This window comes from Panicum virgatum, chromosome 1K, assembly GCF_016808335.1.
Source record: "Panicum virgatum strain AP13 chromosome 1K, P.virgatum_v5, whole genome shotgun sequence".
Taxonomy (NCBI): domain Eukaryota; kingdom Viridiplantae; phylum Streptophyta; class Magnoliopsida; order Poales; family Poaceae; genus Panicum; species Panicum virgatum.
Genome location: NC_053136.1, coordinates 15,216,882 through 15,358,103, shown reverse-complemented (window position 1 = coordinate 15,358,103; position 141,222 = coordinate 15,216,882). Strand labels below are relative to the sequence as shown.

At 46.0% G+C, this 141,222-nt stretch overlaps 9 protein-coding genes, 3 long non-coding RNA genes and 1 pseudogene across 19 annotated transcripts; 8 read left to right on the top strand and 5 right to left on the bottom strand.

Annotated features, from left to right (window-relative positions):
* The first annotated feature begins 17,239 nt into the window (after window positions 1-17,239).
* LOC120696919 lies at window positions 17,240-22,293 on the top strand. Of its 2 annotated transcripts, none has more exons than XM_039979974.1 (5): window positions 17,240-18,046; window positions 19,135-21,199; window positions 21,322-21,382; window positions 21,469-21,692; window positions 21,969-22,293. In XM_039979974.1, the coding sequence occupies exons 1-5, from the start codon at window positions 17,881-17,883 to the stop codon at window positions 22,021-22,023; spliced, it is 2,571 nt and encodes an 856-aa protein (XP_039835908.1). In that variant the 5' UTR covers window positions 17,240-17,880; the 3' UTR covers window positions 22,024-22,293. The 2 variants fall into 2 exon arrangements, with proteins under 2 accessions (XP_039835908.1, XP_039835916.1); XM_039979982.1 differs by having other exon boundaries at window positions 17,259-18,046; window positions 19,106-21,199.
* A 3,067-nt stretch (window positions 22,294-25,360) lies between these two features.
* On the top strand, window positions 25,361-27,769 carry LOC120696912 (high mobility group B protein 6-like). Its single transcript, XM_039979962.1, has 7 exons — window positions 25,361-25,837; window positions 25,927-26,076; window positions 26,176-26,574; window positions 26,668-26,799; window positions 26,888-26,992; window positions 27,113-27,201; window positions 27,280-27,769. Exons 1-7 carry the CDS (start codon window positions 25,460-25,462, stop codon window positions 27,473-27,475), a joined length of 1,449 nt encoding a protein of 482 aa, XP_039835896.1. The 5' UTR covers window positions 25,361-25,459; the 3' UTR covers window positions 27,476-27,769.
* Window positions 27,770-28,227: 458 nt separating this feature from the next.
* On the bottom strand, window positions 28,228-29,503 carry LOC120696909. Its single transcript, XM_039979945.1, has one exon. The coding sequence runs from the start codon at window positions 29,404-29,406 to the stop codon at window positions 28,966-28,968; it is 441 nt and encodes a 146-aa protein (XP_039835879.1). The 5' UTR covers window positions 29,407-29,503; the 3' UTR covers window positions 28,228-28,965.
* Window positions 29,504-61,818: 32,315 nt separating this feature from the next.
* Window positions 61,819-66,049, top strand: LOC120696896 (transcription factor SPEECHLESS-like). 2 transcript variants are annotated; one of them, XM_039979926.1, is made up of 3 exons: window positions 61,819-62,510; window positions 63,691-64,434; window positions 65,622-66,049. In XM_039979926.1, the coding sequence occupies exons 1-3, from the start codon at window positions 62,064-62,066 to the stop codon at window positions 65,682-65,684; spliced, it is 1,254 nt and encodes a 417-aa protein (XP_039835860.1). In that variant the 5' UTR covers window positions 61,819-62,063; the 3' UTR covers window positions 65,685-66,049. The 2 variants fall into 2 exon arrangements, with proteins under 2 accessions (XP_039835860.1, XP_039835868.1); XM_039979934.1 differs by having other exon boundaries at window positions 61,825-62,510; window positions 63,772-64,434.
* Window positions 66,050-88,663: 22,614 nt separating this feature from the next.
* LOC120696881 (protein THYLAKOID RHODANESE-LIKE, chloroplastic-like) lies at window positions 88,664-92,634 on the bottom strand. 2 transcript variants are annotated; one of them, XM_039979913.1, is made up of 8 exons: window positions 91,875-92,634; window positions 90,931-91,033; window positions 90,775-90,840; window positions 90,569-90,643; window positions 90,386-90,460; window positions 90,184-90,264; window positions 89,123-89,350; window positions 88,664-89,034 (listed from the first exon to the last, which is right to left on the bottom strand). In XM_039979913.1, exons 1-8 carry the CDS (start codon window positions 92,492-92,494, stop codon window positions 88,987-88,989), a joined length of 1,296 nt encoding a protein of 431 aa, XP_039835847.1. In that variant the 5' UTR covers window positions 92,495-92,634; the 3' UTR covers window positions 88,664-88,986. The 2 variants fall into 2 exon arrangements, with proteins under 2 accessions (XP_039835847.1, XP_039835839.1); XM_039979905.1 differs by having other exon boundaries at window positions 90,775-90,852; window positions 91,875-92,604.
* A 4,669-nt stretch (window positions 92,635-97,303) lies between these two features.
* LOC120696874 lies at window positions 97,304-100,562 on the bottom strand. Its single transcript, XR_005684313.1, has 3 exons — window positions 100,282-100,562; window positions 97,605-100,188; window positions 97,304-97,530 (listed from the first exon to the last, which is right to left on the bottom strand). It is a non-coding gene; the product is annotated as an uncharacterized LOC120696874 (long non-coding RNA).
* A 1,313-nt stretch (window positions 100,563-101,875) lies between these two features.
* On the bottom strand, window positions 101,876-104,410 carry LOC120651550 (peroxidase N-like). The gene is made up of 4 exons (XM_039929071.1): window positions 103,987-104,410; window positions 103,713-103,895; window positions 102,716-102,881; window positions 101,876-102,507 (listed from the first exon to the last, which is right to left on the bottom strand). The coding sequence occupies exons 1-4, from the start codon at window positions 104,203-104,205 to the stop codon at window positions 102,098-102,100; spliced, it is 978 nt and encodes a 325-aa protein (XP_039785005.1). The 5' UTR covers window positions 104,206-104,410; the 3' UTR covers window positions 101,876-102,097.
* A 1,622-nt stretch (window positions 104,411-106,032) lies between these two features.
* On the top strand, window positions 106,033-109,189 carry LOC120652989 (annotated as a pseudogene).
* Window positions 109,190-113,146: 3,957 nt separating this feature from the next.
* On the top strand, window positions 113,147-116,221 carry LOC120696859. Of its 5 annotated transcripts, none has more exons than XR_005684309.1 (5): window positions 113,147-113,591; window positions 113,698-113,779; window positions 113,954-114,071; window positions 114,154-114,807; window positions 115,774-116,221. It is a non-coding gene; the product is annotated as an uncharacterized LOC120696859 (long non-coding RNA). The 5 variants fall into 5 exon arrangements; XR_005684307.1 differs by having other exon boundaries at window positions 113,148-113,591; window positions 113,698-113,764; XR_005684310.1 differs by having other exon boundaries at window positions 113,158-113,591; window positions 113,677-113,779.
* A 1,370-nt stretch (window positions 116,222-117,591) lies between these two features.
* LOC120651543 lies at window positions 117,592-118,947 on the bottom strand. Its single transcript, XR_005666223.1, has 2 exons — window positions 118,530-118,947; window positions 117,592-118,354 (listed from the first exon to the last, which is right to left on the bottom strand). It is a non-coding gene; the product is annotated as an uncharacterized LOC120651543 (long non-coding RNA).
* A 1,328-nt stretch (window positions 118,948-120,275) lies between these two features.
* LOC120651537 lies at window positions 120,276-121,694 on the top strand. Its single transcript, XM_039929052.1, has 3 exons — window positions 120,276-120,712; window positions 120,805-121,050; window positions 121,150-121,694. The coding sequence occupies exons 1-3, from the start codon at window positions 120,323-120,325 to the stop codon at window positions 121,441-121,443; spliced, it is 930 nt and encodes a 309-aa protein (XP_039784986.1). The 5' UTR covers window positions 120,276-120,322; the 3' UTR covers window positions 121,444-121,694.
* A 2,118-nt stretch (window positions 121,695-123,812) lies between these two features.
* Window positions 123,813-124,569, top strand: LOC120651533 (basic blue protein-like). The gene is made up of 2 exons (XM_039929037.1): window positions 123,813-124,097; window positions 124,220-124,569. The coding sequence occupies exons 1-2, from the start codon at window positions 123,914-123,916 to the stop codon at window positions 124,420-124,422; spliced, it is 387 nt and encodes a 128-aa protein (XP_039784971.1). The 5' UTR covers window positions 123,813-123,913; the 3' UTR covers window positions 124,423-124,569.
* A 15,215-nt stretch (window positions 124,570-139,784) lies between these two features.
* LOC120696848 (sarcoplasmic reticulum histidine-rich calcium-binding protein-like) lies at window positions 139,785-141,046 on the top strand. Its single transcript, XM_039979866.1, has one exon. It carries the CDS (start codon window positions 139,830-139,832, stop codon window positions 140,736-140,738), a length of 909 nt encoding a protein of 302 aa, XP_039835800.1. The 5' UTR covers window positions 139,785-139,829; the 3' UTR covers window positions 140,739-141,046.
* The last annotated feature ends 176 nt before the right edge of the window (window positions 141,047-141,222 follow it).

Sequence of the window (141,222 nt, the reverse complement as noted above, 5' to 3'; positions counted from 1 at the left end):
TAACCGGTTCCGACCGGTATACCGATCGGTTTGACCGGTTTACGGGTCCGTTCTGACCGGTTACCGGTGTTTTAACCAAAAAAATCCGATGGTTTAAAAGTGGTTTCCCGGTTTGACCGGTTTACCGGTCGCCATATGCGGTGGGCTTAATGGGCCGGCCTATTTTTTTTCTTTTTTGATTTAACTTCATATGCCCGCAAACTATACTAAATGGATGAATTTTTGAGAAAATTTGACACCATTAGATTCGTCGTACCTTGAAGTATTTTTAGGATTTTTTTAGGAATTTTTATTTTTTTTAATTTAAATTTGAATTTTGAATTTGGGCTGGTTTGGTACCGGCCCAAACCGAAACTGGGTCGGACCGGTAACCGGTCAAACCGGACCGGTTCCCACCGGTTTGGTTAACTCTGCCTGCCCCCCGCGGCCCCTGCCCGCGGCGTCAGCCGGACACCTGCTCCCCGCGGCCCCTGCTCGTGGCCGCCGCCGGCCACCTCCTCCCCGGCCCAGCAGGTCGCCCCCCTAGACCGCCGCCGGCCGGCCACCTCCTCCCCGGCCCCGCAGGTCGCGCCCCTCAATCGCCGCCGGCTGGCCACTCCTCCCCACAGGCCGCGCGCTCCGGCGACCACCACCGGATGACCACCTCCTCCCCGCGGACCACGCCCCTACAGGCCCCACTCGGGGGGCAGGGCCGGCAATGGGCACAGAGGAGCCGGACGGAGCCACATTTTGCTGGCTCCACCTTGAGCCACATTTTGCTGGCACAATTCCAGGGGCTCCAAAGTGCTCCAAGGTTGGAGCCGTTGCCAAAACCACCAATTGGGAGGACTCCGGCAGAAGCCGGTGTTGGAGCCGGAGCTGAAGCCCTCCCAAACAGGGCCATACTCCAGCTTCAGCAATCCCAGGTGATCCAAAGAAAGCTAGCAGTCTTGCATGGCGAAGGCCGGCGGAATGGATGGTTCCTAGGAGTAGTAGTATAGTACTTGGAGCTGGCCGCGTAGACAGAGCCGGGTGATCCCGTGAGCACGGCGAGACCAAGGACTTATTCAGATGTATAAAATTTTAAGTGTAAAATATTATAGCATTTTTATTTGTATTTGATAATTATTATTTTGTTATGGGTTAACAAGACTTAAAAGATTCATCTCGCAAATTATAGACAAATTATATAATTAGTTATTTTATTTAACTATATTTGTATTTCATGCATACGTTAAAAGATTTAATGTGTCGAAGAATCTTGTAAAATTTTGAAACTTCGAAGAGAGCTGGACAAAGACAAGGAAGGGACGGGCCGAAAGCCGCTGCCGCAGCGCGCGCTAGCTTGTTCACACGTGCAACATCCAGAAGGGCGCGGGCGCGGGCGCACGGGACACGGCAAGGCAGTGATGTCCTGTCCTGGGCGCGGCACTGCTCAGATGCGTCGTCCTGCCCACACGAAACAAAAACCTGAGCTACACCGCACGCGCACGCACAATTCTCTCAACACCGCACGCGCAAGTTTCTGATGAACAATCCTCGCAAAAAGAAAATTGAAAAATGTTTCTGATGAACAAAGAACAGCAGCCTGAACCTGACGTGAGGGCTCAGCGCAACTTGCGAGCGGCGCGACACGGGACGGGACGGGACGGGGCGTTTTTGCCCCGGCAAGCATGGCGCTCCGAGGAACGGGAATCTTTTATTCCTTGTTACGCTCAAATAAAGAGGCTAGCTAGGTAGTGCTGTTTCTGCTGACGGGATGCTCAAACCACTACTACAGAAAGGCACATTTGTCCCGGGTGCAAACTACTTTTAGTCCCGGTTTTTCAACCGGGATTGCTCATCCGGGACAAATGTGACTATGGCTTTTGTCCCGGTCTCTTTTCAACCGGGATAAATGTAATTTTTCAAAATAAAAAAAAATTCAGCTCGCCAGCTCCCGAGGAGCCGGCTTCTACAAATCCAAAAATTAGACCAAAACTGCAATATTGAAATCCAGATCTAATCCACAATACATTACACATCACATATCAAGATCTAATTCACACAAGTAAGAAAGCACAAGATCTAATCCACAATACATGAGATTAATTCACAACATATGAGATTGTTTTGATTCACATCACATATAGATTCAACATCAAAATCACAAACGAAAAAAAATAAAAAAGAAGCACGCGGCGGCGGCAGTTCGTTGTCCCCCGCCGGCGCCTGGGACGCGCTTGCCCGCCTCCTGCCCACCGAGTGCCCCCGCCGGGACCTTGAAGCAGTTGCCCCGAGTGCCCCTCGCCGGAGCCGGCCGCTGGGCTCGTCGGAGCCGGAGCCGGAGCCTGGCTCGCCGGGCACCCGTCTGCGCCGGTGCCTGGTGGCCCGCGCCCGCGCGGCGACGCAGTGGCCTGCGCCCGCGTGGCGACGCAGTGGCCCGCGCCTGAGCGGCGGCTCGCCGGGCACCCGTCTGCGCCGGTGCCTGGTGGCCCGCGCTCGTGCGGGGACGCACTGGCCCGCGCCCGCGCGGCGACGCAGTGGCCCGCGCCTGAGCGGCGGTTCGCCGGCCGGCAGTGCCCGCGAAAGCTAAGGGAGCTGAGGGAGGGAGGGAGAGGGAGGGAGGAAGGGGATGGATCTCTCGGAGAGGAAGCAGGCGGAGGGAGAAGACTAGAAAGAGACTAATGAGAGAGAGGAGTGAGCGGTGGAGATAATAAGTGCTAGACGCACCTTTTGTCCCGGGTGGAGACTTCACCCGGGATAAAAAGTCCTCTTTAGTCTCGGGTGGAGTCATCAACCGGGAAAAAAGGCCCGCGCAGCCTTTTGTCCCGATTGGAGCCACCAACCGGGATAAAAAAGCCCTCTTTTTGTCCCGGTTGGTGTCTCCAACCGGGATAAAAGGCCCTCGTCCCCCCGCTGGCCCGGCTAGCCGTTGGACCCGGGACAAAAGCCACCTATTGTCCCAGGCCCAAAAACAGCCGGGACAAATGGTCTGGAACAAAGACCTATTCTGTAGTAGTGAACTAGCTACCGACTTCTTCAGACGATTTATTTTATTTGTTGAAATACGAGTAGTTATGATCAGTTTGACAATAATATAATGTTTAGCCCGTGTCAATGGTTATTTCGAAATGCTGATAAGTGTTGAAGTCATTCTCGGAAAGTGTCTCCGGCCCTGAGGTTGGCGTGAGCCAGAGCCAGGCATGCCAATCAGGGAAACAAGCTGCTAGCCAGAGCCAAGTTTTCGTTTTTCCTTTTGATAATGAGAGGCAAAGTTGAAGGTTGGCATGCATGGCCCTGACAAGCTTTTCTCCCCCCTGACTGACTGCGAGCAGGGAGCGCACAGTGCCCTGCGGCTGCTGCTACAGCAGCGTCGTCGTCATCGTCCTGCATGGGCACTTGGCAGACGGCGCCAGTATCCTACTCGTAGGGAGGAGCAGTAGCAGCTCACATGCTAGTCCCAGCCTGATACATGTGGTGCCTTTGCCTGCGGCAGTGCGGCGTGCGTGGTGGGGTGGTGGACGTCCACACCATGACACCACGAGGGCAATGGAAATCAAGGGCGAGGAGGTCGCCAGTCGTGTCGACGTGAGCTGCTGCCTGGTGGTGGCAGCAGCAGCAGCAGCATGGCAATGGAGTGGAGATCCGCCGCATAGGATTCGTGCTGTGACGTCTGTGCCCAAGAATCTGCTAAGATGACGGAGCTTAGAGTGAGATCCGCTGGATCAGGGGAGGGCCGGCTCCCTCCCTACCTACGGGTGCTAGACCGGTGGTGACGGTGTCTGCTTCTTTCTCCTCCTCGGCCATCTATCCCCTTCTTCTTTTTGGCTTTGCCTTTGGCCTCGTTGTCTAGTTGTACTAGCTAGCAATCTAGCAGCATACCACTCGGCTGACACTTTTGCTCCTTGCTCACCTTGGTACGTACTCTACTCGCACTCACCAATGCAAAGTGCAAAGCTCAAAGCGCGTCAAAGGCGAGAACGAGCCTTGCTCCTCCCCTTTCCTTTCCCATTCTCGTCCTTTTTTTTTCCTCTTTTGGTTCCCCTCCTTTGCTTTCTTTGAGTTTGACCCTCATCCCCTCTTTCGTTTCGTTTCTCTTTCCAGCAATTTCTGCTTTTCTTTTCCCGAAAATTCAGTAATTTCTGCCTGCGAGACGGCTGTGTGTTGCTGCGGAATCGCGCCAGTGCAACGTTCGGCCGGTGATGAATTGAAGCTCGCGTCGAGCTCCAGTGCAGTGCAGGTAGTGCCAGCAAGCGCTGGAACAATGCAGGCAGAGGCACGTCAGGTCCGGATCCAATCATCATCCAGGCAGCAGAGGCTGCAGCAGAGAGTGAGACGCGCCGACACGCCCGGGAACAGGAACACCGTGATGCTTGCATGCGTGTCCGGCCCGGGCGGATCTATCGGCCGGAGATCCAGATCATGACGGTGCGTGCATGGCCATGTTTGGTTGGAGGGTGGAAAAATTTTGATGAGAGAGAAACGATGCTTTGACTACTAATTAGGGGTATTAAATAAAGTCTAATTACAAAATTACCTCCACAACTGTGATACTGTAACAGTTGCTCTAGCTAATGAGGTCTTTGACCGCATGATTAGAGGATGATTGAGCGCGGCTACTGTAGCATCACTGTAGCCAATCATGATGAAACTTGGCTCATTAGATTCGTCTCGAAAAGTTACACTCATTCCTAAAAAGGTTTTGCAAATAAACTTCGTTTAGTACTTCATGCATGCATTCGTCTTTTTGTGCAAAAGTTTTGGTGCTTTCATCCAAACACGGCCCATCATGTCCTCTCCTCCTCTCCCGGCCGGCATCATTCAACGACATTGCAGATTGCAGCGCGCCGTAGCACGTACTACCACCTCTCGCATCGCCGCAGCCTATGCTGCCGTTCGGCCTGGTTTAGTTCGCGAAATTTTTTGAATTTTGATACTGTTTCACTTTTTTTATTTAACAATTAATATTCAATTATAAATTAATTAAGTTTGAAAATTCGTCTTGATGTTTACAGTTAAATTGTGTAATTAGTTATTTTTTAACTGAACTTAATGCTTCATGCATATGTCTAAAGATTCAGTGTGATGGGTACTGCATTTAGGCTTCATTTGGCACATTTTCAGCTTCTCTTGAAATATTGAAATAGTTAGTAAAGTAGTTTTCTTTGGTGAATCTGAAATTGTGTTAGAAAACGTTTGGCAAAAAAACTTCTTCCTGGTAAAGCTGGATGAAGCCACGTCTTTTGTGGCTTCATCCCGCTAGTGGAAGCATATATTACCTTCATGGATGACTTCAGGCTTGAAGTTAACCCAAACCCGATCCAACATGATAAATGATCAGGTCTAGTGCAGGGTAGTATTTGGATTGCGGGGAGTCAAGGATATCTTACTATCCTTCTATGTTTTCATTTTCTTAAAAGGAACGGCCTCCATCTATGGTACTTTTTCCTAGAGCAGAGAAAAAAAATAATGATGAATATAAATCAAGTTAGCCGCATTGAGATACCATGATGGCTCTCAAATTGGTCGTTGGATTAGAACGGAGTGTTAAGTTGATGGATTATATTCTCCAGCAACATGCGCGGCCGTGATGCCAAGATCTCTGGCGCCATTCTTGTGCACGTTCCCGGCCCGGGGCTTCCATTTCTCCGTAACGGCAGCCAAGCTATCCAAGTTGGGGCAGGATCACGCCCATAATTACGATCGGTGGTTGCGCCGACAGCAGGCCGTTGCGGTTGCCCGTACGTACAATCTGCTGGGAGCAAAAACCATCGGTGAAACTTTTTTTGTCCGTTCCTATTGAAAAAAAAAGTCACCAGATAAGATCAGGGGCGAAGCCAGCCGAGAATATGGCCGGGATCTGCTTCATTGCACGCCGAAGTCGATTTCATTATGAAATAGTGCGAGTAATTTAGCACTGATTTTATAAAAAATTGGACCCCAACTCTTACATGCAGCTTCGCTCCTACTATATACTTTCTTTAAAGCAAATGTTCTGCAAGATACATAGCTTCCAGTGACTACGCATGGATGTGTTTCCGTTTCCTAATTTAACTGTTTGAGTGATCAAGGTTTAGGATACATCCTTGGAAATTTGACACTAATTCACAAGCGCTATTTTTATAATACGCAATTCCTTTTCTTTAGCTTTTCAAAATTCCTTTTCTTTAATTAAAATTATTGATTTGTTCCAACGTATATATTTTACAGTGACATTATTGCGTAGCATAGTCACACTCTGCCACATTATGTTTGTTGTTGGACGAATTTTACATAATGTGGCCACCATAAAACCAATTGGTTGTCCTTTGGTTTGTGTGCCCGCCAAAACATACTCCGTACTATTGGTAGTAGAGCGCTAACCGCTGCTCGTCAATGAATGCACGCCTTAATTCTGCCGAACCACCGGCGCAACCAACCTCAGCACAAGGCAACCAGGGCCAGACAAAATCTTGCTCCGCGTTCCCTTTATGGAGAGGATGTAGGGGCTTGTGTCAAATCCGTCCTTCATCTGATTTGGTGCCAAAATTTGATGGAGTCCCTTTGTAAAGTGGCCATCTTTTGTCATTAAAACCAACCTTTGGTGTAAAACATTTCGCTCCCAAAAATTTAGACAACCCTGTTGCTCGGGTACATATAACCGAATTTTCGCACGCTACTAAGTACATTTTTTTTAACAGGCAGCTTTCATCATGTACAATTACTACATTTTTAGTTGATCCATGTACTCTCTCCGTTCCAAAATAAATGCAACTACAAAATTTAAAATTTGTTTCACAAAGAATGCTAATTTTGACAACTACCACAAAAGACAAAGCAATAATATAGGAGATATATTTACTTATTTTAAATAATATAGGTGATATCAGCGGCCGCGTCTAGCAGTTCTGTCCCCAGTCACGCGGAACCAAGCAGGGCATCCACGGCCGCCGCGGCGACCGCCGTCCAAACCACTGCTGTTTGATCGGCCGTGATTTCTCGAAGCTATTTCAACTACGCATGCTCTCAGGTACTTGATTTTGGCGTCTTGAAGTCATAGATTGATTTCTCTTCGGCATGGGCATCTTGAAATCATTGGTTGATTATAATTCTGGCGTCTTGGAGTCATAGATTTCTCTTCGGCGCGGGTGTCTTGCAATCATTGGTTGATTAATGTAACGACCCGAAAAATTCACCAAATAAATCACACGCTATTTTTTTTTTTCAAAACTCTTTTTCGTCGTTGAGCTCAAAAACCTGAACATGAACTCTAACTCCAGAAAATCTTTTCTATGTCCCGAATACCCGATTCCCAACTCCCGATTCTATTCGTCGATACCACCTTTTCTTTTTCGCCGACCGTACCTCGCTCTCTCTCTCTCTTTTTCCTCACCACCGTCTCATCGCGCGACCGCCGACCGCGATTAGCGCCAGCCGCACGCGCCACTGCCCCCCTGGCCCGCGCACCCGGCCACGCACGCCTCCCCTGGCCCGCGCACCCGGCCGCGCACGCCTCCCCTGGCCCGCGCACCCGGCCATTGCCGCCGGCGCGCACTCACTCCCCCTCTCCCTCTTCCCTTTTTCTTTTCACATTTTACTTTCCTTTTTCCCTTTCCTATTTTCTTTCTCTCTTTTTCTCTCTCTCTCTCTTCTTTCCTTTTTCCCTTTTCCATTTTTTCCCTTCCTTTTCTTTTTCCCTCCTCCCTTCCTTCTCTCTCCTTCCTCCTGCTCTCTGCCGCGCACCCCCCCTTCTGCTCTGCCCCGCTCCCGAGCACACCCCCGAGCGCCCGCTCGCCATGAGCGCACCGGCCCGGCTCCCCGACCTCGCTCTCCCGTGCGCGTCCACGCCACGCCGCCCGCCCCAGCCCCTGTGCACGCGCACGCCCCTCCCTGGCCGAGCACCACGCCGCGCCTAGCCACCCTGGGCTGTGCGCACACGCGCGCGCGAACGCGCTCGCCGCACCCAGTGCCCCGAGCCGCGGCACCACACCACGTCACGCCGCCGGCCCCGCGCGCACGCCCGACCGCCCGTGCGCCAACCCTGCTCCCTGCCCGCGCGCACTCCTGGCCACCTCCACACACCCAGGCACGCGCTCCACGCGAGCCGCGACGCCGCTCGCCGCGCACCGCCGCTGCCAGACCGGTCCGTCGCCGTGCCGCGACGCACCCGCACCGCCTCGGCCCTCTGCACGCGCTCGCCCGACGCCCCGAGCCGCGATGCCGCGTGCCCCGCCGTTCGCACGCGCACAGCGTGGCCACGCCACACGCTGTGCCGCCCGCCGCTGGCACCCCGCCCTCACCGCTCGCGCCGTCGTCCTGTGCCCGCACAGCGCCCGGCCCCTCCACGTGCCTGCATGCCTGCCCGAGCCGTCACCTCGGCCTGGTCCTCCGCGAATCGCGCCGCCGTCGCGTCGCGACACCAAACGCCATTAATGGCGCTTGCACCGCTCGCCGGCCGGCTGCACCACGACCACCGCCTCACGGCTTCCTCCACCGACCTGCTCCGCCTATAAAAGGACCCCCCCCCCCGCGCGCCGCTCCACTTCAGCCCGAGCTAGGTAGGGCACCCGAACCCCCTCATCCCTCTCTCCATTTCCCCTCACTTCCCGGCCGCCACCACGTTCCACAGCGCCACCGCCACAGCGCCGCCGACCGTCACCCGCTGGCCTCCGTGGTGCCGCCACCTCACCGTGCTCCAATTCAAATCAAGGTGGGGAACGGGATTCCCACGCCACCCTCCTCCTTTCCCCCTCCTTCCTGGCCGCCACAAGCTCCCAGGGCCGCCGGCCCAAGGTCGCCGGCGCCATGCGCCTCCCCTCCCCTGTTTCCCGGTCGGGAGGAAGGAGAGAAGGGCACTTTTGACCGGACCCCCCTCCCCTCTCTCCTATTTAGTTAAGAGTCCCCCCTTTTTTATGCCATTTTAGCAAAATAAACCCCCTCCTTTATCATATTTCAAAATAATTCCTCCCCTCATATAAACATATTTCTAAATGAACTCCTGATCCTTTTCAGAATGACCCAAATACTTTTTAAAATACAAACCAAGCCCTTTCCCCTCAAAAATATTTACAAAGAAGCCCCTGGACCCCGATTTAGCCCTAATCACTCCTTTAACCTATCATTTCATGCGCCAAATAATCTCAGATCGATCTAAAACTTTACCACGCCACTCATGACATAATTTTGTTCATGCCATTAGGAAACCGCCGGAAAATATTACTCCGAACTCCGTATCTTAATTATTTCCGATTCGAGCTCAACGATAAAACTTTTATTTCTTTTTCTTGATTGTGTGTTGTTTGTATGCGTCGTAGACCACGGTGTGAACGAAGGAGAGGCCGTTGACGAACAGTATTGCGAGCCAGCAATCGAGGACCAGTTCCACGACCCCGAGCCCAAAGGACAGTGCTTCGACCAGGACCTCCCCGAAGGATTCGAAGACGGCAAGTTCAATCACATCCTTTGATGCATGTTTTTGTCCTAGTTTTTATAAACACAACCTATTGGCCTGTTTTACAAAATTGCATAGGTTTTGCTTGCATGAAAACACGGTTGGATAGCCACCCCTTGATTTGTGATAACCATTCCTTGACCACCTAGATTAATTTCTGATTTTATTTGGACGTTAATCGATACTAAAACGCTTAGGATCCGCTACTTTATACAACTTGTTTTACAAAGAAAAGGTGTGTGTGTGGGAAGGGATAAAAGTGTATTTTCGAAAGATGAGTCTAGACGGGATGGATGGCATTTCAGTATGATTTGCCGTTTGGTGTGCTCGTGCCGGTGTGGTAGGGCAAGGAAGGGAGATATCCATCTTGTCACCCCTAAGGACCGAGTTGGTGTTACATCTCACCTAACTCCACTATCGTGCAAACCACTCGACCGTTGTATGGGCAACGACTTAGCATAAACCCCACTAGTTAGTCTGATAGCCATCAGGAGAGCTAAGAGCAACGGGTAACTAAGGAAAAGGGATAAGCCCCATGTGACTTATGCCCCGGTTAAACCTAGGTGAAAGGTCGATGACCCCTTGGTGCATCCCGTGATGGCTAGTCAGGTTTAGCTAAGGTGGGTAATGGCTTTGTTGGAATCTGCACCGACACTAAGGTGATCGAGTTGCGGTACCCCGCTTGTGGGTAAAGTTGCACACCTCTGCAGAGTTAAGAATCTATTCGAATAGTCCGTGCCCACGGTACTGGGCGAGTTACGGTGTGGTCTCACAACTAGTGTTTACTATGGGATGGGTTGGCGTGAGTTGTTTTGGGAAATGTGTTCCGGCAGTTGTGCCGTGTGCTACGGCGGATGAGGAGTCCGGTAGCAGCTTAAAACCTGGATCCAGTATGAATCAACCCTTTGTGTTACTTGGTACAAGAAAACTGAGTTTGGAAAAATGCTTTCTTTCAAATGAACCCCTGCATAAAATATTACTTTCCGCAAATCAAACCCTAGCCCTATCCTTGACTTACCATGTGCATGATATTCTATTTATACCTCCTCCGTGGGTGTGGTTGGACTTGCTGAGCACGTTTGTACTCACCTCATTCTTTATTTTTACAGAGGAAGATCCAGACTTTGTACCTGACGACGTTGAGTAGGGGTACCGTCCTGCACCCAGCCTTGACTGTGGATTAGGGTCACCCGCAGGAGTTACCACATGACGCAAGACTCTGATGACTTCCTTTTTATATTTAATATCGTTGCGTGTGTGTGGATTGTAATCCTCGCGATAGTGGCGCTTCTCTGCTCACTATCGCGTAGAATTGTACGGTAATGAACCATCTGATGTAATAAATGTGGCATCAGCCTCCTGGGACTAATGTTTGTAACACATTTAAGTCTTTTCTTACGAGGGGATGCTTCAATTAATCTCCACAGCGTCTTCCAATCTTCACAACGATTCATCGACTTCTTGGTATTGCAGAATAATTAATCTAGGACATGTATCTAGACAAGGAGGTGCTGGCGCAGTCCCGGAACGTGCAACAAGACACGTACCTCTATGGCACCATCGGCAACAACATCAAGCCCCCCGAGGGCAACTCCGCTGGCGTCGCCACCATATACATAAGCTAGCTTCTCTCATCTGATCTTGATTTAGGCTTTCAGCCATAGCATACTATATCTTTGCACGTCGAACTCCCTGCATGGTGTAACCTTATTTTTTTAAAAAAAACTAGCAGCTAGCAAAACTAATAAATACAAAAAATAATTATAAATGCAACATTAGAGATGGTAAGATCTAGCCGCGCAAATGCACGGGTAACACAACTTTATTTTGGTTGACAAAAAAATTGCTACTATATGACAGCCAATGACAAAAAAGTGTAATCTTATATATAAAAAAAGTAGCAGTACAAGTAACAAATAGAAAAAATAAAAAATTACAAATGTAACACTAGAGATGGTAACATCTGGCCTTCCTAATTTTTAGTAATACGCAATTCCTTTTCTTTAATTAAAATTATTTGTTTTTTTCAACGTATATATTTTAAAGTGACATGATTGCATAGCATAGTCACACTCTGCCACATTATGTTTGTTGTTGGACGAATTTTACATAATGTGGCCACCATGAAACCAATTGGTTGTCCTTTGGTTTGTGTGCCCGCCAAAACATACAACTGGTAGTAGAGCGCTAACCGCTGCCGGGCACCCCCTCGTCAATGAATGCACGCCTTAATTCAGCCGAACCACAAGCGCAACTAACCTCAGGGCGCGTTTAGTTCCCAAACCAAAAATATTGTAACAGGGCAACCAGGGCCAGACAAAATCTTGCTCCGCATTCCCTGTAGGGAGAGGATGTAGGGGCTTGTGTCAAATCCGTCCTTCCTCAGATCTGGTGCCAAATTTGATGGAGTCCCGGCCCTTTGTAATGTGGCCATCTTTTGTCACTAAGCCAACCTTTAGTGTGAAACATTTCGCTCCCAAAAATTTAGCCAACCCTGTTGCTTGGGTAGATAAGCCAAACCTGTTGCTTGGGTAGATATAACCGAATTTTCGCACCCTACTAAGTACATTTTTTTTGTAACAGGCAGCTTTGATCATGTACAATTACTACATTTTTAGTTGATCCATGTACTCTCTTCATTCCAAAATAAATGCAACTATAGAATTTAAAATTTGTTTCACAAAAAATGTTAATTTTGACCCACCTACCACAAAAGGCAAGGTAATTTCTAGAATATACTTGCGAAAGACGATTAATATCATATCCACTCATCACAAAAGATAAAGAGTATTTTGGTAATTTTAGACATAATATTGATTTGCGTGCTTAGTCTTACAATAAATTTATTTTGAGATGAAAGGAGTACGTGGAAACCTCCGAGAGTCCAAAATCGCCCTTGGCGGCGCAGGCCCGGTGACGCCGTGAGGCCATGGCCCATGGCTCTCGCCTCAGCTATATATATATATATATATATATATATATATATATATATATATATATATATATATATATATATATATATATATATATCTATATATATATATATATATATCTATATATATATATATATATCTATATATATATATATATATCGTTCGGGCTGTAAATTCTCAATCCATCGACTTAAAGATTCCAGACAAGCTGATGGCGTGGGTAGGACCTAATATTATCTCTTTTTCCATTCTAACGTTGATTCTCGCAGCACAATAAGATGTCAGCTCAGTTTATTGGCCGTGTTTGGTTGACAGCCTGAAAATATTTTCACAAAAAAGCGAACGCATGCATGGAGTACTAAATAAAATTTATTTGTGAAACTTTTTCACGGATGAGTGTAACTTTTCAAGACGAATCTAATGAGTCAAGTTCCATCATGATTGGCTACAGTGATACTACAGTAACCGCGCCTAATCATCCACTAATCATACAGTCGAAGGCCTCATTGGCTACAGTAACTATTACAGTACCATAATTGTGGAGGTGATTTCGTAATTAGACTTTATTTAATACCCCTGATTAGTGGTTGAAGCACCGAAAAGTTTTCATGAAAAAATTTTCAGGAGCCATCCAAACACGGCCATTGGTCCGCTGGCTCTTGAATCCCCATTAATTATAGTTTTGAGCCAAGCACTGCAGATGAGAAGATTGATTTGATGGAGAGGAAGGGCTCGGCACACCACGTTCTGAGGAATGTTGAGTACTCTATCCTGCTTATGATAAGTGAATTGTCAACTGTGCGGTGTGATCGTGCGCTTGGTCTTTGAATTGCAGGTACACGGGCGTCAAATGTCGACGGAGAGCTGCCGTGGAGGTGCTGTGGCCGATGGACCATGCGGTGGACGGCGGTGAAGGGCAGCCAGGACCGGAGCTCATGCCGGGCGGTAGCTGTGGCGTCCACTCCTGGATCGAGGGCGCAAGCGACGATGTAAGGCGGGTTTCTTGGTTTGCGCCACAAAATCAAGCAGGCGGACAGCGGTAGAAGACGCCAAGTCGTGGAGGCACGGGCGTCGGTCTCGGGACTGACGGAAGCGACGGGCGTCGACGACGTCTAGGGCATCGCTGCGGGCGAGGAGGTGATGGGCGTCGGGCGACGTCTAGGGCCGTCAGAAGGCCGAGGCGGGAACGGCGTCTAGGGCCACGGCGTGGAGGCGGGAATCTTCCCGCGCGTAGAGTTTTGGCGGTTTTCTCAAAACCGGCAACCTACCTGGGTTTCGCGGACCCTCCAAAACCGCGGACCGGAGCTTCATCCACATGGCGGCATCGCGGAGAAGACTTCGACTCGAAGAAAGAACCTCGACCGTTGGATGAGTCCTTGTATCTTTTTCCGGTTTTGCCCCTACGGGCTTTCTAGTGTTTAATTGAGTCTAGGGGTAGTTTAGTCTTTTGGGTTGAGAGTTGTTGGGGTTAAAAACCACCTCACCCTCTCTCTCTCTTTTGCCTTTTTCACCAGCGCAAGAATAGAGCAGCAGCTCTCCTCCCGTCGCCCCTCTCTCCCTCTTGGTTCTATCCCTCTCCTCTCTAGGACTAGGGTTTTTAGCCATGGATTCTTGAGGATTTTGTACTGAGATTGATCGGGAAAGGAGGCCTTTTCCTCCTTGTGCCCTCCGGGGTTTTGAATTCATCTCGTTCTTGCTTATCTTTTGTCTCGTTTTATTGAATTTCGATTTTCTTTTGTCGATTCATGAGCACGAGTTAATGGATTGATTCTTGATGATTTTGTGACTCTTTGTAGTGATTCAAAACCTTCTAGCCTAGTGCTATACTCTCTGGAATCACGAGTCCCCCCGAATCGAAGTAGTTGTGTTCTTGAGAAAACCCCAATCATGCTCAGAATTTCTTCGATTCCTCCCAAACCATGGAGTGATTCGTCGATTCCTTCCATGGTCAGGTTCACAAGTCCTTTGTGATCGTGCCTACGAATTTTGGTGAGATTTGGACTTGTTTTGATCCTACGATCATCGAGTTTTTGGGAGAGGCGCGGACTGGAAAATCGTTACTGGACTCGAACAGAGTTTTCACCTATCACCGGTTAAACCGACGCTTGTGGTCATGTTACGTCGGTTCAACCGATGGGGAGTGTGTTCTGGGTTAGGGTTTTGGCGTTTGAATCGTTGCATCGGCGTATAGGGTCTGTTGAACGTCGGATCAACCGGTGTACAACAGGTTTGGTTTGAGGACGCTCTGTACAATTGCACCGATGCAAATGCTTTGATCTCATCGGTTTAACCGGTGCGTTGTAAGTCATTTTGCAGTCCCACTGGACAACTGCACCGGTGATTGGACTTCATTTTGTTGGATCATCCGGTGTGAGCTAACACCGGTTCAACCGACGCTGAGTCAATCCCCACATCGGATCGACCGGTGCTCGTTTCTCTCTGCTGCCGGCTCTGCTCATCGGCTGAACCGACGCTGTTCAAATCAGTACGTCGGATCAACCGGTGAGTTATACCGTGCTGTGTCTTGCTGTTTCTCGTGCTGCTTTTCGGTATTTGCTTCCGCGTTGGATCTTGTTTGTTCCTAGGGCTTTCTTGTGTTGATGTAGCTTTTCCATAGCTATTTCACACTGTGACTAGGACTCCAGGGTTGAGCGTGTACTTCGGGACTAAGCCGATCTTTCCGATTGCAAGAAATTTTAATCGGCTCCCATTCACCCCCCTCTGGTCGCCTTTTCGGTCCCTCACGTTCTCCTGTTTCTTTTTTTTTATTTCTTTTTCTTTTGACTTGCATTAATATTCACGTTACTTGTTTATTCACGTTACCTGTTTCTTTTTCTTTCACTTTTTTTAGCTCCTTTTCCTCTATTTCCTGGTTTTGTTTCCTTCCATTTTCTTTTCCTTCCATTACTTGTCTTTTATTTTTTATTTTGCTAATATTTTATACTATTTTTGTTTTCTATTTATTTACTTCTTTAGTTATTCTTCGCAACTATGTAGGCCCTTTTTTCTCTATCTCATAGTCCATGATAAAGTAATAAATTTAGCATTTTGTTAGTAAAATCTATGAATCTTTATTATATAGGAGATTATTGCTAATATAAAATTTATTCTTTTAAAGTATATTTTATTTATACAACCATTGAAAGTATATTTGGATTATCAAAAGTACAACGGTATATTTGATTGTGCCATTTCTGCAAATGATATATTATTCAACAATATTATAAGTCTTTTCTATATTTTTAGGTATAATTTTTTATAATTTATTATTGCTTTGTATATTTCAGTTCACATGCAAATTATTTGTTCGTGATCCAAATGAGTCATAATATACTTATCTTTATTTTTCATTTTCTCTTCCTTTCGGTAATACTTACTTTTCAATTTTTTGTTCCTTTTCATTTTTTTCTTTCATATTTTGTTTAACTAACTTGTCAACTATGAATCTATGTAAGATGTGGAGTCTGGACCTGTCGTGTAGAGTTTTTTTATAATTTATTTTTTATATATTAACTTATTTAACACGTGTATATAATCTTATAAGAAGATTTCTTAACCTGGATATATTTTTTATGTCTATGTGTAACTAATTTATTCGCAGTGCTAAATTATTTGTTCGCTTTGTAGAATAAATTGTTCGGTGATGTTGATTCATTTGTTCGTGAAATTTTTTCTATTATTCATTCTATACAATCAAATGTTCGCAGTGTTTACTATTTTTTTCATTGTACACTATTATTTGTTTGTGATATTTAAGCTTTTATTCGTAAAAATAATATTTGTTAGTATTGTTAAAATATCTGTTAGTCTTATTTAAAAATTATTATTTAATGTTAATAAAATATTTTTTGAAAATATCATACAAATATAGGTAAGTGTGGGCTTGTTTTTAAGATCTTGTCATAAGACAATCCAAATTTAATTTGGACGCTCAATTTTATAGTCATAGTTTTTTAGTTTTGTATTTGCATGCATGTGGGCGATATCAATATTTTATCTATATTTTTATGCATGGGCATATTCTCTTTCCTATTTAGCTGGCAATTTGTCTGTGTTTTTAAAATATTACTTGACTAGCGCGAATGCTTTTAATTTGGATGCACGATTAATAGTTACAGGTTTTTTAGCTTTAGATTTGCATGTGTATGGATGAAGTCATCTTCCTTATATTTTTTAATATGCATGCGTAGAACCTCTCTTCTATTTATTTAGCTGACAACATTCATGCACCAAATTTTTGTTCGCGATATTCAAATTTTGTTCGCATTGTACTATTATTTATTCGTTGGGTTTATTATTTTGTTCGCAAAAAGATATGTATTTGTTTGCAAAAGTCTGTAAATTCAAGTTTTATCCAAAAAAAATAAAGAAAAATAAAATTCTCCAAATATAGTCAAGTATGGTCTTGTTTTGAAGTCCTTGACGCAAAAAATCTAATGATGCAATCGGAATTTAATTTGGATATTTGTTGTGGGATTTATGGATTTTTTTTTGTCTCAAACTTGTTTGCATGCGGGTGATGCGATTGTTTTGTCTTTTCTACGTGCATGCATATATACTTTTTGTCTTTTTAATAATAAATAGTGAGCCGTATCCCATTTGCTAATTGGATGGGGCACCTTCAGGTGATGAAACGGGATTGTATCGCGATGTATAGTTGCTCCCATGGCTCTGGCTCAGGAGGAGGATGTGTGTCGTTTCCAGTTCCACGAAGATGCCGTGGGTGGGTATCGTCAACAATCTACGCCAGCAGGTGGTACAGCGTCTGAGCAACGCGACAGGTGAGGAGGGAGGAGGTACCGTGTGGTTGATCAGAACAGAGCTTGGCCACTGCACTTTCCTTAAAACAAACATTTCACCGTACGTACACCCGCTCTTTTAATTTCCCCAACCTCCCCCTCCCTCCCTCTGCTGCTGCGGCACCTCGCCCCAGCGCCCACCCAGCATTCCAGCAAGCAACAACCCAACAGCCAAAGTTGGAGAGACCCGAGGCGCTCACTGACCGGAGGGGCTGTGGCTGTGAGCAGCCCCGAGGCGCTCACTGTCACCGTGTGGTTAAGGAAAGGAGGGAGCTTTGCCTTGCTTTGCTGTGCTGGGCTGACCGGCCGCCTGAGCCGGGCCGGGCGCGGGAGAGCGAGGGAGACGAGAAAAAGCGGCGCCTCGTCACGGTCGCCAGCATCCCCTCCTCCTCCTCCTCGACCTCTTCTTCTCCCTCCCTCGGTCCCTCCCCCATTCCCCCTGCATTCTCCCTGCGTCGCGTCGTGCCGGCTGCGCGCGCGCACCTGCCCCTCCCGTACCTCGGTTCCCTGTCAGCGACGCTCCCTGGCATCTTCTTGCTCCCCGGCCGGCCGTGACGGGCGTTCCTGCGCACTGCTCCTCTCCTCTGCTCCCGCCCAGCTCCTGCTCTGCACCTTCTCGGCTGCTCCGCGCTCGCTTCCCCGGCGTGCTCCCCCCGTTCCCTCCAATGACGTGCCGGAGGTTGCGGCCGTGAGCGACTCTCCCCCGCGGGAAGACGGAAGGACCCGAGCGGCGCAGTAGCCGGCGGCGGCATTGTGCATGGACGGCGACGAGCAGCAGAGCGCCGCCTCGGCGGCGGACCACCGGCCGCCGGCGCCGCAGCAGCAGATACGGGTGGTGCGCTGCCCCAAGTGCGACAAGCTCCTCCCGGAGCTGCCGAATTACTCCGTCTACGTCTGCGGCGGTTGCGGCGCCACGCTCCAAGGTACTGCTCGTCTGCTCCCCGCCGTCTCCCACCTTCCCCCCCCCCCCCCCCCCCCCCCCCCGGCAAAGTGCCATCGCTCGTCGGTCCCTTCTGCGTTTCTTTTCCTGCGAATCAGCGAGTCTCCCGACCAATCGCTGAATAATCATCTCGCAACAAGGGGATTCTTCCTTCTCTAGCTGATTTTCAGAAAAAAAAAACACCATTCGTGGCGATTGATTTTTTGAAGTTGGTTCGTGGGGACTGACTGCTGCTGCAGCCGCTCCCGGGTTGGACGGCCTCCTGGAACGCGGATATGACCAGCTCGTTTCGTCCTCTTCTGAGTTCCGAAAGATTCCATTTTTTTTCTTGTTTTCTTCTTTAATGAACTTTTTGGCAGTTTTGCTCTCTCCCTTTTCTTCCAGTTCCCATTTGTCAAATGCTATTCCGTCTGGCTTCCTTTGCTGTATAATTCGCAACTTCATTCCCTCAAAAAAAAAAATCGCAACTTCCTGCAGATTTGTACACAGAAAAAGCTTCCGTCTATGGTGATTCATTTTCCAGTAATTTTGCGAAGAACCTTCCTCTTCTTTTTTTGACAGCCTGCTAACAGTTTCAGTGCCCAAATCCCTGCACCTCGTGGGCAATTTCTTCTCCATCCCCACTTCTTTTTCATTGTTTCTGCTCAGATTACATGGGTTTATCTTTTGGGACATTCCCCTTGATTCAAGTTGCTGTTGGTTATTTTTTTGGTGCGTTAAGCAAGAAGGGTTGTTTGTTTTAATATTAGTGCATGTTCAATGAAAGGAATCTTTCTTGACCTTAGTATTTAAACATGTTGGTTGTATTTTTTTACCTTAATATTAGTTCACTTGCAATTCTGTTAGCTTAGTGATGCTTACTTGTTAGCTGTTACATAAATTTGACCTTAAGATGCTGTGTTGTTAGACAAAATATAGTCATGAGTTTAACTTGCGCATTTCCATGGATCCTAGCTTCTCAATTTGTTTTAAAATAACTTTGTAAATATTCTGTTATCATCTTGATCAGCTAAGTTTTTTCTTATATTTTGCGGCATGAAAGGTCACATCCCCCCCTGGACCATTTTGCAGCAAAGAAGAACTCAGCATCTGATACTTCTTCAGAGAAGTCTGATGGTGAACATGTGAAGTATCTTGAAGTGCTTGAAAGTTTACCAGAAAAGAACGGAGATGCTACATCTGAAGCTTGTTGTGCTGTCCGAGAAGCAGACACCAATAAAGTTGAAGGTAGGCCAGAGGAGAGATTTGTACCAAACAGAATGGCCACTGCACACAGCCAATCTGGATTCAGTTTCAATGGTAGCAAAGCTACTTGTGCACCCAGCAGTGCCCTGAAGCTTGAACCTGCACTTAGAGATGGAAGCAGGGAAGTTCGGGAGGCAAAATACCGGCGCATTCGTCATGAAGAGAAAGGAGAAGCGAAACAGTCAGCATGGGCAAGAGACAAATCTCCAAGGTCTGTGGTTAACAGCATTCCTCCTAATGCTTACCCTGGAGAAAGTCCATCTGAGTATGCTATGAAGCCTGGATATAGGCATGCCAATGGTGAGGTTGGTGACAGCAAGAATTCAGACGGTCCTAGCAGAGTCGGTGGCCTTGAGAAAGACCGAACTGAGCTTTTGCGGATTCTTGATGAGTTGAGGGATCAGGTACAGAGATCCTGTGAGATTGCTGACAAGCCAAGTGGGAGTGCTTCAACAAATAGAGTGGTAGATGCTGCAAGCTCTTACAATCCTAATGAGCGTCTGAGTCGATTGCGGTATGGTTCACCTCAGTTACAACGTAATGGCTCTCAGCGTTCACCATCCTTGGATGGGCACACACCTGGTGTTCCTCCTGCTTATCCTCCAATGTCCGTACAGCAAGATCTTCATGGATACGGGGAGCCTGTTGCACACATAGGGGCTCCTAGCTACCCTGTTGGTTCGTATCCATGGAGAAACTTCGATAATTATTTCCATGGACTGTATGACCCTGACCCTCTGATCTCTTACCATCATGATGGCTTCTACCATCAGCCTGCATGCCCTTGCTTACATTGTTACCACCGTGAATTCCTACCTGTTCATGGGGCTCCACTGGGTTTCAACCATCGTAGGGCACCATATCTTATGAACAATCCTAGCTTGTACCCTGTAGAAGGCCCAGTGATGTTTGGTGCACAGAACTACAATTCAAGAGGTATGAATGGTCTGATGCGACACAATCACATGAGGCCCACCCTGAGTAAGAAACCTGCACAGACTTGCGAACCGATTGTCAATGGCGCCCCTTTCACCATATGCTACAATTGCTATGAAGTGCTCCAGCTTCCCAAGAATTCTATCTCGCTGGGAAAAGATGAGTATAAGTTACGTTGTGGGTCATGCTCGCATGTAATTGTGGTCAGACTTGATGGAAGCAGGCTAGATGTTTCAGCACCTACACCAGTTTCACACCTATCGCCTGGAAGTAAAAATTGCTCCAACAATGGCCAAGGTAGTAATGGACACACTGCTGATGAGAGATTGCTTCCATCTTATAGTTTTTCTGTATGCAGTCATTGCTCTCAGGAAAAAGATCTACCCTCAAATTCAAGTGAAGCAGACAAAATGCAAAGCATATCATCTTCTGCCAGCATTTCTGAAGATGACGATAGCCCAGCAAGATCCAATTCACAGAAGAACTCTTCTGGTTCTAGGGACCTTCCTCCTGATGCTGAAGTGGTTAACCGTGTTCCAAGTTTACCTCTTCGTGATCATTTTGGATATTCTTCGTCAGAGAGAGCGGTTGATGGGTCAGGCAAAGGAAGCCGAAGTACCCGGTCTGAACATGAAAAGGGTGTGTTAACTGAAAGTTTCAAGCCAAGCACAGTGAAAGACGTACCTGTAGCAAGTGTGCTAGACTTGTCTGATGATGAGTATGATGATCCTGAGTATACTCAAGATCCAGGCGGAGGGGCACAGTATTCTGACCACCCGAGGGCCACAAAATCGGGTGATTCTTTTTTCTCCAGCCTGATAAAGAAGAGCTTTAAAATTAACGGTGGCATGGGCAATGGGAGAGCAAAGGTGTTCATCAATGGCTATCCTATCTCTGATCGTGCTGTCAGGAAGGCTGAGAAGATAGCTGGGCCAATCTATCCTGGTGAATACTGGTATGATTACACCTTTTGTATGCATTTGCCTTCTAGGTTTCTTTACTGACATTGTAGTTCTTTTTCTAAAATATATAAAGTTTGGCAACAATGGTACTTAAAATTATTCTGATATCCTACAGGTATGACTACCGCGCCGGATTCTGGGGTGTCATGGGACAGTCTTGCCTTGGCATGATACCTGTAAGCAAGTTTATACTTGACTTTGTGCGTTTTTGTACCCTAGTCACACCTTGACCAAAGCTTTTAACTGGATATCTTTGTTGCAGCCATTTATTCCAGAATTTAACTACCCTATGCCCAAGAACTGTGCCGGAGGAAATACAGGCGTGTTCATCAACGGGCGAGAAGTTCACCAGAAGGACTTGGATTTACTAGTGGGTCGTGGCCTTCCAGATTCTCCTGACAGATCATACAGGGTTGAGATTTCTGGTAAAGTATCTGACGAAGTATCCGGTGAAGAGCTGTATTGCCTTGGCAAACTTGCACCAACGTAAGTTTCACAACAGCTCACAATCTTCCAGTCCTTTTATTCAGGAGTTTTCCTTCTCATGAGCGACATCTGAATACCTTGAGTAGCTGCAGCTGCCGTTACTATACACAATTTATTGTTCTCTGAGAAAGACACCTGTTTCTTAGATCATGTAGGATCCAACGGCTACCTGTTTGATTTGAACTAAATTTCGTTGCTATGAACTCATTTTGAGGTCTGAGTAAGGTATGGTTTCATAACCTCAAAATGTTCTTTTTTTTCTTTTTTGAAAAACAGGGTCGAGAAGATGAAGCGTGGGTTCGGGATGCGAGTCCCCAGGGTCCTTCAGTGAGAGGCAGAAAAGGGGGCCTGAAATCCGGCGGCTCTGCTTTGCGCGCTGCAGCGTCTTTTGCTATAGATTGTTCATGTTATGTTCTACTACATTCTAACCCTGCCCGGAATCATTCCATCTGTAGAGGGCCTTTTGAACGAGTGTGTCGTGGAGTGCTGATGTAATTTTGCTGGCTCGAGCTGGTTGCTGTCTGTGGATTGATGAAGCTTTCCAAATGCAAGTTTCAGTCAGTATTGTGTAGCTATCAATCTATCGTGGGACGTGATTGTACATCACCTTTGAGATGATAAAATCCGAATCCAATAGCCTGAATCGGCTCATGAGCACCTAGCGGCCTTAGAAACATCTTCCTCGTCGCTCCGCCTGTGCTTCCAACTGCCGCCGCCCGGCGCTCGCCCCTGCACTGCCAAAACTGCTTGCCCAACCATTCCACGACAGGAGCCCCCGTGTCGCCCCCACTCGGGCGGCGGCCCAGTCGCCGGCGGTGCCAGCCCCCGTCCCCCTCCCCTCCTTGCCGCCGTCGGAGGGAGCTGCCGGAAGTCCGCGCGGCTCCCTAGGAGGGCGGCGGCGGGGCCTCTTCGAACTATGCGCGGATCTGGCAGGGGACCGCGGTCGGCGATGGAGTTGTCGGCGGCGTGCACGCCCCGCGAGCTGCTGCGCGCGGGGCTCGCGGCGGAGGCGCCGGCGTGGAGGTGGCTGAAGGCGGCGGCTACACGCTTGGCGTCCAGGGAAGCCGCGCGGCGGAGGTGCTCGCCGGTGCAGAAGTCGGCGGTCGGCGAGGCTGGTCTGCGGGGCTCCTCAGGAGTCTTGGCGGCCGGATCCTTCGTCGCCATGGCCGGATCTGCCACCCCCATGGGTGGATCTGCGGCCAACGGGGGCGGCCGCGCGTGGACGGCGATGGAGGGCGGCGGTCCGGCGTCTGGGCCCGTCTTCCCAGCAGGGGCGATGCCGGGTGTCTGCGCGCCAAGGATGCGGTGACGGCGGCCTTGACGCAGGGCGTGCTGCCTGGTGCGCGGCGGCCGTTCGCCGCAGTGGCGGTAACGTTGCGAGGCGCGGGGGCGCGTGCGGCGTCGGTTTCGGCACGGGCCTGCGTGCGGTGTCGGCATTGGCGTGGGGCGAGCCGGCGAGGTGCCCGCGCGCGGCAGCTGCCTCGGCGTAGGAGTGCTTCCTCGCGCGGGGACAGTCTCGATGGCAACAGCGCGACATTTGTTGCGCGACACTGCTTGCGGCGATCAAAGTCGAGGTGGAGTTCGGCGGCATGGGCGTGTGGAGGCGCGGCGGCGGTGTCGTCTCGGACGGGCTATCGTGGCTTTGGTGTCGGTTTTGCCATGTCGTGCGCGTACAGTTTGGGGTTGGGATGCTCTGGGTGAAAGCCCTCGCTGGCGTTGCTGGTGGGATGACGGCGGCGTCCTTGACGTCGCTTTCCCTGTTGGGGGCGTCATTTATGAAGCTACAACTCTGCTGCAAGGGTTCTCTGGGTGAAAACCCTATCCTCTGACGAGCGACGGCGGCGCTCTTGGCGTCGTGCCCTTCTTGAAGGCGTCGTCTCTAGAGACCTAGCTCGGTGTATGGCTTCGCTGGTCCTTGGTCAATTGCGGCTTCGTTTGGGGTTGATATTTCTGCTAGTTGGAAAGCTGGAAGGGTGTTGCTAAGGCCACGCGGAGGCGATCGATGTCTTGGTGGCGTCCAGGGGTTGTTGCTTGGTGGTTGGTTGACTGCTTGCAGCGGACCGCGGAGGCTGGCGTTGCTTGGCAACGGTCAGTGCGGTGTGGGACTGCGTCGAATGACGGTGCTCGCGGCACCGGCACCATGGGACAACTTGGCTTGCAGCGGACTGCGGCGGGTTACTGAGCCTAACTATGGCCTCCTGGTGCGGTACAACGTCGGAAGATGGCGCAAGCGACTTCCCTGACTTGTTGCTATGGCGGCGGTGGCTAGATGTGAGGGTAAAGCAACGAGGCGAACTCGAAACTGCGGCGATGGCTTGGCGGTTTGTTAGAGACCCGGGGGAGCGGGGCATCCTTGCTCACCACTCTGACGGCGACTTCTGAAACGGATCCTGGGCGTAGAGGTTTGTGGCGGGTGTGGCGAGGCCCCCGTGCGCGTACGTGAGAGGTGGAGTCCAACGGCGGAAGCGGCGAGGCCCCCGTGCGTTGTGATATCGTGGCGGCTACTACGTGGCAGTCTACGAGTGGCCCGGATCTGATATTGTTCACTCCGTTGGGTGGTGCGTTTGGTTGCAGCGGCATCGCGGCGAAGGATCCTGCATGGCGGCGACCCTCCTGGTGCGGTGTTGTCCACCTCTTCGTTTCTTTTTCAACATTGGGTCACACCGAAGTTTTTTCGACGATTATAAGAGTGTGGAGTGCGGATGGATGCTGCGGCTTGTTTCGACTTTGTTGCCGTTTTGTGTGGGGTGGTTACCTCTGGGCCTCTCGTGGCAGTTTGAGTTCTTCTCGTGTTGATGACCCAATCCAACCGAGTGAGTTGAGTTGTTATGTTCCCTGTGTTGACGTCCCAATCCAACCGGGCGAATTTTGGTTTTTTTTTCATTTTTTTTGTTTTCCTGGCTATGGCCTCCTAAGTCTGTAGACTTGTATTTTCTCTGCTATATCAATGAAACTCGCACTGCCTTGTACGGTTCACTAAAAAAACTGCTTGCCCCCGCGCCGCCGGCCGCAAGGAAACCACCACGGGGCGAGCGACTCTCTCGCCGCAACCACGGGCCACCGGTCGTCCTCCGCGGCCGCGGCCGCGGCCGCGGCCCCCGCCCACCACCTTCGCCCGCTACCCTGCCGCCGGCGACCTTGCTCTTGCTCTTGCTCTTGAGGCGTGTACTTGGGCCATGGCAAATGTAGGGCTCATTTATGCTAACGGGCCAGGGCCCGTGTGTGCAAGCCCAAGGCAACACTTATTTCCAGCCGAATGATCGATCAATCTTAGCAATGGAATGGTACAAAGGCCAGCTAGTTACTCCGAGCCGAGGCCCATCCGTGCAGTCGAGCCCAAGCTACTACTTATTTCCACGGCCCATTTAGCGATCGAATCAGCCCATTGACTGACGCAGCAAGCCCACAACGTTCGGAATTCAAACAGGAATAGCGTGGAATCTGCTGAGCATGGATGGCAATCACAGATCCACAGCAGACGCGCCTTCCTGGCAGCTTCCCATCGTCTACTAGGCCCACCCGCCAGCGACTCGTCGGGTTAGCCGTTGCACGCGCCGACGTCACCTCCCGTTCAAATTTCAAAATTTCTGCCCGTTGCCTCCTCCCCTCTCGTCTTCCTCCTCCCTCCCTATAAAGTCAAGTCAAACGGAATGGAATCAGATCACAGACACAGCCGCCTCCACCCCCTCGCCGGCGCCGGCGCCACCTCCGTCCCCGACTTCCTTCTCCTCCGGCTCGAGACAACCCCCCCCCCCCCCCCCCAATCCATGGCGACCGTCGCGGCAGGGATCAAGAGGGGCGGCGGCCGGGGCCGCAAGGCGCTCGTGGCCGTGCTCGACAACGAGGCCAACATCTCCGCCGGGGACCTCTCGGCTTCCTCCGCGCAGAAGTCGAAGCGGGCGCCGGCCAGGAGCGGCAAGGCCGGAAAGGCCGCGGCGGCGGCCGTCGTGGACGACGTGGCGGAGCTGCAGGGGATGCTGGAGCGGCTGCGGCTGGAGAAGGAGAAGGCGGAGGAGATGGTGCGGGAGCGGGACGAGGTCATCCGGAAGAAGGAGGAGGAGATCGAGACCAAGGGGAAGGAGCAGGAGCGCCTCCAGGCCGAGCTCAGGAAGGTGCAGCGCGCCAAGGAGTTCAAGCCCACCGTGGTAAGTTCTCGGAGTCAGATCTCCCGTCTTTGAACTTCCGATTCAGATCTCGTCTTGATTCGAATTCATCTGAATTGATTCTCCTGCAGAGCCTTCCTCTCGTCAAGTCGCTGCTTGAGAAGGAGCAGGACGGAGACGACAAGGGCAAGAAGAAGAAGAAGGGGAAGGGCAAGGCCGGCCCGGAGAGGAAGAAGCCCTGCCCTGCGTATGTTCTCTGGATCAAGGACCAATGGGTCGAGGTGAGATTAATCTCCGCAGATCCGTTCGATTCTCCCCACTGTGTTTCCCGCTCGCCCGCCAGGTGTTTGACGAGTTGCCTCGCCCATGGCTTTTTCCAGATCAAGAAGGAGAACCCGGAGGCCGACTTCAAGGAGGTGTCCAACACGCTGGGCGCCAAGTGGAAGGCGCTGGGCGCCGAGGAGAAGCAGCCCTACGAGGAGCGGTACCGGCAGGAGAAGGAGGCCTACCTGCAGGTGGTCGGCCAGGAGAAGCGCGAGGCCGAGGCCATGAAGCTGCTCGAGGAGCAGCAGATGCAGTGGACCGCCAAGGAGCTGCTGGAGCAGTACCTCAAGTTCAGGCAGGAGGCCGAGGAGGGCGATGGCGGCAAGAAGGGGAAGAGGAAGAACAGCAAGAAGGACAAGGACCCCTCCAAGCCCAAGCAGCCCATGTCGGCCTATTTCGTGTACTCGCAGGAGAGGCGCGCCGCTCTGGTCGCCGAGAAGAAGAACGTGCCTGAGGTGATTGGCTGTCTTTGGTTTGTCTCATGATTTGACGTTGTGCGGGATTCGAGTGTTCGGTTGTTCTGATGTGAAATTCTTGTGTTCTGACAGATTGGCAAGATCACCGGAGAGGAGTGGAAGAACATGACAGAGGCTCAGAAGGCTCCCTACCAGGAAGTCGCCAATAAGCAGAAGGAGGAATACCACAAGCAGATGGAGGTGTACAACCAGAAGAAGACTGAGGTAGGTACCCAAACCGTAAACAGCCTATAGGTAAAAAAAATCTTCTTATGCTGGACGAGAGATATCTAATGCGACGAAACTGTATCAGGAAGCTGCGAGCCTGGAGAAAGAAGAGGAGGAGCAGAAGAAAATCATGAAGCAAGAGGCTCTTGAGCTGCTTAAGAAAAAGGAGAAGACAGTTAACATCATTAAGGTACATTGAAGCTCCATTCGCGTCTGCATACATGTTACAGAACAGTATTTGGGGCAATATTTTGATATGTACAACAAACGTATCCTGATTTTGATATACTAACCGCTTGTTCTTGAGCAGAAAACCAAAGAAAAGCGCCAAATGAAGAAGCAGGAGAACGCTGATCCCAACAGGCCCAAGAGGCCTGCCTCTTCCTTCATTCTTTTCAGGTTGAACACAAATCCCCTTTGCATGGCAATATATGATTTCACAGTGTGCTGAATTTCCTGAATTTCTGTAATTTTCAGCAAGGAAGCGAGGAAGCAGCTGCTTGAGGAGCGCTCTGGCATTAATAACTCGACACTGAATGCGCTCATCTCGGTGAAGTGGAAGGAGCTGAGTGGCGAGGAGCGGCAGATGTGGAATGATAAGGCCGCGCCTGCCATGGCAGCATACAAGAAGGAGATGGAGGAGTACACCAAGGCTCACAGCTCGTCTGCTTGACAGGATAACAGATTCCTTCGCTTGCCATGGTGCAGACGTTCAACTGTTGGATTGGGTTGAACATTTTTCTAATAAGGATTCTCATCTCTGAATCCTGGTGTGGTAGATGACTTGGTGTGAGTCTTAGCAAGGTTAGTTTAGTTGGCGTAGTTGCAGTAGATGTGGCTTCCTTCATTCTCGAACAATTTGAACTGGTTAGCTTTTTGTGGCAGTTTATGGTTGCAACAGGTCGAGAAATTTCAGCAATGTTGAAAGTCATAAAGTCATTAAGGTTTGCTTAAAAGTTCTGATCTACATTATTTGCGCACAATTTACTGAACTGAAATGTTAGTGAACTGGAACACTCCGTCCTGCGTTCCTACACCATCCATATAGTAACTTGTTTCTCATACCAACAAGGTTCTGTTTGGGTTGAAAATTTTCACTAAATATGAAACACCGCGTCTGTGATAAGTGAAAACAGTTGATTAGTTTTTGATGTTGGAAGCAGAGAATTACATTAAAAATACAGAGATTTTGGCAGAACCTAGCCAATTGAACCTAAAGAAAAGTTCCTTTGTTGCAGACAGGATATGCATCATCCTGCTTTTCTGAGCTCACGAGCCATTCCACTCATGGTATGACAAGTGGACCATGTAATTTGGACGGCAGAACAATGGTACTAATAAAAGAGTAAAAAGGCTATACATCTTGTGAAACCAAATTAATGCGCAAAGTACAACGCTAACCAGCACCCAGTTGAGCAAGATCACTGTGATAACTTTGTGCTTTAACTGTGTTAGCAAAAGTGGATAAAAAGTTTTCCTTAACAACTTGTACACCTGAAGGCCTGCTTTTGCCAGGAAAAGCAAATTCAGAGCGGCTTCTGCCCTCAATCACACGCAAACAAGAAAACCCCGAAAGGGTACAATAGCATGTGAGCAGGAGCCGCCCAGCTTAAGCTACGGTGTCCACTAATGTGGGATAAACATAAACACTCACATCACTAATTATGTCAAAACAAGATAGCAACTTGTACTGCTCAAAGTTGACACCCATGAATCTATGATGGCACATTATCTCTCTATCTCTAATTTTTCCCCTTTCATGGAAGATCCGTGCTCCTTGTCGATCGATTGTCCTGCCTCACAACCCAAACTTTCTCATGGTTATGATAGATTCTGCTATCAGAGTACACAAAATTCGACAAAGCGGCGGACAAACAAGACTGACTTCGAATTCGAAATTTACAAAACTTTAGATTTGGATCCACTTTGTCACTGTAAATTAGGCACCAAGATACTATCGCGCCTTTGATTTGGAGCCGTTCGATGAATTTTGAGATGGTTGGGGATCATAAGACCTGGGAGTTCCGAGTGTGGGCGAGGACGGCATGGCTAGAGCACTTGGCCCCTCAAAACTCCATCGTTGGATCAGGATCGAACGGCCGGGGGACCCTTTGCACCGACAGCCAGCCGGCGAGCCGGCTGCCCGGTTCCGTGCGCCAGAGCCTAGACGAGGACCTCGACGTGCACGACGGCGGCGGCGTCGGGCGGGCCGACGGCGAAGCGCTCGGACTTGGCCTTGCGGAGCACGGGCGGGCCGACGGCGAAGCGCTCGGACTTGGCCTTGCGGAGCACGGCGGGGCCGGGGGCGACGTCGGGCGTGCCCTCCTCGGAGCTGTCGTCGTCCTCCTCCGGGATGGAGGAGAGCACGCCGGCCCACGACGCGCCCGCGCCGCCGTAGCTGTAGTAGTAGCAGTACTCCTCGTCGCCGGCGCCGCCCGCCACCCGGTAGCCGCAGAACCCCTCCGCCGCCGCCGACGCCGGCCGGAGGCGGAGCACCTTGACGAAGAGCTTGTGCAGCAGCTTGGGCAGCCCCGCGCGCTTCTTGATCATCCGGCCCCCATCGGCCGCCGCCAGCGCCGGTGGCACCGCCGGGAACCACGGCATCCCGCCGACGCCGCGCCGGACTTGCTGGTTCGGTCGGAGCGCTAGAGCTAGCGTTTGGGCGCTGTGGATCGATCGATGGAGCCCGTCAAGCTTTTGGCGTTTCGCTTGGCTACCCTCGCTCTGTTTGGGCCGTGGTTTTATACTCCTGTTACGTGAGGTCGAGCTGAGCGTGTGGTCGGGAGGTCGACGACGACGGCAAGCTGGCCAGGGCGGCCGGGCGGTGTCACGGCCTCACGGGCGGCGCAGCGGAGGGCGTGCGATGGCGGCGCGGTTAGCTTGATCGCGCGGCGCCCGAGGCCGGAGCAGCTTGGTCGATCTGACGGCGGCCGACAGCCCGCCGCGGATTACATATGCAGTGACATAATTGGAAACTGGGCCCTTCATTTTCGTTGCTCGTGGACGCCATGACGGCACATGAGCATGTAGCCATGGATCATACAAGTAATTAATAAGTACGGTGGTGACAATGATCGAGTTCTCTCCCTTCCTTCTCGGTTTGATCGTGCCCTTTAATTTTGCTGTCCGTGGCACGATCCGGTTCAGTCAGGCTTTGCAATTGTACGAAGACATCTCGGAATGACTGGCCTAGTCTCCTAGAAGAGTTAAAAGAAAAAATCCCACATGTATGACAATATGGAGGCAAAGCAATCGTCACTTGGCGACACCAGAGGCGGCGACCATTTTCGGAGAAGTATTTCGTGTTGTAAGCTGTCTGTACCTCTGCACATTCCATGCATAATCTGCCTGTTCTTCCGATCCCTATGGCAAACAGAAAGTAAAATACATACACAAAAATTCATATATGTAGCATCAGTATGTTGGTGATTGCCAAACTTTTCCACTTACAAATAATATAGATGTACTATATATGTTGTTAAACACATTCTCTGACATGTTCAGCGCCTACGAATTACCTGAAGCTTTCTTGAACTTCACAATTATGCAAACTCGAATAACCAAAAACAAACAAATTAATTGCAAAACACTAAAAGTAAGATATTTGTAAGGTAGTATATAAAAAAAAGAAGTGAGAAAAGAGGTGGAAAAAAAGGAAACAGACATTGATTAAAAAAAACTTCCTGATTGGGGCCGTTTCTCTTTTCTCTAGGCTAATACGCTAATGGCCCGTGTTGGATTTTGGGCTTCTCCTATAATTTTGGGCCTATGGCCTGCACAGACCTGGAGAAAGGCTTTCTGTATGAATTTGGGCATTTTTTCATTTTTATATTAAAAAAACAAAATTTCAAAAATATATACCAAATAGAGAAATTTTCAAAAAAATAGGTGCCTGTCGCCCATCCAGTTGGCGACAGGACCTAAATGTAAAAAAACTTACATTTAGGTCCTGGCGCCCAGGGCGCATTAAACAGTAAACTTGTAAAATTGATATAAAATCATAGAAAAATCAAAAAAATACAAACTCAACTGTTCTGGATTCTATGAAATAAGATCTACAATTTTTGTTACATAAAGTTTTTCATTTGATCAATTTATCTAAATCAAGAAAAATAGTTCTTATACCTAAAAAAATTTGAAATAATTCATTTGGTCTAGTTGTGCTTATCTAAAATTTACCAAACTTTTTTTATAGCTCTTAGGAAATAAAATAATGGTACTGTAAAAGTTATGGCTTCTAATACTCAGTATAGCAGCATGGATAAATAACCCATTTAAACTAGACATATTGCAAGATCTAATTTAAAAACTTATTCTAGAAATGTTTTTTGGGCCTACCAATTTTTTACAAGCCTATGCTCACCATATGAAACACTCTGGCCAAAGATGATATGCATCCAAACGATGGATCTTGAGATTTAAATAAAAGTGCATTAAATTGGTATTTAAAATAGAGCAAGATACATTGATCAAATGAAAAACTTTATGTAACAAAAGTTGTAGATATTGTTTCATAGAATCCATAACAGTTGATTTTGTATTTTTATGATTTTTCTACGATTTTATATCGATTTTACAATTTCATTGTTTAATGCACCCTGGGCACTAGGACCTAAATGTAAATTTTTTTACATTTATGTCCTGTCGCCAACTGGATGGGGGACAGGCACCCTGTCGCCCATTAGGGGGGCGACATGCACCATTTTTGAAAATTTCCATATTCGACATATATTTTTGAAATTTTGAATTTTTTAAATATAAAAATGAAAAAAGCGCTGAATTTGGGCCTACGGTCTCTATAAACATTCAGCCAATTAACAAGAAACAACCCCCTCAAAAGAAAAAAACTAACCATAAACAATGCACATCACTTCAACTCGTGAAGGAAAGCTTCAGAGCCCTTCGTCAACTGCTACGATCGTTAATCAAATTATCAATGATTTTCATGTGGCCAATGAAATTTACTATAAGAAAATAAAGAAACAACAGCACCTAGGGAAAAAGTATGCAGATGGATTCTGCCAAAACGAGGTTTGCATAAGCTTAATATTGATGCATCTCTTAGTCGAACAAGGGCTAAAGGAGCGGTTGGTGTGGTGTGCCAAACTGTTCAGAAGAGCTTCGTAGCATCAGTATGTTGGTGATTGCCAAACTTGTCCACTTACAAATTTTTATAGATGTACTATGTTGTTAAACATTAAGGAATAAAAGTTATATAATTTAATCACATCATCATAATAACTTCTCCATTTCTTTCTCTCTATTTTTTTTTGGCAAAATACATGCTCTGACATGTTCAGCACCTACGAATTATCTGAGGTTTTCTTGAAGTTCATAATTATGCAAACTCGAATAACCAAAAACAAAGTAATTGCAAAATACTGAAAGTAAAGACAGTGGTAAGTTATTAAAAAATAAAAATAAGTGAGAAAAGAAGGGGAAAGAAAACAGACATTGATAAAAAAAACTTGCTGATTGGGCCTGTTTCTCTTATATCTGGGCTCACGTGCTGTATTTTGGGCTTCTCGTATAGTTTTGGGCCTATTATACCCTGCACAGACCTGGAGAGAGGCTTTCTGTATGAATTTGGGCCTACGGCCTCTATAAAGATTCAGCCCACTAACCAGAAACAACGCACATTACTGCAACTCATACGTGCTCCGCTCAAGATCATTATTTATAATAATTCTCTAAAGAAGGAAAATATTTCTATGATGCACAACTTTTTGATCGCTGACAGCGATTAGACGGATTTCTTAAGACTTCAATCTTATGCTTATTTAGAAAAGTTACTGCTAAATATTTTTTTGAGCAAAAGTTACTGCTTAGTAAATTGGGCTATGGACAAGAGGCAGCCGGTCTTTTTCTATCTAAGGATACCATTAAATTACGATAACTGTCACGGTTGAGCGAAGTAAAAAAAAACTACCACGGTTGAGTTCCAATTTTTCAGGCGAGTGCATTGGAAAAGGAGAAGAGAACCGCCACAAGAGACTTTTATGCACTGTTCTAGTATTATTAACTAATAAGAGGCTTTTTAAAACATTCAATTTAATCCTCACTAGTTGAGCTAGAAGAAAATATAAATCAAATAAAATCTTACAAAAATAAGAAACACCCGTCTATCAATTCAATAGTCTAATCATCAATGATAACAATAGCCATTGTATGAAGATAATCTTAAAAATAGTTAACCCACCTTAGCTATTATAAGAATTAGTCTAAAGTAATCGTGTAAATCTATATCCTTAGGGACTAAAGTGCAGGGACTAATGCAATAGTTCCATGAACCAAACAGGGCCTTACATTATACTCCTATCCCTTAGTCTCTACACATAATAAGGAGTTCTATGTTTGAGCTCTATCCTTAAATAGAAGGATGTTCTGGTCACCTGCTGACTAGCTGGCCAATCAGGGGCTGGCCTAGCCACTAATTGCGCCAACCAGGATGGGTAGCCCGGCTGCTTTATTTATTTAGGGGCATGAAAGATTTTTTCCCCTCTCTACTTAATTTGCTCTAAAATTCCTAGAAATACTTATATTTTAGGAACAACCGTTGCACCATGGGCCGAGAATGTTGAATTCATGGATGCATTTTGCACGAAGAGCAAAGTGATAGTATTGATTATGGCGACTACCGATTTACTTAATTTATGAATAAGCTAGGGTAAAAAATGAACAGATCGAGAGAGATAAACTAATCAACCGACACACTTTATTTGAAGCTCCACAAACATAACCTCCTCTTTTTTTTTTGAAATAAACAAACCCATAACCCCTAGTGGTCTGAAATTTGAAGGCCTCGAATGGGCCGGGTTTGCTTCGTAGCATCAGTATGTTGGTGATTGCCAAACTTGTCCACTTACAAATTTTTATAGATGTACTATGTTGTTAAACATTAAGGAATAAAAGTTATATAATTTAATCACATCATCATAATAACTTCTCCATTTCTTTCTCTCTATTTTTTTTGGCAAAATACATGCTCTGACATGTTCAGCACCTACGAATTATCTGAGGTTTTCTTGAAGTTCATAATTATGCAAACTCGAATAACCAAAAACAAAGTAATTGCAAAATACTGAAAGTAAAGACAGTGGTAAGTTATTAAAAAATAAAAATAAGTGAGAAAAGAAGGGGAAAGAAAACAGACATTGATAAAAAAAAACTTGCTGATTGGGCCTGTTTCTCTTATATCTGGGCTCACGTGCTGTATTTTGGGCTTCTCGTATAGTTTTGGGCCTATTATACCCTGCACAGACCTGGAGAGAGGCTTTCTGTATGAATTTGGGCCTACGGCCTCTATAAAGATTCAGCCCACTAACCAGAAACAACGCACATTACTGCAACTCATACGTGCTCCGCTCAAGATCATTATTTATAATAATTCTCTAAAGAAGGAAAATATTTCTATGATGCACAACTTTTTGATCGCTGACAGCGATTAGACGGATTTCTTAAGACTTCAATCTTATGCTTATTTAGAAAAGTTACTGCTAAATATTTTTTTGAGCAAAAGTTACTGCTTAGTAAATTGGGCTATGGACAAGAGGCAGCCGGTCTTTTTCTATCTAAGGATACCATTAAATTACGATAACTGTCACGGTTGAGCGAAGTAAAAAAAAACTACCACGGTTGAGTTCCAATTTTTCAGGCGAGTGCATTGGAAAAGGAGAAGAGAACCGCCACAAGAGACTTTTATGCACTGTTCTAGTATTATTAACTAATAAGAGGCTTTTTAAAACATTCAATTTAATCCTCACTAGTTGAGCTAGAAGAAAATATAAATCAAATAAAATCTTACAAAAATAAGAAACACCCGTCTATCAATTCAATAGTCTAATCATCAATGATAACAATAGCCATTGTATGAAGATAATCTTAAAAATAGTTAACCCACCTTAGCTATTATAAGAATTAGTCTAAAGTAATCGTGTAAATCTATATCCTTAGGGACTAAAGTGCAGGGACTAATGCAATAGTTCCATGAACCAAACAGGGCCTTACATTATACTCCTATCCCTTAGTCTCTACACATAATAAGGAGTTCTATGTTTGAGCTCTATCCTTAAATAGAAGGATGTTCTGGTCACCTGCTGACTAGCTGGCCAATCAGGGGCTGGCCTAGCCACTAATTGCGCCAACCAGGATGGGTAGCCCGGCTGCTTTATTTATTTAGGGGCATGAAAGATTTTTTCCCCTCTCTACTTAATTTGCTCTAAAATTCCTAGAAATACTTATATTTTAGGAACAACCGTTGCACCATGGGCCGAGAATGTTGAATTCATGGATGCATTTTGCACGAAGAGCAAAGTGATAGTATTGATTATGGCGACTACCGATTTACTTAATTTATGAATAAGCTAGGGTAAAAAATGAACAGATCGAGAGAGATAAACTAATCAACCGACACACTTTATTTGAAGCTCCACAAACATAACCTCCTCTTTTTTTTTTTGAAATAAACAAACCCATAACCCCTAGTGGTCTGAAATTTGAAGGCCTCGAATGGGCCGGGTTTGCTAGCCACAGTAACGGATCGATCAGTGACAGGACCCTGCAGACACGAAGCCATTCATGCGTATATGCAGAGCTCGATCTCGCAGAACCCTATTTACTTCGCTGCGCGCATGCTCGGCAGGCCGGCCGGCGAATTGAACTGGAGTGGTGGTGTCACTGCCGCCAGTGCGAGTAGTAGTCTGTAGTCCCACGCGACGCCCGGCCTGAAGGCACGCAGACGATCCTAAGGGCGCGTTTAGTTCTAAAAAATTTTCACCCAAAAATTTTCACCTCTCCTTTAAACATATGTATGAAGTACTAAATGTAATTAAATAACAAAACTAATTACACAGTTTGGATGTACATGACGAGACGAATCTTTTAAGCCTAATTAGTACATGATTAGCCATAAGTGCTACAGTAACCTCACATGTGCTAATGACGCGGTCAAAAGCCTCAAAAGATTCGTCTCGTGGTTTCCAAGTGAGTTCTGAAATTAGTTTTTTAATTAGTGTCCGAAAAACCCTCCCGACATCTGATCAAACAGTCGATTTGACATCCAAAAATTTTCACCCAGTGAACTAAACGCGCCCTAAATTCCTTTGATCTGAAGTGCTCTCGTACGAACTAACTGAAGCGCTACCAGCCTGCCTACCACCACCGCCACTCGATTACGATTAGCTAGCTAGAATGCACAAGTTCCCAACACGGCTATAGCTCTACAGGCCGGCCAGGAGTAGCACGGACCCAAGTGCACTGGGCCATCATTTCACCTCATTTACTTATCTACATGCAGCACGTTGATCTTTCAATTCTTACATCTTTAATTTGTCTATACCTACACAATTTCATCGTATAGTCACTCCACCCATTGGCAAGACAGTAACTGTTGAAACTGACTATATGGGCCCGTTTGTTTTCGCTTAACTTATAATCTAAGCATGGTTGAGAGAAGCGAAGATTTTCTCGCTTCTCGCTTTTCGTAGTTCAAATCTCTGAAGAGGATTACCAGATAATCGAAAATAGGCGAGATGTTTGGTGGGATTATCGCTTATTTCCACCGATAGGCCGATTATAACTGGAAACAAACAGGGCCATAATTCCATTGATAACCTTGCATGGAGAGTAATATAGCTATCAACAATCAATACTGTTCCCAAAGTTTTGATTTGCAAGTGGTCAGCTGTTTATTATTTTTTTATGAAGCATCTAAACATGGAAAATGAGCTTGTTGGCATTCAACTAAATGTTATTGCTATTTTGTCTATTGTACTAGCAGGAAAGATAGAAAAATAGGAGTTATGCTGAACACTTAAAGAAAAATACTAAAAATATAAAAACCCTGGCCCACCGTAGTAAATAAACTTACAGTATAGTACATGATGGCGAGGAGAGGTTTCAGAATATTAATTAATATACACTTTACATGCCAATAAGTACCATCATTATATGCGGCACATTCCTTCTTAATTATTGCTCTTAAGTTTAAAAGAAAATGCATCTAATAAAATCAGAGGCAGTTTTGTTCACAAGAGAAATCCAAATAAGCAAAAAATAAATGAAAAACATAGTAAGTTGTAACACACTATATGAAACTACTTTTCAAAACATAATCTACGTATATAGTATTTTTGAAAAGTCGAATTGGCAAAAAAAAGGAGAAAAGTACGGATTCATGCATGCCCAAAACAACAACACTCTTTTGTAACTGCAGAAAGTTAGAGTAAATATTTCAGTGCTGCCGGGGAGACGACTGGCATCAGGCGTACGTGGCTCTCTCCAATGCAGTGGAGAGAGATCTCCTGAACCTGGCCTGTGCATGCCGGACCCTCCAAAGTAAAGAGGCTATATCTCGCTCTCCATGCATGCATGCTTGCATGTCATACCACTTTCGTGGTGCCATTCAATGCGTTCATGGCCTCCGCCGTGATCGCCTGCGCCTGCGTTGTTGCTCTTCTGATCGATCTCCCATCCCTTAACTGGCTTCAGTGAAGCTTCGGCAACTTGCTAGCCATCTAGCTAGAGGCATGCGACTGCATGTACGTACGTGGTTGTCTGTGGGGGAGGGAGACGCCGCAGCATTTATGTCCCATGCATTTAACTGCACCAACGTACATACTCATCATTTTGTCTTTCTAGACGGAAATCAAAGCTGCATCCATGCATGCGTGAGACCTCGATCTAGCTACTCCCAAAATAAGATCATTGTATTATAGGTTGGTGATGCAATATTACCACATTTTACGAGCGTTGGGATCGACTACTATAACATAACAGGGCTTTCCAAATGCCCCATCACCACCAGTTTTAAAGTTGGTGGCTGCAGTGGGTGTTGGAACCAGTGGCGGACCTAGGATTGGAACTTAGGGTATGCCATGTCAAAATTTTAACATACAATTCAGTATTCGGTGCAATCTAAAAAAATCGATACACAACAAAAAAATTCCATGAGCAATTCGGTATACAAGCAATTAGGTTCAATACTTGCATAGATTACAATATAAATAGTAGAAGCACATTATTAACGGTGTGTTTGGTTGAGTTGTGGGACATGGAAAAACAGCTGTGGGAAAAGTAGAAGACCGTTTGGTTGGACAGCTGTGATTTTTGTGAAAACTATTAAGGGAACCCACATATCATCCACAACCATCCCCACTCAACTCTCTCCTTCTCTCTCACTGAAGAGCAGACCCTGTTGGTTAGCCCCTTCTTCCTCTCGCTAGCCAAGGCATGGAGGGAATCCGTGGACCAGGGCAGGGCGGCCCGCGCCAAGGCTTCCTGCCCCTCCTCGCCCAAGCACAGCAGCAGCAGCCCTCGACGCCGCCGGTGCCATCAGCGCACCAGGCGTCGGGGCAACCACCGCGCTCTGGGTGCCTAGGTATCCACTGCAAGCCTTTCCTCTTTTGAACCTCGCCATTAACGTTAAGGCTATGCCATCCTAAGGTGCTACTAAATGGAAGGATCTTATCAACGTCCATGAATGCGAAATCATAGATCGAACTGACGAATTGGCAAAATTGGTGCTATCACAGTATCCGCTAAGTTCAAGGGCTGGAGATAAGCGGACTCGAACCGCTGACATCCGCCACAGGGTAAACCATCACCTCTCAGGCCTCCCCGACGGGTTCTACCATAGAGGACAATGATAGGCAATAACTCCCCCCCCCGAACACAGCTTACAACTTTCATCGTACTGTGCTCTCCAAAGAGCAACTCTTCTCAAAATCTCAAAACAAAAGGTGCTGAGTTGGAATCCCATTCTAAGGATTCTTGTGGTTCCGGGGAATCCAGCTACAGGAGAACCAGGAACGGGGAGCTCTCCCCTTTTTCTGCCTGACTCTTTGATCTTAACTTAAGAATGCTGGTTCTAAGAACGAGTGATTGCCCTTCTCCGACCCTTACTGCCCAACCGGAGAGCGGACGACTAATGTATTCCACTTATTGAACAGGGTCTATGGTCGGTCTGTGACCCCTGGACGCCGAAGGCGTCCTTGGGGTGATCTCGTAGTTCCTACGGGGTGGAGACAATGGGGTCGGTCCATAGATTTTCCTTCCTTTTGCCATATTTCGCTCAAAGGGTTGAAGGGAGATAGTGCATCAAGCTATTCGCAATGGCCAACTTGATCCTCTTCCCCAGGGATCCCAGATGAGGGAAGCCTAGGAGAGCTGCTGACTCCAACTATTGTCCATGTACGATCCATACTAGATCTGACCAACTGCCCATCCTACCTCCTCTACCTTTTTGACAGCCCATCTTTTTGTCTCAGTAGAGTCTTTCAGTCCTCTTCACCATTACTTAGAAAAAGTGAGCCACTGGTTCAAGTACAAGATACTATCATTACCGCCTGGACAATTAGACAGCCAACCCGTAATCGCAACGACCCAATTGCAAGAGCGGAGCTCTACCAACTAAGCTATATCCCCCCCCCCCCGAGCCAAGTGGAGGAGCAGGAACTGGAGCAGCCTGTGGAGGTGGAGGACATGTGGCGCAAGCTTCAACTACAGTGGTAGTAGAGCAGTGAGAGGCATCATCCTATCGGAGGGCGTCGCAATCTGTGGTGGTGGCTCATGAGGCGGAGGGCGGCTCCTCCGATGCGGCCCTCTCGAGAGACGGGAGCAGCGTGGGGAGGGCGCGGAGCCTCACCGACAACGAGGGCACGGCTGCGCAGCCATCAGACAAGGCTCGTGGCACATTGGCAGGAGGGGAGGAGGAGGGGTGCTGGCGAGGATGCGGTCACGAGATGGAGGAGAGAGCAACGGAAAAAAGAACACGAACCAGTATCTACATAATCAGTGGCAAGACAGTAATTTGTGTGCCCAAACGTCAATAAAAGCAGTGGGGAAATGTGCTTTTGAATTTGTACTAGGGAAAAGCTTGCTTTGGGCAAAAGCATTGCCACCGGTAGAAGTAAGACCAATTTTAGAAGATTATAAACCACATCATAAATCTTATGCCTCCCAGTTTGAACTAGAATTAAGAGGTTAACAAGATTGGTAAGACCTATGAAGTTGTCCTTATGTCTGATATTATCAATATAATTAATGTCAAGTTGCAATTCAAATTTGATCAAATCCAAGTCAAATAAGTCATTAGGATAGAGAAGTGCTGGCTTAGGGTATGCCACGGCATACTCTGGCCACCTGTAGGTCCGCCAGTGGTTGGAACCGACGGTGATGATGACGATGGTTATCACCTTTCTTCTCCACCCCGACAGCCACATTACTCTCCCCTATTGTTCCGGCTGGATTGCCAAAATCCTCATGGGAATTACCCATTCTTGATGTATATATGGACTACACACCAACTTGTTCTAAGGTTGGTAACTAGCAATTCCTTTAATTTGATTCCTACCATTTTCTCTAGATTAATCTTGCATTTTGTGATGAATTGATCATGGAGAGCTTTTTTGTTCATTTTAGGACCGTTCATTATTCAAATTCATCAAGGGGGCTCCTCTTTTTTTGTTGTTTGAGCACAACAACTTGTGCTAAGGTTAGTGACTAGCAGTCCATTATGGATGCCATCACTGCCGGTTCCATCATTGGCACAGTTTAAGGCACAAACTGGTGGCAATGGCCCTCTATCACCGTCGACTTAAATCCAACGCCCACCAAAACTGGTGGTGATGTCCATTTTGAATTGGCGGTGATGGGGAGCTTAGTGACTATTTCTGGTTAGAAGATATTTGAAAAAAAACTATTTCTACTTTCCGCTAACCAAATAAAGATGCACATATTTAACTGAATAGTTGCCAAAATTTATGAAATTTGACATTTTTTGATTGAATCTTAATATGTCTTATATGTTTAAACAGAGGGAACACCTATCATGAGTGTCAGTAAGAGAGAGAGGAAATGACACAACACTTGTTGAATGTCATCCGATATAATTGTTATTAATTGCGCATGAGTAATTATTATTACTCCATTCCAAAAATAATACGATTTTGATGGAGGGAGCAAGTACTAGGTGGTTTTTCCAATTTTTGATATTATCAAATGCTAAACCGAGTGCTCTAGTTTGAGCTGCTGCTAGCTAGCCAGCCGCCATACCCTGAGCGGAAGAATGATTATGAATTTTGTCTGTAACATATTTACCCCGCGCTCACTCGCCGCACCTCTCCTTTTTCGAAAAGATTCGCCGCACCTCTCTACCCTCCAACCTCACTGACATGCATCTGCTTAGAGAATATGAACGCATACACGCTGTACTATATATGGTACACAGAGAGAGAGAGAGAGAGAGAGAGAGAGAGAGAGAGAGAGAGAGAGAGAGAGATACCGGTATTGTTCACAGTGAACTCGTAGACACCATAGAATTTAATGGATGCCTGGAATGTTCCACAACGGCATTTACTTATGAAGTTAATTATACTGCCCTACACATGCATCTTGTTTAGCCGCACTAGCTCGGATTGAATTGAATTGGATCCTTTAATTTCTCCATTTAACAAAGAGCAGCAGCTAGCATTTATGTTTCCATCTGCATGCTTGTTAGTTCGATTTAAACTTGGACATGATCGATGTGACGTCCTTTGGAACATTTCGAATATATATAATTATGACCATCAATCATATATATATGGGAGTCAAAAATTAAACATTGCCTTCTTGATTTCAGAACTAATTCCGATTCTTGACGTGCGTATTGCAAGAAATGGCTATCATCTTTCGTGCAATGAGTATTATTTTTATCATAAAAATCTCGAAGTTTCTTGCGCTCTAGCTTGATCATGTTTGTCACAATCTACCATCATAGTTTGTCATGTTTAGCATTGCTGCTGTATTTCATGTTTGTCGCACTCTACCATCTTTGGCCATGTGGGCTTTTCTATGGCCGGCGAAGGTTTAGTCGATCATGTTTGATTAACTTGCGTTGAATATGATATGATATGATGGTTAACTTAGTTTGAAAGAGTGGATGTGATAACCCTTCAATGACTCTGGAAAAGCATAGAACTGTAATGATACCCTTTTTGATGATGGTGATTGAAATGGGACTAATATGACCATCAATAGTGGTCAAACTGGGGGTTAGTGTAGTCAAATCATCAGGTTTTGTGAAACTAACCTTGGTTTTGAATGATTAACTATGGATACTCTGTTTTGTGAGTTGGTTTTGTAACAGCATGAAACCGAGGCTTCTTCTATTATATGTACCTTGGCCTCAGCATGAGCTTCACCTTTTGGTCATTGGGAAAGTTTTCTTGAAACATTCTGAGATTTGTTCATTTCTTTGCATGGTTTGAGCTTTAAGGGACTAGCCAGTCTTCTGTTAGTATTGATCTCCGAATCGGTGAGGAGACTGATTCCTTCGCCTGTACGCACCCCGGGGGCACGCCTAGCGTTCACGGCTGTGGACCCCCCCTTCGTGCAGCGCCATGTAAAACAGAGGTTCCCCATGCTACGGCTGTTTGAGCATGAAATGATAGGTCAGAGAGGGGTTCAGGGCTAAATAAGGATCCAGGGGCTTATTTGTAATTAGTTTTGAGAGTGAAAGGACTTGATTATAATATTTAAAAATGTTCTGGCTAATCTAGAAAGGGGCAGGGACCTATGTGTAATTGTTTTTGTATGGTGGAGGGGTTAGTTTTTAAATAGGGAGAACATGGAGGGTTTATTTGTAAAAAGATCATAAGAGAAAGGGCTCTTAATGAAATTGGGGAAAAGGGAGGGGGCTCAAGGCAATTTTGCCTTTCTTCTTCCTCCTTCCTCCCGTGAAACAGAGGAGGGGGAGCAGGGCGCCGGCGGTGCCTGGGCCGGCGGCCCTGGGGCTCGGCGGCAAGCGGGAGCAGGGGGAAAAGGGGGAGGGTGACGAGGGGATGCCGTTCCCCGCCTCGATTTGGGTCGGAATACGGCGAGGCGGCGGTGCCACGGAGGCTGGCGGGCGGCAGCGCTGTGGCGGCGGCGCTGTGGCGGCAGCGCTGTGGAACGCGGCGGCGGCCAGGAAGCGGGGGAAAATGGAGAGAGGGATGAGGGGGTTCAGATGCCCTACCTAACTCGGGCTGGAATGGAGTGGGGCGTCCTGGCCACGAAGGCCGACGGCGGCGGGAGGAGGTGGCCCTGGTGGCAGCGCTGCAAAGCGAGGGGAGGGGCTAGCGGTGGCGGAAGGGTTTGCGGTGGTGGGGAGCGTGATGGGAGGCCTATTTATAGGCGGAGTAAGGCGGTGGAGGAGGGGCGCGTCGGTGGTGGCGGCCGGCGAGCTCGACGGGGCGCCATTAATGGCGCTCGGCCGCCTGTGAGTGTCGGCGGCGCGATTCGCGGCAGTGATGCGATGTCTCGGGCAGCGGGCACGTGGGGGTGGTAGGCTGTGGAGCTCGGCGTTTAGCTGTGCGGGCACGGGCATCGAGGCGGGGCGCTGTGCGTGCTGTGCGGCTCGGCGGGCGGCGCGGCGAGGTGGCCAGGGGACGGGACGGGTCGGCGAGCGGCGCAGCGAGCGGCGCGTCCGCGTGGTGCGCGTGGGCGCGCGCGTGGAGGCGACCGGGAGCGGGCGCGCACGCGTGTGCGTGCGGGGAGCAGGGCGGCGCGGTGAGCGAGCTGCTCTGCAGCGTGCGGGAGAGGAGAGAGGGAACGAAGGGAGGAGGAGGAGGAAAAAAAGAAAAAGAAGGAAAATGGAAAAAGGAAAAAGAAAAAGAAAAAGAGAAGGAGAGAGATAAAGAGAGAGAAAAAGAGAGAGAGATTCGCGGCGGCGACCGCGGCCGGACGCGCACGTGCGCCGGTCGGGCGTGACGCGCGGGACAAGGGCGAACAAGGAGACGGGACGGCGATGGATTCGGATGTCGGGATCGGGTTTTTCGGAAGATCAGGAGATCGGGCGGGAAAAAAAGATTTGAGCTCAACGACGAAAAACTTTTGAAAAAAATTAGTGCGTGATTTAATTTGGTGAATTTTTGGGATGTTACACGGATGGTGTTACCAACCGGTATTAAATGTCCGAGACTATTTAGTACCGTGCCAGAACACCAACCAGTACTAAATGATAGCATTTAGTACCGGGTGGTGATATGACCCGGTACTAAATAGTCTCAAATTTTAGAACCGGTACAAAAGGGCTTGGACGAATGGCTAGTTTTCTAGCTGTCTTGGCAGGGTCTTTAGTGCAAAAACTTAGGGACATGTTTGTAAAGGCTAGTTTTTAACTCTAGATGTTTTGGATAAAATAATAAATGCATGTGCTTGTGAGATTTTAAAAATGAACACATGAATTTTGAAAATGCAAGGCGCACACACACCTAGTGAAGTTGAGAATATGAACACATGAACTTTGTTGCTTTGTATGGAATATGCATAATATTTCTATGAAGGCATATGGTAAGTGGTGGCTTTCCTCGTGGTCGTGGTGGTCATGGTATGGGGCATCTGGATTTCCCTTTGCCCCAGGCTCGCCCTCCTAGCATCACTTTCAGCAGAGTCAGCATGACTAGACCGACTCGATGTTCTCAACCAAACATTCCAGCTCCAAGCATAGTAAGATCTATTTTTTGTCTGATTAAGAATGCTTGATAATTATTAATGTGATATTACCTCTAATGCAAAGGATTGATATGTTTCAATGTCTTACTGAGATATTACAATACTTTAGGTGGTACACCTCTTCGTGTGGTAACCACAAAATGCCAACAGTTCAAGAAAATGACAATCTCTTTCGAGGTACCATCAAGACAATATGTAGGTAGTACCATGATTTCAATAGTGGCTAGTGGAAAAAAATCACCAATTCAGATGACTTATGAAAGAAGTGACATGGAAAGCTTGCCTTTTGGAACTTGAGAGGCATGGTTATCTGATTCTAGATTTGTCATGGTTCAAAATCAAAGCGCTTCAGCAGAATCAACATGATGTTGTTAGTTTCTGTGAGAGCCTTTCTCAAGAAAATCTATATGACATTGTATGCGAATGTTGTTAATCTAAAGAATTATGATACTTTCTTTGATTGTGCTAAGTAGATCATAATATTTGTATTACATCTTCATTGCAAGATATGTTTGATAACACCTTAACGGCGAAGAGTTTACAAGGTATTTTATGTCAAGCTTTGGAGAAGTTGCGTTATCACTGGTACGAGGAGGGTACACCGTGTACAAGGGAAGGTCTGTACCAGACTTCTATTGAAGTTCGATCTACACCATCTCCTACCGCAGAACCAATGTTCACCGTCTACGACAAAGCACTTTCTCGTAGATGTGAAGCAAAGGAGAGTGCAATTATCCATGCTTTGATTTTCATTGATCAAAGCCTGGGGTACAAGATTAGCGATGTTAACTATGTTCAGTGCCTCTTGTTTGCGAATAATATTTGTTAGATGATGTAATGTAGGCATGCAATTGAACTTTTGCACTTGGATGGAAAAATTGGATGGAACATTTGCACTTGGATGGAATAACATTCGTTAGATCATGTTTGATTTCCATATAATTCAATTTTGTTTGCATAATTATTTTTAGTTACCGAACATATTCCTCGTCTCAATCACAAACTAGATTGAGAGATAAAAATTGGCAGGAACACAATTCACAAAAAATAGCGGGAAACATAATCAAAACTTTCAAATTTGAATTGGTGAACTTTTTTATGGGTTGGGAACCCATTTTCAGGGTGGGTCCCCCCTCACCCGCCCTTGAAAACATATATAATTAAAACTTTCAAATTTGAATTGGTGATTTTTTTACAGGCTGGGAACCCATTTCCAGGGGCAGGTCACCCCCTCACCCGCCCCCTGAAAATAAGTATTTTTAGCTCCTGAAAATCTATTTATAGGTGCGGTTTGGGGGGGGGGGGGTTGACCCACCCCTGGAAATGGGCTTTTAGGGGCAGTTTCATTACCCGCCCCTGAAAATAAGTATTTTTAGCAGCAAAAACTAGCAACAGGCACGCTACCCGCTTGTAAAAATGTGTTTTTACCCGCCCCTACAAATGCTTTCCATAGTAGTGTGCAAACTCTAACTGTTTAGTCAAGTCTTAACCCTCTGATCTACTCCTAGTCGACCTGTTAGTTCTAACAATGGTATCAGTTGCCCGATCTAGTGAGTTGATCACGTCGGGGAAAGAATCAGAGAAGAGGAAAGAAATAAAATAAAAAGGCAAACCTTAACCCTAAAAAGAAGAAATAAGGGCCAGCGGGACTTACCAGTTCGCTGACGCCGCCACTGCCGGCTCCGCGCAATAGTGAGTCTTCCTCGTCTATGAATGGAAAGAATAAGTGCAAATGATGCAATAGCGAGACATCTGTGAAATTATGGCACATTCGTTTAGGCCATATTTTGAAGCATAAGAGAGCACATATTAAATATGAGCATTATGTCATCTAAACTCAAACCTATGGAAATGGGGCTTCCTGATGCTTTCGTTGTCCATTTAGTTTAGCTTCCTTGCCAAAAGAATTTGAGACATTTGTTGTTAACTACAACTTGATGCCTGACAAATATAATGGGACATATAGAAGCTCAATGCAATGTGTGTTCAAGAAGAAGAAAGATTGAAGGGCGCACATAGTGATTCTGTCAACTATATGAAGAACAAGTAGAAGAAGAACAAGCAGAAGAAGAGCGTTCACTCTCAGAACCCACAAGAGAAACCTCAGTGGAGAAGTGTCTCTTCTTCCAAGTGTAAGAGAAAGGCCCCCTCAACAAGATCACCATCAGAAACCTACCAACAATGAGGTAGCAAAAGACCAATGCCTATGGTGCCAAGACAAAGGACATCACAAGAAAGATTGTCCTATTTTCCAAAGAAGCATTTGTTAAATAAAGGTGAGGATATTATTACATTCATAGATGAAACCCTATATTTAAGTTAGGGTAGATCTACTTGGTGGATTGACTCTGGTGCAACTATTCATATTACCAATTCTTTACAGGGTATAAGTATGAGAAAGACCCTACAAAGAAGTGAAAGATGGCTTATGGTCGCCAATGGAGTTAAAGCCGATGTTGAAGCAATAGTAAAACTCCAGTTGCATAATGTCCTTTATGTACCCTCTTTGTCTAGAAACTTAATTTCCGTCTCGTGTTTGGCAGACTATGGTCTTGGATGCCATTTTGGCAAAGAGTAGTGTGAGATTAAGTTTAGTGATAAGTGTGTTGGTCTCGCCTTCCGATGAGACCAACTTTATATGTTATCTATACATGAGAATGTGAATGTTGTATGCAATGAAAGAAATATTGCGTGCAATAATGAGTCTTCCTCATCTATGAATGGAAAGAATAAGCGCAAACGATGTGATAGTGAGACATCGGCGAAATTATGGCACTATCATTTAGGCTATATTTCAAAGGGGAGAATTGAGCGATTGATTAAAGAAAATATTCTCCATCCATTAGACTTTTTAGATGTAGATATTGCATCGATTATTGCATTAAGGGAAAGTATGTTAAGTAAATAAAAAAAGGAGCCAAACGTAGTGCCAGAGTTTTGGAGATAGTAAAAACAAACATTTGTGGTGCATTCCCTATAAAGACTGGACGGTTTTGATTCATTCATAACGATTACAGATGGTTATTCATGTTATGGCTACCCCATCCAATTAAACAAAGATCATAAGTGTTAGGGAAATTCAAGATATTTAAGGTTGATGTAGAAAATCAGAATGACCGTGGAGGTGAGTACTAAGGCCGGCATACCCTGTGTGGCCAATTTACTATACCTTTTGCGAGGTTCCTATAGAAAAATGGAATAGCAGCCCAGTACTCTACACCGGGCGAGCCTCAGCAGAATGAAGTAGCTGAAAGGCGTAACCGTACCTTAATGGATATGGTGAGAATTATGATGGGTTATTCCATGTTATCGATTAATTTGTGGATGGAGGTGTTAAAAACCATCATTCATATTCTTAATTGTGTACCAAGTAAGTCGGTGCCTAAAATACCGTATGTGTTATGGACAGGGCGAAAGCCCATATTAAATTATTTACATGAGTGGTGCTGTCCAGCTGAAGCAAAAGTGTTTAACCCAAAACATTGAGAAGTTTGATCCCAAGACAGTAAGTTGTCATTTCATTGGCTATCTAGAAAAGTCGAAAGGTTATCGTTTCTACTGTCCTAATAGATACACAAAGTTTGTAGGAATGAGACACACTATCATTTTGGAGGACCAGATGGTCAGGAGGTCATAGTAGCACGGAAAATTAATCTTGAGGAGAGGCGGGTCTTTGTGCCCTCCGATGATTCAGGAGTCGTTTTTCACATTACCCGTTGCTTCTACACCAACAGTGCAGGACGCTGTAGTGCCAGCACCTGTTGTTAGTTCTCCAGTTGTGGCAACAAATGAGAATCAGGAACCTATCATTTAGGATCCGATAGAACCAATTGCTGCACATGAAGGAGAGCAACATCAGCGCCAAGTAGAAGTGCCAAGGTTGAGGCTTCCAGAAGGTCTCAAAGAGTAAGAAAGCCCGCTATTTCTGACAACTATGAAGTCTATAATAGCGAGGAAGTTCAAATGGAGGGTGATCCCACGTCATTTGAAGAAGCCATGAGAAGCATTCACTCATCTGAATGTTTAGAGGCTATGAAAGATGAGCTAAAATCAATGAGTACCATCGACGTTTGGGCTCTAGAAGAAATTCTCAAAGGAGCTACAAATGGGTCTACAAGACAAAATATGACTCCAAAGAGAATGTAGAAAGACACAAAGCGTGACTTTTGGCGAAAGACTTCACACAGAGAGAATGCATAGATTATAATGAGACATTTTCTCTTGTCTCATGTAAGGATTCTTTTAGAATCAAATGGCATTAACGACACACTATGACTTAGAGTTGCATCAAATGGATGTGAAGACGGCATTCCAGAATGATGATCTTTATGAGAATGTTTACATGACATAGCCGAAAGGTTTTGTCGTGAAAGGAAAAGAAAGTATGGGATGCCGCCTAAAGAAGTCTATTTATGGACTAAAGCAAGCCTCCAAGCAGTGGTATGTAAAGTTTGATGAAACCATAAGAAAGTTTGGGATAAAGGAAAATGATGAGGACAATTGCATTTATGCAAAGTTTAAGAATAGGAAATTTATTTTCCTTATCCTGTATGTGGATAATATTCTGCTTGCCAGCACTGATATTGATCTGCTGTTGGAGATAAAGAAATTCTGATCCTCAAAATTCAATATGAAAGATCTTGGTGAAACATCATTCGTTCTAGCAATTGAGATTCACCAAGATAGAAGAAAGGGGGTTTTAGGATTACCGCAAAAAAGCATACCTAGAAATGGTACTAAGGAACTATGGTATGCATGCGAGTAAGCCAACACGTGCTCTTATAGTCAAGGGCGATATTTTTTGGGAAATTTCAGTGTCCCAGAAACCAGTATATCGATCAGATGAAAGCGGTACCATATGCTCCAGCTGTAGGAAGCTTACAGTATGTTCAAGTATGTACACGCCCTGACTTAGCGTTTGTCACCGGGGTACTTGGAGTATTTCAGAGTAATCCGGGGATAGAATACTGAAAAATGGTTAAGAAAACGTTGCGTTATGTGCAACGCACAAAAGGCCTCATGTTAACATATAGGAGATCTGATTCCCTATACATAAAGGGTTATTCAGACCCAGACTTCGCGGGAGACATAGATGATAGAAAATCCATGTCAGATTATGTGTTCACTCTCGCAAGTGGAGCTATATCGTGAAAAATCTCCAAACAGACCTTCGCTGCATTGTCTATGATGTATGCTGAGTTTGTGTCATGTTATGAGTCCTTAGGGCAGGTTAAATGGCTAATGAAATTTATACATGGGTTGAGAGTGGTTGATAGCATAGAAAAACCACTAAAGATATACCGTGATAATATAATGAGCCTGCAGTATTTTACGCTCACAACAACAAGTTAAGTGGTGCTACCAAACACATTGACATCAAGTTTTATGTTGCTAAGGAGCAAATCCATGATCATACCATTAGTCTTAAGTATATTCGCACAAAGAAGATGTTAGAAGATCCACTCACAAAATGCTTATCGCTCAATGTGTTTAGAGAACACTTAGCGGGCATAGGTTTACGGGAAAGCCTATGATTTCTGGATTACAAAGGGCCTAGCATTTATTTTGAGATGGATGGGTGTGCTGTAGTCGTTACGTCTGATGGTGTGGAAGTAACTGTCATGATGGAGCGTGTTCTGTATATCGATTCATTGAGAAGTAAATGTAAAAGAAAGAAGTAAGTTTGAAAGGCGGAGATCAAAGGGGAGAATGTTAATATTCATCTCCGAATTGGTGAGGAGACCTACTCGTCCACCTATATGCGCCCCGATCGGGGCCGCCAGCTGTTCGTGATTGTGGGCCCCCTCTGTGCAACGCCATATAGAATAGAGATGGAGGGCAGGTCGGGCATATGATCCAAGTTTCCCCATGCTACAATGCCTGCCACAAACCCTAGCTCGACCCGATCTATCGAGTGGCGCTGAAGTGAAGGGAAGGCACCCATAGCGCCGCCGCCGCCGCCATCTCTGCACCCCTGCTCCAGCAAAACTCGGCCACCTCGACTCCAAGCTCACCGCCCTCGCCACCAACCCTACACCATCCACGACTAATCTCTGGCCGATCATCTAGCCGTCGACATGGCCAACAACTCCGAGGGCTCCTCTTCATCGTTGGGTCGGTACTCCCCCCTCTACCTCTCTCCTTTCTAGATGCAAACCCTCACTATTTAGTCAAGTTTGTACCTTCCAATCTACTTCTAGTCGATCTTTTAATTCTAACATCTTCAAGAAAGTATCATGGGCTTGTTACTCTTGAAGTTGTCACCTCATAGATAGGAAGCTTGGAGAAGGTGGAACTATAGATCCCTTGAAGAAGAATGTTGTCACAAAGCCCTAGTTGTCCTAGTGGAATTATGGTGTGGAGTGTGTCTTTTATCCAAGTCTGCTCAAAATCATGTGGACTCTTGATAAAGGAGCTGTTCGAACATTGAATCCATATCAATGTGGAATATGTATGAATGGTAAGTAACCAAAACCTTGGGATAAAATTCGTCTCTTGTGTTTAGTTATCTCTTAAGCTTAATTTACTTTTGTGCAACTTATTTTGAACAAATTATTTTTTTGGAGACCTAGTTGAATCTTGCCACCCTAAATTGCAAACCTTCTAGCTACTAGTTTATAGGGACTGTGTTGTGTCTTGCCACCTTAGGTTGAAAACCTTCTCCTGGCTTATCTAGTATATAGTTGTGCAATCAGCTTTGTTACCAACTATAACTATTTAGTGTTATTTTAGTTAAAAGTGCATGCTACCCCATCCTTTCTGGTTTGTATCTTTGATCCTACGCACATTGAACAGTGACCCATGGGCACGTGAAAGACATAGTCACAAGGATGCTTTGTAGATATTAGGCTAGCTTGAATAACAACATTAAGTAGATTAGACCGAGCCCTAGCTACCAGCTACCAACCATTGATACCACAACTAACAAGTTTATCTTTGTTTTCTTTACATGTGAATAACTGCTTACATGGGTGGAGCTAAGATATGAATACCGGGTGCGGCTGTACCTAGAAAAAAATTCATAATCACTCATTACGTCTAAATTTTTACCACATTTTTTTGAATATCGTTTGTTTGCTATGAAGCCCTACACCCTTCTCTATTTATCTCTAGCTCCACCCCTAACTGCTTATTAGTTATTTTTGCAATCGTGTTGTTGATATATATAGTTTGATAAAACTATTAGAAAATATAGGAACTATATATTATGAAAAAATGCCTGACTACTTGAGAAAAATACTAAAGTGCTAAAACTGTCATCGATCTGTTAGTAAAAATAAAAAATCTATCAGAAACCCCTAAATATGTATGTAATACTAACATTGTAGTGTGGGCACCTAGCAACAACAACAACTGAACAACCTTGTCCAACTCTTTTATGCCAGTCCTAGCTACCTGCTTGATCATCACGAAACCAAAGAGTGGGGGGGGGGGGGAGAGAGAGAGAGAGAGAGAGAGAGAGAGAGAGAGAGAGAGAGAGAGAGAGAGAGAGAGAGAGAGAGAGAGCACTGCCTGATGACAGGCTTGCGCAGCCATGTATGGCCAGGGCATGCAGTGATATCTGCATCTACGTACCCACAAACACTGATGAGAGAGATAATTGTTGGTCAGCAAGGCCGCATGGCAAAGGCAGCAGCCCAGCGCCAGCAGGAACTGCAATTCTGTTCCGTGGCCACCGGCGGAAATACAGGAGGCTTCTTGTCGTCTAACTGTTGTTCGCTTCTTCCCCTGACGGATCTTTCTTCTCTCCCTCTCTGATCGATCCGGCCCTGCACCATCAGTCTGCTGCTGCCACTGCTGCGGCCCATCCATAGCTCGTACCACGCCACATTGACGACGACGACCCTGCCCCCTATAGCTTCTTCATGCCACTGTGGCTGCTGCTGCCTGCCTGCCACACAGGACCAGAGTGAGAGCTTCTCTATAGGGCTGCACGGCTACTAGCTGTAGGGAGAGTGGAAGAAGGTAGTAGGTGCCAGTTGAATGTGCTTGAATGGCCGAGTAAATGCATGTGAATGCCGCCATCGCCGAGCTGCAGGAAGGGAGATAGTAGATGTGCATGTTGGTGCAATGGCATTGGCATTTGCATACACATTGTATGAATGCTGGCTCTGCCTGCACCTAGATAGCCTCTCCCTCTCACACATTTATGTGTTGCTTAACTGTGCCATGACTTCTCTGTGTTTTGTATCATTCAATTCAATCGCCTCGCCTCGCCTCGCCTTGCTAATAAGAAGAGAAAGAGAGATGTTATAGTTCTCCAGATCCTGGCCATTCTCAGTCTCTACTAAAGGATGGACACAAAGGAACGAACTACTTGTAGTAGCAACAATAATGCCTGCTTTAATTTTATTCAGTAGAATATGAATAGCTAGTCATGCATCCTATTTCAATTTATACTACTATATTAACGAAAAAAAAATTATAAACGCTCTTTTGCTTGTTTTTAATCAACTTTGATGAGGAAGTAGAAATTTAGTGTCGATGCTTGTATGCTTAAGTCTATAAAATTAAAATACTCTAGGAAAAAGCTTTTCATCAGCACACATCTCTTTTCAATTATGCATTTAAGGTACTAAAATTATGCATGGTGTACAGTGAATTAAATGATGCACAATCATCAGTTATGTAAAAATAGCAAAAATCAATGTTGGGTCTCTAATAAAAGACTTTCAAAATGGTCTCATTTGGCTAATAATTAAAATACTTAGGACTTCTATGGATCGGATAAATCTAGAACTTATAAAATAACAAAAATCAATGTAGGAATAAGCATATTGTATATATTAATTGCTAAAGTTAAAAAAAAGTTTGACGATAAGGACCAACCTTGAGTAGCTTATACTCCGTCCGTTCCGAATTATATATTGTTTTGGCTTTTCTACATACATAGTTTGCAACATATATCTAGGTACGGCGCACAACAAAATCTATCTACTTAGAAAAGCTAAAATGATCTGTAATTTAGAATGGAGGGAATATATATTTTCAATAAAATACCAACAAACTTTAAATTCCATGTTTGTGCACACGGACTTCTATGCATCGGACTACTAAGGCCTCCTCCAAGGCAAGAGTCACTTCCTAGGTCATGCATTTAAGAGATACTCCCTCCGTTTTTAGTTCCATGTTGTATTAGATTTGTTCTAAGTCAAACTTGATTAACTTTAACCAACTCTATAGGAAATTATAGCAACAATTATACTATCCAACATATGCACTATCAAATTATACATCATGGTAGATTCAATGAAAAATAAATTTGGCATTGTAAATGAGATATACGTCTTCCAACAGTTAGAGCTAGATACTAGCTCATACAGCTAGAAAGACCCACATATCGATCTCACAGATTTAGGGGTGTGTGCATGAGACTATCTCCTGAACAAGAGATAGCTTTCATTTCTCTCTTCCACATGGTAAAAACTGATGTGGCATTGTTATGAGCTAGCTGACTCATCATCATCTCCTTTGTAGGAGGCCTAACAGCTCATATGGATTGGATACTCTGCCATGCACTGGGTAATATTAACTATGTAGGAGTATTTGGACATGCTTGCATATTAATGACTCGTATTAATTGTTACTATTTGTTACTCCACTCCTGTGTGCTGACTGAACAGAGCGTGTTTAATTTTCCGAAGAAGATAAAGCGTGTTTAATCATGTGCGTGGATACATACTATATGTTTGCAAGCAACTAGCTAGGTCACAAGCGTCTTTGTGCTCGGCCCCCACACCCTCCTGCTGCCTGTGTGTGCTGCACATGCGCAGTTACATGCATCTAATTGATCGAGCTTGCTTTTGTCCTCTTGCATATGTTTGCTTCTGCACTGACATATATACTCATTACCCTAGCACATGCCTTCTGAATTATTATGGAAAATACTTTCAAAGATAACACTAACTTTAGTTACTTCCAATAAAAGTTGCTTATTAGGAAAAGTAATTATATATTAAATATGTGTATTGATTGCATTGGGGCCATATTGATATGCCTAACGTCAAGTAATAAAATATAACGGATCGAGGTAAGATCAGGGTTTTCCTTACCGACCGGTACCGGTCCGGAAACCGCGGTAACCGGTCAAACCGGTCCGGACCGGTTCCAGTAACGGCCGGTTTCAAACCGGCCCAAATTTAAAATTCAAATTTGAATTAAAAATGAAAAAATCTCCAAAAATTTCTAAAAATACTTCAAGTTGCGACGAATCTAATGGTGTCAAATTTTTTCAAATATTCGTTCATTTAGTATACTTTGCAGGCATTTGAAGTTAAACAAAAAACAAACGTGCATACAAAAGTATACAAATACAATGTAAAACATATTATATATTGTATTAATGTAAAAGTAGTACAAAAGAGGGTTGGAGGGTTCATTTAGGCTAAAACATGTTATACAAATTTTCAAATTTTGAACTAAAGTGAGTTTTTCATCGGTTTTTTTGTTCACCAGACTGGTAACCGGTCAAATCGGTCCGGCTTACCGGTCAAATCGGTCAGCTTACCGGTTGGAACCGTTTGAACTGGAGTTTTTATTTGAATTTTGAATTTGTCCGGTTTTAACCGGTAATCGGTCCGGTATACCGCTACCGGAGGGCAGCGGTTTGACCTCACCGGTCGGTAAAAAAAAAACCCTGGGTAAGATGTATGGTATATAGCACTTCTCTTAATATTGCACACTGTGCAATCAATAAAACCGTGCAAAAGCATTTTCGTTTAGCATTAATTGGAAACTAATTGAGAGGGGACAATGCAACCCTATGAGACACACATAAAAGATTCAGCACCTCCTTTAGCAATTAAAATGGAGCTTTTGTCTCTTCCTTTTGTCAAGTATATGCAGTTTATTGCGTTGAACGGCGCGGCTACAATATGGTAATTAACGTCCAGGTGAAAATCCAAGAAGGCAACTTTAGGTATTTAGTGTACACACACATCCATCATCACTTATTACTTTGGCTAGAGGTTCCTTAACACATCACTGCGCTTATTATTGCATTAATTAGCAACTTCTAGCAGACACAACACACAAGTAGTGGACCAAATAGAACTTAATTACAACAGTCTGGAGACATTATTCACAAGGAGACACACAACAATCTGGAGATATGTGCGTTTTATTAGTTATTACTTGGAAAAAGACATGCACAAACGGACATGTCCATGGAGCTGGATAACCACTTTATGGCCTCTGATTTACATGAGACACACACAAGGAGACAAATAAAGTAATAAGCAACACGGATAGGCATGCACTTTCATGCATAATTCTTGGCACCATGTTGTTAGCCAATTGCGGTTTATTGTATTAGCAGCTTTGGGCAAATCGAATATTTTACCAATGCAAATTAATATGCATGCATGCATATCTACAATTATGGATCTTGACTCTTACTATACCAGCCTTTTATGGGTGGGCAAAAGGAATATGGATCACAGAAGAGGTGCACTACTTGTGTTCTAAAAGTCATCCTATTTGATCGAATTAAAAAGAATTAAACCCTCACATCCCTTTTTTATTTTTAAAATTATGAGGATATTCCAACTTAGAAAAAAAAACTCTGATTGAATGCGGTGGATATGGGACCTCAGCAGCTATATATATATATATATATATATATATATATATATATATATATATATATAATTATGATGAATGGATGTCTGGGATAACATGTTAATACACACTTGCTGCAGTGATGAATTAAGTTTTATGCCCCATTGATTATATCCCAGTTATTTAAGGTGCCTACCGGGCGCACGGTCTCGATCACTTGATCTCTTGCACTAACATATTTATTATGTGTATGCAGGCTCCCCTGGCCCCTTCATCTTCATTTCATGTATGCACCCCTGTATGCAAATTAATCATATTTAAGATCTCTGTAGCATTCTGGATTTTGGAAAATTAAGAAATATTCTTGCTGCAGCCAGTGACACAAAGTAGAAACTAAGTGGCAAACGGGATCTGAATCAAGGTGCGGCCCGCAAAAAAATTGTATTTATATGCCTGTCGATTTAAGGAATTCCCTGGAGATATAGGATGAAATAACATATTTGTTCATTTAAAAATTTCATATGTATCGTCCTCTTCAAACTTCGACATGGGTTCGAGATTGATTGATCCCGGTTGAAAGCCAGTACATCCGGTATGCAAATGTACCACATGAGCTAGCAATAGCGCAAGCTATCCTTAGCTTCAGTGGCGAATTTAGCCCGAAAATATAGAGGGGGATCATGTCCACACTCTTATTCTTCCTCCTCTTCTTTTCTTCTTCCTCCCCTCTTCCTCTTCATTGTTTCATCCAAAAAATCAAGGGGGGGCTTAGGGGGTATCCATGGGTATTAGGGAGGTAGGGGGGGCTTAATCCCCCCTAGCCACCCATGTGGATCCGCCCCTGCTTAGCTTGGCATGCATTGATTCTATTAAACTCTCTGTTATGGACGTACATACTCATATCAGGACGCAGTCCTTGCTGCAAAGAGTACCCCTCGAGCGTCATTTGGCCATTTAAGTTGCTCGATCAGTAAAATTTAAGTTACTATTGAGTGCATATATATAGGAGTGATGTGCATACATGTGTGGTGGGTAAAAGACACACTCTGTCCGGGAGTAAATTTGCATGCAGATTTCAGGAGTCGTTGAACAAAAGTTGTACATTCAGAGTAGCACACAATGCAATATACTTAGGTTACTACATTATAATTAGCCTTGTTGGATTATTTTCTATAATAAGTGTTCAATATCAAGATTATACATCTGATGAATTAGTGACATCTTGAACATCAGAACGGTTTAAACCAGTTTGGACCACTAGTTTCTCTTTTTTTAGCAAAAAATAGATTGAGGCATACTCCCTCTGTTCTGAAATGTAAAGTATTTTAGTTGGTCCTAAGTCAAAGAAGTCTAACTTTGACCAAATTTATAGAGAAGAATATTAGCATCTAATACATCGAATAAGTAAATTATGAAAATATATTTCATAATGGATCTTATTATTCTTATTTGATATTCACAATATTATTACTCTATTCTATAATGCCTTACATTTGAGTATGAAAGAATGTATGGGTAACTTGGAAACACCTAAATTGGATGAATAAGATTATAAGCTAAAAGGATTACTCAACCGAGATTCCACCTCAAGTTTGTACAGCAGGATGAAAATTCTTCCTTCAAATCTCTTTGTCAGAAACCCATGAAGTCCATCAGCATGCAGTATAGAAACTCTATTCTAGTTGACCTTCTCGCAGACACCCGCTAGGAGGTGTGGCACAGCATGCACATTGCTCCTTAATGTCCGATCCTTGCTTAGCGTTAAGAGACATAAAAGGTATAAGAAAGATAACCTTTTTTCTTGGAGAAACTATTAATTGAGAAATTATTTTTTAAGGAAAAAGTACACCCCCGGCCCGTAATATCAATCTAATGTCCAATATGTATATATCTCCAACCAACTAAATTGAAAAGCTCGACAGCAATATCCTAAACTTCACTCAATTTTGATGCAGGAGTAGTGATATAAACTGCAAATGTAGTATTACACACTATCTGAAGCAAAACATATATAGGTTGAAGCTGCTGGTTTATGATGGATAGATGGCTAGGACTGTGGATATATGTAGCCATCTTGTTTAGATCCTATTTCAATCGGAACTTCCGCGTCGATCCTTTTTCATTACGTCTTTTTTTACTCCTATATTGGGAGTTACTCTACGTATTGCTTGACGTAAAACCAATAGTTGATTTGTTAGTCTTTTGTTGAATTTTTTTCACGGCTCGATAGAGAATTTGATAAGCCGCAATGATTTTTTTCTGTCTTTCGTAATACGGTTAACCACCATGTTAACTAATGGATTATGAAAAATTGGATCAGATTTTGCGGTTCTTTTTTCTATAGTACCTCGACGTGACATGAGCGTGAAAGAGGTTCAAGAATCCATTTTCTTTTTATGTTCGGGTGGGGGGCACAGCACATAATGTCAATGTGTTATTAGGAGCTTAATTGTAAGGCGGTGTCTGTTGTCTCTGTATGTCTTCAATGTACCCCCATATCAAAAAATAGTATAACACATGAGTCCTATTGCAAATCTTAGCAGTCAACACTAACTTCTAACATGTAGAAAAAAGTAGTGACACTACTTAGATTCTCAATTTTTCATCATCCTTATTAAATTATCTCTCTATCTATCCCCAATCAGTTTTAAGTTACCATGGTGAGTGTGAAGTGAGATAGAGAAAAAGGTCTATGGTGGTGTTTTTATTTTTTTCCTAAGAAAACTTTGGTAGGGAGTGTTAGTTTGTACTACTGATTGAATCGCTGCACTACCGTAAGTGTTTCTATGATTGAATCTCTGCACTACCTTACAAAGAAACTACACACTTCCGTCTAGATTTGCTTAGAGCAAGTATAATGATCAGATGATCATATAAGAGAATTAATTGAAGTACCGCATCATATCTATGCTGAGTTGGATGAGAGAGAGGAGAGAGAAGAAAGATGGGAACACGGACTCCAATAAATTTGGTGAGAGAATAAGAGAGAAGATGAACTGAATATATTAATGATGCAGTTCGCATGTATAACCAACTATTATATGGACTGACTAGGTTGGCTTAATATTTAGCCAACAACTGGCTATTAGGCCTTGTCCAACGACAGGCGAAATCACTGGCTTTGGCTGATGTGGCTGTGAGAGAAAATGCAAAAGTTCTTTCGCTAGCGAGTATCTCGTCGCTAGCTGGTGGCACAACTTTCAAGTGTTGAGTGAGCGAACGAAGCAATCGAGAAGAATAAAGAATTATTTTATCTTTTCTATTGTTTTTTGGGTCGTTGGCTGGCGACTTCGCAATCACCATTGGAAGTGGCCTTAGGCTTCCTCATGGATAGAGGCATAGGCCTATGTGAGTAGCCTCTTTTTGCGTGAAGCTGGTCTCTGGCCCTGTTTAGTTCCCACCCCGTAAACACAAAAACGCAAAAACACAAAATTTTACGAAAGAATCTTGCTAATTTGAAGTACTAAATGAAGTCTATTTACAAAAACTTTTTGCATAGATGGGCTGTAAATCGCGAGACGAATCTAATGAGCCTACTTAATACATGATTTGCAACAGTGATGCTACAGTAACCATCCTCTAATTATTGATTAATCATAGATTAATTAGCATCATTAGATTCGTCTCGCGATTTATAACACATCTGTGCAAAAAGTTTTATAAATAAACTTCATTTAGTACTTCAAATTAGCAAGATTCCGTCGCAAAATTTTTTGCGTTTACACGCCAGGGAACTAAACACGGCCTCTATCTCTTCTTGGGGTATCGATTCCTGGCCTGATGATTGACCTCTCCCTCCGACAGCCGCTGTCCATGGACGGATCCCTAAATAGCTCTCTCCAGTCACCGGACATGAAAGAGAATCTTCACAGCTAACAGGAAATACCGTGTAGAACACACACACTCACACACGCAGAGATCGATATGATGTACGTCGTCGCGCATTCACAAGGTTGATTCTCGCCGAGACCGATGCATACAGGCCTGCAACCATGGGCGGGTACGGGGTACCCGGCTCGATCATTACGATAGCTAGCTGGCTGCTGCACTTCGGGATCGACGTCACCGGCCGGCCGGCCGGTGCGCGCATTGAATGCCGCTGCCGGCCGCGGTGTTGCTCCGGCTGGCCGCCGCGCCGCCGGCCGTGTGATGCCCTATTCGTTCATAAAGCGGGGGCCCACCGCCACAATCAATCTACAGGTACTACGCTCAGAGCCTGTCTTTGTGCAAATGCTCGCATGGCGGCCAACGACGTGATGCTACATGTGTGGTTCTATACGGGATGGCAATGAAAAGAGAGCTCGGTGGATTAAAGCCCCTGTTTAGTTTTCAAAAAATTTCCTACAGTACTCGTCACATCGAATCTTTTGGACACATGCATGGAACATTAAATGCAATTAAAAAATAACTAATTACATGGTCTAACTGATTAGCACGAGACGAATCTTTAAGCCTGATTAGTCCATGATTGGACATTATTTGTCAAGTAACAATGAAACGTGCTACAGTACCAAAATGCAAACTTTTTCACCAACTAAACACACCCTAAATGACACTGATTTGGATGTGTTGCTAGTGCCGCATGGTTGGATATGATGTAGGATCTGGCAAGCATTTTATACATAAATGTATACGTATACATATAGATGCGCGCACATGCATTGTATACCAATTTCTAAGCCACGCAAACATTTCACTAGAAATTTTAGTTTGGTCCAACAGCATCAGCGATAGGTGAACCTAATATGATGAAAACGATGAAAACACAACAAAATCCATGTCAAAGAAAAACCTATTGAAAAAAATCAGACACGATCCGTACAAAGCCTTCTACCGTGGCAACACACGAACATATTTACTAGTTACATCCATAAATGTGATACATCGTACATGATAGGAAACCATGCATCGACGGGAGGATAACATCAAGATGCCCAAGACATTCAATAATTGATGATTGCGGTGTGCAAGTGTATAAGATCACAAAATGTCATAGCTCCCAAAACATTGGACAATATCGTGGCATACATATTTGTTAACGAGAGGCTCCACCTTGCCATCTAGCTACATCTCAGAGAGACCGAGACAATGACTCTAGGGGGCTCCTCCCTGGTTGAAACAACTACACCGGCATCAAGGTACATTCACATATATAATTAATCATCCTCTCAATCAACTGCCATAGCACAGTCTAATACTTCCTCCGTTTTTTCACATGTCGTATTAGGTTTATCTTTAAGTCAAACTTGACTAACTTTGACTAAGTCTATAGAAAAATATAGCAACAACTATCTATACTATCCAACATATGCACTATCAACATATATTTCATTGTGGATTTAATAAAATAAATTTATTATTGTGAATGCTATTATTTCTTTCTATAAGTTTGGTCAAAGTTTGTTAAGTTTGACTTAAGACACATAAATCTAATACGACATGTAAATAAAAACAGAGGGAGTAGGTTATAACGGTGGTGCTCTTGTATTTTGAGGCCATAGGGATATAGAGCACGGCTCAAGTTTTATCTATAACCATCATTACATCTAAGTCCAATTGTAAGCCGAGTGTACACATGTTCAGGCACAGAACTAACATTGCAATATCTTCCCGTTTGCTTTTTACCGTGGGAATCGTGCAGTATAAGCTAACATAGGCACATAGCCGCTGTTGTTAGTTGTGGTGTGTTCAGATTTTTTTTCTTGTCGTCAAGTTAGTTACAAGCTACTTTACTAAACATGGGAAGATCGACTTTAGCAGTACGTCTAGCTTGAGAAAGGATGTTTTCAATCAACTGCAACGCATTGTAAGTTAAATTTTCACACACTGATCACACATGCCTCCATGCATGTCGACCACCACATTAAACCCTTGAGACATCTCTAGGCCCCCCAAGAGATCGATACACGAAGGCCCCAGCTAGGGCTGTGCCCTCCATATCTCTGAAACAGCCTCCCCATCTAGAGGCGTCGTCTCTCCCCCTACATTTATAGCTCTACGTCCCCTCACATGACTACACAAACATCACCAACAACGGTCTACTCTTGTCTCTCTCTCCTCTCACCTTTCCGAGAGCCTCTCTTGCTAGCTTAAAAGGAGCAAAAGATTCCCCCTCACTTTCGGCGCACATTCTCTCCCGTCCTGCGGCGCCGCTTCCTCTACCATCGGATTCAGAGGCCAAAAATAGGATCGCGATCAAGACAAGCTAGTGCGTGCTGCCGAGGCCATCAATGGGGGACGGCGCCATGTGCGAGCTCTTGGTCGACGACCACAGCGAGCTCCGGCACCTGTCGGGCGCCGAGGACCTGTTCAGCATCCTCGAGACGTGGGAGGAGTGCGTGAACGGCGCCGGCGGCGGCGGCGGTTCTTCTGCGGCGGCCATGCCAGCGTATAGCCAGAGCTCGACCGGTGGTTCTGAGTCTGCTGGCGCCGTGGAGGGGGCTAGGCCGACGGCGAACAGCCGACGGCGCGCGGGCGATGAGGAGAATGGCGTCGGCCGTGGCGCTCCGATGCGGAAGAAGCAGAAGGGTTCGTCAACGGCGGCGGCACAGGATGCGGCGGCCGATGAGGGGGCCGCGAAGATGTCGCACATCGCGGTGGAGCGCAACCGGAGGAAGCAGATGAACGAGCACCTCGCCGTGCTGCGCTCGCTCATGCCATGCTTCTACATCAAGAGGGTACGATTTTTAGCTTGTTATCTACTCGATCGGTCTACTACATGCGCTTTTGGTCTAAGCATGCACTTGCTACACTATTATTTCCTATTCATGTTTTCCGAACTTGATATATGTGCTAATTAAAGTAATTCAGCAAAAACCTCTACACAATCATGATCGTGCTTATTTATCATAGGTTTCACGCTTCCAAACAATAAAATGAACAATAGTCCAAGTGAAAAATACCGGTAAATAATCATCTTGATCGTTATTAGTGAGAAGTTAGCTAGTGCTTTGGGTATTAGCTTACCCTTCCGTTCATTGGGCCTCTATCGTTCTGGTCCAGAGCTTTGCTTTACAAGCCTGTACCCTAGCTACCTAGAAAAAACTTTCAGTGCTCCGATTTGGTTATTTGTGGGGATAGCCAACAATATAATTTAAGTACTGCACCTGTACGTGCACCACCGTTACTGCATGGATAGAATCTGCTGCCTACAAACACACACTGAAGTAAGTGGCCAAACATCGAGTGTGTAAGGCTACAGTGATTAGTGTTCATCGACACTGAAGTAAGCGTCAATGCAAGGACGACGACGGTCGGTCGATGGCTGCTCTAGACACGCCTCTGTATAGGGGTGTGTTTAGATCCACGGAAAGGTGGATGAAAAAGTCACAACAGACACTGTAACACACTGTAGCATTTTTCGTTTGTTTGTGGTAAATATTGTCCTACCATCTCAAAAGATTCATCTCGCAACGTACATCAAAACTATGCAATTAGTTTTTTTATTTACCTACATTTAATACTCCATGCATGGGTCATTTGCTATATTTAATATTTCGATGTGATTTTGATGTGATGGAAAATTTGGAAAGTTGGGAGGAGTTTGGGGTATCTAAACACACCCATAGTAGCATCTCTCGATCTCCTTTTTTGTTGTCATGTTTTGTGATGCGATGAAACAGTTCCATGATTGTTGGCGCATCGTCCTTTTGTACATGCATGCATGTTTGGTTTGCTGTGTGTCTATACTCTACTAGGGCATAGGACTAGCAACATTGATTGCAACACACTGTGATTTCTGAAACAAAGGTGTTGATGATAAACAAGATGCATGCTAATTGTTTATTGTTGCTAATAAAACTGGCCAACTTACTTGCACAGGTTATTACTTGCTTATTGATGATGAACTGCGTGCAGGGAGACCAAGCGTCCATCATAGGACTGGCCAACTTACTTGCACAGGTTATTACTTGCTTATTGATGATGAACTGCGTGCAGGGAGACCAAGCGTCCATCATAGGAGGGGTGGTGGACTACATCAAGGAGCTGCAGCAGGTGCTGCGCTCGCTGGAGGCCAAGAAGCACCGCAAGGCGTACGCGGAGCAGGTGCTCAGCCCGCGGCCCGCCGTGCCGGCGGCAAGCCCGCGGCCGCTCCTCAAGTCCACGCCACCGCTCAGCCCGCGCGTGGCGGTGCCGATAAGCCCCCGGACGCCGACGCCCGGCAGCCCCTACAAGCCGTCGGGCGGCGGCGGCGGCGGGGCTGCAAGCAGCAGGCCCCCGCACCCGGCCACGGCGGCCTGCTACATGATGCCCTCGCCGGCCATGACGCCGACGACGTCGTCCTCGTCGTCGTCCTACGCGCACGATCAGCAGCAGCAGCTCTACCCGACGACGGCGCAGCCGTACCTGCCGACCCTGGACAGCCTCGTGACCGAGCTCGCCGCGCGGGCCGCCGGCGGCAGGCCCGCGGCGGCCGGGCTCACGCTCCCCGACGTGAAGGTGGAGTTCGCCGGGCCCAACCTGGTGCTGAAGACGGTGTCGCGCCGCGCGCCGGGGCAGGCGCTCAAGATCATCGCCGCGCTCGAGAGCCTCTCGCTCGAGATCCTCCACGTCAGCGTCAGCACCCTCGACGACACCATGGTGCACTCATTCACCATCAAGGTATACATAGATAGTTTATTTATTACTTGGTGTTTAATTGTCCACAATAATTTTCTTATTATACATGTTGTCTACTAATCCGATCTAGCTCTAACAACACATCACTTTTAAATTCAAAATTTACAATAACCACTTGGACACATAGATGGTAATTAACAATGTAACATTGTAGCAAAAAAAGATCGATGGACGAAATGATGAGATAAATAGACGTTATGAATCTGAATACATTCTCAATGGCAAGAGGGCACACTGAACTGAGGATGGACCAGGCATTCAATAGGATGTGCTCATTTCATGTGAGATCTATATATGTAGCGTACTGTTCGAACTCCCGTGGAAACAATCATGCAAAAGCATCTCATCATATCGTTGCAGCGCAGTCATTGTTGAAGCCCTGGATGACATGCTAGCTGCCATCTTTGGCTCAAAACTCTTCCCAACTAATTTGAAAAATCCGGGCCCAATCTATCGGTTTCATAAATGCCCTAGTGTATAGGCTAGGTTCTACCTGGACACATCTACTGTAGAGCTCGAATACACAAAGCACCGAGTGGTGTACAGTGCTATGCTAACAGTACGTTCGTGTAAACTGAATTGCGTGGTATTGATGATTAGGTTCAGGAAATGTGCTGCGTCCCTGATCGAGGAGTGTGCGCTAGATAAACTAACAGCAGGGCATGCATGACTTTTATCCTGAAACAGTACTGAACACACAGCAGCAAACTAGCAATGTAGGTCAGCTCCCCCTGGTGCTCATACTATGCATATATGGCAGTTTGCAGCAAAGCAGAAATGGTGCAGTTACCACCTGTCCATGTACTCAGTCTTGTACTGTTGTATACAAGAAACTACTCAGTCTTGTTCTTTGCCAACTTTCAAAGAATACATGTACTTTTTTCAAGAATAGAGATGACAGAGATTTTGCTGCAACCAGCCAACAGTATTTTTCTCTCACACCAAACCAGCACCAGCCACGCACCAGCACCAGTTAGCCAACAATACTTTTCTCTCACAAAAAAATCAGCACCAACCACCAGCCACAACCAGCCGAACAGAGTGATAATTTCTTGTAGCTACTATATCGATGTGGTCCATCCATGGATTTTTTTTAATATAAAATTAAGCATCTGATCTGATGACCTTTGCATGCATGAATATAATGGCTTTTGTTTTTCTGTGCACAGATTGGGATCGAGTGCGAGCTTAGCGCGGAGGAGCTTGTGCACGAAATTCAGCAAACGTTCTAGTGACGTGCGACAGGCTAGCTGCACAGAGAGAGATCGACGATGGAGCAACTTGGATGCTTGGCTGTCCATACACAGGCGGCTCAACAGTTGACAGGGGCAGCTATGTATCTCCCTGCAACTGTGGTGGCACATCAGCAAGGTGTAGGCTCTAGTACGTCAATAGTTATAGGGATCAGGGGGCTTGTTTCGATCTCTATAGCTGTGTGTACTAGCTACGTGCCTAGCTTAGAGATGGTTATTGTCTTGATTTCTACAGCTGAATAATCGATCCCGGCCTTTTTATATCTTGATCGACCTGTGACTATATGTACGTACGTGTACATACGTACGTATGTATACTTCTCTCTCCTAGCTAATTTTGCTCACATGTTTTTTGCATTTTGCGTGATGTGTATTTAATTGGTTCATGCGTGCACAGCACGAGCTTAAAATGCTACGTGGTGTGACTTGACGATTTGCCCTGTTTGTAGATCCAAATAACTGAATAAGTGGTAGTTACTATATCTTGTCACAGAAGCTGTAGGGTTTTTTACCCGAAAGAAATCCTATAGGGTTTTTGAGAGTTATTTAGGCCTGCTCTTCTTCTTCCTCCCCCCTTTCTCTTCATTCTTTCATCCCAAAAATGGAAGGGGTCTTAAGTGGGTATCCATTGATATTAGGGAGGTGGGCCCCCCATTGATATTAGGGAGGTGCCCCCCCCCCCCCCCCCCCTCCAAGCACTCTATATAGCTCTTCACTGGTATTGTTCAATGACTAAAAAAATCTATGAGCTAGCTAAGGCCCAACCTTTGGAGGAGGCCTTAGGATGCGTTGGTATTGCCACTAGCAGACAGAGGAACCTCCTCTCAGGCAATTCCTTTTTAGGTGGAATACCTTTATTTGTCACGCTTCAGTGTGAAGGATTGCCACCAGTGGATGAAAGCCTGCGTTGCACAACAGCTAGTGGTCTGGTGAGTTTTAGAAGGATCAAGCACCTGAGTTGTAACCTGATGAGAAGCAGGAACTAATTTCTTCAGTAGTTGCGACGCGTGAAATACTGGATGAATGGTTGATGAAGGAGATAACTGCAAGTTATAGACAATGGCTCCAATCTTGTCAATAATGGTGAACGGAGTAGAGAATTTGAAAGGAGTTTTTGGTTTGCTCAAGGTGCAAGGGAGGACTGTACATACGATTGTAGCTTCAGGAACACCTGATCACCAACATTGAAAACCCGCTAGCTCAGACATGTGTATATCTGCTTGACGCTTCGTACTATATCCGGAGCACGATGCAAGTGTTGTTTAATGATAGCCTGCATAAGCTCTCTTTCATGTAACCATGACCGAAGATCAGGCAAACGAGCAGCATTAGCAGGTAATGCCAAAAGTACTAGGAGCATGACCATACAATACTTCAAATGGAGATCAGTGTCGTGCTAACCTTGTGTTGTACCGAAATTCAGCTAGATGCAGCCACTTGAACCACTATTTTGGGCAGGCCTGAAAGTGGCGCACATCCAAGGACCTTGAATGATAAATTTTCAATTCTTTTCACCAGTAGAAGCAGCATATCAATTTGATCAACATCCCCAAACCCCCATAATTGTGTTGGATACTGTAAGTAGCCTTGGGCAAAAATAACCGAGAACCGAGGATTGAACCGAGAAAACCGAGAACCGGAGCCGAACCGAACCGAACCGAAACCGAGAATTTCGGTTCCTCTTCAGTTCTTGGATGTCAGGAACCGAAATATTCGGTTCAGTTTCGGTTCCTAAGTCAGTTAACCGAAGAACCGGCCTCGTTCTACATTTCAGCCCATGAATCAATTAGGTGGCCCAAGGCCCAAACAAAACCCTAGCTCTGTTACACTACTCCCACCCAAAGTCCAGGCCCATCACCGCACCTCGCCCCCCAACCCCAGTCCCCACCCCCACCCCCACCCCCACCCCCACCCCCACGGCCGTCGCCGGCCCCTCCCCGCCATCCCCGGCCGCCACCGAGGTCCCTTCTCGGCCACCGTCGTAGCCCCTCCCGTCCCGGGCCTCCGCTACGCCTTCCCCGTCCCCGGCCTGCGGCCTCCGGCTCGCCCTCCGTCTCGCCCTCCCCGGCTGCCACCGCGCCCGCTCCCCGGCCACCGCCTCCGCCTCGCCCTCCCCGGCCGCTCCCCGACCACCGCCGCGGTTCCTCCCCAGCCGTGGGCCTATGGCTCACCCTCCCCGGCGGCCCCCGGCAGAGCACGTGGGCGGCCGACGCGCCGGCTGCGAGGGCGTTGCGCCTCCCCGGCAGGCCAGGCGCACTGCAGCCGCGGTCCTCAGCGCCTCGCCCTCCCCGGCCGCCGCCGCGGCTCACCCTCCCCGTCGGCCTCCGGAGGAGAACGCGGGTGGCCAGCGCACGGGCCGCGAGGGCGTTACGCCTCCCCGGCAGGTCAGGCGCACGGCGGCTGTGTTCCTCGGCAGTCCAGGCGGCGGAGGCGGCGGCGCGGCCGTCCTCTGCAGCACCAAGAGTTTTTTTTTTGTTTCCTCGTGAAGAAAGTTTGGTTCCATCAGTTTTAACCGAAACCGAACCGAAAGAACCGAACCCAAAATTTCTCGGTTCTTAGTTCTGAAAAGAACCGAACGGTTCCTATTTTTCAAGAACCGAACTTCTTCAAGGACCGAAGAACCAAACCGATCGGTTCGGTTAGAACCGAACGCCCAGGCCGAACTGTAAGGAACATGGCCCCATTAAGCCATAGTTCGCGATTTTGGTGATCGTGTGACAATATGATCATAGCACTAACGAGTGCATCAAGTGAATGATATTGGTCCCAAGGATGAAGTACAAAGCTCTAGCAAAACAAGAAATGAAGAAAGAACTCAAAGAAATGTCGAATTGGATGAGTTCTACAGATAGTAGAGCATTGGTTAAACTGGCGGCATAAAAATTGAGAGCATCGGTGCATTGTGTACAGTGTGGCATCGGTTAAACTGGCAGCATAAAAATTGAGAGCGTCGGTGCATTGTGTACAATGCATTTGGAGAGCAAGTGGAGAAAGTTCTTAGTACTGGTTGAACCAACATGAAAGAAGAAGGCCTCGGTGCATTGGTCTTACCATTGTATAGAGAGCATGTCATGCAGCGAGGGACAAAAGTCTTTAGCACCGGTTGAAATAGCGGTGCATCGGTGTATGCTTCGGTGCAATGACGTAAGCAGAAGCTGGCGTGTCAGAAGGAGTCCAACTAACGGCTATCTGGGGCATGTGCAGGGTGACCGATTGAACTGACACCCTCCAGGAAGATCGTCGGTTCAACCGACACCTCTGTGTTTTATGCTAGCCATTGGAGTAACGACTATATGGAGTTGTTGTTGCCTTGTTGGGCTATATAGATACTTCAACTCGAGTCATTTGAAGTTGTTGGAGTTCATAGAAGCTATACACACACTAGAGAAGACCTCCATGCCATAAAAGAGAAAATTCATCACATCCTTAGTCCTTAGTCATCACCATGACATGAAGCCTCTAGCGGCGGCAAGAAGGAGAGGAGGAATGACGAGGTGGCGGCTCGACGGCAGCGGCACTCTAGGCGGTCAGCATGACGGCGAGAGTGGAGGTGGGGCGCGAGGGGCGAGGAGGTGCTGGAAGAGGAGGGCACAGGGCTCGGACGCACCTTTTATAGGGGAGAAAATTCCCCATGTAGCATCAAAAAAACTTGCTCTTCCCTGTATAGCACTCAAACTTCAAAACTTCCCTATCTGTGCACCACGAAAAATGTTATTCCTATTGGCGCCGATTCATGGCCAACACATGAACGTGCACGATCGCGCGATGACCAGCGGCGCACCTTGCAGCGCTGCGGCACCAACCGGTCAGACCGGTATGGTGGACCGGTCAGACCGGTCACATCGGGGCAGCCCGACGAGGATCCAACGCCCGCCCGACCGCTCGGGAGGGACCCCATCGGGGCAGGCACACCTTGGGTTGCCCTAGGCTCCGCAGGCCAGCTAGGGCGTCTTCAAACGATATGGAGAAGAAGGAAGAATAGTAGGTCGATGTTGGAAAAGCTAGTGTTTGGATAAAAGTTAAAGACGATAAAAAGGTAATTAAATTGGTTTTGTGTTTGATCGATTGAATACCCTCAATCTGTTGTAGCCTTTTATATTTATAGGGTAGGATGGACTTATCCCGCAAGAGATACTTTTACAGATCTAAATCTACTATGAAAAATACTAGTTGTACTCGGACTCTACTTGGATCGGTCAGATCCACTGGTCAGACTGGTCGGTCGAGCCAGACCGGCTACAAATGCTTCGACCGGTCAGACCGCTTGAGGACACCAGTCAGACCAGTCTCGCCCGATTATTGCCAATTTTGGTCATCAATAGTTCCCTATATAGCACTCCATCGGTTCCGTCACCCTCTACATGTTTTTTTAATTTGATGCGGATCCAACGTGAAAAGACCGAAATACCTTGTATCTATCCCCACTCACTCAATATACCAGTTATCCCATGCGCCTCTTCCCTTCTTCACTCCTCTACGCCCGAGCTGCTTCGCCGCCTGCCATTACCGGTGCATGACCCCCCTACACCGCGCGCCTACTCCCACTCCCACGCCACCGCAGCACTGGCCGAACTCCCAGCCACCACCACACCGACCCCTTGAAGCTTCCTAGACGGGCCACCGCCGCTCTACCTCACCAAAGCTCGCCGGAGCAAAGCTCCCCACAGTTGCGGCCACTCGGCTCCTTCGACAGCCCCCTATGGCCCGCCTCCAACCTCGCTTGCACCACCAAACCTGCCCGTCGTGAGTCCTTGAACCTGCTCGGAAAATCTTGTCACCGGCGAGGGGCCCCACCGGTGTAACACCCAAAATTCAAATTTGTTTTGAATTCAAAAAGAATTTATTTCAAATGGTGTTTGTGTTAAATAAAAAAATAAAAGCTTCTTTTTCACTCTTCCCAGCCTAGCCCACATCTCTCCCTCCCCTCTCTTCTTTCTTCTCTGCCCAGGAAGCCCATCCCGCCGGACCACCTTCCCCCTCCTCTCCCTCTCTCTCTCACCGCCGGTGGGGCCCGCCTGTCAGCACCACCTCCTTCCTCCAGCCCCCTCTCCCCTTCCGTGTGGAGCGCCGCCAGCCGGCCGCTCCTCTCCTTGCGCCGGCTCGCCTCCTCTCCCTCCTTCACTCTGTGCCATCAAGGCTCAGTGGAGCCGTTCCTCGCCCGCTCGTTTCCCTATCCGTTTCTCCTCTCCTTTACTGCTAACGGACGCTGCCACCATGGCCCCGATGGCCGGCCACCGAGCTCCGCCTCTTCCCCTGCCGACGGCCCTCCTCTTCCTCCCCTCGGCCTATAAAGGCCGCACTCGAGCCCGCCGCACCTCCTTTCCTCGCCCACGCTCGTGCCCTGCTCCGCCCCACCTCACCGCAGCGCCACCGCCGCCTAGCTCGGCCGCCGCCGTCGATCTCCCTCCGTGCCGCCTCCCGGATGACTCCGAGCGCTGACGAAGCTCCGCGTGGTGGTGGGCACCGCTGCCGACTCCTTTTCCCTCCCTCTCCCACACCGGCGCCGCGGCAATTGCTTGCCGGAGCAAGAGCCGCCGTGCCATGCCGCATGCCGCAGCGGCTTTTCCCTCCCTCTCCCGCACCGGCGCCGCGGCAATTGCTCGCCGGAGCAAGAGCCGCCGTGCCATGCCGCACGCCGCAGCGGCGTAAACCACCCCAACCTCCGCCGAGCCCCGTCGACCCCTTCTTCGCGCACGTCGTCGCCCCCTCGTCTTCCTCGGCCTCTCTGCACGCGAAGCCGAGCACCGGGACGCCGGTTTCGGCCACCCCGACGAGCTTCGCCGTCCGCCGCCGCCATGCGCTGTGGCGCACCTCACTCCCGGCCCCGCACGACCTCACCGTGGACTCCATCGGCTTCCCCGTCACACGCGCTAGCTCCTCCGCCTTTCCCCGTCGTGAATCGGGCACCGGAGTGCCGCTTTCGGCTTGCTCTCGCGAGGCCGCCGCCGTGCGCCGCCGCATGCCGCTGACGGCTCCGCCGAGCCGCCCGCCGAGCCGCCAGTAGCCGAGCCGCTGCCCCCCAGAGCCGAGCCGTCGCCCGCGCGAGTCGAGCCGAGCCGCCCTCCCCGCCTCTCCGCCGTCGGATGGCGATCCAACGGATCGGATCCGCCCAGGCCGAAGTCAAAACCGGTCAACCTTGGCCATTTTGCAAAAGAGACCCTGACGTTTCTGCAAATCAACCCTCAGTCCTGAGTAGTTCAAAAGTAATTAGATTTAGGTCCTGTTTCTTCCGTTTAGACCCCTGATCTCTCTGGTTTTTGAACCCGCAGTCCAGGACCCCTCTTTTTGCATGCTAACCCCTCTTTACATGTTTATTTATGTTTTAGCCCCTGATTTCTTCAGATCTAGCCCCTGGAAGTTTAAATCACTCGCAAACAAGTCCCTGGAACCTTCTTCTAGCCATATCTTTCACGTTCTAACTCAGTTTTCAGTGATTCTTACGCTCATGTGATCCTTGCATCATGATCTACATCTTTTTCAGCTTATTCAGTTCTGTTTTTACTATTTTTATACTGTTTCTTATTTTGTCTTGTATGCTTTGCTTGTGTGACCGTGTAGACGACGTGCTGTTCGAGAGAGAGCAAGAACAAGTATACGAGGAAGAGAACCAGCAATTGAACGAGGAAGGCAAGTGGATTTTCCCCTCTACATGTTCCATTTTGATCCCAGTAATAGCATGATGAAATACCTTACTTTATTGTTTTATGCATGAAATTGATGGGAATCCTATTAAGGACTTTACCTAGTCTTTTTAACTAAGCCTTGGAACACTGGGTTTTATATCTTGTTGGGTAGAAACGCTTAGTTGCTTTACCATGGGTTGGTATGTTGCAATCTTTGGAAAATGTTAAACATGGCTTTATTTACTGTTATATCATGGTTTTTGGACAAGATCACTTTGTTTAAATGGAACATGGAGAACCACCCAAGAAAACCGTACAACCAAAATGTCATATGGCTCTGACCTTAGCCGATTAATTAGACGTGTAGTTAACTGGTAGCCTTATTGGAAGGACAAGGAGGGGGTCGGTGATGGGGTATAGCCCAGTCCTCTTGGGGTAGTAGCCTTTGCTAAGGTACTGACCATTAGGGAGGGTTATGGTCCACACCGCTACTGAAACTCTAGCGGGCTATCTAGTTTTCTGCATGCCTTTGTAAAGGCTTCATAGTGGACCCCTCGCCACTCACCAAAGGAAGTGTTCAAGGGCCTTGCAAACCCGGGCGACTCAGGGGGACACGAATTGTGGGAAAAGTGTACAACCTCTGCAGAGTGTAAAACTGATATATCAGTCGTGCTCACGGTCATGAGCGGCTTGGACCCTCACATGATAATTGAACTTGAAGAATAATTAACTTGTGGTTTTTGGATTTGAAAAGTGGATCCTTTTTGCTTATGCTTAAGTGGGTTGGTATATACTTATACCTAGATAATAGGCGCTTGCTAATAAAATTGGACGAACTAAAATGCTAACTGCAATAAACCTTAGCCTTTCCTTGATGGCCTTGCATTTTCTCCCACTTGCTGAGTACCAACCATAAGAGTACTCACCCTTGCCTAATTGCTGTTCAGAAGAGAACAATGAGGTGGAATTCTACAGCGACTTTGAGGAGTTCTAGGAGTGTTCACCAGTCGAGTTCCTGTGGGAAGCTTTGTTGAAGATATCGTATATGTTGTCGGTGAAACATTAAGACCTTCGTGTCTATTATCGGAGTGTGTAATAAAGTACTTATTCCTCTTTTGTTTACGATGTGAACATTGTCTTTGATATATTCACTTACGACGTCTTCCATATGTGTGAAACATGATTCTGGCACACATATGAGGTACATCTGGTCTTCTTTCGAAACCGGGTGTGACAACCGGCCGGAACCGAGCCGTTGTGCTTGCAGCACCAGCCAAGGGCTCCATTGCGAGCCCCCAAATCTTTCCAGGGTCCCTAGTGCAAGAAACCAGGGATCTATCTGCAAGTCCTTATTTTCTTTTTTATAAAAGATGCAAACTTCTAAAATGCATAATAAAATAGTAGAAAATTCCTAAAAATGCAAACTCAAATGTTTTGAGTTCCTTGCAACTAGATCTACAACTTTGCTCATATGACCATGCTCAGTTTCTGAATATTTTTGGAGCCTATGTAGTCTATGAAAAAATAATATAGTGCAAAAAATGAGAGAGAACTAAAGGAAAAAATGCAGGCAAAGACAAAAAAAATTTGGCGCCAAAGCAAGGATTAAACAAAACAAAACTTGAAAAACGGTGCCTAACATAGTAGCGTGATGTACCAGAAAGGATGGAAACCAAAGAGGGGCAAAACAATCCTTTTCCCTTGCACTTAACACAGTTTAGTATCCATACTAACGGAAGTGCTAGATAGGGAATAAAATTTTCGGTATTGCACAGATAGGGAAGTTTAGAAGTTTGGGAGTTATACTGGGAAGAGCAAATTTTTTTCTGCTACATAGAGAATTTTCTCTTTATAGGCCGAGGGATGGAAAGGGAAGGTCAGGAGGGGGCGGAGCTCGGCGGCCGGTCATTATTGGTCGTGATGGTGGTGGGCGGCCGTTAGCGGCTGAGGATAGAGGGAAGGTGAGGGCTAGGAGTGGTGGCGGCCAATCGAGGCATTGAAGGCGGCGGGTGCAGCGGGAAGGGGGGCAAGCAGGCGCGGGGACTCGGGCGGCCGGCAGCGCGCACGACATGGGAGAGGAGGTGGCAGCCAGAGGAGGAAGGAAAAGCTGATGGGGCGGGGCCTGTGTGTGAGAGAGAGAGAGAGAGGTGAGGGAGGTCAGCTGAGGTGAGCGGGCCATGTGGCAGAGAGAGAGAGAGGGGCGCGGGCCGGACCAATCGGGAGAAAAATAAAAGGATTGGGGAGGAAGGGAGCTGACCCAACTTTGGAGATAGAGAGAGAAAGAAAACTAGGCTAGGCCAAAGGAAAGAGATAAAGAGGGAAAAGAAAAATAAAACTTTTTTTTACCAAAGCAAAAAGATCTATGGGCCCACAACCAAGGCAAACCAACATGTTTTCAGCCCAAGCATCAAGAATCGACTTAAGGACCAACATGTTAGCCTCCTGGACGAAGTTGGTGGCCAAAGGCGGTGGCTAGAGCTCGACTGAGCCCCCAGGTCGGCTAACCTAGCACTACTAGGCCCGTTCATCTCCAGCTTCCGTGTGGCGCTTCCCCATTGGCTCTAGAAGGTGTTTTCGGACGCGCTAAGTTTCCTGCCAGCCGAGACACCCTTGGTTCCCTCCTATAATTATGAGGGGGAGGGGGGGGTATGAAATGAGACACAACTTACATCAATCCTCCTCTCACTTTTGAGGGTAGGATCTCACCTTAGAGGTGTAGTGCTGCCTATATAGTGCTAAAGAAGTAGGGAGAGAGTGAGGGAAAGTCAGGGAGGCACCGGGTTTTCCGCTGCTCAACTCTCTCTGCCTGTTTATACCTCGACGGGTGCTTATCAATCATAGTAAGTGCTCGTGATCTTCTTTGTGCTTTAGTTTCTTAATTAAGTAGTGCTAGTTCCCTAGCCTAGTTGTTTATGGGACCATCGTTCACTAGTTTAGTGGATGCATTTAGAGTAAGACTCTTGGTAGAGACGTATGCTCTTAATCACCTCTAGAGTTAGTAGAAGATGGTGTAGACGTAGTGTCTAGACTAGACTCTACCTTTGATTATTGTATACCCCACAGTTCGCAGAGGTAGGTGACAGGTGGTGACGGCCTTATTTACTCAGCGTATCCTCCACGTTCGGGTATATAGCAGTAGTCGTATTACTAGAACTACTAGAACATATTTGATTTATCCAGGACGAAGCCGGTAGCCCGAAGTAAACAACTCAGTTAGCTATATCTTACTTTGATTCTTAGCCTCAGAAAATCTCTCTACCCCTTACATCTTTGGTAGTGTGCACTACAAAAAATCTGTTGATCCATGACGATTGAATTTCGTCACAGATCACTGAAAAACCGTCATAAAACAGCATCTATGACGATCTCAAATAACGTCATGTATTGAGCATCACAGATCACAGCTCGTGACGTTTCTTAAATTTTCGTCATAAATTATTTGATCCATGACATTTTAAAATCGTCATGGTATGTCTCCGGGCCCCCTGAAACCCAACTCAAGCCCGTTTTCTATGACGAAAATTAACGTCACGAACATTATAATTTTCGTCACAGATTCAATTGCCATGTCACACATTGATGACATGGAGGATGACGTGGCTGCTGACATGGTGATGACATGGATGGCAGTGATGACATGTAAATTGACGTGGACAATGACATGGCTGCTGACATGGAAAGTGAGGCTGATGTGGCAATCGACGTGGCAGATGACGTGGCTGCTAACATCAGCAACACAGCCCATGAGTTGATAGGCCGAATTCAAAGTGGGCCACCAAGTTGGGCCTGATTTCAGGCCTAGATTAATTATCAGCTCACAAAATTTCAGCTCAATATTAATAATCAACTAACAAGATTTCAGCCCAAAATTATTAATCAAAACAAGATTAATCCAAAAAAAATCAAATACAATAAATTTACCACAACATCAAATCAAATACAATATTTCAGATTTACATTGAGAAGTACATCAAATTAGCAAGTTACATTCATGTTTTCATCTTGGATCAAATGCAACGCACCAGAAAAAAATAACAAAAAAATTCCAGCATTTGCCTTCAAATTTCCAATCTCTTCTCGCTGCTTGTTCCTTGTTCCATTTCATCCTAACATGAAAACAGCACATTGCCAAATATTAATCAGAGGGTAATATTTGTGATGGAAACTACTAAAACTAGAAGAAATCGCTGCGTTGTCCCATGAGCTAGCAAAATCATGGCATAGATGACAGTATAAACCGAAAACAATAAAGATGCTTTGACTTAATGATGTAGTCAAGTAAAAAAAATGATAGCAGATTATTGCTGTCACTAAATTTCAGTACGAGATAAGAAACTGCAAAAAAATTGCTCTTACCAAAATTAACTAAAGAACATGAGAACCAAATAAGAAGATAAACAGAAATTAACAGAACAAAAGAAATGACTAACCACATGCTTAAACAATCATGCGTGAGAACCACATGCACTGAGCAGATTTGAACTATTTCTGCCAGATGCATCGAGCAGACACAAAGCATTCAAAAGCAACTACTGTAATCAGCTCCTTCCCCATCCGCGAACCACCTCCCACAGTCACAGCTAAAACATGCCACCCGGACCTCGAGTTGCAATCAGAGGTGATACATTCCAGAATCAAAGACGGGTGTACTGCACCATAATTCACTAAAACATCGCACATCAAGCTACACGAGAAACTCTGAAATCATGGCCAGCAAGCTACTGCTAGTACTAGTACCCACCGCTAAGTATAGAATGATATAGAATGATATAACAGACAATAAAGAAGCAATATTATATTATTGCAAAGGGATATCCAGACCTTGATAAGTGCCATCAGATCATAGAACAGACCATAGAACAGAGAGGGAGGAATGCGGAGTCCAAGCAGACCATAGAACAGAGGGGGAGGAATGCGGAGATGGAGATCTGCAATTCTGCACAAACAAGAGACCAGTGCCATCAGATTCAACAAAAGGACAGAGCAAAGAGTCCGAGCAAACTAGCTAGCAACAAATTAAGCACTCTGACGGGAGATAGACTGAATGCAATAAAACTAGCTAATCTGACGGGAGATTACAATGAAGCTAGTGCTAAAGTGGCCATCATGACACGCAGAACACTAAACACATGAGCACTCACGGTCATTTAGTGAATAAGCTAATCAACTATTCAATTGACTGGCCATAGCAAGCAATCAATGATTAAACAATGGAACCAAGAGTATCTTTAAGCATCGAAGTGACATTTCTGAAGAATTCAATCCACACCGACCTGCTATTCTGAATAAAAGTGCAAACTTGATAATAGAGCCGAGATGTTGTCACTGCAGAAAATGGAACTCAAGGATGTGAACCTGCACACGGAAAACATAGGCTGAAAACCCACTGATTTTGTATTTGGACAAGTAGCTAAAACATATGGTTCAGATTTGAAATAAAAAAGGTCATTCTCCGTCAGTATCTAAACGCATGAATACTGCAGTCCTTTTATACCAAATGTTCAGTCAGAATAATGAATGAGACCTGCGACTACTGTTGTATCTATACATAGTCATAGTAGCTCAGTTCAACCAAGAATAAGGCATGACAGGATGAGCATTATTACAACTAAATTGACGGCACGCCCACCCATTTATTCATTACTAGCTATCCACGGCAAATCAACAAGCATATCATCCAGGACTACATGTGTAGCCGGATCTACTAAAATCAACAAGCATACAATCCAGAACTACAAGTGTAGCCGGATCCATAAATCGCAGCATGAGCCACCAGATGTGGATTTGAGGAGCAGCACCAGGTGGATTGGATCTGTGCAGGGCGAAGGGAGGAAGAGAGAGCATAGAGGTGAGGAGGAGAGGAGGGTGGTAGGGTAGGGTTTCAGGGGACTTACTCTGGGATTTAGGAAGGAGAGGCGTGGGAGGGACTTGCCCAGAAGACGGAGGTCAGGACGGAGGCGGCATCAGCAACGAAGATTTCGGCAGAGATGTTCTTCACGGCCATCGGGGAGAACGCCTGTTCGGCGCTAGGTGCGATAGAATCGGTGGCAGGCGGTGTGAAGGCGGAGGAAGCATAGCGACGTGAGGAGGGAGCCGCCTGCCGTGTGCCATGCGCGACTGGATCTGGCACCGGCCAGCCCCCATGGTCGCTCGCTGCGCATGGACGCTACGGAGGGGCGGAGGACCAGAGCGACGGGACGGAGGGGTGGAGGGCTGGATGCAGGCGGTGGATGGTGACCTGCGATGGCGGGCAGGCGACCAGGGGTAGCAACATCAAGATCCACCTCAGAGGAGGCGGCGGCGGCGAGAGGAGTATGCCAAGAGGGAGACGAGGAGCTAGGGTTTCAGGCTTTCAGCTCATTTTATACCATGGGAACACGATGCTAACCGTCAGATCGAAAATGGAGGGCCAGGAATGATTGGGCCGGGTAGGCCGAGCCCAAAACAGCCATATTCATCCCAGCTTATTATTTTTCTTTTTATTTTTCTATTTAAACCACTCTAGTGAAGTAACTTACAGAAAAGGATATGTTAAATAGACAATACACTTTTAAAATGTACTAGACAACATAAAAGTTGTCATTTAGGAGTTTCATAAATTTTTAAATATATTAGGTATTTTTTATTATTTAAATGAATTTCTGCGTGCTTATAGAAAGTAATTCCGAGTTGTACTATGTGTACCTCTAATAAGATTAGAAAAATTACGCAAAAATTATATTTTGGCTCATATATTTTATTGTAACCTATGACTTGGAGATAGATGACAAATTCAATTGTCTTCTAAGGACAATTCAAACTTCTTTCTCCAAATTACCACATAATAATTGCAATAATATCTAAATTTGGTCAAAAAATTCTAAAGATTGACATTATAATATATTTTTGGTCCACAATCTTGACATAAAAAACTTAAATTATTTTAGTAAAGTTTGACAATACATTGCTCATAAAAGGATACATCTCTCACGTAATTTCTTATAACTCAAATGAAACTTTGAGATTTAAGTAACTCATTATATTTTCGAACTCGTATGCACCTCAAATTTGGACACAACCTCATTTTCACCATAACATTACAAAATATGAAGTTACATTACTCCATGTTGTGCGAAGAAGTTGTTTTCCTATTTTTAAATAACTAACTAAGACAACCTTGTGAAGTACATTGCAAAACTAACTATCTTGTGGGTCCCAATACAATTTTTACATGTAATAAACAACTTGTAAGTTGTCATGTAGGAGTTTCAAGAATTTTTGAAAAGATTTAGTATTTTCTATCATTTAAATGAATTTCTGCATGCTTATCGATAATTACTCCATGTTGAACTACGTGTACAGGTGATAAGATTCAAAAAATTGAATAAAAATTATATTTAGTCTCATATGTTCCATTATAACCCATACATTTGATACAAATAAAAAATTCAATTATCTTATAGGGACAATCCCAACTTCTATCTCCAAATTACAACACAATAATTACAATAATATCTAAATTTGATCAAAAAAAATCTTAAAATTTACATGACGACATAATATAGGTCCATATGCTTGTTATAGAAATTTGAAATGATTTTTGTAAAGTCAAACTATACACTGTTCACAGACGGATACATCTTTCACATAGTTTCATATAGCCCAAGTCAAACTTTGAAGTTTATACACCATAAAGTCTTCTCTTGCTCATACACACATCGGACTTGGATATAGACTTACATTTACTCTCCTATTAACATTGGTGAATTAACATTACCACTTGTTGTGCAAAAAGTTTACTTTTCTATTTTTTGAATAACTAATTAAGGCATCCCGTGAAAAGTAACTTGCAAAATTATTATCTTATATACCTCCAATATATTTTTCACATGTAACAGACTATTTAAATTTTCATGTAGGAGTTTCAAGAAATTTTGAACTGATTTAGTATTTTCCTTAATTTAAATAAATTTTTGTGTGCTTATTGATAGTAATTCCAAGTCGAACTATGTGTACTTTCAATAATATTAAAAAAATTTCACAAATTATATTTGGACTCATATGTTCCATTCTAGATCATAGGTTGGAGATAGATGAAATATTCAATTGTCTTCTATGGACAATTCAAATCTCTATCTCCAAATTACAACATAATAATTTCTATAATAACTAAATTTGATTAAAAAATTCTAGAAATTGACACAACAATATGTTTTAGGTTCATAAGCACTCCATAAAAATTTCATATGATTCTAATAAAGTGACACTATACATTGTTCACAAATTGATATATCTCTTATATAGTTTCTCATAAACTGACCTTATGTTTAGTATAATATTAAAAAAAATATAAAGTTACATTACCAATTGTTCTTCAAAAAACATGCTTTTCTGGATGCAAAAATGTCTTTGTAAAATACGATTGTACACTGGTCACAATGTCTTCACTCCCATGTGTAAATTAAAATTGACTAACAAGTCAGGACGCAAATGAAGTGGTGGCTTAGTGGTAGACTTGTTTGCTTTGAGCCTCTTAGTCAGGGCTCGAACCACCAGCCCGCCTTCTTTCTCCGCACAAATATTTTGGTGGTTTTTGTGGGCGAGCTGGCGACTGGGTGACGTGGCCCGGGCACGTTTTGCTCCATTTTACTCATATCCTATAATTAGAAGAAAGATTGAACTATTTTATATGACCAAAACATGAGCGCTGCACGTTTTGCTTGACTTGGTGCGGCCCACCAGCGCACTTGCAGAGGGCTCCCAGCCCAGCTGAAGGAAGAGCACGTGGCGTGGCCCAAGGAGGCAGCACGTTTTGCTCACAGCTCTTGGGCTTGCTGCCATGCAGAGCTGCTGGCTCAGCTCGGTGACGCAGCAAGCAGGAGGAGGGGATTTCAAGGCCCGGTTTGCACATGTTTTTTACTTCACGATTACATGGTTAGAATAGTACTTTAGTATTTTGTTCTTGATCGCACAATAAGAATATTTTTGTAAGAAAAATATTATGTAGCAACTTGAATGTATATGTGCACTCGGTATCTTACGATGATTCGTGGACTTATGTTAACTATAATGTATTTTTCTTTATCACAATTGTGGTTTCAGCAAGATATTAGATCCGTGACGATTTCTATTTTCAATTAAAACTAAATAACGAACCATGGCACAACCAAGGAGGGGCCCGGTGGTTAGTTGTGATCGACTCAAACCCACTGCCCCTGTATAAAAATGATGAATGCCAAAATATATACTAGTCAAAATAACTATGACGATTTTTGTGACATTAATGCTGAAACGTCATTGTTTTGTGGGCTCGATTATGACGAATTCAATAAAACATCATATTTTGTGGGCTCAATTATGACGAATTCAATAAAACGTCATAAAGTTCTGGGCCTAGGGTCCATACCTTCAAATTCGTCATAGATTGTGTGCAATTGTGACGCTCTATTAAAATATCATAAAATTTTCGTCATAGATCACCACATTTCTTGTAGTGGTGGTGTCCTTAGATGAATTTAAACCTTTAGATAATATACTCATATTCCTCAGTGGATGCGATGAGTGGGGCATGTGCATAAGAAGGGAGAGAGTAAGGAAAAAGGGTGCAGGCCGGGCTGAGCTAGAGAAAAAGAAAAGGAGAGGGGAAGAAGAGAGCTGGTCCAGCTAGGGAGATAGAGATAGAAAGAAAACTAGGCTGGGCCAAAGTGAAGGAGAGAAAGAGGAGAAAGAAAAAATAAACTTTTTGTTTGAACAAAGCAAAAAGATCATTTGTAAAGTAAAATTATTTCAAACTCAAATAAATTTTATTTTGAGTGTTACAAGTAGGAAGTTGGAGCTGCTTGGCCTTGGTGTTTACTCAATAACAATAACTTGCGACGGGCTCCGTCGATTTGAGTTGGCTAGTTCGGTCTTACTGCCATCGTAAGAGTTTTAGCTGACTTTCCCTTAGTTAAACGTGTGTGTGCAAGTTTTAAAGCTCGGTTTCGTCAATTCTTTTGTTCTTGATGACAATTTCAGGCACACCCAGCGCAAGACACTACTAGAAACCAAACTTAGGCCTACAGGCTACAGGGATGTACAATGGCCAACTGGCAGTCAGGATCGGGAAGATAGTAAATGACCAACTGTTAAGATGTCACCGATGGTTAAACGTTGAACCGTCGGTCCTTCAAAGCAAGAAGCATGCCATAAGTGGCAAGCTTAATTTAGCAACACAAAAGAAATCCTTTTCTTCTAAGAGTAGGTACAATAATTGGCTTATAGCCAAGCTAATTAATGTTTTTGCTAATGTGGAAGAGAGAAAAGAGGAGAGCTTGGCTCTGTCCCAAGCTGGGCACGGAAGCATATGCAAATGGTGGATCATACACTAAATGATGTGAGGAGGAATAGATAAGAGAAGACGGAGCATGGAATAAAAAAATCTTATTGACAAATAAAAGATCATTATTGTATAGCTTGGCCTTTACAACTTGGCTAATCTTGGCTCTATTATTAAACTTGTTAGGCCATCTCCAACAGCTCCTTTATCCCATCTTCTATCTGTAAAAATAGAGAAGGAACACAAGAAATGGACAAAACCCCCTTCCAACAGCTCCTCCATCCGCACCGCTTCTGTATCCCGTTTTGCAAATTGCTGCCTCCGTCCTCCAAAGATGGAGGACCGCTCCCGTCCTCCAAACTCGTCCCCCGCGCGCTGAGTGCTCTCCCCCCGCGCACGGCTCCATGGGCGCCAAGCCGAGCTCATCCCCGGCGCCGCCCCGCCGCCACCGCCGCGCCGAGCGCGCCACCCCGCCGCCGCCAAGCTCCTCCTCGGCGCCGCCGCGCCGCGCGAAGCTCCTCCCCACCCCGCCGCCGTGCGCGAAGGTCCTCCCCAGCGCGTCCATGGCGGCGGCGGCGCGAAGCTCCTCCCCGGCGGCTGCGGCGCTGGGCAGTGGGGTCTCGGCGGTGGCGGGGCAGAATCCCCCCCCCCGCCCGGCGGGTCTGAGGGAGGAAGAGGGGAGGGGAGTGAAGATGACATGGTGGCCCTGCATGACAGTGTAGGTGGGAGGGGAGGATAGATGAGAGTTGGACAAGTTGTTGGATCCCCCCCCCCCTTGGATGGCTAAATGGTTTTGCAAATGGTTGTCTAAATTGAGTTTTAGACAATGAAATTTGAAGAAGCTGTTGGAGATGCTCTTATAATTGAATTGCAGAACCTCTCTTATCCTTTTCGGAGGTTCTCTGGGAAGAAATAACGCAATTTCCAAATAAAGGTACAAAGTCCTACCAAATACTCCCTTTGTCCCTTTTTAGGAGTTGTCTTTGGTGTGCGTGCCACAAGTTTGACTCGATTTGTAGAAAATATAAGCAACATTTGTATCTTCAAATACATTTATTAAAAAACTAGATTAAAAGATCTACCTAATGATATCAATTATATATCATAAATATTAATATTTTTATATAAAATTAATTAAAGTTGTTTGTCGAGAAGCGAAAGCGACAGTTATTTAGGGACGGAGGGAGTAGGTCTTAACTCTTCATGAATGGTTCAAATGGATAATCAATAAAATAATGTTAATTGGTATATAGGAATGTCTCCATCCCGTAAATTGTATATATATAAATAATGTTTTATCCGTCAAGTACATAGTGGGCTGGGCTATAGTTGTCCAACAGGCCGAGCCCGGCCCGACCCGGCACGGGCCCGATCCGGCCCGGCACGATTAGGCCCGGATAACTAATCGTGCCGGGCCGGGCCGGCCCACGTGCCCAGCTCTGTGCACGAGCACGGCACGGGGGCCTATTTGGCGTGCCGGGCCGGCCCGATATGCCAGGCGGGCTTCGTGGGCCGTGCCAGCCCGAGCCCAGTTAGGCATCTGCACCAGGCCGCCACTCCCTCAACTCAGAATGATTTCAAGATTTCAAATCTAAGATTCAAATTCACAAAAGATCACAAAACAGAAGCACATTTCATGATAACAAATTTATTGAGCTGTTTTGGGTGCTGCCTCGTTAAAAACCTTTGTAGGTAAAACCCCACACCTCGTGAGGACAAAACCCTACAAAGGAAAAGAGTACAGCCAGCTCTAAATGTTCAAATATTCATCACAAGTTCAAGTCCACAGTCCACAGTCCACACTACATAGTTATACAGATTCAACATCTAGATATAAGTTTTCAAATGATTCTTCAAGTTCTTCATCCTCTATGAGATGCTGAAGTCTTGCATCGGCTTGCTCCCAGTCCTTGATCAGAGCCAACATCTCCACGACCTCAGGGCCCAGACGCCGTCGTCGCTCCTCGATAATCCTGCCAGTCATACTAAATGCAGATTCTGATGATATTGTTGAAACAGGAACAATCATTACATCTCTAGCTAGAATTGAAAGAACAAGATATGATAGCTTATGCTCATGCCACCAGTTCAAGATATTGAAATTATCATCATACTTGTTAACAGTATCACTGTCCAGGTAGGCAGACAATTCAGAACCTGATGATAGAGAAGCACCAGAAGTTGCAGCTTGCAACAGAGCACTAGCAGAGGTTCTTCTATGCAAGGAGGAAGTAGAACCAGAACCAAGACTAGTAACAGAACCAAGAGTAGTACCAGACAAACTAGAACCAGAAGAAGAAAACTCACCACCAAAGATTCTTCCCCAAGCAGTTTTTCTCTTACCTGTAGGGCCTGGTTGGGCAGCCCTTTGCAACCTTACACCACCAAACTTCTCATCATACTTAGCAAAAATAACAGACAACTCAGCCCTTACCTCAGTCAAGTAGCATGAGTAATCATTACCATTAAGCTGAGATAGAAGTCTAAGAACATTGGTGAAACCTTTCAGCTTAGCCCTAGGGTCTAGTATAAATACAAAGGAGTAGAGCATGGGTATGTCACACCAGTATTGCAAGAACTTATCTTTCATAGGAACCACAACTGATCTTAAGTCTCTATCATTTTCATAATTATTTAGATGACTAGCTATCTCAAGAACATGATGCAATATTAATGGAGATGTGGGGTAATAAACACTAGACATAACAACAGTGGAATCATAGAACTGTTCAAGGAATTCAAATTTTTTTTCAGCAACATACCAATGCTAGTCTGTCAGGAGTGGCTGACCATCAACCAAAGGATGCTGAGTAGTGATGAAAACAGAGAATGTGGCCTTATGGGGCAGGAGATGTTTTAACATAAGATAAGTAGAATTCCATCTCACATCCATATCCAAGCCAAACTTGTGAGGTCTTTCACCAACAGCAATGCAATATGACTTGTATGCAGCAATGCGCTGGTTAGATGAGTTTAGAAATGATATAGCAGATCTAAATGCACCAAGCATTGGCTTAAACACTTCAAGACCAGCCTTAACAATAAGATTTATGATATGACAAGCACATCTTTGATGCAGGAACAAGCTACCAACATAACTAGACAAAACATGATTAAGTTGATTAATAGCCCTAGTGTTAGCAGCAGCATTGTCCAGTGTAACAGCAAAGATTTTATCAGTTAACCCATAATCAGCAATAACAGAAGTAATACGCTCAGCAATATTCTCAGCATTGTGAGACACATCAATCAACATGAGACCTAAGATCCTTTTCTCTAGTTGCCAATCAGCATTCACAAAATGAGCAACCACACTAAGGTAATCCTCCTTAGCATTGCCAGACCAGATATCAGAAGTAAGAGCAACAGAGGATACAGACTTCAAGCACTCAACAAGCTGAGCACGACGTTCAGTGAAGTACTTGGTAAAATCTCTAGTGGTTGTTTGCCTAGACACCTTAGCAAATTTAGGATTATGAGCAGTAGTAACGTACTCTTCAAAAGCATCAGACTCACCAATGCAAATAGGCAGGTCAAGACGAGCAATTAACCTACACAACTCAGTACGAGCTACTTCTGGTTTGTACTCCCAAAGGTGCACAAAGCCATCAGGATTAAACTTAAGTTGAGATTGAGTCATGGCATTACGAGATTTCAAAACAGGGCATATAGGAATGTGCCGCTTCAAGTGACTAGTACCATGGGTTGATTTACCAGTGAGGTTTTTCTTGCAATGCTTGCATCTAGCACCAGTTCGACGTTCCTTACCATCAATTACCTCATAGATCTCATCAAAGTCTTTCCAGACCTTGGAGGTGGACGCCCTCCTCTTTCTGGTCGAGCCAGACTCAGTGGCAGCGGCGGTGCTCGCGCTGCCAGTGCCAAATCCAGCAGCGGTCCCCTGAGGAAGGCCTTCTGGATCCAGGTCGATGGCAGCATTGCTGCCAAACTGCTCAGCGGCATCCGCAGACAGGTCATCCTCATCATCTCCGCGAAAGCCTATCAACCGCAACTCATTGTTGTAGGAGTCGTCGGCGGCCATCGCCGGTCTTCGGTCCCTCACGGCCTGCACAAGGAGGAGAGACTGTGAGGGGGCTTCGTGAGGAAGAAGGAGAAGAAAGGCGAGTTCTGACTTACCTTTGGCCGGAGCACCGAAGACCGAAGTTGCCGTCGACGCCCTCACCGGAGTTGCAGGCCACACAGACTCGCAAAGAGGGGAGAGGAGGATTCGTGAGGAAGAAGTAGAAGAAAGGAGAGGGGAGGAGGTGAGGGCCTGAGGGGAGCGGCGGATCTGACCGAGCAGAGTCGGAGGAGGTCCATTGGAGCGGCAGATCTGGCTGAGGAGAGGCGGAGGAGGTCGGAGAGCGGCGGATCTACGCCGGACAGGTGGAGTGCAGGTCGGGGTGGAGCGGATCTGGCGAGGAGCGGGGGAGGCGGAGAGGCGGAGGAGATGAGGCGGCGGCCAGGCGGGCGGGGAATGGAGGGGGCTAGGGTTACCAGCGATCCGCGCGACAGGAGGAGGTCGGAGAGCGGCGGATCTATGCCGGAGAGGTGTGGTGGAGGTCGGGGTGGAGCGGATCTGGCGAGAAGCGGGGGAGGCGGAGGAGACGAGGCGGTGGCCAGGCGGGCGGGAATGGAGGGGCCGGAGAGGTGGGGTGGACGGTGGAGGTCGGGGACTCGGGGTGGAGGCGTGGAGCGGATCTGGCGAGGAGCGGGGGAGGCGGAGCGCGGAGGAGACGAGGCGGAGCCGCGGAGGAGCCAAGGTGGGGAATGGATGAGGGGCTAGGGTTAACGGCGCCCGCAGCCGCCCCCTCCCCCTTATGGGGCCGGCCGGCTCGGGCTGGCGGGCTTCGTGCTCACGGGCCGGCCCACGTGCCGAGTCAGGCTGGCCGCTAACCGTGCCGGGCCGGGCCGGCCCACGTGCCTGCGGCGCGGCCCAGGCACGGCACGACGCCCGTGCCGGGCCGGCCCGGGCCCGTTTACCTCCGTGCCGGGCCGGGCCGTATACCGGGCCCAATTCTCATGCTTCGGGCCGGCCCACGGCGCACGGGCCTGATGGAAAACTATAGGCCGGGCCAATCAGCCCATAACACTTTCTACTTTTTATCTACCCTTTATTTCCGCTATGCTCCAAGTCACTGTTGTTTAATCCAAAATCAAAATTTTCTCGGTTCAAAAAAAATCAAAATTTTCTAACTTGCACCAAATTATAGGAAAACATATTAAAATCTATAATACTAAATAAATTTATTGTGAAGCCTAGTTCCATGCTGGATTTAACCAAACTATTGATGTTGTAAATGTTGGCGTATTTTTTTCATAAAAATATCTAAAGTTGCAAAATTTTGATTTAGAACAAACTAAAATGACATCCATTTTTGAAACAAAGAGATAGTGGCCGTGTTTGATTCATGCTAGGAACCTAGCACGCACATTTTCCGAGAGAAGAATCTTGCATGTATGGAGTAGTAAATGAAGTCTATTTGCAAAACCTCTTTATGGATGGGTGTAACTTTTCGCGACGAATCTAATGCCGGTAATTAATCGATGATTGGATACAGTGATGCTACAATGACCCTCCTCTAATCATGTGGTCAAAAGTCTCATTAGATTCTTCAGGGTTCCTAGCGCAGGGGTTCTGAAGTTGGTTTTATAAACTGACTTTGTTTGACACCGTAATTAGCGGTCAAAATATTACTATTCCTAGCACAAGAACCAACCAAACAAGGCCAGTATATGATTAGTTAGATATTACACTTTTTATTTTTATAATTATTATAAAAAAGAAGAAGCAAAAACTTCATAACTACTCCATCCATTCTAAATTAAAATTCACTTTAGGTTGATCCTAAGTCAAACTTCACAAACTTGACAAGTACAATATTTACAACATCCAATTAGTTTCACTAAATCCACCGTGATTCTATGAATATGCAGTAGATGTTAATGTATTTTTCTAAAAACATAGCCCACGTTAGAACAATTGGACTTAGGACAAAAACTAAAGTGAAATGTAATTTGTAACGAATGCCTCAAACTTGTTGTTTCCCAATCTGCAACCAAAATACAAATTTGCAGGTCAAACATATCATGATCTGTAGGCTTGAAGTCTCAGTCGCAGCACTAGTAATTCGACATTTACAAGAAACAAAATAAAATACAAAAAGAAAAATAGAGCACATCGATGATCACTTGGAAAAAGGAACATAATATATTTACTGCTCCAAAAAACCTGCCGTAGTAGTCAATAAATACACAGCCAGGATCATAGTACAACATACACCTTTGGTGAGACGCCGGCTCCATATGAACAGCTCAATTTCTTTAATATCCTCTAGACCCAGTTTCTTGTACTCATGCCTTAAGGTGTTGATGGCGAAGGTGAGGATGGCGGCTTGAGATCCGGATACTGCACACGGATGAAAGAATGATGAGCATGGCCTGATGCATCAAGTGCTTTTTTGCAATTGAGAATCGAGTTTCAGATGTATATTTACATTAGGGTAAGGTGACAGAGGTCTGGGTTTGGCAGTAGGTGCGTTCGTTGCAGGAGTTGATTCCTCTGGTGCGGCAGTTGGTGCAGCAGCAGGAGCTGCTTCTGTTGGGGTGGGGGTAGCAGCTTCTGCTGGTGCAGCTGTTGCTGTGGCAGCAGCTGGAGTCGCACTTGCTAGTGCTGGTGTGCTCTTAGTTTCACCAGGTAAAGGTAGTAGAGCCTGCCCGATTTCCTGTAGATAAAAATGAACTTTTCTAAACAACAAACATTGACATTCAAGAAATTTTATTCATGGAAAACAATGTAGGTTGACCCAAGTTCAGAATAAAGCTATTTCAAAAACAAATAGTCTGCTAGAATTTCACCAGGAACAGTTCAATTGCTGCAAGAATTTTCCCAGGCATTTTGTATCAATTTCATAGGAAATGGCTATGTCGTTGTCAGGAGCACTGAGAATTAACAACAGTGTAAAACTGCATAGAAAATGAAGTCAAGGAAAGATTACAAATGGTAAGGTAAAACATTAATTGGAATAACGTCGAATGCCATATACCATTTTAGTTGCTCCCAAGTAAAGATCATAGGAACACATTATATTTGGCCGGACAATATCTAAAAAAACAGATAGATGAGCAAATTATTGAAATTTAAATAGGTTTGTTGGGTTTGTAGGAAAAAACTTCAAGGTATTGAAAAATTTAATTGATCAGCTTTCCTTATTCTCTGTTTGAAAAATCGTGGACTTTCCCTTCAAACAAAGCATCGTGGATTTTCTCTTCAAACAAAGCAATGAGATATTGTTCAATGTTTAGTGTTTACGTTCCATGTAAAACCGCATATGCGGCCACTGGTCAGTGTAACCAAGAGGGCATGCATTTTAAGTCTACCAACATGCAAGCAAAAGTCTCTAAGCCAGCTAAGAACTTCAAATCAGAAAAACATTAGATCATCAGAGTACATAATCCATAAAATAAGATAGAAGCCAATCTATGGATTGTATGATTCTGAAAAAAATGGTTTTTCTTAAGTATTTAACGAGAAACAATCAAGAAGATGGCTACATACCTTTATTTCATCAACAAGATCCTTTGGAGCAACCTTCTTCTTAAAGAACTCATCAATCTGTTTAAGGGTCTTTTGTCGATCCTGTGAGAAGCATAAAAATATGTACGATTTCATCACTGAAAAAAAGATATTCTATCCAAGAACGAAGATCCTGCTGACAGCACTGAAGCCAATTAATAGAAGAAAGGAATAAATTATGCACCTCGGCATACAAGAGTTTGGTTGCCACTAGCTGAACAATAGCGGCTGAACCCAAAAACTGTAGCAACGTCTCAATCTGCAGGATGGTCATACATGGTGTGTAAGAATACAAATGCTACTTCTGAAGAAAAGAAACATCCAAGTGCTTTTTTTTCTTTAAGTTGAAACATTCGAGTGTAACTACCTCTGTGTACGCAAGCACTCCCAAACCAGTAGCTGCAGCAAGACCAATTGTCAGAGGTAAACCATCTGAACTATCCTGTAAATTTAATTAGCAGATTCAGTGTCACAGAAATAAAAATAACCAAAATTGATGGATTGAAACCTTATAATCCGTACAATACAGATTTCAAACAAAGAACCCTAAAAAATGTCGAGATGACAACTCACCCCAAATAGCTCACCCAAGTCGAAACTAAATCCCTTTGCAGGCTCCTTCCAGGGAAGATTACTGCTCTGCACGGGACACTAGCAAATGGTGACACTTTGTCAAGTGAATAAAGAAGTTATTCAGCAGAAAACATGAGCTACCTAAAGCAGCAATACCTTCCATCCTCGACTTCCCTCTGCACCATCCTTCACAGCAAAAGCAGCTTTGTAGCCATTGGCTGTGACAAGTTCAGCAACTAGTTCGGAGTTCCCATCAAATCTGACTTCCACAAAATTCATGTAAATGTTCAGAAGAAAAATATGATGTATACTGTTGGTACTGATGGAAGAATGACAAACCAATAAGTATTTACAATTTTAATGTGAAAATGCGAGCTAATTCTTCTTCAAACAGAAGCATGGCTGGCTAGTAACACCTTGCTGGTCTTTTCAAGGATAAAAATCTGATACTAACTGTAAATGTAACTCACATGATGAGCCTTTAAGTTCAGTCCAATAAATCAGTGTGTGCTATCTAGAATACTGCATTAAAGCAGTAGGCAAGAACTGTCCAGCTCTTTAGATGTAAGGCATCATTTCAGGTTTTTCCTCATAACTTTGTTTTGCTCTGTTCTATTAGCAAAATCTTAATAATTTTGGCAATCTATTACAGAGTCACTGTGGTTGACATGATTCAGAAGCATCAACTACATGCTGTCGCGATGCAATTTTCCATAAGCTGAGAGCACGTATCAATCAGACAGAAACATGACCAGATCGACAACTGAGAGGATCTATTATGACTACCTTTGATCTCAAAAGGACGTGTAATAGATTATAGTTTCAATTTAATTAAATTTTGAAATTTTGACACACCAAGGATGCCTGTGCTTTCTCAACAAAATTTGTTCTTTAAATTCCGATTGAAAAACTAACAGAATTGTCCGCAGCGCACTGAGGGCTTAACACTGCAGCAATTTGTTGACTTGCTCTTTTCTATGAAATGCAGTAATATTGGGTCCTCAGATTGTGATATGGACTCCTAGCATGGACTAATCAGAAGTAACCACACTGAACAACGAAGCACATTGCAGTCATTAACCAAGATTTGAGGTCCTCACTTGTCAAGGATGACCAACGTGGTGTTCTCCGGGTCCTTGAACCGCAGCGCCAGCTTCCTCAAGAACCCGTTCTTGTCCTCCCCGTTGTACGGCACGGCGACCGCCTTCTTCTTGGCCTCCCTGAGGTCGGGCGCGCCGGCCTCCCGCGCGTCCTTGAGCGGCCTGATGTCGACGAGCTGCGCGCCGGGCTCCTCGAGCAGGCGCTGGTACGCGGCCCTCGCGGACGCGACGGCGTAGGGCTTGGCCGCCCCGCCGCCCCCCAGCAGCCGCGCGAGGAGCAGCGGCAGGGCCACGGCGGCGACGCCCGCCGCGACGACGAGCGGGTTCTCGGCGACGAAGCCGGCGAGTCCGTCGAGGCCGAGGTCCGGGAGCTCGAGCGCGAAGCCGCCGCCCCCGTCCGCGCCGGCGTCGGAGTCGGTGGAAAGGCGCAGCATTTCCTCGTAGGAGAGCGGAGCGGCGAGCGCGGTGCCGGCGCCGGCGTGGGAGAGGACGAGCGCGCCGGAGAGGCGCGCGAGCCCGGCGCGGAGGCCGCGGGCCCTCGGCGCCGGCGGCTGCCTCCGGGGGCGCGCGGGGGGAGTCAGCAGCGGCGTCGGCGCGGCGGAGGAGAGGATGACGGCCATGGCATAACCGGTGGTGGCGACACGGCAGCCTCCTCCTCCGGCGGGTCGGCGGCGGGGTTTACCAGATGGCAAGGCAGTGGCGCGGGCGAGGGGCGAGCCGCGGCACGGGGGGGATGAGGAGGTGGTGACCTGGGGCGCTGCGGCCAGTGGGGGAGCGCCACGTGGATAAAGAGATCAGAGCCGGTGGCGCCGTGGCCCCGGCGAGCGAGAGGCTGGGAAATTTTCGTGGCTGAGATGAGCTCTCATCCGCCGCTTTTTGGACAACCGTAGTGCAGTACGACGCTGTGCACGATGATCGTACCGGCGGCGGCTGTCTCGTGCAGTACCGTCCCTTCCGGCGCCGGTGCTCGCCGGCGGCGGCTGGCAAGGGTGAGACCATTACCTCGCACTGTCCATGTCCAGCCAAGAACGTAAAGTTTTTGAAAGAATTTTTTTTATATTTAAAATATTAAACATTGATTAATAACAAAATTAATTACAAAATTTGTTTATAAACTATGGGACGAATCTAATGAGTCAAACCAATTCTTCATTAGCACATATTTACTGTAGTAATTTAGTGTCTAATCATGATCTAATTAGATTTATTATATTCGTCTCATAATTTACAAAAAAACTATGTAATTAGTTTTTTATTTTATCTAGATTTAATTTTTATTCAATATGATAGTTTGGAATTTTGAATTTTGCAGCTAAATAAGGGCTCGATTCACTTGCAAAAGAAAAGGTTAAATGAATGATTTGGAAGACGCTTCAACTACGACAGCTCAGTAACAGTTCGACCAAATGCTGTCGGAGTCAGATTCCCGTTGGTTTTTTTTTTTTTGAGATAAGATTCCCGTTGGTGGGAGTGGGATGCTTTGCTTAATGGACATGTGTTGCCTGGTCGGCACGCCTGCCCATGAATTACATTCCTTTTGTATTGCAATGATGTATTTTTTCATCAGAATATCTCATCTTTTCTATACCACTAAAATTTAGACTATTCCTTCGGTACCATGAGAATTCAACGCTATCTCTTCTAAGGCATTATTATCATGGGAACATATCTGGTGGAAACCACAATTTTTATAAAAACTCGTGCAAACCACGGCAAAATAGTCATCTAAACTCACCAAAAAGATCACACATGTAGATGATATGATGAAATTTATTTTTTTATATCTCATAAACGAAGTCGAGTTTGGACAAGATATTTTATAAGGTTGTGTATCATCATATCATCTACATGTGTGATTTTTTCTTAGTAAATTTAGACGAATTTTTTGCCGTGGTTTGCACGGATTTTCACGAATGTTATATTTTCCACTAGATATGTTCTCTACTATCATAAGTTCATAACATTGTTTCTTACTTCTTCCGCCCACAAAAGAATGCAATTACGAGATCCGTGCTGGTCAAACTAGTTCAAGTTTGACCAAATTTATATTAAATAGTATTAACAATTATGTCTCTAAATAATTTTAATATATTCTATAATCTAATAGCATTTATTTTGTATCGTGAATGTTTTTATTTTTTTATAACTTTAGTCAAAGTTCAAACTGTTTGACTCATCGAAAAACTAGAATTGCATTCTTTTATGGACGGAGGAGTGGCTGCTAACTGAAAGTGAAAAGACAAAATTATCCTTACAAAGAAGAGATAAAATATTTTTCTTACTATCCTTTCTATTTTTTCGACTTGGAAGATAACAAAAAGGGAGAGGGACACTCTCCTCAAAATGAAAAAGGGAGACAGACACAGGTAACAGAAAAGGACAGAGTTAACCCGCGACAGCCTTCCTCTATTCTCTTCTTCTAATCACAAAAGGACAGTAGCAAGTCGCTTTCAAAAATCAGGGAGGGGACCACCACCCTCTCTCGCGCCCTCCCTTATTGCTGCATGTAGTCTGAAAATCAGGAAGGGGACCACCACCCTCTCTCGTGCCCTCCCCTATCGTTGCATTTAGTTTGATGTCTATCTATATATTCTATATAGATGCAACCCACTAAGTGTCATAATTGTATTTCTCTCAATCCTCGTGCTGCCACGTCATCAATCAACTAAGTGCCATGTTGCTATGTCATCAACCCACTAAGTTATAATTTCTATTTCTCTCAGTCATGTTTTTCAATAGGTTACGGTTCATGAAAAGTATAAATAAAGAAGAAGCCCAACAGCCAAATTTTTTATTTGTCAATTAAATTTTACTCTATGCAACATACATATGTTAAATCCCCTCCCTTTATTTTCTTTTATTATTGTCTCATGAACATTATTTTCATTTATCAATTAAATATTAGTCTATCTAATATTAATAAATAAATCCACATTTGTTTCAAAAAGAAAAATAATTAGTCTTCTATCGTATTTCTGTCTTCTAAAATTGATGCATCCCACTAGGAAACGTTAACAAAAATAAAAGCAATTAGTCTCCTATTGTATTTCTGTCTTCTAAGATTGATGCATCCCACTAGAAAATATTAATTTATATTTCTCTCAATCCCCATTGAGCCACCAACAATGGAAGAAGCACTCCTTCATCCACCTTACTATGTCTCTTCATTTCTCTCATGTTTGTAACTTGATCATCCAAGCTGTCATTGCCTTAAGTCTCTCTGTCTAACAATACACTACCACCACCACCCCTTCCACTTCTCATGATCTGTAGAACCCAACGCTCTATATATTTTGCTTAGTTGAAGCCACCGTAGCGTTACCCACACTCTCGACTCCATTATTCCATTCGGTTCTGGTAGCTCCTTGCCTTCCCCAGCTGTTTTGCTACTCTTAAATTTTGTCTTGCATCACTGTGGCATGCAGGAAGAGCACCGTGAAGGATTGTTCCAGGTCTCTTCTCTTCAATATTACACATTCATTCATTATGTTCTGATATTGATACTATGTTTGGTTCCTCCTTAATATTTTACTATTTGATACAACTATATTTGTACAACTATATTTCCAATTATCAACATTTCACACACAACTACATTCCTCACATTTCATTTTAAAAAATATTTGCATAAATTTCGCTTAGCCAAAGAGTTGATACAAAATCGAATCACTTCACAAAATGATGCAGACTTTTTCCATTTTCTCCTAGAATAAAATTAAAGCGATCTTACCATACCAATTACGATTCCTCTTTTTATCAGTTTCATCAACTTGAATTTTTTATATGTACTTCAATTTTAGTATTTAAGCATATCTTATATACAACCATGCCATATATCTCCAATGCTAAAATTGACTACAACTTCATATCTCCATCTTTTCAATACACTCAACTTCAATATTTTTGTCTACAAATCCCGCAGCAACGCGCGGGGTATTCAACTAGTACTCTATATCACTCTTCCATTTAGTTTGTTTATAAAAAAATATTTTATCTTCTTCATATTAACTCTGTTTCACGAACCGATTACACTGTTGGGTCCTACGCAACGAGACGAATAGAACTAGACACCACTTATATATCTTTTGATGATGTTTTGCACTAGTAGTAACTTATGTGACGATTTGCTCTTTTCTATAGCAACTTATGTGTATATCGGCTTACTGTAATAACTTTTATGTGTTATCAACTTATGTGTTTGAGTGCATGATCGATTTTGTTTGCGGTAACTTATATCTTATGTGTATGACAACTCATGTGTACAATAGGTTCTGTTTTGTATCAACTTACGTGAATAGCATGTAAAATAAAGATTGCCACAAAAAATAGAATCTATTATATGTGTAGCAACTCATATATGTATATCGTAGCAACTTCTTTAATAATATCGAAGGTCAAATTTATACATAAGTTGCTACTCGTATAAAATATCTTCAAAATTTATGCAAGTGGGATCTAGTTTTGTTCATCTTGTCACGTAGAACACAACTGAAAATACAATGAACATTATTCAGCTAGCAGTCTGCCATCCATCAGTGAACCAAAAAATCTTAATTGATCAATGCCAGCTCAGAAATAAATCTGCATAGATTAAAGGAAAACACAAGTTTCATTCCACAACAGGTTAGTGATCTCAAATACAAATACTTGGGTCTCAAATACAAAAATAGATTGGTCTCAAATACAAATAGTTGGGTCCGAAATACAAATATAATTAGCTATTCATCATCGCTGTCGACCTCAACTGTGGCACCTCCTTCTTCTTCTTCGCTGTAATATTTCAAAAGTGTGTCATCTTCTTCATCTTCGTCATAACTGTGGTGCACTTCTCTATTACTGTCTTTCATCAACCGGGCAATTTCAGCAGCTTCAAAAACAGGGCCTTGTTCATCATCTCTATTTAAAGGCTTGTCATATGTAATGTCAGAAACTATATTCTGCATGCCCTCCTCTTCACAACACTCATCCTCTTGATAGGCAGTAGAATTATATTGTACACCCTTACTTTGACTTACATTGTAAAGATGTCTTTGCTCAAATGTCTGTACAACTTGCCAATTTGGACCAAATTTTGTGTCTGGCAAATAGAAGACCTTCTTGGCTTGAGTGGCCAAAATATAACAATCATTCTTATACTAGAGACTTCCAACATTTATGCTTTTAAAAAACCCATCATCTTTAAGTTCAGTCCTTTTAGTCACATTTAAACAAAACTACGGACCTGTCCTCTTGGTTATATTCTAACTTAATTATCTCCTTCAAGACTCCAAAAAAAAAAATCAGTGGGCTGTCCATTATGTATACTTTGTGCCGCTATTTCACTGTTTTGTGTCTTCTTATTCTTGTCACGGTCAACTGTGTTAAACCTCACACTATTCACTATGCATGAGGAGTATTTCTTAACTCTAAAATCAGGGCCACATGCCAAGGAAAAAAGATCATCTACCTCTTCTTTATTTGCATTTCACAACCTCATGATCTGCCACATGAAATACACATATATTACAATCCAGAGAAAAATATGTGGTAAACAAAAAACATTCAAACTCTGTTCCTATGAACACTAACATGGTTCCTAAACCAAATCTGAAATCCTTGCTGCAGGGTTCTTGCTCTGATAGGCATCCCTTCTCTGTTTAATTCATCTTTGAACATTCTGCAGAAAAATAAAGTTAGAAAATGTGCAAAATGTAGCGAGCAGCACTATAGAATATGTTAATTGAAACTTACTCCACATAATTCTCCACTTGACTACAATTGTTTAGCACATACCACACCATTTGATCAATGTCATCTTCAGCATAAACAAGTTCAGGTGCAGAAGTAAAATTAACTCCATGCCCAAAGACGTCAACACCATAAGCTTCTTCATTAGAAAAAAAAACAGTGTTTTTTTTGTTCTCGATTAAATCTGGTATCAACATCGTCCATGTATCTAGAACAAAATGTTAGACATTCATCAGCAATATATGCCTCAGCAATCGAACCCTCTGGTCGTGCCCTATTCCTCACATAGCGCTTCAAAGTATACAACCGCCTCTCAATTGGGTACATCTACCCATATTGCACAGGTCCTCGGAGCAATGCCTCATCAGGTAAATGAACAGGAAGGTGCACCATCACATCAAAGAAAGCAGGGGGAAATATTTTCTCAAGCTTCACCAATATTACAGGGATTTCTTTCTTCATTTCAGCCAACAAATCTTTGTTGAGAGTTCTGCTGCACAACCCCCTGAAAAATTTCCCTAATTCTGCTATTGCTTCATAAATATCATTGTCCAAAAGTCCTCTCATTGTAGCTGGTAATATTCTTTGCAAAAGAATATGACAATCATGTGTTTTTAGCCCTTGTACCTTGGTTCCCTCAGCATTTACACACCTTGAGATGTTGGAAGCAAATCCATCTAGAAACTTCACCTCCCATATAAAATCACAGAAGGCCTTCTTCTTTCCTACGGACAAGGTATATCGAGCATGATGCATCTCACATGAAGCTCCATCCTCTCTTAATTGCAGCTCCTCTTTGATTCCCAAATCTTTTAGATCAAGCCTAGCTTTAACTGTGTCCTTAGTCTTGCCAATTATATTGAGGATTATTCCTATCAAGCTCTCACATATGTTTTTCTCAATGTGCATGACATCGAGATTATGTCTTAGCTTCAATTTACTCCAATATGGCAACTTCCATAAACTAACCATCCGGGACCAAATTAGCACATGCCCTCCTTCCTTGTCAGAACACTTCCTTTTTCCCACATATTTGTGCCTTGCCGGGTCTAACATCTTTAACTTTCTTCAATTCGGCTAGCAGCTCTTCTATAGAGAATTTACCCGGTGGATCATTGCTTTCATGAAGACCGGCAAATTTATTGTTTCTCCGCAAACGATGCCCCTTGGAAAGGAAACGAAAGTGTCCAAAATACCCAATTTTTCTCCTTAGGCCGTACGAAAGAGGGTGTTTGTCACAATGAGTACAAGCAAAGTAGCGTTTTGTTGTTCGCACAGAAAGAGTGCTCAAAGCTGGGTAATCATGGATGTACCATAAAACTGCAGCAATAAGATTAAACAATTTGCCAGAATTAGCATCATAGGTACGCACACCTGCCCAAAGGTCAAGCAAATCTTCCACAAGAGGCTCTAAAAACACATCAAAATCCTTCCCGGGGCATGTAGGACCTGGAATAAGCAAAGCCATCATGAAGTTTGACTCCTCCAAGCATGCCAAAGGTGGAAGGTTGTAAGGCACAACTAATACATGCCACATGCTATATCTTGTGTTCTTTTTTGAAAAAGGATTGAACCCATCAGTTGCAAGGCCAAGTCTAAGGTTTCTTGGATCTTTTGCAAAATCTGGATATTCCTTGTCAAAATTTTGTCATGCCTCACCATCAACTGGGTGGCTCATTTCCTTCTCACTAGGCTGCCGCTTTAACTTGTGCCATTGCATGTTTTCCGAAGCTTCTTTCATCGTAAACATCCTCTTTAGCCTAGGGACCAATGGAAAATGCCTCAACACTTTTTGTGGAATTTTCTTTCTTTCAGGATTTTTCCATCTTGATAGACCACAAACAGGGCAATTGTCATGCTTGGCATATCCCTTTCTGAAGAGCACACAATTATTGTAGCACACATGTATTGATTCATATCCAAGACCTAATTCCTTTAAAAGATTCTTTGCCTCATTATAGGATTTGGGGAGTGTATTGCAATCAGGGAATGCTTCAGACAATAGCTTCAATATTGTAGTAAAGGCAGAATTGTTTATCCTGTATAATGACTTCATATGAAGAAGTTTTACCACAAAAGAGAACCTTAAAATTTTGGTACAACCAGGATACAGCTGACGCTTTGCCTCTTTCATCACTATTTTAAAGAAAGGCTCCTCATGAGGTTCTACATCACCATCCTGATCTTCTCCATTCTGATTTTCTCCATCCTGCCCTTCTTGTTCTGCTGCAGTGTGTAGGTCTCCTATAAGCCCTTCCAAACGATCTGCACTGTCATCTTCTTCATGTCTGCAACCATCACTAGAGTCATGCAGACCGTCATGCAAACCAACAGGATGCTGAAAAGCTTCTACACCGATGCTCTCTCCATGATGAATCCACCGAGTATAAGTACTGTCCATGCCATTCATCAAAATGTGCTTCTTCACAACAGGCTGACAAAGGTACTTCTGATTAAGGCATCTACCACAAGGGCACAAAATTTCAACATTCTCACTGAATTTTCCTTCAATGAAGCTCATGAATTGTTTGACACCATCAATGTGTTAAGTGGAAAACAATCTGCCATGCACCCAACTACGATCCATCTGATCAAGCATTGTAGACAAACCCAAATGAAAAAGTCTACTAATTTGAAGCCATACAGCCAAGAAATCAAGAATTATTTTTCTGATATATACCTCGCTGCAGCAGATGAACAGCTAGCGGTCTGGACGCGTGCTGCTCTACTCGGAAATGGCGGGGTTGGGATGGCGCCACTCTTCGTGGAGCTGCTGCAGCAGATGAGTGAAGGATGTTGACGGCCGTGCTGCCGGCGCCTGGGACGTGCCGTCTGCGCCTGGTACGGCTCTTGTGCCGTCTGCGCCTGGTACGGCTCTTGTGCCGTGCCACCGGCGCCTGGTATGGTGCGGCTGGTGGCGTGCCTGGAGCATGCAGAGGTGGGGCTGTCGACGGCGTGGCGAGAGCGCGGACGCGGCGCTGTCGACGGCGCTCTCGGACGCGGCAGCGACGCGACGAGGGCGGCGCTCTCGACGGCGCTCTCGGACACGGCGGCGACGCGACGAGGGCGGCGCTCGGACGCGGCGGCGACGCGACGAGGGCGGCGCTAGGACGCGGCGGCGACGCGACGAATTAGGATCTACACGGTGGGCGGCGGCAGGGAAAACACGGGGAAGCGGAGGTCCTCGTCTGATTTTTTTTTTGATGGGAGTCTCTGAGTTTAATTAAGTAAAAGGAAATATCAAGCTTGACACAGACACAGAGATAGCTTGGTGGTAAATGCGCCCCGGCTTAAGCAGCAGGTACTGTGTTTGAATTCCCCTTGCCTCATTACTTTTGACTTCCACGCAGGAATTATGGAGAGCTGACGGGGGTGGGCCGGCGGCGGGGTGAGTAGAGTTGGGTCACGAAGCTCGGACTTGGCCACGTCGCCATTACAAAATAAGCCTGTGTTGGCGCTGCGTTGGTGATGTGGATGGCCTGATGACCTGGCGCCGGTGATGTGGATGCCCGTATAAGTAAGTTGGGTGATGTGGTGTTATTAGAAAAAAATTGAAAAGAAATTGTTGTTTGTGACGAATTCAAAAAAACGTCACCGCCTTTTTGTCTTTAGTTTGCTATTCGTGACGAATTTTTTTAAACGTCATAGTATTTTGGGCATGATTATGACGAAATTACTAAAACGTCACAGTTTTTGGGCCTAGTACCCATAATAGCAAATCCATGACGTTTTCAAAGAACGTCATGCAAATTTTGTCACAGACTAAATAGTTTCTTATAGTGTTAAAACGGAGATCGTACGAGAAAGATAAAACATTTCTTATGACAAGCTTGATTAAAAAGAAAGACATGCAAGAGGAGGGATGGACAGATGAGGGTATGAAAGCATGCGCCGCATGTATAGCAGGCCGTAGGCGGGCCGATGTCCGTCGTGCGGTCGTGGGCAGGCGCGATCGATCGCCTGATAAACTTTGTCAATAGAAAAGCACGCTAGTCGCTTAAAAAACGCGCTAGTGTTTGTGCTCCTCTCACCCTTGTCCGCCATGACTGGGCTATTAGAGCTCAAGCCGGGCAGCAGCTCAGGCCATTGTTCTTGAATCCGAGAGGAAACGGGAGAGAGAGAGAGGAGGACGAGGGGGTTCCATTTTGGTGACTCAGGGTATGGTGGTGTGGAAGGTGGTCGGTGTTATGGATGTGGATAGCTGGAAAGGAAAAGATAATAGAATTGGAGGGATTTGGGAGGAAGAATAGATACAATTCAGAGGTTATCTTCTTCATCGATGCCTTCCTCAGGCAAGCACTCAAGTATTGTAGCAGTACATAGATGGTCTCAGGCCCAATAATATATCTCACCGGTCTATAGCCTATTGGTCTGAAACATACACAACGGCCCATGGCAGTCCTATTACTTACCTAGGTCATGAGTTCACTCACTTTCTCATTTTTTTCGCGACCGTGCCTAAGCACGTTTTCACTAAGAGACTCATCACTTCCTCATTAGTTGACAACCCTGCAATTCTTGCGGATCTCCCCTTCCGGGCCCGTGAGCGGGATGTTCCCCATCTTGATCATGGACCACCAGAAATCGCAGAAAAACTGATACCCGTCGTCGCTGTAGATCTGCACGAGATCCTTTGTGTTGGCAATGCCTTCCGGGCTGGAAAATAGGCCCTGGTCGGAGGACAGGAGGCCCTTCTTGTGGAGGAGGTTCTGGTAGTAGTTGTTGTCGAACACGTCGGCGGAGCTGACATCGAGGGCGGTGGTTTGGTTATCACCGCCTGCGCAGAGGCTCTGAAGGCTGTCGGCAAGGCTGGCATCAAGCGTCGGATCGACTGAATCCGTGGCCGAGAAGTTGGACAAGCGGTTGCTGAACAGCGCGCACCTGGCTCGGCCGATCGTGTGGGCTCCTGTCCATTTTCAGGTTCAGAGCATCATGTGAGTTCTGCAGAATCTTAACACAAGCAGATCATGACAAACTTAATGTACAACTGATATAATTCTTATAATCGTTTCTGAGTGGGCTAGAACGTTCAGAGAGCTAACTAGAGCTATATCTGTGGACTAGCTCTGAAACATGTACCCGTAAGTAGAAGTAGCTCATTAGATTTACTTTACCTGACAAGACCACAACATCGGTCGTGTTCAGGCCGACGGCGTTGAACTTCTGAATAATTGAGTCGATCGGTTCAAATGGTGCGGGCAAGCCATTGTCAGCTCCAGATTGATTGGCCACCAGCCCGTCTTTTCTTCCCAGAAGAACGTCCCAATAAGGCCCTCCACTCTGAAGAACAAAAATCAGTACACGTCACTCACAGCCCTGTTGCAGACTTAGTGGTTCGTTTGACGAAACTGAATGTTCCGACTGACTGGAGAGTGTGGGCAAGATGAAGCTTACAAGGGGCCAGCTAATCATAGCGCGCGCGTTAGGAGGGTTTGCAGCGCGCGATTTCGGACAGCAGGGTAATTTCCCTTTTTGGAAAGATTTTTTCTCCACAATTTTTTCTACAAAGTTATAATTTCTAAATACAACTTTCGCGTATAACTTTTTACACACATCTTCTAAAAGATAAATTTGCATCGTAACTTTACGATACATACAACTTTGGCATATAATTCTTTCTTAACGACTCTTTGAGAAATATTTTTTAGCACAACTTTTACGATATATACAATTTTAATGCATAAATTTTTTTTCAGATAATTATGGAGCATAATATTTTAGCATAACTTGTAGGATGTTATCTATATTGGGAAGATTTCTCGTACAATTTTTTTACACACAAGTTCATCATATAACTTTTTACACACAAAATTCATCATAAAACTTTTGAGTACGATTCTCAGTATACTTATTTAGTATGATTTTTATAAAAAAATTATCAAGAGAACTTCATCACATAATAGAACGTAAAAAGAGAAAACTTGAAAAGAAAAAAAATGATAGCACTTGCACGTGTAACAGGGAAAAAATAGAAATAAAAAAGGAAAACAACGGAATACATGGGTAGTCAGTAGTCATGTGGGTGCGTGGAGACAGCTGCATCGTGGCTGTCGCGCCGCGCGCTAGGAGGCGTGGTAGCGCGCGATTGTAGAATTAGCTTCTCGAGCTTACAAAGAGTACTCCATAGCTGGCTGCAAGGGCTACAATGTCAGCGCATGACACCACCTCGGGGCAGACGCTCTCGAGATCAGCCTTTATCGCGTCGATAACCTCGTACCCTCTGACTGAGTTCAGGTTGGGCTGTGCAAACTTCTCGCCATCACTGCCGTCCAAAAGGATTGAACCGTCACATCCCTGCATATATAAAGTTTACAACACTTCATTAGCTGAGAAATTACCAGAGACTTAAGAGTTCAGACATGTAGAAGCCAGTCAAGGCAGTTACATTGACAAAGCAGTCATGGAAATGGAGCCTAAGGAGGGAGGCGCCCATCCTCATCTCAGCCCTCATGGCAGCGAACACATGCTGCTGCACAATAGTGTACAAATGAGGACACGTTTCGTCGTAAAAATCAGAGGTGAGCTGACATCTCACACCCTGGTTGCCGAGGCACAGTGCAAGAACTGAAAATACAAGCAGCAACCGGGAGTAAGCGTGTTCCATGTCTTACTCGGTTACTCGTCTACACACTATCCTGGGCTTGCACACTGCACAGTTTCTTGCCAAGTTCTTATAGGCCATAAAAGTGATCCATCAGGGAATATACTACCTCAGGTAGCGTGATAGTGGGCGGCTGCGCATGCAGTGGTTTACTGGTTTCCTGAGGTGACAAAGATTGCTAAAGAAAGATTGGTCTGCACTACAACCGGAAGACGGCATGCTGCTGGGCTATTGGAGCACTAGCACAATGCGGATTTGGTGAGCGCAGCGGCAGCTGCCCCCCCCCCCCCCCCCCCTCAGCCGTCTCCGGGTCTGCCGCCGCCGCCATCCTCCTCTAAGCCCGACGGGCATGTCACCCAGAAACCCGAACTCCCTAAGCTCCGCCGCCAACCCGGCCGCCAGCGACCTCGCCGGCGACCACCCCGCCCACCAACCACCCCTGGATGGCACGGCACGAATCTTGGCGCAATTGATCGGGAGTCCAGAGGGAGGACAGGAGTCGCTGCGCTCATCAGAATGTTAACGAGTTCTAGCATGGGCTCGATGATCTTTTTCTCGTCTTTTCTGATTCTAAATGTTGAAGTCACTAGTGTAATGGTGCTGCACTTAGCAGCATGCTTCCCAGTGCCTTTTGTCTCAAGTCCAAAGTGGTAGTGGAGATTCAACCAATTCAATCAGGAAATTCTAATGTAATGCATACGCATGTGGTTTCCTGTGGGATTTAAAGTTTCAGATGATGTTTCCTATCCTAGTTGCAAAGGCGCTGTGAGTTGGCTCTGCATTATCAGTTGATTGCTGTACAGGGAAATCATGCAACTCAACCGATTTGTAACGCACGAGTCAGAGATAACCATTTGGTCTGAATGCTATCCTAATGGATAAGCATTGCAGTGAACGATAGGTCCAATCTGAACATACAAACTGGAAGGCGCGTCGCACTAGCCCACTAGAACATCTACACACAACTCTGGCCTCATCACCTCCGGTTTTGGGGTGTTGGATTTACGTTGATGGTGATAGGGTCCACCACCCCCAGTTCTGGACTCGTCACACAAAAAAAAAAAGGTGCGCTCACGCTGGCCGTGCTGTTCGCACCACACGCCTGCGCCGTGCCGACCGTGCCCTGGCCGCACTCGCCGCGCCGCGCCTGTGCCGTGCCCTGGCTGCCGCGCCGCGCGCACTGGCTGCGCTTGCTGCGACGAAAAACAGGGCCGACTGGAGACGGGGGAGAAGGGCGGCGACACCAACAAGGGACAGCCAGATCTGGTCAAGCAGATCCTGCGAGGAGGAGGTCAGATCCAGCCCCGGCGGCCGGCGGTGGAGCATGTCCAACTAGGCATGGAGCGGCGCGCCACCACCGCTATCGCACAGCTGCAGCCAGACATCGCGCGTAGCCACATCCTGCGCTGGTTTCAAGGAGGAGGGAAGAGGGAGGCTGGAGATGGGGATGGGAGGGAGGAGAGGGGACATTGGGGGAGAGGAGATGGAGATGGAAGGGGAGAGTGGAAGAGTGGTGGGGGACAGGATAAGGATCGAGCTAGGAGGAAAAAAAACTAAGGACAGGAGTGCAAGAGAGAGAGAGAAGTAAAAAGTAGAGTAGTGATGAAGACATCTCCGCCGTGTGGTAATGCGACCCCGCAGTCACTACTACAATATTCTTTTCCAAGGCGGGCGGAATTGGTTTTTCGAGGCGGGCTATCCGGTCCGCCTCGCCCTCTACACCACAGTAAATCTTTGATTTACTGAGGCGGATCATTTGCCCGCCTCCGTTAATCATAGAGAAAAAATAAAAAGAAGGAAAACCCATGGACGGGCCCGCCAAGCCCAGCCATGGGCGGCGGCCGCCAGGGCGCGTCCTCTGCCGGCAAGCTCGTCGGATCCACGATCCCCGAGGCCCGATCCGCGAGCCCCGTGGCCGGATCTAGAGTTGGAGATGGTGGAGAGGAGGAAGCTCATGCTGTCGCCGATCCCCTGCGCCGCTGGCCCTGCGCGAGGCCATGGGGGAGGAGGCCGAGGCCTTGCCCTCCTCGCCGCTAGTTCGCCGCGCCTGTGCTGTGGGGGAGGAGGGCGAGGCCGAGCCTCCGCACCGCTGGGGGACGAGGGCGAGGCACGGACGCCGCCGCGCTTCCGCCACACGGGGAGGGGGAGGAGGGCGAGCCTCCTCGCCGCACCACCGTAGCACGTAGGTAGAGGGGCGCTACCCCAGCCTGCCACCCTCCACCCGCTTGCGCATCCGCGCGCCGCCGTCAGCGGCCCGGCCGCCGCCGCTACCGGCGCAGGGGAGGAGAGGAGAGGGAGAGAGAGAGAGAGAGAGAGAGAGAGAGAGAGAGAGAGAGAGGCAGTGCGGGATGGGGTGAGGGAGGAATAGAGTCAAGGTAGTGGGCTTGGGTTAGGGTTGCATTTTGTTATATAGTGACCAGCGATAATGGGCTGTGGGCTGGGCCTGATTTTTTGAGGTGCACGCCTTATACATATCCACCTCTGTAAATGATTAATTGAGGTAGTTTTTTTACTGCCTCGGTTTAAAACAACCGCCTTGGATAACTTATTTTTGCGAGGCGTTTTTGGCAACCGCCTCGGTTAATAGAAAAGGACCGCCTCGTTAATGCCAGGCATTAACGGCGATTATTTTCATTGTCCACCTCCGAGGCCTTTCTAAAGCGTCTCAGTTAATCTAATTTTGTAGAATTGTAGTGTGTGATGCTCACACATAACCACATCATATTGCCCTCACTCGGCATCACTGCCGGATCGTAATACGAACCGGCGGTGATGTGCACCATCCCCATAGACTAGCATCCTCAGCTCACACCAAACCGGCGGATTGGTAAGGCATTTGCGATGATGGTTAATGGCAGGAAAACAAATTGCACAGCACGTTAATTCCGAACTTGCAATTGTTACTTTTTTATAAACCAAGAAGTACGTGACTTCTGAGGCCTTGTTTGGTTCCAAATAAGTCACCTACTAGTCAGGTGACTTAAAACTAGTGACTTATAAGTCAGAGGTGTTTGGTTGTTAAGTGACTTAAAAGATGTGGGCCCCATGCAAAAAAGGGGGACTTATAAGTTTTAAGTTGGGGTGGAGTTCCTTAAAACTTATAAGTTGAGGTGACTTATAAGTTAGGGTTGTTTGTAGGGCTGGATATCGAGCCAGCTCGGCTCGTTATAGCTCGGCTCGTTAATAAGCTGGCTCGGCTCGGCTCGTTTTACAAACGAGCCAGGATACCAGCTCGGCTCGGCTCGGCTCGCTAAAGAGCTCGAGCCAGCTCGTTTGGCTCGCGAGCCAAACCCCAAAAACACATTTCAGGGATATTTTAGAACTCGAGCTCGGCTCCGGTGCTCCTCTCCTCTACCCCATCGGCGGTGGCGGCAGGAAGCGGCGCAGGGCGGCGCCGGCCAGCCGCGTGCGCAGGGCAGTGGGCGAACATAGGAACAGGGCGGGGGCGGGGGCGCTGCTGGCTGCTGACCTGCTGTGCAGAGCGGGTGCTGCCGCGTGCGCTGCGCAGGCAGAGGGGTAGGGCGCAGGGCGGCGGGCGGCAGCAGTCACGGGGCACGACAGGGCGGCGGTAGGCACCACAGGGCGCGGGCGGCGGCTGGGAATCGGGACTCGGAAGGAGCGGAAAGGGCGAAGAGAAGACCGTGCATGAGTGCGTGACTTGCTTGACTGCCTGGTGTGGTGGACTGGTGGTGGACCGTGGATGGTTAAGGTTTCACGGTTTGGGCTGGGCCGAGTTGCAAGGGAGGTGTGGATATATGGGTGGAGTCAATTTTAGTTGTTTGTTTGTGATTTAATTTGGCTTGATATGGCTCGCGAGCAGCTTGCGAGCCAGCTCGAGCTGGCTCGATATAAATTGAGCTGGCTTGTTATAAAACGAGCTGGCTCATTATAAAACGAGTCGAGCTCGAGCCGAGCTATTAACGAGCGAGTCGAGCGAGCTAGCGAGTTACGAGTTTTTCGTCCATCCCTAGTTGTTTGGCAAATTAAGTCACTTTTTAGCTTATAAGTAGGTGACTTATTTGGAACCAAACAGGCCCTGAGATAGCTCACTTTATCTTGAGTATCACCTTATATAGTTTGGATCAAGAAAAGAATTTTCTGTTTACTTTTCAATTGGGACTGGAGGGGTGGCTGTGTGGGGCTTAAATTCTTGTAGATGAGTATGGATAATAGTTTCGGTTTGGTTTGTCTTACGCACTAATTAGCTTGTCTCCCAGAGATTCTGATCAGGTTTTTATATTAGTTGTTTAACGCACTAATTAGCTTGTCCCCCAAAGATTCTGATCAGGTCTTTATATTAGTTGTTGATAGTTTCGTTATTACAACCTTATTTTTTTATGTCAAAGACAAAAAGCTACGTACAAATTCTCATTAGATCTCAGTTGTTCTTAACAGCAATGGCTATTCATTTAAGTCTTCGGGTAGCACCACCAGATCTTCAACAAGGTGGAAATTCTCGTATTTTGTATGTACATGTTTCTGCGGCTCGGATGAGTATAGTTAGTTGTAACGAGACAACTATAAACAGTTCCTTGTTTCCATTAACAAAACATCCCCTTTTTCTTTGCTCTTCCAGAACCGGTACAGAAATTGGTGTCTTTTCTACTTTGTTTACGTTAGTGACTGGGGGGTTCCGGAGAAGGCCTATGTGGGTACCTCACGGGTGTGAGATGCTCGTTTAATAACTTTTGTATTCATCTTGTTTCTTATTTACCTGGGTGCACTGCGTTTCCAAAAGCTTCCTGTCGAATCGGCTCATGCTGGACCGATTGATATACCAATAATAAAGTCTCCAGTCAACAGGTGGAATACATCGCATCAACCTGGGAGCATTAGCCGATCTGGTACATCAATACATGTTCCTATATGTGTTGAACATGTGTACAATCAATATTGGACTTTAGTTGTAATTGGTAGGTTAGGGATAGAGTTTGGGTTGTACTTTGTATCTCTAGGCCTCATAAATATGAGAGCACTACTGTTGTAGCAGAGAGACGACTTGGCTCGGCGAGGCGGCAGTGGAGCCTGGATGTTGATGTAACTGCTATTTACGGGAAGGAGTGCTCGTAGTCATGCTCTGAGGATGTAGGCACATCGCCGAACCTCGTTAAAAACATTGTGCCTCACTGTCTAGTTTTATGTGATCTTATAATTTAGTTTTACATTCCTGAGTTATCGCTTCCACGCTCACTACTACAAAAATGATTTGTAGCAACAACTAAAATTTTTTAGGGGTGGACCAAAAAGTCGCCCGTTCCTACAAAGCGCGGATATTGTGCAACTAAGCCGCCCCTAAAAATAATATTTGTAGGGGCGGTTCACCCCCTCAGCCGACCTTGAAAATGAATGCGATTTTTAGGGGCGGGTGGGGGTGAGCCGCCTATGTGGATAAAGGGAATGGCATATCAACTCCCCCAGCTAGCTACAACTTGACACGTGATGCGAAGAAGGCAATGTGCAAGAGCTTAAGAGGGATCAAAGTCCCGAGTCGTTTCACATCGAACATATGGAAACTAGTCTCGATGGAAGATCTGTCACTATGCGGCCATAACTGTCGTGATTGCCATGTGTTGCTGACGTTGTTCTCCCTATTGCAATCAGAGCGATCAAGCCAGTATATATAAAGATGGTAATCATTCGATCGTGTTACTTCTTCAATAGGATTTCACAAAAGGTGAACAACGAAGCTGAGTTGCAGGATCCTAAAGAATTCATTGGGGAGAATATGACGCGGCTGGAGATGTGCTTCCCTTCGGAGTTTTTTGACATAACCGAACACCTAATGATTCACATGGTCGATCAGATACGGGCACTTGGTCCACTTTACCTACATGAAATGTGGACATATGAGCGTTTTATGTCCATCCTCAACCGGTACGTATTAAATCGTGCTCATCCTAAGGGGTCCATGATATAGGGATACAGTATTGAGGAAGTCATCGAGTCTTGCCTAGGTTACCTAAAGGATAACATGTCTCTTATTTTGCTTATTCCATGATTTTTGGGGCGGTTGGAAGGTGTAGGCACAGTTAGGAGAAAAATCTTCATCAACAAAGATTTCAAAAATGTGCAACAAGCACATTATAGCATCTTGCAGCACTGTTGACGCTCAGTAACGACCAATTCTAGGTGTCAACTTGATCAAAAAATCATAAGAGTTTGCATTTGTTACACGCATTATCTAACAAATAAATCCTAAAACACAATTTATCCCTAGAGAATTGCAAGTTCTATTTTCAAGCTAATTTACAGGTTGCAGGTACACTTTGGTCCATGGTAAAATCACAAATAAAATAAAAACACAAGTTCAGGCTCAATTGGACCAAGTATAGCCCAAAAACCAAAGCAAATACACTAAAAACAGGCCAAACATCGGTGTTAGGACAAGAGGAGGCCCAGGACAGCCCAACCCCCAGCAGTCGGGGGCGGTTGGCACCACTGGGTGGCCGGCTGTGGTCGGCCAATGGTCCAGTGGGCCCCACCGCCTTCAACTGGCCACGTGGAGGTGCCCCATAGGCTCATTATGTCGGTTCTAGGAGCAGTAGCTGCAGAAGACGCCCCTACTGGCCGTGGCTCCCTCTATAAATATGAGGGGAGGGGTGAGAATGGAGAAAACACACACACACACACATCCCAAGTTCAACTCACTTGTTGCATTAGCTCTATAGGTTAGTGGAGTTTAGGAGAAGTCTAGTAGTTATCGAGTCCTCGGAGTTGCTCGGAAGTTCTGATATGGGTTCTTCCCTAGCTCTCTCGTGTAATTCTCGATCGTTTTTAATAAATTTAGACTATGGTTATCAATATCTGTTTGAAGTATATTCTGAGTTATCATACATATGTTTCGTGATCTGGTTGTATTATCTCATTCGATGCTTGCATTGTATGATCGCCATATGCTTACGAACTCATGACATTCTCTCCCCCTTAAGCCACAGTTTGCCCTCAAACTGTGTACTGAGTTAAGTTCATGACAATATTTCTTCATCTAGAAAGTCTTGAACGGTCACAACCATGTTCTGTAAATATGATCTCTAGACTCTAGAGTTGGCAGTTGATGTCCCTAGAAATCTGCCTTGCGCTGTTTGCCACGTTTTTTTTTCTTGTATTGTCCAAAGGATATATGAATATTGTCAGTTGTATTCCCTCAACCAACCCATTATCAACACCATTAGAACCCTTAGGATTAATCTGAAGGAGCTTTGGCCTGATATACTAGCATGAAGCAGTAACATGGTAGTATTATATTGTCAGGTCTCATTTGACGACAGACACAACAAACAACTGAAACAACCAAAGCATTCTACTGTCAAACTGGATCCCCTTCTGTAACAATCATAGCACCAGCATGTAGTAGTAGTAATAGTAGCCGAGGAATTTCCAAACTGCTGCAATCGCAAAGCATACTTTTCAAGAAAAATAAGCCAGCACAATGGCTGCTCCAACCTCTAAATAGTGACAAGAACTGTAGCAGAACTAAATGACTGAACAAGAGCACATTGTTGGCACAATTGATTTCCATCTGAATAAGTATACTCAACTGAATATCTCAACAATGAGAGCCCATAACCTAACACCATTTTTCTATTGTAGAGATAAAGGTAGCTGAGGCCACTGAACAACTGCAATATGGCTGTGTTCACTTCCAAAATTTCTCTCTCCAAACTTCATTATTCACATATCACATTAAATCTTTTACCTCATGCATGGAGCATTAAATGTAGATAAATAAAAAACTAATTGTATAGTTTTGATGTACACGATGAGACAAATCTTTTGAGCCTAGTTAGGTCATGGTAAGACAACAATCACCACAAACAAACGAAAAGTGCTACAGTGTGCTACAGTGTCGGATGTGACTCTTTTTACCACTATTTTACGGATCTATCACACAGCCTATGTGACATTTTGTAGCGTCATCACCAGGATTGTCAATTCTGGAAACAGTGCCAAAAATGCTTGTTGACGCCTTATTAGTGTCTAAAGTACAGCCTTAATTCTATCAAAACTTTTGATTAACTTGCAAAATAAAAGTTTAAGTAATTGGTTAAGAATTGTTTTTTGGAGCCTCATAAAAAATATTTGGAAAAGGTTTCAACCACGATTGGTCTGTTCGACCAAGTGCTGTCAGAGTCAAGACTCCGGCCCCCATTCTTTGGTGGGATATGTTGCTTAGGTTGTGTTTAATTCGTAAAAAAGTTCGGATTTTGGTACTATAGTACATTTCGTTGTTATTTGATAATTAATGTCTAATTATAAACTAATTAGGTTTAAAAGATTCATCTCGAATGAAAACAGTTATACTGTGTAATTAGTTATTTTTTAAACTGCATTTAATGTTCCATATATGTGTCTAAAGATTCGATGTGACGGATACTATAGAAAACTTTTTTAGAACTAAACAGGGCCTTAATAGACATGTTGGGTTTGGGCCCGGTGGAGTCCTCTGCTAGACCGGCCACGACCTTTCTTGCCTGACCGGCAGGGTTGCCCATGAATCCTATCCATCTTGTGCAAGAAATTTTTTTAAACATCTTCCAATATTTGAAATCCGTGCAAATATTTCATGCAAGTATTTCTCAGGGTTCGATCTAAACGCGTTTGTTCCGCATGGGTACTAGAAGGAGCAACCGTTGGAGAGAGGTCACGTGGATAGTGAGCTGTGCACGTGTCGGACCCTAGTAGGTGCAGGTGGTTTTGGATTTCAAACTTAAAATATGTTTTCTCTCAAAGGGTGAATTTATTTTTGAATTTATTTAAACTGTTGTGTTCCCATGAATTAATGCAACATAATGAGATTTAATATGTAGTAGCTCTATTTAGTACCCTGCTATGAAATAAGGTATTTCGTACCCGAGCCCACCCGGCGCGCCGGCTCCGACTCCGATTCCCCCCATGCCGCATCGGTTTTTTTCCCTCCCCAGTCGCCGCACCGGTTTCCTTCCGCGTCCCCCACCCACCACCCCACACCCCCTGTGGTGCCCGAAGCAGTTTTCTTCCCCCCAGCTCGCCATTCGTTTTCCGACGCCGCTCCGCCGTTCATCCTGTCGTTCCCCAGCTTGCGATTCGTTTCCCGACGCCGCTCCGCCGATCCGGGGACTGGCGCCGCCCACCGCCAGTTGCTTGCCAGCCCCTGCGTTCCCGACACTGCCGTTGCCCTCACCATCGACCAGGAGAGCAGCGCCGCGCCCCTGCCGCCACCGTTGCCCTCGTCGTCGATCTCGCGTCACACCCGGCAACAAGCTTCCCCCCAGCCCCCGCCCGATCCGGCGCCTGACTTCCCGACCATGGAGGCCCCGAGCTTGTATCCTGTCGGCAGTTTTCCATCTTCCCATCCTGATCTCACCTCGGTTCGGAGATAGATTCATGGCATTGAAGATTGGCGGTGCCAGGTTCGTAGCTTTTTCCCCTGCGCCAGCGTCCAATTTCGTCGCCAGATCGACTTCCTAGGTGTGTCGACTTCTAATCGAACTTCAGGTTGTTCTTACGCGACTGCAGGTTCCTATCTTTTTCCTTTGCCGTGGATTTGACTGGATAAATGAGATGTGAAGCCCTCCTGTGCAAGGTTATTCTTTTTCAGGTTCATTTTTCTGTTTGATTTTGTCTAGTTTCAAGGGGATCTTATGATTTGTGAAGTTAGTAGCGCAAATTTGGCTGTAGGTAGTTGCAATTGCTTTGTTGTGTGCTCTTTAACCCATTCCCCCCTTTGATTCCTGAAAGTTTGATTTATTTAATATTCGATTTTGTTATCCAGGATGAATTCTCGAAGAAGATTAATGCACGTGATTCATATCAATGCTAGGAGGGTGGTCTTTGAGAGCTCCACGAGGTGTTTGTGGTTCCCCTCCATGATCAGGGAGGGCTGGTTGCAGGTGACGCGACGTCTCAGCTGCCTGAATCCGTTCCCCACCCTTTTTGTACCAATGCAGGATATTTACGTTTTTCTTGTACCAGGGATGTCAAAGTCAGAAGAATGGTGGGAAATGTTGTACTAGACTTAATATTAGGTGCAACCCTGGAGATGTGGTATTCAGAATTCAATTGCTCAATCCTGATCAGTATGTGACCATCGAGGCTCTCGGTTTTGGTCACCTGGATGGAAGCAGAAGATTCAGGACCTGCAGGAGGAGATACTGAAGGGACGATCGGACAACCTTAGCTGCGCCCTTCTTCATGATTCTTTTGAACTGGTTTTTGTTCCCCACAAGTAGCTATAGCATTGATTTGAGCCACATCAAAAGGGCGCATCCTGAAACTTTCTGTGGAATAGACTGGGCCCAAGCTGTATTCAATGATATTCAGTTTGCAGTTTGTAGATGGCAAACAATTGTCCCAAACAATTTATGGCTGTGCTTGTCTCCTGATCTGAAGTTTTCTCCGGACCGAATTAGGTGCAGGGATAGAACCGATATGTACAGCTTCCTACCAGTTAATCGTTCTTCAAATTTGATTGCTAGTCCAAATATTTAGATTTTTTTCCTTTTTGTATCTGATGAACTCATATTGGATTGTGAATTGCAGTTTAAGACCTGGGCAAGCACTTGTTACGTTGCAGCTAATAGTGCACTGGATGAATTTTGCAAATGGACATGAAGTGCATCAGAGAAGGTAAGGTCATTCCACCAGTTGTAAGTGCCTGCATTATCTTACTAAGGTTCATTAATATTTGTTATATTCCGTATGGTTACAGAATCCCTGTCTATGCCATATCCACGAGCTCCCTAACTAATTGACTGGAAATAAGCTAGTATAGTATATATAAAAGAACATGTTGTCTCTGTTATTGCAGCCCTGATATTATTGATTAGTTCAGTTAAAGTCCCTTGCTGGTTATGACATCCTGATAAATTTTCTTTTCCTCACACACTTGACACAAAGGTTAGTGCATATTGACTTGTTGACTGCAGTAGTCTTAATTGAACTGGTCCACCTGGATTATCGATAATCAGTTCATCCTGAGTCGGAGATTCAGATAGACTTCTCTGCAATTCTGCAGTTCATTGATGAGGTGACCTCTGGTTCTGAGCTTAGACGCGAGTCAGATGTCATGTATAGCAGATTATAAAGTTTTGATTGGGTGTACAACATCATAGGGTGTCCTGGTGCTGATTCTTGTGGTGACGAGCTTCCATATACACTCTTAGCACATGTCTTTGCTACTGACCAACTGATGTTTCACTTGATACTGAATTTTTCTTTAGGGAAACTGTTCAACTGAAACTGATTAGGATTTACCAATATTGGTATATAATCCCATCATGGGTATTCTAATGGTAGATTATAGATTTACCCATTGTCAACAGCATCCACTTATGAAACTGTATCCGAATGAACCATGCCATGAGAGGAGGCTATGAGCATACTAACTATAGCAGATTGTAGAAATAGAGTCAATGAAAAATGAACTTGTGCTCTGTGTTTATGAATGCAATCATTTACAAATGTTCTGAAGCTGGACTTGAAAGCAGTGTGGTTCGTGATACTACTTTTTGCCTAGCTATATATATTATTTTGGTTGATTTCTTTACAAAGACCTGTTTGTTCTTTTGCTAATTGATATTGGATATCTCGCAGGTGACAGTCTAGTGGTGAAGGCTTGCTCAAGACATGGGCACAACCAATAGCATCTCAAACTCTGTGGCTAGGAAAGGCTTAAATAGGCGCTTCTGTTTTGTGGCATTGAGGCAACACAAGGACATTGAGTCAAATCATGAATTATTATATTGTTGTATGGTAAAGAGTCTTTCACTTCGGTTGATAGGAATTCCAGTGGTTGAGTTCTGGGAAATTGATTTGCGAAGTCCAGTCAAGAGCATCTAGGTGGGGATGTAAAGTACATGGGCCTGGTATCCATATCCGCCAGTAGCATAGTGCACATTTTTCCTTGTGACGAATCCAGTATTTGGTGCAACAGATATTCGCTGTCTGATCATACTAGCCAACTTTTCCTGTAACATTTATTTCACTATTTACTGTCTCGTCAATTTAGTAAAGCATAAACATTTCTGTTTTGGAATGTAAATCATTCGGCCATGTGCAGAATGATAAAGAGCAGCGCCTTCCTACAGAAAAAGGCTTTGAGTTCAATCACAAATACTCTGCTTTTTAGTTACAGGGCATTTTTTAAATCACAAAATCAAAGAATTTTGATCATAAAAATTTGCAGTTCAGTTTGGTAGAAAAAAGAATAACAAACTTGATCTGAAGGTTTTAAAAGGAAAAATATACTTCTTCGTATAATTGCATATTATAAATGAATGTCCACCTAATTGTGTAGTGCGGAGCGTGGACAAATGTGACATAGGCTCTACCAATACTTGCTGGGCCCACCACTTGGCAACTATCGCCATTCGTGCGAATCGAACAAGCAGGTTGGCAGTTTGCTCGGAGAAGAAGAAAGACCGTGGCGCGTGCAAAGCAAAGGAAACCGGGTGCGGCTGGGTTCGGCCTGGCGCGAGACAGGGGGGATGGATGGTGGGCTCGGGTACGGAATAACTATATTTTACTATATTTTAAAAGTCAACATTTTGGATGAGCTATCACAATATTTTAAATATGTTTTTTCAACATTTTCATACCAATGTTGAACTAGATTATTGAAAATGTTGAACTTAATTTAAAGGAATATTGAGTCTAGTATTTAAAATGTTAACTACATTAGTTTAATATTTGAATATATGAGGCAACTTTAGTAAATATAAGAAATTGGTACACATATTTGACGAGAAAGAATTGAAAGTGCACTTGCACATTGGTTTAATGTGCCGTTGGCATGCTGCTGCCCCTGTCCTTACATTGCAGGAGGACGGAGGGATATATAAATTACATTCCTTTCACATTTGCAAGTACGCATTTCTTCCATCGGAAGGAAAATTTATGTGATGTTTTCATAGGGTTCTATTATAAAACATACTCTACTTCTCCTTGGTACGTAATTATTCCCTCCACTTTTTTTGATAGCTATATTTCAAAAACTCAAATGTTCATAAATGATAGCTATATTTGCTACTGACATGAGTTGTGGCAATAAATATCACTAGCAAAGACGACCAACAAAAAAGTATGTGTTGCATTTATTATATGATAAGTAAGATTATTTTTTTTGGTTATTGTGTCAAGGTGAAATATAGCTATCAAAAGAGAATGGAGGGAGTATTAGAAAATAGAAACTATTTGTGTCTACAAATCTGAACCATAATTATTTTTTTTTAGACAAAATCAGAACCATAATTTTGAGTGGTTTAATCCAACTATTGATTTTATACTCAAGCGCAAAATAAGGATGATCGTCAAGCATGTATTGAATGTAGACATTTTCAAGTTAATAGTTACTCCACATGGTAGTACAGTCATTTGGAAGCGCCCTTGGTCTATGTTCGAGACGACATAAACAAGAATGCAAATATACATCAGTCTAGACAGAGTTAGTCTTAATAAGCTACCAACTACAGGAGATATGCATGAGCTAATTAGTTTCTTAAGAGTAGGGAGCGTTACTTTATTTTCCTTTACAAATAATAACCCCTAATACAACGTAAATTTTAGTGAATTCTAATAAACTACTACCAATCTAAGCACACGAGATCGGGGTAATATCTTGAGATAAGCCGTCACTACTTCTCCTTTGATACATACCCCACAAATTTTAAGGAATTCTTAATTGTGAGCTCCAGATTAGGCATGCAAATCCATTAATTCCAGACCCTCCAACTAGATCCTATTTATACCCCCAAAATAACCCCATGTCCGACCAAACTCGCACCAAATAAACCACAAGCTAGCACTAGGGAATAAATCTCAGGAAGCAACACTATGGCAACCAGCAGAGCGGCATCTTTTGCTCTCTGCATTCTCCTCCTCACACTCTGCTCAAGTTCGTTCGTCAATTTCTTGGCGCAGCATTGCTCACAATTTGTATGCGCTCGATCACTTCTGCATACTGACCTCAGCAATTTTTTCTATCACTCTGTGCAGATGCGGCAGAGGCTGAGTACCCAATGGATGCAAGCGCTACACCATACTGTGGCAGAAACTTCATCGCCAGCAAGGGCACCTGCGATGACACGAAGTGCTGGGGGCTCTGCCATGACAAGTACTTTAGGAATCCGAAGGTCACCCATGTGGGCGGCGCTTGCGAGACTCCGACATGTTGTCTCTGTGAGGTAGATTGTGAGTGAGATTAAATCAGTTAGCCAGCCCATTTACTGATGGTGCGTATTGACATGATGATGTGTGTAACTCAGAAATAAAGATTTTTTTTCCTAGAGAAGAAATAAAAACATGTTTGCTCATGGTTGGTTTAGATTTTTTTTTTTTTGAAAAAGCTATACCATACTCTGGCATTTTGGAGAGCTCCCACACCCTAATTTCATTTCTCCTCCTCTTGCCTTGCCTTGTTCTCCATCTCCGGTGAGATTTATGGTTTAGAGTTGGGGGTTGGGGTTAGGGCTGTGGTGAGCTTCTCCATTGCCGATCTTAGAGGAAGCCCGGGGTGGTAGGTCAGTCCAAAGGAAGGTGGCGGGCACAGGGCAGTGAGGCCGGCAACACGGGCGGCGGAGGAGGCTGGTTGGGCCAAGCCGGATCGGAGGCGATGACGGCTATAGCGGTGGCGGCGGTGGCGGGAGGGGCAGGTGGAGAAGCCGCGGGTACGAGAGAGTCGCGCTGGAGCCCCACACCGGTGGCAGCCCGCGCGGGGCTCCAGTGCGACCCTTTCGCGCCCGCGGCTTGGGAGGTGGTGTGCGAGGATAAGGTGCTGACTCGAAGAACAAGATGCTCCAGAAAGAAGACCAACAAGTGTTTATTTGTAGGCTAGCCCTTGTACTTCAAATATAGTTTCTAGCAAATACAAATATCCTCTTTGGTTGATAATAAATCAAGATCCCTTTTAAAAAAAACTTGAGATGTTATTGAAGTCAGGAAATATTTTACATTTCATTCCTTGTTTCAATGAAATGCCTGTAACATATTCTGATTATTTTTTATTATATAAAAGTTTTCTCTAGTTAATCAAAATGTTATTTTCCATTCAAGGTTTTTTATAAGAATCTTCCATTCAAGGTTGGATTCCAGTTCAAAACTTTTTCTTTTTAGGCCGTGTTTGGTTTACACCATAAATTTTTTTTCACAAAAAGACGAATGTATGCATGGAGTACTAAACGAAGTTTGTTTGCGAAATCTTTTCACGGATGAGTGTAACTTTTCGAGACGAATCTAATGAGCTAAGTTCCATTATGATTGGCTACAGTGATGCTGCAGTAACCACGCCTAATCATCCCCTGATCGTACGGTCAAAAGGCCTCATTATCTATAACAACTGCTACAGTACCATAGTTGTGGAGATGGTTTCGTAATTAGACTTTATCTAATATCTCTAATTAGTGGTCAAAGCATCGAAAAAATTTTATGAAATTTTTTTCAAAGCTATCCAAACACGGCCTTAGGGGGTGTTTAGTTGATGAGAATTTTTGGTACAAAGGTCACATCAAATGTTTGACCAAATGTCGGAAGAGATTTTCGGGCACTAATTAAAAAACTAATTTCAGAACTCGCTTGGAAACTGCGAGACGAATCTTTTGAGGTCTTTGACCGCATCATTAGCACATGTGGATTACTGTAGCACTTATAGCTAATCATACACTAATTAGTCTCATTAGCTATAGCAACTGCTATAGTACCATAGTTGTGGAGATGATTTCATAATTAACTTTATCTAATATCTCTAATTAGTGGTCAAAGTATCGAAAAATTTTTATGAATTTTTTTTCAAAGCTATCCAAACACAGCCTTAATAGTACAGCACACAAGTTAGGCGTTGAAAAAGCTGCAGCTAGCAGGCCAGCAGCCAAGTCGTCGTGTCGTCCTGCTGTACCCCTATCTGGAAGACTCTAGTCCAACTCCCATATTTTACTCAGCAAGAACAGCCATGCGTGTCCCTTCACCTGGCGCTGCATGCATGCTGCCACGTATCCGCCATGGCCGCCCCCTCGAGCCAGCTTAGCACGGCGACCCCGCGACCAAGGCCGTCTTCGTTCTCCTTGTATTGTATCCTCCCTCGCCGTCCCCCAGGGACTCTCACCTCCACTCCATTGCAGCTACCTGACTGGGAACTAGCACGCATGCAGCCATGGTGAAGCTGGCGACGGCGCGCGAGTGCCGCGCGTACAGCCTCGGCGCGGGGTCCGGCAGCGCGGCGTCGCGCAACCGGTGGGAGTACATCAACGCCGGCGTGTACGTGTTCGCGGCGGTCCTCCTGGTGGCCGGGTTCCTGGCGCAGCTCCTCCTCCTCGCGCCGTGGATCGGCCGGGCGGGCCTCGTGGCGATCGCGATCGGGCTCGCCGCTGTGCTGGCCGTCAACGCGCACGACCTCCTGGCGCACGCCGCTGGCGTCGACTACCGCCTCGGGGCGGCGGCCGCCCTCGACGCGCAGCTCGCGCTCGTCGAGCTCGCCGTCCCCGCCGTGCAGATCGCCGGCACCCTGCTCATGCTCCTCGCCGTCGTCTTCTTCGAGATCCAGGTTAGTTCATCGATATGCATGATTTCGGATCGGATCCTCTCAATCCAAGGTCTTGTTACGAAAGATTTATTAATTCGCTTGCCATCGTGCAGATGGAGAGAGGGTACCGCCACGGGCTGGCTCGGCACGGCCTGAACCTGCTGATCGCCGGGCCGGCGCTCTGGTGCCTGGGCTCCGTGCACAACATCTGCCAGGTGTACGAGCGCGCCAGCGGCCACGTCCAGCTCCTGCAGAAGGCCGTCCAGGTCCCGCTCCTGCTGGGGAGCACCCTCTTCCTCGTCGCCGGCGTCGTCAACCGCCACGACCGCCGCAGCCGCGCCGCCGCCTTCTCGCTACTGGTAACATTGATTGCATACATAATTCAGCTTCAGCAGTAGTGTGTCTTTCGCTAGTATCATACATAATTCAAGTGCTCTGGTCTCATGGTCTGGATGCAGGGGCGGAGCTGGGCGTGGTTCTGCCTGGCCGGGAGCCTGCTGTTCCTGGCCGGCGGCGTTCTGAACCTGCTCAAGGTGTTCAAGACGCAGCAGATGGGCGGGCGCGGCATGGAGAAGCTGCGCGGCGGCGCGCAGGAGCGGCTCGCCATGGAGAGGGAGGGCAAGGTGCCGCTCATCCTCGAGCCCGGCGGCGGGCGGCGGGGGGCCCGCGACGTCCCGGGCGCCGTGGCCGTGCCGCCGCCGCCGCCGCCGCACGGGTCCTACAAGGACGCGCTCGTCAGCAGCGCCAGCTAGGAGCGAACGAACGGCAGATCGATCGATGGGCAATGGCATCAGGCGCCATGGGTGAGTGTCGACGGGAATAAAAGCAGGACGAGAAGATGCCGGCAGGATGATGATTTTCTGGATTTCGCCATGTAAATTTTCTAGATTTACGACATCGAACTGTACTGGTACTTCCAAATTGTGATGGATCGTCACGGATGGTTGAACTCCAGGCTTTACTACTGCTGTGGATACGTACGTGTTTATATATATATATGCAAATAAAAACCGGCATGTGGATGCATCTGACAAATTCCGATAGATTTACCAGAGTTTTAGTGAAGTAGCCGCTGTTTAATTTCTTCTTCTCGCTTCACCAGACGTGAAGAGAACTTCAACAGTTCATTCATGAATGTTCCCCCCCTGTTTTTCGTATGTTTAATTTGGATGGATGGCCGGGACAGGACGACTGGCACTTCACTTGCAACTGAATCTTGAGAGCGCTTCGATGTCTAGAAACAACATTTCACACTGGAGTGGACATTTTTGGCAGCAGGGCCACAAAAATATGATAAACTCTGCATCGGCTGGGCTACGTTCAGCCGGCTGGGCTGATTCCGGCTGCCTGCAGCCACCAATATATGGCGCGGTATAAATTGGTGATCTTTTAGTGTACCTGCAACACTATTTAGTTTAAATATTTATACTAATACTTTAAATTAAGTTTCCATTTTTAAGAAATAGTATAATATTTAAATTAATAGTATTTTAAATTAAAGAGACTTGAAGATGCACGTAAAGGTCACCATGCCAGCCAAAGCCCAAAAGTCAATCAAATAAGGGTGTTGTGGTCGAACTGCTTTTAGGAAAACAGCTTTTCTATAGTTCAGTTTTCACAGTAGGAGAGGGGGTGTTGTGTGAGATCCATATGTTCGCGAAAATTACCCACCTACCATCGGTTACATATGGAGCATAACGTTTCGTTCTTTCTATTTTTTCCTTCTCCGTCACTTGCTTCTCCGGCGAGCATAGTCGATCACACAGGCGCCGGGCGTGGCTGCTTCCCTCCCACCCATGCGTCCTCCTCCTCCCAGCCTCCATCCTCCCCTTGTTTCATGGAGTCATCCATTGTGGGAGAGGCGAGGGAGCGGCTCCGGGCGAGCTTCACGTCGGGGAGAACGAGGCTTGGCAAGATCTGCTCCGCCGCGGGCTCCGGTGCGTTCGGGCAGCCAGTGGCTCCTCCGCCGCAGGCCGCCGGCGCGTGCCGGCCACTACCAGCGTAGGTGAGGTAGGGAGAGAGAGGGAGAGAACCGCGTGGGAGGAAGAAGAAGAAGCACATGACAAGTGGGGCCCGCTCGCCATTGAGAGAGGGAAAGAGTTAGTGGAGGAGGGATTTGGATGACACGTGAGTCTTCTAAGAAAGCCACAACTACCCAACCAAACGGTTTTCGACGTTCTCACAGCCCACTACTCACAGTAGTTTTTCTATAACTCACAATAGCTTTTTCTAAAAGCCATAGCTCTACCAAACACACCCTTATACTCCTACACCCCGAATGCTGGCTGCGGCTCCTGCTGCAGCGGTACCTGCGGCGCAGCCACAACAAAAGCAGCCGAACTGTTTATTATTGATGTGGAGTGGTACCACTACTCATTAATCCCAAAGAAAGTTTTTAATTCATGCAAAAACAATAATAATTTGGTTGGTATTAATATAACCTCATAGAACTAGCAGAAATCTTAAGGAAAAAATTATAGTCCATGGAAGAACATTGATAAGATGATCGGTAAAAGGATAATAATCCCTCCGTTTCAAACTATAATAAGCATGATTTCGTTCCATCAAGATGAACCTTCAACAATTACACTGCATAATTTTGTAAAATAAAACGATTAATTATATCCAATACAAAACAAAATGCATACTTGTGAGTATAATTTTGCATAAACGAAGTATAATTTTGCCAACTACACATGCCTTGAAAAGTATAGGGAGCACAGAATACATCATACACTAGCAATAACTCCCTAAGCGAAACGTTCATTTGTTTAAGCAAAATCTATAAAGGATTATTAACAATATCCAGGATTATAAAACGGAACAGAAAGCCGTATATCCAGGATGCAAACCCAAAACTATGATCTTCATTAATGCGAGTCCATCCATATAAGCTCTCCATACCATTAACAATATCCAAAGAATCCTTAAAAAAAACAATATCCAAAGAAAGGCTTCTAAATCTAGCCATAAATTCTAGTAAACCAAGGCTTGTATTTGTGTAGCGAATTAGGAAGGATTTAATCAATAAGTCGATTATATATCCGCAGTGCCGGCCACTGGATGCGGCTATAAAAAAGCGAAGAAGCCTCACTCCCTCACCCAACACAGGCCATCTCAACAAGAAGAGCCTCATCAGTCGTCACCCTTGAAAGATTCTCGTGATCCTTAGTACTAGCACTACAATCTCTCGTTGTGACAAATTAAACAATAGAGGCATCAATGGCACGGGGAAGCGTCAGTGGCAGCAGCGTCATGCTTGTGCTGCTTCTCGGCGTCGTCAGCACGGCGCCGGCGGTCGTCCTCGGCGGCGGCCAGGAGTGGGTCGTCGGCGACAACAATGGCTGGAGCTTCGGCGTCGCCGGCTGGGAGAATGGCAAGGTCATCCACGCCGGCGATGTACTGGGTGAGCTGCTGAGAAATGATGCTTATGTCGATCGAGCTGAACGCTGAGCTAATTCCATCGATCTGATCTGGTGCGTGCTGCGTTTTTTTATTTTTATTTTTATTTTTTGACTGATGATGCAGTGTTCAAGTACGACCAGACGGCGCACGACGTGGTGGAGGTGGACGAGGCCGCGTACAACGCGTGCACGGTGCCCGTCGGCGGCGACGCGGCGCGCAACTCCGGCAACGACCGCGTCGTGGTCCGCGCCGGCAAGAGCTTCTTCGTCTGCAGCCTGCCGGGGCACTGCGCCAACGGCATGAAGATCGCCATCACCGCCGCCTGATTGATTAACGGGACTGGACAATGCAACTCAGATCATCGATAGGAGAAATAAAAAAAAGCCATCTTGGCTATGATGCGGCATGCGTAGTGTGTTCTGACGTCAGTGGCGTGTGGCATCGATGCATGACATATAAAAAAAAATTGATCTCGAAGGCAATGTCGATGTTGTGATTTGTGAATGCTAGACTCGTGTGTATCGACGCGCAAATTCGTAGTGATGCGTTGTTTGGGTGATGGAGACGCTGTTTGGTCCAGCCAGCCCACCAACACATGCACACCATCCACTCCGGCCCTGCCTTGCTTGCAGCCCATCATCAGTGGTAGAGCTGGCAGAGTCACTGAATTGCTTGCAGCCCATGTCTAGCGTCTCGCGGTCTTGTGTCGCGGAAAAAGCTTTTTCGGCGCTCTGGAATACAAGAGCGTAGACATTGATGATGATGACTGGCACAATGTCTAGCCATAAATACATAATATGATAAGTTAACCATTGCCAAGGATTATAAATTAATTGAATCAGTTTTTGTTATGTAGTAAATATAGACTGAGGAATGTGGAGTACTCACTCCAGGTTGTGATGAGTGAATTATCAACCGTGCGGTGTGATCGTGTGCTTGGTCTTTGGTTGCAGGTACACGGGCGTCGAGTGTCGACGGAGAACTGCCGTGGAGGTGCTGTGGCCGATGGACCGTGCGGTGGACGGCGATGAAGGGCAGCCGGGACCGAAGCTCGGGCCGGGCGGCAGCTGTGGCGTCCACTCCTGGATCGAGGGCTCAAGCGCCGATGGAAGGCGGGTTTCTTGGTTTGCGCCACAAAACCAAGCTGGCGGACGGCAGTTAAAGACGCCAAATCGTGGAGGCACAGGCGTCGGTCTCGGGACTGGCGGAGGAACGGGCGTCGACGACGTCTAGGGCCTCGCTGCGGGCGAGGAGGTGACAGGCGTCGGGCGGCGTCTAGGGCCGTCAAGAGGCCGAGGCGGGAACGGCGTCCAGGGCCACGGCGTGGAGGCGGGAATCTCCCCGCGCGTGGAGTTTTTACGGTTTTCTCAAAACCGGCCACCTACCCGGGTTTCGCGGACCCTTCAAAACCGCGGACCGGATCTTCATCTACGTGGCGGCATCGCGGAGAAGACTTCGATTTGAAGAAAGAACCTCGGCCGTCGGATGAGATCATGTAGATATTTCCGGTTTAGCCCCTACGGGCGTTTTAGTCTCTAGTTTAATTCTAAGGGTATTTTGGACCTCTGCGTGGGCACCATAAATACCCCCTCACTCCCTCTCTCTCTCTGCCTGGCACCCAGACAAGCCGCCCCTCCCCCTGGCGTCTCCTCTTCCTCCTCCCTGTTCTTCTCCTCCCCTTCATAGGAGTAGATTTTAGGGCTATGGTTCTTGAGACTTTGTACTAGGATTGATTGGGAAAGGAGGCCCTATCCTCCTCGTGCCCTCCAGGTTTTTGATTTCGAATCAATTCCATACTTTGTGTGTTTGTCTTTGTGTTGATTTTCGTTTCCGCTTTGATTGTTCTCGAGCACAAGTTTGTAGTGATTCTTTGAGCACCTTGTAGTGAATCCATACTCTCTTGCCTAGTGCAAAACCCGTGGGATTCACGATCTCGTTTAATTTGACGTTCTTGAGCTTTTCACAAAACCCCGCTCTTGCTTCGATTTACTTCGATTCCTCTTTATTCGTGAGGAATTTCGTTGAAATCTTTTGGGAATGTGTCCTCGAAGTCATCATCTTCATCTCCAAAAAATTTGAGCTCCTTTGGACTTGATTTGATCCTCCAATCATCAAGTTTTCCAAAGGTTGCGGGCTGAAAAAGCAGTTCTGCGCTCGGGAAGAATTTTCCTTATCACCAGTTGAACCGACGCTCTTCAATGGATCAACCGGTGTGTTCTTAGGGTTTTGGGGGTTTTCGCTTGGTTGCACCGGTGCATTCTCTCTCTAGTGCATCGGATCAACCGGTGAAGCTTTACCAGAGGCCTCTTAGCGTCAGTTTATCCGGCGTTCGGTGTGATACGTTTTGTTGCGTCTCTGGACAACTGCACCGACGTTGGTGATTCGATTTCATCGGTTTAACCGGCGTTCACAACGTCCATTTTGTGGTGCCTCTGGACAACTGCACCGACGTTGGAGTTCTATTCGCCAGTTTAACCGGTGTTGTCTTTTTCAGGTGCCGACTCTGCTGCACCAATTAAACCGACGTGTGATCTTGTGATCACGCCGGTTTAATCGGTGTTCAATATACCGTGCTGTTTTCGCTGTTTTGTCGCCGTATGCTTTTGCAGTTTTTCTTGTGCTGTTCCTAGGGCTTTGGCTAGTTGCTAGCTGTTCCATAGCTAGTCTAGCTTGTTCTAGAGGTAGAGGGTTTGTGGTGCGCACTTGGGATATAGACCGTACTTCTGCTTTGACGAAAGTTTTGTATTGGCTTCCATTCACCCCCACTCTGATCGCCTTTTCGGTCACTCAATTGGTATTAGAGCCTGGTTAAGGTTTTCATTACCCTAACCGGTTCGAAAACAACTTGGCGACCATGGCAAGTCTTGGTAAGATCCCTGTGTTTACCGGCGAGGACTATGCCTACTGGAAGGTTCGCATGCGGGCTTTCTTGCAGAGGTTGGGAGCCGAGGTTTGGGATATAACTAAGAACCAGGCTTACGAGGTGCTTGCCGTTCGGGTCACTCCTCTTCAAGTGACCGAGCACGAGGCTAACGCCAAGTCTATCAATGCCTTGTTCGCTGGCGTTTCTCGAGCGGAGTTCTCACGCGTCCAGGGTTTTTAGGAAGCCCACAAGGTTTGGACGTGTCTTGAGAACTACCATGAGGGCACACCTCAAGTTAAGGCTAGACTTTTCGAGACTCACCGGCGTGAATATGAGAACTTCACACAGGGGCTGGGTGAGAGCATTGGCGACTTGTTCAGTCGGTTTCAATCGATTGTGAACAAAGTCAGTGCTAACAGATTTGCTGATGCCCTTGACTACACAGAACATGAGAAGGCTCTCAAGTTGCTCTACGCACTTGACCGCTCTGTGTGGGATCTCAAGGTGAACACGATCATCGAGTCTGCAGGCTATGAGACTCTGACCGTGAATGAGCTCTTCAGCAAGCTCAAATTCACTGAGGTGGATAACCAGACACGAGCCAAGCTCAATGGTGCCCCTCCTTCCAAGAGCATCGCTCTTGTGACTGGCCCAGGTGGATCGAGCTCTAATGCTAACTTTGCTCTTGGCTTTTCTCTTGCCTCTTTGCCTTCTGTTACAGATGAGCTGTTGGAGATGCTGGGCGACGACGACTTGTGCCTCCTCATCAGCAAGTTCCAGCGTATCTACCACAACAGGCAGAGGCGAAAGAACCCCGGGTGCTACCACTGCGGCGATCCGAATCACTTCGTCGCCGACTGCCCCAAGAAGTCCGGTGGTGGGCAGAACAACAACTTCGACTACTACCGCCACAGCGACCGCGATGAGGGAGGCTCCAAAAAGGAGCGTCGGCGCCACAAGCATCACAGCCGTGACCGGGACAAGGGAGGGCGCTTCGACAAGGAGTCGATCAAGAAGCGTTTGCAGTACAAGGCCAAGAAGCGGGAGAAGGCTTTCTTGGCGCAGCTCAGCGAGCTTGACAAGAGCTACGACACCGACCGCTCTTCTTCATCGACCTCCGACGACGATGACAAGGAAGCCACCGGCTTCATCGGCCTTTGCTTGGCGGCCGGTCAGCGCAAGAGTTTCTACACCATGGCGGGTGAGGCCAATGGTGCTCGTGCGTCTCCAGGTGGACATGCTACACCGACGCATGATGACTCTTCTCTTGGATCCGAGAGTGATTCAGAGGTAAACTCCACTATCGACCTGCTTGATATTGAGGTTAGGGAGTTGTACGCCGCTCTCGACAATCAGAAAAAGCTGCTTAAGGAAGCAGCTAGAGAGCGTAAGCGGCTTAGGGCTGAGCTGGCTTGTGCTAGAGAGAAATCTGGTGAGGATGAGTGCGCTGGCTGCATATCTCACATGAATGATCTTGTTGCTCTCCGTGCCAAGCATGATGAGAACGTAGCGAACTTGGATGTTGCCAAGATCTCGCTGGCTGACGTGTCTCACGAGCTAGCTAGGGCCAAGCATGAGCTTGAACTGGCCAAAGACGCTCCTATCGTTAGCGATGTGCTTGAATGTGATGAGTGCTCCATCTTTAAGTCCAATCTAGCTTCTTTGCAGTCTAAGTTTGCTACTGTTGTGTGTGAGCTAGAGGAGCTTAGGTCTAGGCCTGTTCTGCTTGGTGCTTGTAAGCTTTGTCCCACGCTTAGGTCGGAGCTAGATGAGAAGAACGTCTTGATTAAGTCTTTAGGGAAGACTAAGGTCGGGGAGTCTAGCTCACCTATTGATTGCCATGTTTGCCCTGGTCTGATTTCTGATTTGGATAATCTTGCGGTAGAGAAAGCCAACTTGGAGAATGAGAACACATATCTTAGGGCATTTCTTAGTTGGGTTTCTAGTAGTGAGCCGCAGTTGGGCATGATGATCAAGCAGTTTAAGCGTGATGATGGGTTTGGGGTCGGTTACACCTACACGAAGTCAAACTTTGACATGCTGTATGGTAATATCGGCAAGGCTGTTGGAGTTCCAAGTGCTCTAAACACTGCTAGTACAAGCACACAGCCTTCACTTGTTGACCCCGTGGATGGTGTGCTGAAAGAACCACAAAAAGCACCTCCACAGAAGCAGGTTTGGGTTCCAAAGCCCAATGAGCTGAGGAATCCCCTCGATATGCTCCCTGCTGCCACAGCCCAAGTTGCCCAGAAGAATGGGGCTGCTCCTTCCCATCCAAAGGCGGGGCCTCCACCTCCCAAGAGAGAGGTGTGGTACCACTGCGAGTACTGTCACAGAGACGGTCACTTGGACGACTTTTGCTTCAGGAGGAAGCAGGCTATGAGGCGTGAGCAGGAGAGACATAACTCGGACATATACTCTGCTCGAGTGCATGGTCCTCCTCGGCGTGGTGGTAGGCAAGATGCTAGGGCGCGCCGTGTAGGTGGAGGACAGGGAGACGGTGGTGATTACCGTGCTCCAGCGGGTGGTCGCTTTGCCGTTCGTGCTCCTGGTCGTCCTCAGTACGGCTATGGACCACGGGACCGAGGCTTTGGAGGAGGTTACGAGACACCACGCTTTCCTCGCGTGGTGGTCGTCAGCCTCGCAGTAGACGGGACGGGGGATATGCTTTGCCTGATTTTGCTAACCCTTCTGTAGAGCAAATGACTCGACACTAGTTTGCTTCACACTTTGCTAACCCCAGTGTTGAGACATTTGCTCACCCTTTGTCTCGCTACTGATGTGCAGGCCGGAGGCTTGGAGAACAGGTGGATCATGGACTCTAGTTGTTCGCGCCATATGACCGGGAATGACAAGTGGTTCTCCAGCCTCACCCCTGTAGCGAAAATGACCTCTCATGCCACATTTCATTATAATGTTTTGGTGATTGATATAGACAACACAACACTTGGACTAATATGATTGTTAAGATGACCATTCTCAGGCTTTTAGGTTGAAGTGATGACAAAGAGAAGATAGGCGTAGCTAGGCCCGAAGGTCCAGGGGTCGAGGGGGAGCCGCCCCTCGCAGGTCTCAGGGCAGCGCCCTGAAACCTCTTCGGTCCAAAGGACAAAGAATTGAAGAGACCGTGAAGAAATCAAGTAAAAACAAACAAGACAGAGACATTTTGCTATCACCGGTTAAACCGATGATGAGCAAATTGTACTCACTGGTGCAATGAACCCAGAAGCTGAGGCTAGGGTTTTGCGTCGGTTGAACCGACAATGAAGATATTGAATATGTTGGTGCAACGGCAGAAGAAGACCAAGGGAAATGCATACATCGGTTGTACCGATGATACACCGGTCAATTATGTCGGTGTAGTTGTCCAGAGAGTTGGTTTTCGGGAACTCTGGGATAGTTACATGCACCGGTAAAACCGGCGATGAAGATACATTCACCGGTTGATTACGTCGGTTGATTAAGGTAGCCGTTAAAGTATAACGGCTAGTTGGAAAAAGGTGCTCACCGGTTAAACCGGTGATGACACAAAGTGGATCATCGGTTTAACTGGTGATAGCGCTTTTTGTCAGCCACTTTTCCAACGGCTCTTTTGGGGTGTGTGGGCTATATATACCCCCCAAGGCCGGTTGCTGCATATGGTTGGACACCAGAAAAGTTGAAGGAAGTTTTGCCCAAGCAAACTAACATCTCCAACCATCCTAGCAAAGCTTAGTGTCATATCTAACTTGTGAGAAGCTTTGAGAGAGTGCTTTGTGCACTTGTATAGGGATTAGTTCTTGCGAGAGCTCCCTTGAGCAAAGTCTTGCTGCGGCAAGCAATCGTGTACTCGTCGTGTGACCCTTCGACTTGGTGTGGGGAGGCAACGACACTTTGTGCGGGGAAGGAGACCCCTCTTGGTGAGAAGCTCCAATAGTGAAGACGGTGCCGTTGGTGGCGCTTTGAGAGAGACGGTGGCGGTGGCCTTGTCTTGGTGACTTGGCGCCACTTAGCCTTTGCTTGCCGGAAGCCTTGGTGGCGAACGCAAGACGGTGATCAAGCGAAGAGACTTGGCATCACATTTGTTCGTGTTGGACAAGTGGCCATGGACGTAGGGAGGGACTTGGTGTCCTAACCGAACCACGTTAAATCATGTGTCTTGGTGTCTTCACGGGAGTTTGTATATTCTCTCCCTTACCTCTTTACTTACCGTATTACATTTCCGCATTTGCTCTATCTTGCGTGTCTTTACTTTCCTAGTTAGTTTGATTAGGATTGGCTATAGGTTGCAAGTCTTTTAGGGGTAAGTAGAGAGTAGCAAAGATAAACCTTAGTCATAACTAGCATGTGTAAGACGTGTTAGGTTTATCTTATGTAAATAGATTGAGCCCTAGGATAGAAAGCGATTAGCGACCCTATTCACCCCTCCCCCTCTAGGGTCGGACACCCCGGTGATCCTTACAACCCCGATGCGCTCAAAGAAGTACATTGTGTTTGAGGACAATGGAAGAGGAAAGGTACGTGGAATTGGCGCTGTTCGTGTTTCCGATCGCTTTACCCTGAGAGAAGTTGCTTTGGTTTTGAACCTTGGGTTCAATTTGCTCTCTGTTTCGCAACTTCTTGATGAGGGGTTTGAAGTTCGCTTCAAGGAGCGTGGTTCTCGTGTTTTAGATTCCATAGGAGATTTGGTTTGCCGGATTTTACCTCTCGATCGGGTTTTCTTGGTTGACTTCTCTGGAACTTCTCTTGGTCCTCCTTGTTGCTTGTTGGCTGGTCCTTCTTCTGATTTGTGGAAGTGGCATAGGAGACTTGGACATTTGAGTTTTGACTTGTTGTCGAGACTTAGCTCACTTGGCCTGATCCGAGGGTTGCCCAAATTGAAGTTTGAAAAGGATCTTGTTTGCCACCCGTGTCGCCACGGGAAGATGGTTACTACCTCACATCCGCCGATTAATCAAGTGATGACCACTCATCCTGGAGAGTTGCTACACATGGACACAGTTGGTCCTTCTCGGGTGATGTCGGTTGGTGGGAAGTGGTACATTCTTGTGATCGTGGATGACTTTTCTCGCTATTCTTGGGTCTTTTTCCTGAGAACCAAGGATGAGGCTTTTGAGTTTGTTCGAGACTTGATCTTGAGGTTGAAAAATGAGCTACCCCATGCCATGAGAGCGATTCGCAATGACAATGGTACAGAATTAAAAAATGCTCGTTTTGACACCTTTTGCAGTGATCAAGGTCTTGAACACCAGTATTCTTCCCCGTACACTCCACAGCAGAATGGGGTTGTAGAGCGGAAGAATCAGACGCTGGTTGAGATGGCTAGGACGATGCTCGATGAGCATAGGACTCCTAGAAAGTACTGGGTGAGGCGGTTAATACCGCTTGTTATGTGTCCAATCGTATTTTCTTGCGTGCTTTCAGGCACAAGACTTCTTATGAGTTGCGATTTGGACGCCAGCCCCGTGTTGACCATCTCAGAGTGTTCGGTTACCGATGTTTTGTGCTGAAGGAAGGAAATCTTGATAAGTTTGGGTCTCGATCATCTGATGGCATTTTTATCGGTTACGCTTCTCACTCTAGAGCTTACCGTGTGCTGATTATTGATACTAACATCGTCAGAGAGACTTGTGAAGTCACTTTCGACGAGACTGCACCGTGCAATTCTTCTGTCTTTGAGGTTGCATGAGATGATGAGCTCGGCACCCCCATCTTTGAAGATGAGGAGGAAGAAGCTGCAGAGGGTGATGCTGTGGCTACCACGCGTGCTGTGGACCCAGCCGCCTCCACCACGAGCTCAGACGATGATGACGGCCCCGACCCGACTACATCCACTTCCCGGGGACCGATCGAGCAGGTGACTCGACCTTCACCAGCTGCACCTAAGGAGACACTAGTTTTGGTTGAGGAGGAGGCGACTTCGATAAGGAAAGCACCGCGACACATTCAGCGTCGTCATCCACCTCAACAGATGCTAGGTAACCTCAACGAGCGAGTCACAAGGTCTAAGGTAACATGTATCGCTGGCTTTGCTCATTCGGCGTTTGTTTCTTCTTTTGAGCCCAAAGATGTTGGACACGCACTTTCTCACTCCAATTGGGTCAATGCCATGCATGAGAACTCGAAATTTTTGAAAGAAATCAGGTTTGGGTTTTGGTTGAGCCTCCGCCTGCTTGTAACCCCATTGGAACCAAGTGGGTTTTCAAGAACAAGCAAGGTGAAGATGGGTTGGTAGTGCGGAACAAGGCTCGACTTGTAGCCCAGGGTTTTTGCCAAAAGGAAGGGATAGATTATGAGGAAATTTTTGCCCCGGTAGCACGCTTAGAAGCGATTCGAATTTTTCTTGCTTTTGCTGCTTCCAAGGGTTTTAAAGTTTCCAAATGGATGTGAAATCTGCCTTCTTAAATGATTTTATTGAAGAGGAAGTTTATGTGAAACAACCCCCTGGTTTTGAAAATCCCAAGTTTCCAAACCGAGTTTACAAACTTCAGAAAGCTCTTTACGGTTTGAAACAGGCGCCTAGAGCTTGGTACGATAGGCTTAAAATTTTCTTGCTTGCTCAAGGTTTTAAAATGGGATGTGTTGATAAAACTTTGTTCCTCATGCGCTCTGGCTCTGACTTTTTGTTGGTTCAGATTTACGTGGATGATATCATCTTTGGTGGCTCTTCTCACGCTCTTGTTTCTAAGTTTTCTGAGCAGATGTCCAGGGAGTTCGAGATGAGCATGATGGGTGAGCTGTAGTTCTTCCTCGGGCTGCAGATCAAGCAAACTTCCCTGGGCACGTTCGTCCATCAAGACAAGTACACCAAGGACTTGCTGCGGAAGTTCGATATGAGTGACTTATCTCCTCAGCCGACTCCGATCAGCACATCGACGGCGCTTGATGTGGACTTGGACGGCGACGCGGTGGACCAGAAGGAGTACAGGAGCATGATCGGCTCCCTCCAGTACCTAACGACGACGCCTCTGTGCGCGGTATCAGGCTTCGCCGCGCACCTCCCACAAGCAAGTGGTGAAACACATCTTCAGGTACCTTAAGTTCGCTCCTGAATTCGGTCTTTGGTATTCTGCGGATTCATCTCTTGTTTTGGTTGGTTTTTCGGATGCCGATTTTGGCGGGTGTCGGCTGGATCGCAAGTCGACTTCCGGCACTTGTCACATTCTCGGACCATCTTTGGTTTCGTGGTCCTCTCGCAAGCAAGCTAGTGTAGCGCTTTCTTCCACAGAAGCCGAATACGTTGCCGCTGCTAGCTGCTGCTCTCAGATTCTTTGGATGAAACAAACTTTGCAGGATTATGGGTTGAGCTTTGGTAGGGTTCCCATCTTTGTAGACGATATGTCTTCCATTTGCATTGCAAAGAACCCAGTGCTCCACTCCAGAACCAAACACATAGATATCAGGTTCCACTTCCTGCGAGATAACCATGAGAGAGGCCACATAGACATGATTCATGTACCATCCGAGAGGCAAACCGCAGATATCCTTACCAAACCACTTGAGCTTGAGACTTTTGCTCGCTTGCGAGGGGAGCTTGGGGTTTGTTACCCCTTTTAGTTGCTAGTTTTTCTTTGGTTAGCTTTGTAGGTCTTGGTTCTTTTTTTCTCTTCGTATTTCTAGTTTTGGTAGCTGCATTTTGCATTTGCATTGTACATTTCTGCATTTTGCATTGCATCACTTGCACTAGCATTCTTGTATACATTGCTATGACCTCCTGGTGCTTGCTAGTGTGAGTTTATAAATGTGATCATGTTCAGCTTGCTCTTCTGTGTATATTACATCCTCTGAGTATAGCTGCTTTTGTTTTGAAAATCTGAAATACATGTCACCCTGTCTTGGCTACTAGCATGTTAGGGCGTGTTGATACGCTTTGCTATCTTATTCATGCTAGTATAGCTTCTTGATACTTAACTTATTGCAATTCATCTTAGTTCAGCAATTCATACTTGACATGCTCTAAAATTGATAAAATTGCTTGAATTGTGCTTGATATGGACTGGAAAGATCCAGGTGGGATTGCTTGTCGCACTGATCGAGTTTTCGGGACGGCTCACTTTGCACTTGTGAGAACCCGGGCAAGGATGTGCATGACTGAAACGAGTGTCTTAAGCTTCTGATTGTCTTTGGCATAGGCTTGGCCTCGTTGCTAAGTAAAGCATGACAAGCTTTCAACCCCTGGCATTAATAATTGCTTGATATAAGTTGGTTGCATAATGGATGTTTGCAACATGTCTTGGATGATTTTGGCTCACCTGTATGAGTTTGATTAGCACTGATTTCCACTCCCTACATGTTAGTGCTAGATCATGGGTGATGCTTTTATTTCTGCTAAATTGAACTTGCTAAGCTCTAGACATGATCTGATATACCCTGTTGAGCTAGATGCATGTCTTGTTTATGGATGCACACGTGCTTGTGACTAGATGTTGCTCATATCCTTGTATCCCTGAATGCTTTCACTTACACCTCATGCATTGCATTCATTGCATAGCATATTTTCAGGGGGAGTCTCAGTTTCATGGGGAGCTTTAGGTCTGTTCAGCCTTGATGTGTGCATGTGCCAATAAGGGGGAGAAGTTTAGTGATCGAACAAGGGGAGAATTGTTTGATTTTTGAGAGAACCAAAAACTTATTGTGTACAGGGCTTTGAGAGTGCATACATGTGGTGAGAGTTGCACTGGTAATGGGGAAATGCATTTCAGTGGGAGTTTCTGCTTTGTTTAGCTCCTGGTTTCCTCTTTGCTTCTGGCATGACTGTGTCGAGCCCTGCCTCTGTCTTTGAGGAGTCATGTTTGTGTTTGATCGATTGCATCGAGTCGTTGCCCGTGTCTTAGGGAATCGATCTTTGATTGGTCAAGTGACTTGTTCTTGATTCTTTCGAGCTTTTGTCACTTGTTCAAGTTCTTCATCTTCTTTGTTCTTCTCGGTTTTTGCTTCTCTCTTAGTTTGTTTTTGTTTTGATTGTGGTGTGTTGACAATGCACTCATCAAGGGGGAGATTGAGGAATGTGGAGTACTCACTCCTGATTGTGATGAGTGAATTGTCAACCGTGCGGTGTGATCGTGTGCTTGGTCTTTGGTTGCATGTACACGGGCATCGAGTGTCGACGGAGAGCTGCCGTGGAGGTATTGTGGCCGATGGACCATGCGGTGGACGGCGGTGAAGGGCAGCCGGGACCGGAGCTCGGGCCGGGCGGCAGCTGTGGCGTCCACTCTTGGATCGAGGGCGCAAGCGCCGACGGAAGGTGGGTTTCTTGGTTTGCACCACAAAACCAAGCTGGCGGACGGCGGTTGAAGACGCCAAGTCATGGAGGCACGGGCGTCGGTGTCGGGACTGGCGGAGGAACGGGCGTCGACGGCGTCTAGGGCCTCGCTGCGGGTGAGGAGGTGACGGGCGTCGGGCGGTGTCTAGGGCCGTCAGGAGGCCGAGGCGGGAACGGCGTCCAGGGACACGGCGTGGAGGCGGGAATCTTCCCGCGCGTGGAGTTTTGGCGGTTTTCTCAAAACCGGCCACCTACCCGGGTTTCCCGGACCCTCCAAAACCGCGGACCGGATCTTCGTCTACGTGGCGGCATCGCGGAGAAGACTTCGATTCGAAAAAAGAACCTCGGCCGTCGGATGAGATCATGTAGATATTTCCGGTTTAGCCCCTACGGACGTTTTAGTCTCTAGTTTAAGTCTAAGGGTATTTTGGACCCCTGCGTGGGCACCATAAATACCCTCTCACCCCCTCACTCCCTCTCTCTCTACCTGGCACACAGACAAGCCGCCCCCTCCCCCTGGCGTCTCCGCTTCCTCCTCCCTGTTCTTCTCCTCCCCTTCATAGGAGTAGATTTTAGGGCTATGGTTCTTGAGACTTTGTACTAGGATTGATTGGGAAAGGAGGCCCTATCCTCCTCGTGCCCTCCGGGTTTTTGATTTCGAATCAATTCCATACTTTGTGTGCTTGTCTTTGCGTTGATTTTCGTTTCCGCTTTGATTGTTCTTGAGCACAAGTTTGTAGTGATTCTTTGAGCACCTTGTAGTGAATCCATACTCTCTTGCCTAGTGCAAAACCCGCGGGATTCATGCGCTCGTTTATTTTTGACGTTCTTGAGCTTTTCACAAAACCCCGCTCTTGCTCCGATTTCCTTCGATTCCTCTTTATTCATGAGGAATTTTGTTGAAATCTTTTGGGGATGTGTCCTCGAAGTCATCATCTTCATCTCCCCAAAATTTGAGCTCCTTTGGACTTGATTTGATCCTCCAATCATCAAGTTTTCCAAAGGTTGCGGGCTGAAAAAGCAGTTCTGCGCTCGGGAAGAATTTTCCTTATCACCGGTTGAACCAACGCTCGTCAATGGATCAACCGGTGTGTTCTTAGGGTTTTTGGGGTTTTCGCTTGGTTGCACCGGTGCATTCTCTCTCTAGTGCATCGGATCAACCGGTGAAGCTTTACCAGAGGCCTCTTAGCGTCGGTTTAACCGGCGTTCGGTGTGATACATTTTGTTGCCTCTCTGGACAACTGCACCGACGTTGGTGATTCGATTTCATCGGTTTAACCGGCGTTCACAACGTCCATTTTGTGGTGCCTCTGGACAACTGCACCGACGTTGGAGTTCTATTCGCCGGTTTAACCGGTGTTGTCTTTTTCAGCTGCCGGCTCTGCTGCACCAATTAAACTGACGTGTGATCTTGTGATCACGCCGTTTAACCGGTGTTCAGTATACCGTGCTGTTTTCACTGTTTTGTCGCCATATGCTTTTGCAGTTTTTCTTGTGCTGTTCCTAGGGCTTTGGCTAGTTGCTAGTTGCTCCATAGCTACTCTAGCTTGCTCTAGAGGTAGAGGGTTTGTGGTGCGCACTTGGGATATAGACCGTACTTCTGCTTTGGCGAAAGTTTTGTATCGGCTCCCATTCAGCCCCCCTCTGGTCGCCTTTTCGGTCCCTCACAGACGCCTGGTGAAAATACTTTTGTATCACACACGCAACCGATTGGGACGAACGACTAACAAATCAATGCATTAGCAATGCTGATAACATTGTTAATTTATTATATACTTTTGCACGTCAGGTAAGAAGAAGCACTTGATTGGTAGAGTAAGGGAGTGTTTGGCAAAGCTCACGGAGCTGATTCTCTGCTGAATCCAGGCCAAACATTCTTTTTTCAGAAAGAAGTGATTCTCTGCTAATTTTGCAAAGTGATTCTGCTGAATCCTGATTTTAAAAGTTTATGCTAGAGAATCGGAGAAAACCACTTTCAGTCGTAGAATCACTTTTCTTAAGGAATAAGAATTAAATGGAGCTCTACCAAACATTCCCTAAAATTTATTGGAAATTTTGGGGACACACATGATATTTAATAAATGTTCATGATTTTGGCGGTGAATGTACGTGGTCGAACTGTATTCTCATACCAAATGAATGCATTTACATAACTGGAGCCTCGAGGTGGAGAAGCATGAAGGTGCATGCTTAACCTTGAGCACAGAGTAAAGCTAAGCTCGATACAATGGAACCACGTGATGGAGAGATGGCATGCACGCTGCTGGCTACCCCAGGTAGTTAATTGAGAGGCTTTGCTTAACATTTGCCAATACAAAATTTTAGAAGAAAGATAGGGGTTGACGTCACTGCATACGCAATGGAACCGCCGTACCGGCCGTGTAAATTTTGGATGTTTGGGTTTCGGCAGGCTGAAAACCCGACAATAGAGTTGTTTTGGGCTGGCTCTGGCAGCCGAAATGGAGCCCAAACGAATTCGCATGGTCTCGTTCCGCCCCGGTCTTTCCGCTGGAACTTGATTACACGGTACAAAAAAGAAGTTCACTGTAACATCACCCAAAGAGTAAAAAGTAAATCAAGCTTGGTCTTCGCATGGATGCCAAGAAAAAAAAACACGATGGCGCCGATCGAGCGAGCACATGCACGCGCGTATACGTATGTTGTATGGAGAGAGCAGTAGTACGTACGTAGCTAATAGGCGTTGCTTAATTAGCTTGCCTAATTATCCTAGCCAATGCAAATCGACCATGCATGTTGCGCCAACGCACGAATTAAGTAGACACGAGCCTCCATCCATCGGCGCTGACGTCACTGCATACGCAATTCAACTACCGGACAAGCAAATTTGCGCGGTAGATCAGAGCGCCTTTCAACAGTCGGTGGACTTGATGGCTACATCAGAGCCGCTATACAAATATAGTATATTAAATTAAAAAAAACAAATATATAGTATACATATACATACATGTACACACATCTGCTGATGTATATATGTGTGCTTGTCGTATTAACTACTATGTACTATAGCGTGTAGCATTTGAACACAAGTCAGAGCAATCAAGCGTGCCTTCGTTTCGAAGCAAGCAAGGTAACATGTCACTCATGCAGCACTGAGAGTTGGAATATAAAATTTCTTCTGTCACGATCGAGCTAAGTCGGTCGTTTGAGTTGATACCGGCGGCCGTCTCCAATTTAGTACTTTTAACTTTTTTTTTGATCAAATTTAGTACTTTTAACTAGCAGTGTTTGCAACATGCATTCCTCCGTCGAAAATTCAAAATAAATGTTCGTTTAGAAAATTTGAGATATATTACTAGTATATTCATGTGACGGGGGGTATATATGCAAGGCTTATCTTTAATACACCATTCATGTAAAGAAAATACGAGAATTTTGCCGCTAGCAATCCAGCTCGTAGGAGCAGAACTGACACCATGCATGACAGAGCAGGAATAAGCAGCCATTATCAGTTCTAGCCTTCCACTAATCGGTTTGACTTTTCCGCGCGGCGCCACATGACTTCACAACAAGCAGGGCCCCACAGGCGCCCATGTGGGTCCCACAACTTGCCTTTTACAAATACCCGTTCCCACCCCGGGCCTTCCGTCGCCGTCGTCACTGCTCCCACCATGGCCCGCCGCCTGTCGTCCACCGCCGCGCTCCTCCTCCTGCTCCTCTCCCTCCTCACCGTCGCGCATTGCCGCCCCATCGAAGCTGACCCCGCCACTGACGCCGCCGGATCAGCCGGAGACGACGGGAACGGTCCGCCCAACCCCACGCTCCCCTCCGACACGGTCCTCCCGGCGGAGCAGCAGCCGCACGGGTTCCTCCGCCTGCCGTCCCACCGGCTCCGCCGCCACCACCCGTGCAGCCGCGGCCTCTTCCACCGCCACCTCTGGTGGGCACGCCACCACGGCACCTCCGCGGAGGACGCGCCGCGCCGGTTCCACGGCCGCCACGGCGAGGCTGCTCTGAGCCACCTGATGATCGCCTCGCCCGCCGGCGAGACCGGGGAGGCGAAGTCCGTGGCCGAGCCGGACCCGGACCGCTCGCTCCCCGACGGTGACGACGGCGAGGGGGAGGTGGCCGCCGGCAGGGAGCCGTACTCGTTCCCCGACGCCGACGGCGGCGCCCATGACCATGAGGAGGCAGCGGCAGCGCGCGAGGGCGAGGCCGGCACGGCGGTCAGGGCGTGGAGGAAGGAGATGCAGCGGAGGTGGCAGCGGCTCCACCGCCACCACGACGACGAGGAGGAGGAAGTCGAAGCCGCGGGGGGCTTGAAGCGGTTCCGCCACGCCGATGATGAGCACGAGGACGAGAGCGACAGCGAGGACGAGGAGGTGGAGGAGCTGGTCCGGCGGTTCCGGAAGGCGATCATGCGGAGGAGGTCGTCATCCGGCCACGGCCGCCGCTTCGACCACCACCACCACTACGGCCACCACCGCCACGCCGGGGAGGCCGCCGGGAAGGCAGACGCCGCACAGGAGGAGGGCGGCGTGGTGTCGTGGATCAAGGACCTCATCATGAACCGGTTCTAGCAGCAGTGAAGCATTTTGTCGATTGGTCTTGGATCTCCGTCGTCCTCACGGTTTCGTCGGTGTCATACTACTGTATTTGTTATCTACAGTGTGTCTAGTTACGTACTATTGTGTGTCATTGTGTAGAACCTGCTTGTTGCGTGCAAGTGTATTGTCATATTGTGCATGCATGTGTGCTTGTCATGAGCAGGATGTGGCTCGTTTTTTGTGATATCTCGTCTAGTTTGATCCCAAATGGTGCAAACTCGGTCTGACTGACAGATCTCTGCTAATAGATGTTCGCTTGACAAGCGGAACATTATCGAGAACCTAGGCCCTTGTTCTTACTCTTGCGTTTGTGTGTAGCTGCATACTCACTGTCACTACTGCTACTACTACAGATTCAGTCTTTTGTCCCGGTTCCAAACTGGCTTTTGTCCCGGTTTTGGAACCGGGACAAGGCTTTCGGGACAAAAGCCTCGAGGCTTTTTGTCCCGGGTGGAAG

Bases quoted from the DNA above. Each gene is read 5' to 3' on its own strand.
- LOC120696919 (XM_039979974.1), top strand. From the start codon at position 17,881: ATGGACGGCGACGAGCAGCAGAGCGCCGCCTCGGCGGCGGACCACCGG. The intron at 18,047-19,134 runs GTACTGCTCGTC...ACCATTTTGCAG, and splicing joins TTGCGGCGCCACGCTCCAAG to CAAAGAAGAACTCAGCATCT. The intron at 21,383-21,468 runs GTAAGCAAGTTT...TCTTTGTTGCAG, and splicing joins CTTGCCTTGGCATGATACCT to CCATTTATTCCAGAATTTAA.
- LOC120696912 (XM_039979962.1), top strand. From the start codon at position 25,460: ATGGCGACCGTCGCGGCAGGGATCAAGAGGGGCGGCGGCCGGGGCCGC. The intron at 26,077-26,175 runs GTGAGATTAATC...GGCTTTTTCCAG, and splicing joins TCAAGGACCAATGGGTCGAG to ATCAAGAAGGAGAACCCGGA. The intron at 26,993-27,112 runs GTACATTGAAGC...GTTCTTGAGCAG, and splicing joins AGACAGTTAACATCATTAAG to AAAACCAAAGAAAAGCGCCA.
- LOC120696909 (XM_039979945.1), bottom strand. From the start codon at position 29,406: ATGCCGTGGTTCCCGGCGGTGCCACCGGCGCTGGCGGCGGCCGATGGG.
- LOC120696896 (XM_039979926.1), top strand. From the start codon at position 62,064: ATGGGGGACGGCGCCATGTGCGAGCTCTTGGTCGACGACCACAGCGAG. The intron at 62,511-63,690 runs GTACGATTTTTA...AACTGCGTGCAG, and splicing joins CATGCTTCTACATCAAGAGG to GGAGACCAAGCGTCCATCAT. The intron at 64,435-65,621 runs GTATACATAGAT...TTCTGTGCACAG, and splicing joins TGCACTCATTCACCATCAAG to ATTGGGATCGAGTGCGAGCT.
- LOC120696881 (XM_039979905.1), bottom strand. From the start codon at position 92,494: ATGGCCGTCATCCTCTCCTCCGCCGCGCCGACGCCGCTGCTGACTCCC. The intron at 90,461-90,568 runs GTAGTTACACTC...ACCATCCTGCAG, and splicing joins GAGTGCTTGCGTACACAGAG to ATTGAGACGTTGCTACAGTT. The intron at 89,035-89,122 runs GTAAATATACAT...ATCCGTGTGCAG, and splicing joins CTCTGTCACCTTACCCTAAT to TATCCGGATCTCAAGCCGCC.
- LOC120651550 (XM_039929071.1), bottom strand. From the start codon at position 104,205: ATGGAACACGCTTACTCCCGGTTGCTGCTTGTATTTTCAGTTCTTGCA. The intron at 103,896-103,986 runs GTAACTGCCTTG...TTATATATGCAG, and splicing joins TCCATGACTGCTTTGTCAAT to GGATGTGACGGTTCAATCCT. The intron at 102,508-102,715 runs GTAAAGTAAATC...GAAAATGGACAG, and splicing joins CGATGTTGTGGTCTTGTCAG to GAGCCCACACGATCGGCCGA.
- LOC120651537 (XM_039929052.1), top strand. From the start codon at position 120,323: ATGGTGAAGCTGGCGACGGCGCGCGAGTGCCGCGCGTACAGCCTCGGC. The intron at 120,713-120,804 runs GTTAGTTCATCG...GCCATCGTGCAG, and splicing joins TCGTCTTCTTCGAGATCCAG to ATGGAGAGAGGGTACCGCCA. The intron at 121,051-121,149 runs GTAACATTGATT...GTCTGGATGCAG, and splicing joins CCGCCGCCTTCTCGCTACTG to GGGCGGAGCTGGGCGTGGTT.
- LOC120651533 (XM_039929037.1), top strand. From the start codon at position 123,914: ATGGCACGGGGAAGCGTCAGTGGCAGCAGCGTCATGCTTGTGCTGCTT. The intron at 124,098-124,219 runs GTGAGCTGCTGA...CTGATGATGCAG, and splicing joins CCACGCCGGCGATGTACTGG to TGTTCAAGTACGACCAGACG.
- LOC120696848 (XM_039979866.1), top strand. From the start codon at position 139,830: ATGGCCCGCCGCCTGTCGTCCACCGCCGCGCTCCTCCTCCTGCTCCTC.